At 37.4% G+C, this 144,179-nt stretch overlaps 1 protein-coding gene across 2 annotated transcripts; it reads left to right on the top strand.

The window, feature by feature from the left end:
- Nucleotides 1–62,440: 62,440 nt before the first annotated feature.
- LOC131154262 (probable E3 ubiquitin-protein ligase ARI8) lies at nt 62,441–135,473 on the top strand. Of its 2 annotated transcripts, none has more exons than XM_058106925.1 (14): nt 62,441–62,967; nt 75,335–75,459; nt 75,656–75,761; nt 75,936–76,026; nt 102,670–102,842; nt 106,788–106,892; nt 106,977–107,086; nt 122,304–122,411; nt 122,575–122,665; nt 122,787–122,876; nt 123,083–123,130; nt 125,382–125,553; nt 125,635–125,761; nt 134,866–135,473. In XM_058106925.1, the coding sequence occupies exons 1-14, from the start codon at nt 62,797–62,799 to the stop codon at nt 135,137–135,139; spliced, it is 1,791 nt and encodes a 596-aa protein (XP_057962908.1). In that variant the 5' UTR covers nt 62,441–62,796; the 3' UTR covers nt 135,140–135,473. The 2 variants fall into 2 exon arrangements, with proteins under 2 accessions (XP_057962908.1, XP_057962909.1); XM_058106926.1 differs by having other exon boundaries at nt 62,447–62,967; nt 106,998–107,086.
- The last annotated feature ends 8,706 nt before the right edge of the window (nt 135,474–144,179 follow it).

The following is a 144,179-nucleotide window of genomic DNA, read 5'->3' as shown; positions in this document are numbered from 1 at the left end:
TTTGGTTTTTTTTTTTTTTTTGTTATCTAAGTCAAAATGACTCAAATAATTTTTAATTATATTTTAAATTTTTATATTTTCCTAATTTTTTCTATTTTTTACTATTTTTCCTATTTTCAAAATTAAAAATTAATTTTTAAATTAAAGAAATGAACCGGGCAGTTTAGGATTTATTGGACCAATTCAATCGGTTTGAACCGAGTCAACAGTCAACTCGAGTTAAATTAGGTGGATCTGATTAAGAAATAGGGTCGTCACGTGTCAACCAACAATGGTGACATGTGGCAAAAATGTAGAAACATGGATAACTTTAAAAAGTATAAGGAGACGAGAAAAAGATGCAAAAAATGCCCGCTAGTGAAGTTAAATACAGATCATTAAATAGTTTGTATGATAGATTAAATACGAAAGAAAGGGAAAGAAATATATTTAAACTTGTTAAAGCTAAAGAAACGAAGAGTAAGGACATAAGAAATGTAAAATGTATAAAAAAGTGAGGATGATATTATCTTAATTAAGGATGAAGACATTAAAAAAAGATGGCGAAATTACTTTAGTAAGTTGTTTAATGAAAACCAAATAGAGGGCTTAAATTTAGATTTGAAAAATGGGGAAAATACTAAAAATATGAGATTTATTCACAAAATTAGAGTTAACAAAGTTAAATTTGCACTAAAAAAGAAAAAAAAAAATGGGAAAGTTATTAGATCGGATAACATCCCAATTGAAGTTTGGAAAAGCTTAGGTGATAACGAAAGTATATGGTTAACTAATTTATTTAATACAATTATAAAAACTAAGAAAATTCCAAATGAATGGAGGAAAGGCACTTTAATACCTATATGCAAAAATAAAGGAGATATTCAAAATTGTAATAACTATCGTGGAATTAAACTTATAAATCATGCGATATAACTATGGGAAAGGGTAGTTGAACAAATATTAAGGTTAGAAACGAAGGTCTCAAAAAATCAATTTGGCTTTATGCCTGGGATATCTACGACAGAAAATTTAATGGAAAAGATTAGCGAAAAAAATAGAGACTTGTATATGGTATTTATTGACTTAGATAAAGCATATGATAGGATACTTAGGGAAGTTCTATGGTGGGTTTTAGGAAGAAAAAAAAAAAGAAGTATATGTTGTAGGTATACTTATGTCATTAAGGATATGTACGATGAAGTAATAACTAGTGTAAGGACTATATATGAAGAAACTAGAGAATTTCCAATTACCATAGGTGTACATCAAGAATATGCTTTGAGCCCTTATCTTTTTGCTTTAGTGATGGACCAACTATATAAGAGTATACAAAATGAGGTTCCATGGTGTATATTGTTTGCAGATGATATTGTATTAATTAATAAAACTAGGGGCGGAATAGAGACTGAGTTAGAATTATTTAGATAAACTTTGGAATATAAAGGCTTTAGGATAAGTAGAAATAAAATAGAATATATGAAATGTAATTTCAGTAATGGTATGAGGAATATTGAAGATAAAGTTAAACTTGATGATGAAGAAATAAATAACTCTTGTAAATTTCGATACCTTAGATCTATTATGCAAGCTAAAAAAGAAATTGAAGATGATGTAATGCATAGAATTAAAGTAGGTTGGGAAAAATGGAGAAGTGCTTCAAGTATACTTTGTGATCGTATAATCCCCTTAAAATTAAAATGGAAGTTTTATAGGATGTTTATAAGACCAGCTATGCTACATGGATCAGAATGTTGGGCGATGAAGAAACAGAATATTCAAGAGTGACTCGCTGAATTCCTGATCTATTCTTATACTCTGATATTGTTTTCCACTGCACTCTAGAGTCTACAATACCTAGCAACTTAGGTTCTGATACCAAACTGTAACGACCTGCCTACTTTACCATATTTTTTTTCCATATAATAACAATATTAATAATTCTGACATCCTGTTAAACTGTCATAATCATTATCAACTTGGACCCATGAGTACTAGGGATATACCTGTCATACAACTCTGATACCTAAGCAGCGGAAAACATAGAATTACATACATGTCATACAACACTAGAAACCACACCAGAGTTCTACTAAATATGTCATATATATACAGTCATCCACAAAAAGAGCCAAAAAGTATCCTAGGGTCATAATCACAAAAACCCACCTGACCCTATCTCACCTATTTACCCTTTTGACAAGGTAGTTTGGTCAACTCCTACCGCTGCGGAGCTTTATCCGCCCTTCTACCTGGATTTCCTAAAATGTTTGTATGGTTGGAGTGAGACACCTCTTAGTAAAGAAAATAAACTAATATCAGTGTGTGCCAACATGAGTATTTTTGTGTTATACATATAAACAGTACATAGTTCATATCTGGCAAAAACAATTCGTATCATATCTGATTAAAACATGTTTTGTCATAACATAGGTTAACATACTAAATTTCTGTACAGGAAAATCATCTTATAGGACTATACCATACTGAAATATTACCCAGGATAGATAACTAGTTATTGTCATGTCTTACCCCCCACATGATAGGGTTGTGCGGCCCGTAGGTAGGGCCTAGCAATGGCTAGCCGACCATGCTAAGTCAAACGTAGGTGTGTAAGTAAGATGGGCATGTTCTACCTGTGTCATACTAGTAGGGGAACTATGACACTCCCATGAAGCAACATCGACTGCCATCTCCCATACCCTACATAAGATATGTGGTAGTACTAACATAAACATAATTGTGAACATATAGCTATGGTACTGTACTTCGTGAAACTAAACTATATCATCCGAGTTCTGATAACATATAATACATTTCATTATATTAAACATACCTGTTTCATATTTCAGAGTAATATTTGACATAATCATATTTTCATAATTCTGACATAACATACATAATGACGGCGTCTACGCCGACATATATTATAACGTAAAAATCACGGCATTTATACCAACATAATTCATAGCATATAAATCACGGCATTTATGTCGTCATAATTCATAACGTAAAAATCACAACATTTACGCCAGGCATAATTCATAACGTAAAAATCACGCCATTTACACCGGCATAAAATATAACATAACTTTCTGAACATAGTCTTTCTGTACTGTTAACATAATGTTTTAAAACCATAATTCATGTACTTTTTTTAGGGTTTTCTTGAAATTGTCATAACATGCTTATTCTGGAAAACATAATAATATTTAATATAACATAATTTTCATGAAAATATTATACTCATGCCACATAAATGTAAGTAGCCTACTAAACTCATAATTTGTTTTGAAATCATATTTTCTTATAAAATGTGTTAAAACTACTTCCCTGTTCAATAGCGGTATTCTCAAACATAATTCTATAACATACGTATTTTTCTGAAAATAAATGTTGCATGACAATAAATAATTTCATGGAAAATGCTAACTTAATTTATCCACTTACTTGGCTTACTGATAGCTCACAATTAAAACAAAATCTACACTCGTGGTGTTCTCAGCTCAACACCCTGAAATTTATATTTCCCCAACAAAACTTTAGTATTATTCCATCTACTACACTTTCCTTAATCCAAAAATACCAAATACCTTATAAAACTCAAAATAACCAACTTACCCAGATTTTGGGATGGTGCACAAGTTGGCCTAACCAGCAAACTACTCTAGCAAACTTGTAGAGAATCTTCTCAGGAGTAGCATAGCGGCTTCCAATCGTCAAACCGGCAAAGAACGAAGCCAAAAATCTAGAGAGAAGGTAGAGGAGACAAAATTCTAGAGAGAGAGAAGGAGTTTTTGCATGCAGTTCTAGCTGGAAACCTGAGTTTGACATATTTATTAAGTGCGGCCTCGTCAACAAGACACGTCACCTTGTCGACGAGTCTAAGTGGTGAGTTCGTTAACAAACTCGTAACCTTCGTCAATGAACTTCAGGCTCTGATATAACCTCTCTCGACTTCTCTTCGTCAACGAAACACATGTCCTCGTCGACGTTCCCAATAGGCCACTCGTTGACGAGTATTTTGTGCTCGTCGACGAGTCCCTGCTGAATTCCTTTGGAAAAATCCTTTTTCTCTCTTTCCCTTTATTATTTAATTGCTATAATTCTTCGGATCTCTACAGACTGGTAGTTCATTCATGTTAATATGGTTATATAAACTCTTGTATCTATATGGTATCTCATGAGGTTGAATATACACATTCACGTGATTCGTTGCACTTAAGGTTCCTTGTGAGCACTAAGAGAACACCTATGGCGACTATGATACCTTGTGAGGTATTCTTAAGCTATTTATCGTTCTTTTAAGTGTTAACATCAAATCAGAGTTCATAAAACTCAGTTCTCTTTTCTTCTAGACAATTCTTTGTACACTAGTCTCGGTTTTTGACTTACTAGCCTAGAAGTGACATCTAGTGGGAAGATAGAAACCTAAGTCTTGTAACATACTCAAGATGTGAAGACTAAGCTACCCCTAGAGATAGACTTAGTTCATAAACTACTGTTCGAACTCAATTCATATGGGTGGTATGAAGACAACAAAAGAAGTGTAATGATTGTCCTAATTGACAAAGGGTTTACTGTATATTATCATTATTATTTTTAAAAAAATATTATTATTATTATTTTACTATTATTATTATTTTTATTATTATCATTATTATATTATCACTACTTTTAAATATTATTGTTACTTTATCATTATTATTAGTATTAGCATTATTATTATTATTTTCATTATTATTATTACCATTATTATTACCACTATTATTATGACTATTATCATTATTATTAATATTATTATTATTAATTGTTACAATTATTGTTATTATTTCTATCATTATTATTATCACTATTACCATATTTATTATTATCATAAAAGAACAAAAAAGAATAAAAAAAGAATAAAACAGAAAAGAAGGAGCTTAGGGTTTCTTTGGGGGCTTATAATAATAAGCAAAACAAGCAAGAAGGGGGGAAGGGGCGAAGGCAACCCTAAAAGACTCTTTTCTGCTCTCTCTTTTCTCAAAAAAACCTACGCACCGCCTTCCTCCTTCTCTCCCATTCACTCACGCCTCCATCTCCCTCACCATTTGCTGCTCTCCCCATCACCCTCACTGTCTCTCTCCCTCTCTCTCCGGCAAGCCTCCCTCCTCCAATACCTCTCCCGCTTCTAACCTCGCCCAGGTTCCGACCATTGGGAAACCAACCACCAGCTGCCGTTCACGGCCACACCGATCTTCGATAAACCTGCAACTCTGACAGCCCCACCTGCGATCCACGATTCGCTCTCCACTGCAACTCCACAGCAGCCGCGAGCCACCACCCAGCCGAGCCCAGCAAGCACGTCGCTGGCGGACCTCCACAGACCACCAGCAGACCCACACCACCAGCAGACCTCAACAGCAGTCACTTTCAGGCCCTCCTTTGCTGCAAGCCGCCTTCGACCAACTCCATCTTCTCCAGACAACCAGCAAACACCACGCCAGCTACAGCTTCAACACCAGACGCCTAAGCACCTCTCCACTGCAGCCGACCTTAAGCACCACTTCAGCAACACCGTGAGCAGCTTCTTCTCCGGCTGTAGCTCCTACTAGTCCTGCTGGAACCGGAGACGCCACAGCCACCTCTGCCCTGCTGCACTAGACCACAGCACCACCACGACCAGCCTTCTCCCAGCCTCCCTCCGTCACGCCCACAGCCACACACACACCCACGGTAGGTCCTCTGGTGAACTCCTCTTGCCTGCAAACACACCCATACACATGCACGTATCTGTTTGTTTTGCCATGCTCTGTTTTACTATTTAAAGGTTAAGTTTTTTGTTCTTTCTTCAGTTCACTGTGTATATCAAATAGATATTTAATATTGCTTTGAGATTGATTTTTTTTTTTTTATGTTGTAATGTTTTTTTTTACAGTTAATATTCATGTTAATGTTTTCACTTTATTTTGTTATTATTGTAGAAGTTTTATTGTAAAAACTTGTCTCAATATTTAAAGTATAAATTTTTTTTTTTTTGACATATAATATTGTTTTGGGATATTTTTATATAAAACTTCTTAGTATTTTATGTTTATATTTTTATGTGGGTGTTGCAGGGTAAATTTAGCAGTGTTGCTCCTTTGACTTCCATTGACCTGAAAGGGGAAGAGAAGAAAGGCTTGAAGGACCCGGGGTGAACTCTGAGGGATCGCTCTGATGCCTAAGTAAGAGAAATGTTTTTAGAGATGCTGAAAACAACAGTAGAATGAGTTGAGTGACTTACCTTAGCCTCTTCCTTGCCCCCCTTCTTATAGGAGTTAGAGTTGACCATTTGGGTGATTTGTCTTTATTGTGCGAGGTTTGAATTGCTCTTGAGTTATAAAGTGTTCGCGCACATCACTCGGCCATTAAGCCGCTGGCGTAGATCTCTACTCCTCTTTATTGAGTTGGAGTTGATTGCTCTCATCAGATTGTTTGACTTCCGGGGGGGCACCACGGGCCAGGTGTTGTCTTGCTCTTATTGGCTAGTTTATTTTGGGCATATCAGTTGTCCCCCCCCCCCTCATTTTCAAATTTCTGGACGGAATTTTGAATCTGCTCTCCCCCCCCGGAATATGTAATGCTCCCTCCTCTTCTTCTTCTTCTTCTTTCTTTCTCTCTTCCAACTCTTTTTTTTTTTTTTTTGGGTGTTCCGAGCTGCTTTGTGGAGGAATTTTACAGAGTTATTCCGAACTGGGGAGAATTTTCCGAGCTGATGTTCCAAGTTAATATTTTGAGCTATTTCGTGGAGGACTTTCACCGAACTATTACGAGTTAGGGAGAATTTTCCAAGCTGATGATCCGAGCTGGGGAAAATTTTTCGAACTGATGTTTTGAGCTGGGGAGAATTTTTCGAGCTGATATTTCGAGCAGCTTCATTGAGGGCTTTTACCGAGCTGTTTCGAGCTGGGGAGAATTTTTTCGAGTTGATGTTCCGAACTGAGTGTGGAGGAGATTTTCCGAGCTTATGTTCCGAGCTGACTGGTGGAGAACGTTTTCTGAGCTCATGTTCCGAGCTGAGTGTGGAGGAGATTTTCCGAGCTTATGTTCCAAGCTGAGTGGTGGAGAATGTTTTCTGAGCTCATGTTCCAAGCTGATGTTCTGAACTGAGTGGTGAGGACATTTTCCGACCTCATGTTCCGAGCTGAGTGGTGGAGAACATTTTCCGAGCTCATGTTTCAAGCTGATGTTTCGAGCTGAGTGGTGGAGGACATTTTTTGATCTCATGTTCCGAGCTGAGTGATGGAGAATATTTTCCGAGCTCATGTTCCGAGCTAATTCATGGAGCAAATTTTGTCGAACTGATCTTACCGAACAGCTTCATGGAGCAATTTTCCGAGCTGCTTGCCAAATAAGTTTGCCGAGCAATTCGTGTTGAGCTACTTCATGGAGGGAGTTTTGCCGAACTGATTTTACCAAGCAGCTTCATGGAGCAATTTCTTGGAGCGAGGCTTGCTAAGCAAGTTTGCCGAGCAGTTCGTGCCGAGCCGCTTCATGAAGCGAGTTTTGCCGAACTGATTTTACCGAGCAGCTTCATGGAGCAATTTCTCGAAGCGGGGCTTGCCGAGCAGTTCGTGCCAAGCTGCTTCATGGAGCTAGTTTTGTCGAATTAATTTTACCGAGCAGCTTCATGGAGCAATTTCTCGGAGCGGGGCTTGCCAAGAAGTTCGTGCCAAGCTGCTTCATTGTGTGAATTTTGTTGAATTGATTTTACCAAGCAGCTTCATGGCCTTTTATGCCTACTGAGTTGTGCTCATCTGCCGATCTGTTTTTGGCCTTCTGAGTTGTGCTCGTCAGTTTGGTCTCCGCGCCTAATGAGTCGTGCTCATTTGCTGAGCTATTTTTGGCCCTACGAGTTGTGCTCATCATTTGGGCCTTTGATGCTTAATGAGTCGTGCTCATATGTTGGGCTGTTTTTGGCCTTCCGAGTCATGCTCGTCAATTTGGCCTCTGTGCCTAATGAGTCGTGCTCATCTGCTGGGCTATTTTTGGCCTTCCAAGTCGTGTTCGTTAGTTTGGCCTCTGTGCCTAATGAGTCATGCTCATCTGCTGGGCTATTTTTGGCCTTACGAGTCGTGCTCGTCATCTGGGCCTTTAATGCTTAATGAGTCGTGCTCATCTGCTGGACTGTTTTTGGCCTTCCGAGTCATGCTTGTCATTTGGCCTCTATGCTTAATGAGTTGTGCTCATCTGTTGGGCTGTTTTTGACTTTACAAGTCATGCTCGTCATTTGGCCTCTACGCCTAATGAGTTGTGCTCATCTGTTGGGCTGTTTTTGGCCTTACGAGTCGTGCTTGTCATTTGGGCCTTTGATGCTTAATGAGTCGTGCTCATATGCTGGACTATTTTTGGCCTTCTGAGTCGTGCTCGTCACTTGGCCTCTATGCCTAATGAGTCGTGCTCATCTGTTGGGCTTTTTTTGGCCTTATGGGTCGTGCTTGTCATTTGGCCTCTGTGTCTAATGAGTCGTGCTCATTTTTGAGCGGTTATTGGCTTCACGAGGCGTGCTCATTGGCGGATTTGTCAGCCTGTGCGGCTAAAATGGCCTTCCCCTTTGATAATACATTCTCATTTATGGAGTGTGTCGGATGTCTTTTCTGAGGTGATATCGTCGTCTCTTTCGAGGCATCTTTCTTACCTACAAAAATCTATTAATTGCATTTATATCAATCGTACCTTGGGAAGCCGCAAATTCTTGGTATTAGTGCCATGTCAGTGCACCTGTGAGGATTTTCGTTCGTACAGGGATCCTTTGTGTCCTTCCTCTCGAGACGCAAATCCCTTTTCTACAGCAGAGCTCTCTCAAGATTCTTACCTTCTCTGGGATTTGTGCAGGCCTTTCTTTATAAAGGCAGGCCTTTCTCTCCTTTTTGTAGCTCGGGTGCGCCACATTCTTCCGAGTCTCTCCCCTACAGAGCAAGCCATATTGAAAGATCTACGGGCCCTACTTCAGTAGGGGATTGTCCCTCACGAGGAGCTACTCTAGGAGCGAGTTCTCGTGCAGTGGGGGATCAGCCCCGTTTCCTCAAGTCTTGTCTTGCCTTTGATTTCTATGATATGTACTCGAATACTTATGCTTTTATTGGTGTTTTTATCCCCTCTCTTGTTTTTGCAGATATGGACTTTATTAAATATGAGTATCTCACCAAGAAGCAGAGAGCGAGTAGAAGCTGGAAGAAAAGAAGAGAGCTTGAAGGAGAATCATCTCAAAGGGACGTGCCCACTGCGGGTGATAGTGAAGCTCCTGCTGGGGAGAACATTACGGCGCCTCCTCCAAGGCCTACAGCCAATACTAAAGCGATTTTTCAGGAGCCGATGCGTTCTGCTTCTGCTTTACACAAGGCTATTCACGTCGAAGATTTCGTGTAGGCTCAATGTTCCCTACCTGACGTTCTCTCGATGCAGATTCAGCATACCACATACCAGGTCATGTTTTACTTAATATTTTTTGGTCGTATTGCTTTTCTCCTTAGACATTAATTTATTATCTGTTCTGCCCTTTGTACTTCTCCTCAGCTAGCAATGATGGTCATAGCCCAAGAAGAGAAGGTTGCCAAGATGTACCGGCAGACCTTGGATGCTAGGGAAAAGTACGTCGTTGCTTAGAATGAACTTCGTGATGCCGAGATCCATGAGCGCGCCCTACAAGTTGAGATTGAGTGTATTCGTAGGGAGGAGGTACCTACCAAAGAGGCTGCCGCTACTGCTAATGTCTCCCGAGCTGCAGTAAAGGAGTATAAGGACTCCACACAGTTCGTTATAGACACCTCCAAAGCTTACAGGGTGGGGTTCAGGAGGTGCCGAGAACAGGTAAATACCAAGCACCCTGACCTTCCCTTGGACGGTGTGAGCTCACACGGATATGGCAACGAGAGTCTTAAATCCAGGGAAGATCTAGGCAAGGAAGAAGATGGGGAGGATGAGGAAGCTGGAGAGGGGAGCAAGGCAAGCTAGTCGGCTGGAACTTCACTTGTAATATATATATTCTTAAACTTTATTGATACAGTATAATTGCTGTAATCAGAACTTTTATTACTGCGTTGCAAGAAACGCTCAAGAACTTTTATTTCATTTGCTACTTGTTTCCTCCTTCTCCACCAAGAACACTTGTTTAGCATATCTTTTTGCGAGCTCCCCCACTATCTCCTCCGCTAATGGATCCTCTGAAGATCACTGTAATTTCCCCTACGACCTGCTCTTCCTTCTCTTGTACATTGGGCCTCCTTTGTTCGAGAGGTTCCTTTTGTAGATCTTCTTTCTTTATAAACTTTGATAGGTATCCCCTTCTTATTAGGGCTTCGATTTCTTTCTTCAACTGGATGCATTCCTCTGTGTCATGACCATGATCCCTATGGAATGCGCAAAACTTGGACATGTTTCTCTTGTGAAGAGGTGTTAGCATGGGTTCAGGCCACGAGACATAGTCCTTCTTTCTTATCTGTATCAGTAATTCAGAGTGCGGTACATTCAGGGGTGTGTAGGTGGAGAACTTATTGGGTTGCCCTCTTATCTTTGGGCTTGCATGTAGTGCACTAGTCTCGTGTCTTTTCGTGGATCTATAGGATTCTCTCGTCTCCCTACTACTACTTTTCCTTTTTTGTTCTATGCGACTTCCTCTTGTGTCCATCATCTCCTCCAGGTTGATGTATTTCTATACTCAATCCATCAGCTCCCCCATATCCATCGGCGGCTCTTTCCCTAGAGAGTATAAGAAACTTCCAGGCTGAAGAGCCGTTGTCAAGGCTGCTAAAGCCACCCCCATGTCTAGGTTGCAGATTTCTAGGGTTGCTGTGTTGAAGCGATGCATAAATTTCTTTAGAGTCTCCTACTCTCCTTGCGCCATACTCATAAGATGGCCCATTATTTTAGAAATTCTCCAACTATTAAGGAAGTGGACGATGAACAATTGTTCCATCTCTGAGAAGGAACCGATCGATCCGGGTCGCAGAGTTTGGTACCAGTCTCTGGCAGTACTCTTAAGGGTTGTTGCAAAAGCTCGGCACATGATAGCATCTGGAGCACCTTACAACTGCATCAACATCCTGAAGGCGTCCAGATGATCAATTGGGTCAGACAGACCTTCGTACCTTTCGAAGGTGGGCATCTTGAATCTACTTGGCAGTGGAGCTTCCATGATCTCTTTGTTGAATGGCGGCTCTGAGGACCTTGGGGATGCTTCCCCTTAGAAGGGTTTGGTTCTGCCCTCTTTCATCATCTTTTCTATGTGATCTATTTTCTTGATCCTTTCTTCCAACTCTGTGGATCTTTGTTGGTTGACATCTACGCTGTTTGCGTCCTCTACCTTTTTGTTGAGGTAGATTTTTTCCTTGTTCTCCTTTGGTTTGTCAGCTTTTTTGTCTGTATTGGGGCTCTCTTACCGTTGGTGGAGGATGTGCCCTTCCTGACTCTTTTGTTGTAAGAGTTGGTTGAGCATATCCTTCATTTCCTTTTGAAAAACGAGGAATTCCTCCCTATTAACACCCGATGGTTGTGCGAGTGTGGAGTGGATGGATTGGGACGATTCTTTTCTCGCAGCAGGGATGGAAGTAGAACTGTGTGAGGTCAGCATTGCCTGAATGTCGAAATTCGAGAGCAAGATATGATCGCCTCTCAAAAGCAAGTTCCCACAGACGGTGCCAACTGTTGTAGGGTAAAATTAGCAGGGTTGCTCCCTCGATTTTCGCTGACCTAAAAGGGGAAGAGAAGAAAAAGGCTTAGAGGACCCGAGGTGAACTCTGAGGGATCACTCTGATGCCTAAGTAAGAGAAATGCTTTTAGAGAGGCTAAGGTAAGTCATTCAACTCTGATGCCTAAGTAAGAGAAATGCTTTTAGAGAGGTTGAATGCAACAGTAGAATGAGTTGAATGACTTACCTTAGCCTTTTCCTTGCCCCCCTTCTTATAGGAGTTAGAGTTGACCCTTTGGGTGATTTGCCTTTATTGCGCAGGGCTTGAATTGCTCCCGGGTCATTAAGTGTTCACGCACATCACTCGATCATTTAAGCCACTGGCATAGATCTCTCCTCCTCTTTGAGTTGGAGTTGATTGCTCTCGTCAGATTGTTTGACTTCGGGGGGGGACCGGCCAGGTGTTGTCTTGCTCTTATTGGCTTGTTTATTTTAGGCATATTAGTGGGGTTTTCATTGTTGATGTATGTCCAGTTTAATTACTTAAGATTTCCTTTATTGTATGTGTTATGTTTAAATATACGAATACTCATATTAGTATTTTAAGATATTTAATATTAATATTTTAGTATTTTATCATGTTTATACATAAAGGAATTAATCATCATGGTAAGTTTAGCATTTTGGTATATATTTTGTATCTTACTATTATATTTAGTATAATGGTATATAGAATATTATGGTATTATTACTATGTTTATATTTAGTATTACTTACTATGGCATCTTTAGTATATTAGCATATCTAACTTATTAGGGTATTTTTAGTATCTTAATAGAGAGTATTACTTATTATAGTGTATATTTATTATTATGTACTATGGTACTTATCTTTATATTTTAGAATTATTATTATTATTATTATTATTATTATTATTATTATTATTATTAAATATTTTAGATTTTTTTTATCCCTATGATTTCAAAAAATGGTACAAGCTTTTTAAACTTTACCTACCTCAGTTCTGAGGAAATATATATATACTACGTACATTTTTGTATGATTTATTTATTTATTTATTTATTTTGCATGTGTATTTGTAAATTCACAAAAGGATTAATTTTAAAGACTTTCTAAATTTACCTAGGGATAATTTCATAATTAATTAGGTACCGTTCGTAAGAACGAGCGCGTAGGGGGTGCTCGTACCTTCCCCTCGCGTAACCGAACTCTCGATCCCAGCTTTGGTAATACAGACCGAATCGACCCTTAATTGGGTAGTAATCTAGTGTTTAAACCATACTAAAAGGTTAGTGGCGACTCCAATATTCCTCCATTCATGTTTTTCCCAAAACATTAAACCACAATTTTTTATTTCGCCACCTTGGGGCACACGCGCTCTGAGACGTCATGATAGCTTGGCGACTCCGTTGGGGACTATAGAGAGTCGAGTCAATAATTAATTAAAAATTATCCCGAACTCAAATTTAATAAATCTTTTAGTTGCTCTTCATTTTGTGAATATTAATTGTAAATATTTTCTTTCCAATTTTTTAGAGATAAGATTTAATTGTAAATATTTTCTTTCCAAATTTTTAGATAAGAATATTAATTGTAAATATTTTCTTTCCATATTTTTAGTATTAATTGTAAATATTTTCTTTCCAAATTTTTCAGATAAGAAAAATAATTGTAAATATTTTCTTTGCAAATTTTTAAATAAGAATATTAATTGTAAATACTTTCTTTCCAAATTTTTAGACAAGAATATTAATTGTAAATATTTTCTTTCCAATTTTTTTAGATACGAATATTAATTATAAATATTTTCTTTCCAAATTTTTAGATAAGAATACTAATTGAAAATATCTTCTTTCCAAATTTTTTAGATAAGAATATTAATTGTAATTATTTTATTTTCAGCTTTTTAGATTAAGTGTGTTAATTGTAAATATCTGGTTTTCATAAGTATGTGATTGATTGTAAACATTTTTCTTTGTTGCTTGAATAAACATGTGATTAATTGTGAATAAGCATATAACATGCATGTGGGGTAGCGGGATTAGGCTAAACTTGGATTCACACACTTTCACGCTCTATACTTGGGCTTTCCCTCCCAGGATTAGATAGGAGTGTAATGGCGTTAGTCCCTTCATGGGAGAGCTTGATGGGACCCGTGAACCACTCTCTCAGTGCGATAAAACCCCTATGGGGGAGGATAGAATCCCAAACTAAGGACCTTTTTTGTCAATAGGGGTTAAAGTCTACCCACATGTACTTGTCCATAGTTTTCCCCTAATTAGGATAGAGCCATGAAGAAACCCTATAAAATAGGTGTATCTACCTAGGGTTGGGATAGGATCCTCATCCTTCTCCATGTGACTTAATCCGTGTCTTTTGTATATATGTTTGGTGTTGTGTCATGCATCTTGCATCCATTTCAGACATGCATACTACTTAGCCATTGTTCTGGAAAAACCCAAAAATGAGACCATAGTCCATCCTTTCAAAAAAATAAAATATTTGGTTTAAGCATTTTAAAAGATGGGTTGGTCCAATCCTTTTTAAATAACTCAGACCCAACTCTTTTTTAAATAAACTCAGGCCCAAGCTTCTTCTAAACAAAAAACCCGGACCAGGCCTGATTTTCAAAAAGAGCCAAACCCATATTTCAAAAGGGAGCTTCGGCCCTATTACTTAAAAATCTAGGCCAACATTTTCAAAACAATCCAAGCCCAACTCCCTTTAAACTGGGGCCTCGGCCCATCAGAAAATAGCTTGAAACCCATATTTTGAAACACCCGAGGTCCAAATGTACATCAAAGTCCACAATTCTGCGTTGAATCAACCCAATGGGTTGACTCGCCTGAGTTAATCCCAAACCCAAATCATAACCTGATCCTTTGTAGGATCTAAGGTACATGAACTATCATCAAAAAAAGAAATGGTTGAGGGAGGAATTGAATTGACTCAGTGGTCCATCAATGGCCGTCTTAATCTTGAAATCTTTCATTAATGGGATTTTTTCCATAATTCTAACAAAGTGGTTATTTAGGTTACATCGCATTCATGCATAGCCATGCACAATAAGCTGCATGCATGTCCATATCCCTGTTTATATGTATGTTTGCACTAGTTAACCCATGCATAAGCACCCATTTCATGAAATAATCATTCAATGCTCAATTCCATAACCATGCATGCATAGTCATCTCCAATGGGTCAATAATCACATTCCAATTGTCCGTAAAATCATGGTCCAAGGTGGTAGAATTAAGATTCTGGATTCCAATATTGAGCAGAGCAAGATGATCTCTCTACAGAGATAGGTTAGGATCATGGGGACCCATTGCGTGGTCACAGTAGGAATGTAATAAATGTCATTGAGTTGGAAGATTGATTGGTATTCAACTTCAAAAGTGAGCTCACATGATACAGAAATGATGTGCTTGATCACCTAAAGGTGATAACAAGAGGAATGCATATATGCTTTTCATTTAAATCATTTTGAAATTGAATAAAATTAGAATGTCTTTCAGTCTCATCTCATCCTATCCTCCTTTGATCATCACCTTGTGCCAAATTTTGCCTATTTTTGCTTGCATTTTGTGTAAGTGACATAGGAAATAATTTTATTAGTACAAAGGACTTGGAGCCATTAGTTGGTTTTAGGGGTCTATTCAATGGAGCAAAAAAAAAAAAATGATGAAAGAAAAGCCTCTGAGCTAGAAGACCCACACTTCAAGACGTTGTCAAGGAGTCAAGTTGGGATGTGGATTTCAAAATGATGAAGAGTCGGAGAAGAAATATACAGAAATGACTTATCAAGCTTTTTCCTACATTTGTTTGATGAAATCGATGAAAAAGTCTCCAGTCTTTGTTATTTAAATTATGATTGATGTCTTAAAGGTATAATGATTATATTCTAATCAAATGAGGGGTGGCCATCTTTGGTCGACCAGTATCCCTAAAAAGAACCAAATATTGATTTACCATTTGTTAACCAAGTTGAGCCTGAATGTTATTTCTCAAAAATCAGTTCATTAGAAATTCAACCTGGGTTTGGGTCTCCTAGTGTTTGACAAATCATTTGAGGCAATGATCACTACTAAAATGATGGCAGACCATTTTTCTGCTACCCAAAAGAAAGTAAAAAAAGAAATCCCTTACAAACCCTTTTGAGTTTGAAAAATTCATTTCTTAATTAATACGTCAAAGGATCACACCCCACACTGGGGAAATTTTAAAAAGACCGGTCCCAAATGAAGTTCAAATGAAAATGATGTTAAGATTCCTTCATAAAAAGAAAAGCAAAAGTTGCGGCAAAAGAAGAAGAAGAAGATCAAAAAATGAAGGAAAAAAAAGGAAAGAGAAAGAAGAAGAAAAGGAAGAAGAAAGAAAAATAAGGACATACTACATATGTGATCCTTAACCAAATTACCCGTTATGAAATCGATGATTTTTTAGCCTTATTTAACTCTTTTCTTCTTTAACCCGTACCCCTAGCCTACATTACGGTCTAAATGAAAGTCCTAACCAGATTGGTATATGTTGTTATCTCAAATGATTTTTCAGACTCAATATTGGGTCTGAACTACGTAATGACCTGATCCTATAAAGGTACGTATGCAACTTGTTCAAATGACATGTTCGGTCAACACTTTGCAAATACTGCACCACAAACTAGGGTAGAAATTTTTATTATGGGATGGGATTTTTGAGTTTTAGTTTCCGTGTTCTTGGTGAAACCTAAATCCTAAGCCTACATTTCATCTAGTCTCTTAAAGTCTACCCTGAGATTGGAATATTGATCAGACTACTTAATGAGACACTAGTTATAATTCAAGACAGGGAGTTTGAAATAAGAAGCTTGAAATAAGTTATGGAACACAGCACAAGAAAGAATCTCTAAATGGTGATACAATGGGGGCGTTATGGTTAGGAGGTTGATGCAACAAAAAAGAAAAGAACAAAAAAAAAAATTGGGGAAGGTTTGCCCATTGATATGATTCTCTAAGCTAGCAAAGTTACGTTAGTATCAAAGTACTGGTAAAATTTGTCTCCTATTTAACAAGCACGAAAAATCAAGCAAAGACAAGCAAGTTTGTGCATTCCATCCATATTCCCATTGAGATTGAGTTATCTGATTGCATGTTTATTTATTTAAATTTCAAAGAGATTTTAAAACATTAAGGATGCAATCCAAAGAACGTCCTTGTGGAGAAAATGTAAGATGGATAGGATTGGCTACAAATGCATCTACTAGGGCAGATGCCATACCGAGTTTTAGAGGAATGCATTCAAGGACATCTATGTCAGATGGAAATTTGAAAATAAGGCCAAGATCAGTTATAGATCCATTCATCTGGGACATATTTTGTGATTGAGTTTCATTTGAGTCAAGTCGACCACCTCCATTAAGAAAATGGAGCAAAGATCCATTCAGCTGGGCAGGTTTCGAGTTAAGTTTCAGGGGAACCAATTCAGAGACAATATAACCAAGATCAAAGATTGATTTGTTGATTATAGGCACATTGGAAAAAGAAAGTTCATGCATCATCATGCATTTCATGCATTGCACAAATAAGAAATAATAAAAATAAAAAATAAAAAAATGCTTACATGTCATATCATGCTACATGCATACATATCCCCATGTTCTGGTATCATATCAAATAGCGTGCACACATCTTTGCATTTATGCATCATTATGCACACGTACACATAGCAACATATCACTACATTCTAGCATCTCAAGTAGCAACATGCATACATTTAGCAATACAGCACCATTCATTCATACTTGTCTGGTCGAATACACTTTTGAATAATCCTTTTGCATCCTTGACTGAGTCATTCTTGTCTAGACACATTTTGAAACTGGAGCAGCTAACCCCATGCACAGATTGACATACTTTGAAATTGTGACAGTTAACCCTAGGAATCAATTGAAGCATTGGTTGTTAAGTCTCAAAAAGGGTAATCTCAAGTCAGCCAAAGAACCTCGGGATTTCATTCCTGATTGATAATCCCTGGTGGAGTAATTCTGAGCCCTACACCTGAGGACATTTTTCAGAAGAATCTCGGGGTTTTGCACCCAATTGATCACCCTTAATTGGGTAACCATTTTCCAAAATACTGACTTTCCAAAAGAACTCGGGACCTGGAACCCGATTGATCATCCCTAGTGAAGTAATTTTTCAAGACTTAAAACACAAGAGCTTATTCTTCAAAGAGTCTCGGGATCTTACACCTGAATGATCATCCTCAGCGGAGCAATTATTCAGGACTTAGAACCCTACACTTGAGGACACTTCCTAAAAGATCTCAAGACCTCATACCCGATTCATCATCCCCCATACAGAGTAACCATCCCCCTGGTCCAAATTGAGTCCTCTACCTTGAAATTAGGGCCTTGACCCTCGCATCCAAAAATTATGTTGTTCACGATGAAACCGAGGCCTCAAATCACGTCAAAGTCTTCTCGATTATCTCATTCATGCGAGTAGTTTCATCCAAATTGTTTTGATTATTTTATTCAGTCTTATTTACCCTTCGCGGTCCTACTTTTATTGACCCTTCGTGGTCCCACCTTATTGACCCATCGTAGTCCCACTCTTATTGACCCTTCGCGGTTCCACTCTTATTGACCCTTTGCGGTCCCACCTTATTGACCCTTTACAGTCCCACCTTATTGACCCATCACGGTCCCACCTTATTGACCCTTCGCTGTCCCACCTTATTGACCCATCGCGGTCCCACCTTATTGACCCATCGTGGTCCCACCTTATTGACCCATTGCGATCCCACCTTATTGACCCTTCGCGGTCCCACCTTATGGACCTTTCGTGGTCCTACTCTTATTGACCCATCACGGTCCCACTCTTATTGACCCTTTGCGGTCCCACCATATTGACCTATCGCAGTTCCACTTGATTGACCCTTCACGGTCCCACCTTATTAACCCTTCGTGGTCCCACTCTTATTGACCCATCACAGTCCCACCTTATTAACCCATCACTGTCCCACCTTATCAACCCATTGCGATCCCACTCTTATTGACCCTTTCGTAGTTCCACTCTTGTTGACCCCTTCACGGTCCCACCTTATTGACCCATCGCGGTCCCACCTTATTGACCTTTTGCGATCTACTCTTACTGACCTATCGCGGTCCCACCTTGTTGACCCATCGTGGTCCCACCTTATTGACCATTCGCGGTCCCACCTTATTGACCCATTGTGGTCCCACCTTTTTTACCCTTCGCGATCCACTTTTATTGACCCATCGTGGTCCCACCTTATTGACCCATCGTGGTCCCACCTTATTGACCTTTCGCGGTCCCACCTTATTGACCCACTACGGTCCCACCTTATTGACCCATTGCGGTCCCACCTTATTGACCCTTCGTGGTCCAACCTTATTGACCTATCGCGGTCCCACCTTATTGACCCATCGCAGTCCCACCTTATTGACCCTTCGCATTCCCACATTATTGACCCATTATAGTCCCACCTTATTGACCCATTACAGTCCCACCTTATTGACCCTTCGCGATCCCACTTTATTGGCCCATCGCGGTCCCACCTTTTTGACCCTTCGCACCTTATTGATCCTTTGCGGTCCCACCATATTGACCCATTGCGGCCCCACCTTATTGACCATTCGTGGTCCCACCTTATTGACCCTTCGCGATCCCACCTTATTGACCCATTACGGTCCCACCTTATTGACCCGTTGCGGTCCTACCTTATTGACCCATTGCAGTCTCACCTTATTGACCCATCATGGTCCCACTCCTATTGACCCATCGCGGTTCCACTCTTATTGACCCTTTGCGGTCCGCTCTTATTGGCCCATTGTGGTCTCACTCTTATTAGCCCTTTGCGGTCTCACTCATGTTGATCCTTCGCTAGTCATTCTTGGGAAGTCACACTTTGGTTTCTTTTGTTAGATTTGGCTCAGTCCAAAATCGACATCTTTTATCTTTGCAGTTTTATTGCTATAGATTACGTAGGAGATTTCCTACTTTTACTTTGAAACAACGAAGCCTACAAAGAGGGGCAGTTGTAGATACCCTATTTTTGCCCGAGTCAAATATAACAAAGGGTTTACAATATATTATTATTATTATTATTATTATTATTATTATTATTATTATTATTATTTTATTTCATTTTTAAATATTATTATTTTACTATTATTTTTATTTTTATTTTTATTTTTATCATTATTAATATTATCACTACTTTTAAATATTATTATTACCTTATTATTATTATTAGTATTAGCATTATTATTATTTTCATTATTATTATTACCACTATTATTATTATTATTATTATTATTATTATTATTATTATTATTATCACTATTACCATATTTATTATTACCATAAAAGAACAAAAAAGAATAAAAAAAGAAAAAAAGGAGCTTAGGGTTTCTTTGGGGGCTTATAAATAATAAGCAAAAAAGGCAAGAAGGGGGGGGGGGAGGGGGCAAAGGCAACCCTAAAAGACTCTTTTCTGCTCTCTCTTTTCTCAAAAAAACCTGCGCACCGCCTTCCTCCTTCTCTCCCATTCACTCACGCCTCCATCTCCCTCACCATCTGCTGCTCTCCCCATCACCCTCACTGTCTCTCTCCCTCTTTCTCCGGCAAGCCTCCCTCCTCCAATACCTCTCCCGCTTCTGACCTCGCCCAGGTTCCGGCCATTGGGAAACCAACCACCGGCTGTCGTTCACGGCCACACCCATCTTCGATGAACGTACAACTCTGACGGCCCCACCTGCGATCCACGATTCGCTCTCCACTGCAACTCCACAGCAGCCGCGAGCCACCATCTAGCCGAGCCCAGCAAGCACGTCACTGGTGGACCTCCACAGACCACCAGCATACCCGCACCACCGGTAGACCTCTACAGCAGCCACTTTCAAGCCTTCCTATGCTGCAAGCCGCCTTCAACCAACTCCATCTTCTCCAGACAACCAGCAGACACCATGCCAGCTATAGCTTCAACACCAGCCGCCTAAGCACCTCTCCACTGCAGCCGACCTTAAGCACCACTCCAGCAACACCGTGAGCAGCTTCTTCTCCAGCTGTAGCTCCTACTGGTTCTGCTGGAACCCGAGACGCCACAGCCACCTCTGCCTTGCTGCACCAGACCATAGCACCACCACGGCTAGCCTTCTCCCAGCCTCCCTCCGCCATGCCCACAGCCACACACACACCCACGGTAGGTCCACTGGTGAACTCCTCTTGCATGCGAACACACCCATACACATGCGCGTATCTCTTTGTTTTGCCATGCTTTGTTTTACTATTTAAAGGTTAAGTTTTTTATTCTTTCTTCAGTTCACAGTGTATATCAAGTAGATATTTAATATTGCTTTAAGATTGATTTTTATTTTATTTTATGTTGTAATGTTTGTTTTTACAGTTAATATTCATGTTAATGTTTTCACTTTATTTTGTTATTATTGTAGAATTTTTATTGTACAAACTTGTCTCAATAGTTAGAGTTTTTTTTTTTTTTTTTGACATATAATATTGTTTTGGGATATTTTTATATAATATTTATTAGTATTTATGTTCATATTTTTATGTGGAGTTTTCATTGTTGATGTATGTTCAGTTTTAATAACTTAAGGTTTCCTTTATTGTATGTGTTATGTTTAAATGTATGAATACTCATATTAGTATTTTAAGATATTTAGTATTAATATTCTAGTATTTTATCATGTTTATACATAAAGGAATTAATCATCATGACAAGTTTGGCATTTTGGTATATATTTAGTATCTTTAGTATAACAGTATATAGAATATTATGATATTATTACTATGTTTATATTTAGTATTATTTATTATGGTATCTTTAGTATATTAGCATATCTAACTTATTAGGGTATTTTTAGTATCTTAATAGAGAGTATTATTTATTATAGTGTATATTTATTCTTATGTACTATGGTACTTATTTTTATATTTTAGTATTATTATTATTATATTATTAAATATTTTTTATTTTTTTATCCTTATGATTTCAAAAAAGAGTACAAGCTTTTTAAACTTCATGTACCTCAGTTCTGAGGGAATATATATATACTACGTATATTTTTGTATGATTTATTTATTTATTTTGCGTGTGTATTTGTAGATTCACAAAAGGAGTAATTTTAAAGACTTTTTAAATTTACCTAGGGATAATTTCATAATTAATTAGGTACCGTTCATAAAAACGGATGCGTAGAGGGGGCTCACACCTTCCCCTTGCGTAATCGAACTCTCGATCCCAGCTTTAGTAATGCAGACCGAATCTACCCTTAATTGGGTCGTAATCTAGTGTTCTAACCACACTAAAAGGTTAGTGGTGACTCAAATATTCTTCCATTCATGTTTTTCCTGAAAACATTAAACCACATTTTTTTTTATTTCGCCACCTCGAGACACATGCGCTCTAGGACGTCACGACAATAACAAAAGAAGTGTAATGATTGTCCTAATTAACCATAAAAAAGGAGAAATTGAAAATAAGCAAAAGAAAGAAAGAAAGAAATAGAAATGCACACGAATGAAGTGAAAGATTAATACCTACTCCACACAACTACCACAAAAGTCTGGGACATGACACATGTTCTCCATATATGAAGACTCTTCAACCACCCAATGCATTTGAAGTATTTATGCCTCGTTTGTGAATAAGTTGATCTAAGGTGGTCTTGGTTGGATGTGACAAGTAGGTGAGAAGATGCTAGGGTGAAGGACTCGATACCTCACAAATAGGCTAAATCCTTTTTAGACTAGTCCACTCCATACATTTAACGTTTGTTTCATACAATATTTGAGATGTTTGATCATGACACTCCTCCACACATATAGCAAGTGAACCCATCCTTTTTTAGTGTTTTTTAGGGTATACTAGTTAGGTCGAGTCAAAATGACCGTTTTGTAGGTGTCCACTGGTATCCTGGATGTAACGAGTCATACACATTACATATACCTCGAGATTTTGCCTATTTATACTCGAAATTATATGGCTACTTTAACTCTAAATTGAACTGCTAGTTAACTTTATGTGAGTATACTGTTCTTTACGGCTATATAATGATGAAACTTGCATAAATGACTTACTTCGGAATTGCATGAATTGTGTATGAGTTTGTGTGTAATTTGGTGATATTCATGTATGTGAAATGGTATATTCGTGTTGCATGTACATTCATTTAATATTCATAAGAATTGGTGTTTGTGGGTGTCGCCCTAGAAACCTTCATGAGACTACAACTCGTCCACTAGGATCGACCTAGGGGTTTAAAGCCTTGTTGCATTTGGTAAATGCAACCGTGTTTCCCGCGAAAGAGGAGTTAGATACGGTTTGGTAGTTTTCTTAGCTTTTGGCTTACTCAAGTACTAGTAAAACGTTATGGCATGTAGTTTTCACGAGTGTTGGAATTTTAATTGCTACTCTCCTGGTCTTATTGCATTCACGTTATTTGTTAGGGACTAGAAAAACATTAGTTGAAGGGTATGATTACGCGTCAAAGTTGCGTAATTAAGTATTTAAATGCATTAATTAAATGTCATTATTTTAATTAAATACTTAATTATGTCTCATATTTTAATTAGTAAGCTCATTTGATAATTTTTAGATAATTATCTTATTTTTGTCAAAAATTTATGAGCATTTGTGTTTTATTATTATAGGATAATTTTTGGAAATTAACGTCGAAATTAAAATGTGTGTGGGTAGTGCATGAGAGAAATTGAGTCATGCATGTGTGAGCTTAAGCCTGTGAAGAGGTCATGCACTTCTCATGGAGCTGATACAAATTGAAAGTCATGTGTGCTTGTGTGTGAGAAAACTATGTGGGTTTCATGCATATGAATCTATGTCATGAAATGAAAAATGGGCAGCAATCCAAGTTCGAAATTCATTAGGAGATGGCATGAATGTATTTTGGTATTTTAATCATAACTCTCTCATCTGCTATTGGATTGGTGTGATTTAAGTGGCATTGGAAAGCTTACTAAGATATCTACAATTCATTGCGAAATAGCCTTTTGCTAATTTGGACGTTTACTGGGTCAAAATCGAGCTTGTGTGCTAGGAAACAAAAAAAAACGAAAAAAAAAATAAAAACGAGCTTGATGTGACCACGTGCTGGTCAGCCTATCTGCTTGCATTTGAGTATGCAAGAAGCAGCCGGCTTAGGAGGCATTTTGAATTGGAAATTAGCATTTAATGTAAAGGGGGGCAGTGCATTTAAGGGGGAGTAGCCTAGGGTTTAGGGGATTATTTAGGTCTTCTTTTGATAGCTTTTTGGGGAGGCAACTTGTGGAGTGGGTGCTGGGTGTGCGCCACACAAAGGCAACTTTGGAGCTCCATCCTCACTGCCTGCTCTTCTACTCTCTCTCTCTCTCTCTCTCTCTCTTTGGTTTTTAATACTTGTTTAAGTTATTGTTAATGTTAATTTCAATTTTGTTTAATTTAAAGTCTTTTGTTGGAATTTAAATACTTGTTGGTTTACATTTATTTTTAAGTTTAGTTAATTTCTAATCTGAGTTTTTATTGCATTTTAGTTTATTAAGTTCGATTAAGTTTTTTTAATCCGCTATTGAAGTTTAGGTTTTTTTTTTTTTTGAATCTATTATAGGATTAAGTTTAATTTTGTTTATGTTGATTAATTGGGTTAAGTTCAATTGTTTAGTTGGTGTTTGATTTTATGGTTGAATGCTTCAGTTAATTAATAAAGTTTTGATCTTTAGGCTTTTGTCTAAAATTTCATACGAATGATTTATTTATTATCTAAATAGGATTTAATTACTATCATTCGTTTCTTGTTATTCTAAGTGTATTAGGTTCTTATTTTATGTTTTAATTTTAGGTTCTTAAGTTATATTTTAGTTTCATCACAAAATCTCAAAAATCCCAGGAGCTGAATCTAAACTATGTTCAGTAAAAATTCTTTTTCTTATTTTCTTTGGGATTCCATGAAGTCTGGAATTAAACTACATTCCTTAAGGAGACGATCTAGCCCTTAGACTAATTATTATACGACTTAACTCCTATACTTGGGATAACTTCTGAGCTGCTCATTTTTAGAGTGAGTCAAAAATTAAGGTTTTAGATTTCATGTAAGTTCAAAGATTTCATATTTCATATAAGTTCAAGCATCTATATATCATAATCAAGTATCAGTGCATCATAGTTCATATCAGCATATCAGCATTAGTAACAACATATCATGTCTTAAGTTATTATATCTCATAATTTGCATTTTAGCTCAAAGTTCTCGATTTGTTTTATATTTCCTCATTTTGACTTTTTCCCTTTTCTCCCCCTTGCTATTTATTATTTCAAATATGCTCTCATTTTTGCTCTCAAATTTCTCTCCCCCTTTTGACATCAATCAAAAAAATAGAAAAAGAATAGCATAGTCCGAAGTAGACACAGAATAGTATACAACAATATTCACATTCATTCAGAGCAGCAAGATGTACAAAGTATCACGAATATCGGGAGATACATGCCAAAAAATAAAAACCGAGATTCACAGCCAAGACACATAGATAACTGAGATACAAAAAGCAACAAATATATATATTAAGCATCTTCAGTCGCACTATCATCATCAACTGCATCATATTTTTCAGTATTTTCATCACTTCCTTTTTCAGTATCCTCATCAGATGCATCATCACTATAAGGTGCCCAGCTGGTATCCATGGGATCAACACTTCGAGAGGAACTAGCCCTATGCTGCTTTATACGGATAAGGCGCTGGTTAAGTGAAGATCCAGTAGTATGTTGTGAGGCCACGTTCTCCTGAAGTGACTTTAGTCCTAAACGCATGTCACTACTATAGTGAACTGATGATGGAAGGGTACAAACCAAGATGGAGTGTCAGGCTCAAGTTCTTGTTGCTGATTTGGAGGTGGAGGTATAGCTGCTTGTCTCGATGGTCTTTTTCCATTCAGAAACCAACCCTGTTGATGTTTTTCATATCCTATTTGTTTCAGGGTTGTAGAGTTGAAAAGATCATATCGAGTTCTCTTTATGAACAGCTTGGTAGGAGTAGCGACACTAAGGTGAGAAAATAATAGATTCAGGATATCACCATATGGAAGAGTGACTCGATGGCCTTCCAATTTAGACCACATCCATTTTAGAATTAAACTTGATAAGACAAGTTTCTTCCCTTTTAACAAACACCACAATACGAAGCAATCAATGTAGGATATGTAATCATGTGAACCAGCTTGAGGTAGGATATTGTTCGTGATTATTTTTTGAAGGATTTGTGCTTGGAGGTTCAGCTGCTTATACAGAGGAGGATGTCCAAAGTACATCAGTTCTTCTACCATGATCAATGGTAGAAATTCCTTGGGGGTGAAACCTTGCTCCATAATCCAAGATTAAGCAAGTGCTAGACACTCAAATTCTCCTAGGCTAATATGCAAGATAGGAGCCAAAGTTTGTGGTGTTAGGGCGATAGCTTTTCCCCTAACCTCGGTGCTCAATACAGACTCTCCATGTACCATATTTGCATAAAATATTTTTACTAAGTTCGGATAAAGACCTTTTGATTGATAAACCACAAAATTTTTCCAACCAATTTCTTGAAACATTGTTAGGATATTCGGAAATTCTGACCTAAAGAACATGGTATGAAGGATTTTACCAAACATTGGATCCGTAGAACGAAGATTGGTTCTATGTCGTTGCTTAAATTAAAGAGTTATGAGTCATCTCTCAATATTTCTGTCATCTTTCCCTAAAGAGGCACCACGGTTCTCCATGGTCTTCGTGCGAGGCATCTTGATAAAAAAAGGGAAACCCTAGAAATCGTGGAGGTAGGTGTAGGAAAATGATTTTGAGGCTTTGATCGAAGGATTTTGAGGCTAAGGATCAAAGGAGATCAAGAGAGGGAAGCTCGGGAGAGTGATAGAATAGTGGGCAGTTGATTGGGATCTGAAAAGTTAAGATTTTCATGCTGAGAATATTTAAAATCCAGTCAGTCCAGTCGCCTGGGGTTTTTGGGCTCAGTCGTCTGACATTTAATGAATTTCAATTTTCACAAGTTAGTAGCACTCCAGTCGACTGAGGTCAAAAAGCTCAGTCGTCTGACCCTCATTTTTTCACAATCCAGTTGACTAGGCTTCCAAGCTCAATGACCTGACCTCACCAAACTTCCATTTATTCTCTTTTCACTCAACATAAATTCTTCCTAAACAACTTCCCTACTATGTAATAAACCAGGCTCTCTTCTTATTGATATAAACTTATCTTCTGGAAGAAGTTTTGTGAAAATGTCCGCCCATTGGTCATTTGTATTTATGAATTCAAGTAGTACATCTTTTTTTTTTTGCATGTGATCTCTTATAAAATGATGTCTTATGTCTATGTGCTTGGTTCTTAAGTGTGATATCAGATTTTTGGAAATTTTTATCGCACTTGTATTATCACATTTTATCGATATGGCTGAGTACTCTAAATTAAAGTCTTTTAATTGTTGTTTCATGTAGAGTGTTTGTGCACAGCAACTGCCTGCTACCACATACTCAGCTTCAGCGGTGGATAAAGTTACAGAATTTTGTTTCTTGGAAAACCAAGAGACGAGAGACTATCCTAGAAAGTGACAAGTCCAACTTGTACTTTTTCTATCAATCTTACAACCTGCATAATTCGCATCTAAGTAACTAATCATTTCAAAATCGGTGTCCTTAAGATATCATAGTCCTAAATCAATTGTGCCTATCAAGTATCGTAGTATTCTTTTGATGGCTATCTGATGAGATTCCTGAGGAGCTGATTGAAACATGGCGCACATACATACACTAAACATTATATCTGGTCTACTAGTTGTCAAGTATAACAAACTTCCTATCATACCTCGATAGTATTTCATGTCTACTGGTTTTCCTTTTTCATCTTTATCAAGGCTTATGGAGGTACTTATGGGAGTTCCTATTGGCTTACTTCCTTCCATGTCAAACTTCTTAAGCATGTCCCTTATATATTTTGATTGATTTATAAAAGTTCCATTTTTAGCTTGCTTAATCTATAATCCTAGGAAGCAATTTAACTCTCCCATCATACTCATTTCAAACTCATCTTGCATACATTTGGAAAATTCTTTGCATAAATCATCATTTGTAGCACCAAATATAATATCATCAACATAAATTTGTATGATAAGCATGTCTTTATTTTTGAATTTTACGATTAACAAGCTATCCGCCTTTCCTCTTGAAAATCCATTTTCTAGTCAGAATCCACTCAACCTCTTATACCAAGCTCTAAGAGCTTGTTTTAACCCATATAATGCTTTTGTTAATCTAAATACATGATCAGGGTTATTTATGTCCTTAAACCAGGGGGTTGTTCCACATAGACTTCTTCATTAATAAATCCATTTAAAAAAGCACTTTTTACATCCATTTGATAGATTTTGAATTCTTTATGAGATGCATATGTCAACAACATTCTAATGGATTCCATTCTTGCTACGGGAGCAAAAGTCTCATCATAGTCTATTCCTTCTTCTTGATTGTATCCTTGAGCTACAACTCTTGCCTTATTTCTTACTATTATGCCATTTTCATCCTTTTTATTCCTAAATACTCATCTTGTTCCAATTATTGAGTGGTCATTTGGTCTAAGAACTAATTTCCATACTTTATTTCTTTCAAACAAATTTAACTCTTCTTGCATAGCTACTATCCAAGAATCATCACTTAAGGCATCTTCAATGTTTTTAGGTTCTTCTTGGGATAGAAATGCATAGTGGTTACATAAGTTTTTCAATGATGATCTAGTATACTCCTTGAGAAGGTTCTCCTATGATTTGATCTTTAGGATGATTTCTTACAAATTTCAATTCTTTGGGTAACTCAAGTTTTTCTATAAGATCATTATTTGAAGTTTCTTCATTTTTCTCTTCTTTAACTTCTATGATTTCTAAATCTTCTAGTTTTTTGTGAAGCATCATCTTTTTCTTCAATCTCAATTGCTTTTGTAAAATGATTACATTCATCAAAGGTTACATGGATTGATTCAATGATTGTGAGAGTTCTCTTATTATAAATTCCAAAGGCTTTACTAATTGATGTATACCCTAGAAAGATACCTTTATCTGATTTAGCATCAAATTTCCCTAAGTCATCTTTATCATTAAGTACAAAACACTTACATCCAAATGTATGAAAGTAAGCTATGTTAGGCCTCCTTCCTTTCCATAATTCATAGGGAGTTTTATTTAAACTTGATCTAATGGAAACTTTATTCATTACATAGCATGCAGTATTAACCGTTTCAGCCCAAAAGTACTTAGGTAGCTTGTGTTCATTTAACATAGTCTTAGCCATTTCTTGAAGGGATATATTATTTCTTTCGACAACTCCATTTTGTTGTGGAGTTCTAGGTGCTGAAAAGTTATGTCTAATTCTATGTTCATTGCAAAATTTTTCAACATCCTTATTATTGAATTATATTCCTTGATCACTTCTAATATTTAGAACACCATAGCCTTTTTCATTTTGAAGTCTTTTACACAAGTTTATTGACGTATTACATGCTTCATCTTTTGAGGCTAAGAAGAGTATCCAGGTAAACCTGGAGTAGTCATCAATGATGACGAAAGCATATTGCTTTCCTCCTATACTTTGTGTCCTAGTGGGACCAAATAAGTCTAAGTGAATAAGCTCTAAGGGCTTGCTAATAGAGATGTGTTTCCTTTCATTAAAGCTGGACTTAGTTTGTTTTCTTAATTGACAAGTATCACAAATTTTATCTTTAACAAACTTTGTGCTAGGTAGTCCTCTAACTAAGTTTTTCTTGACTAGTTTTGATAGTAAGTCCATACTAGTATGTCCTAGTCTTCTACGCCATAACCAACTTGCCTCATTCATGGTTGCTAAACATGTGATATTTTCAGATTTTAACTTTTCAAAATTTATGCAATACACATTATCAATTCTTTTAGCGGTGAATAGAATATTATGTTTTTCTCTATTTTCAACAATACATTTATCTTACTTAAAAATTATATAAAAACCTTTGTCACTCAATTGGCTCATGCTCAATAGGTTATGCTTTAATCCATCTACCAATAACACATCATCAATGGTGAGGGAAGGTTCTTTACCAATTTTACCAATCCCAATGATTTTGCCTTTGGTATTATCTCCAAATGTGAGATATCCACCATCTTTTAGCCTTAGTGTGGTGAACTTGGAGTAATCCCTACTCATGTGCCTAAAACACCCATTATCCATGTACCATTTGTATTTTGATGGGGTTGTCCTAAAACAAACCTGCAAGAAGGGTCCAACGTGTTACATTTAGGTACCCAACCCTTTTTAGGTCTTTTTATGTCAGATATATTTTCTTTGACTGTCCATACTTTCTTGACTTTAACATTTTTTCTTTTAAATGGGCATTCAAATTTTGTATGTCTATTTTTCTTACACAAGAAGCATGTAGTGTGTTCATAGATATTTGTGGAAGATGTGTTTGCATAATGTTTTGACTCCTTTACAAAGTATCCCATACATAGATTCTTTTTCTTTTTGTTCTCAATTCCATTGTATCCAATTCCTTCTTTGTCTAATTCTTTGGGTTCCAATCAACTTTTCAAAGTTCTCTTTACCTCTTGTAAAATTGTAGATGATTTTATCCTTATCCTCAATTTTACTTTTAAGATTAATTATTTTTAGGTCCTTTTTGCTTTCACTATTCACTTGTAATTTAACTAAATCTTGAGACATCTCATTTATTTTCTTCATAAGATCATCAATGTGTGAGTCTTTTTCTTTTTTAGCAAATATTGAAGTTTCTAGTTGATTTTTTGGCTTTTCATTTTGTTCTTTCAAGGCAATGTTTCTTTTAGTTACTTTTATGAACCTATCGTGTAATGCAAATAATTCAACCTGGATTTCTTTTTATGAAGGCATACTATCACATGAATCACTACATGACTCATCACCGGATTCTTCAGATGAACTATAGTAGGAGTTTACCTCAACATTATGAGTCGTGAAGCACATGTTGGTCATTTCTTGTTCACTTGATTTGTTCTCCGATTCACTTGAGCTTGTTATCATCCTACGTAGCTTTCATTGCCTTCTTTTTCTTCTTCTTGCCTTTCTTCAGCTGTGGACAATCAGATTTAATATGTCCAATCTTTTTACAATTGTAACATGTAGGAGGTTCATTATTAGTTTCCTTTTTACTTGTTTCTCTTTTGTCAAATTTTGATCCTCTAAACTTTCTAGCAAATTTCTTATTTCTTTTAAAGAACTTTCCAAGTCTCCTAGTGAGTAATACTATCTCATCATCATCTAATTCATTTTCATCTTCCTCTTCTTCACTAAAGCTTTCTTTTGCAGCCTTAAGGGCTATAGATTTCTCATTTTTAATTTTTAGCATTCCTATCATTCATTCCTATCATTCATAGCCATCTCATAGGTGAGAAGTGATCCAATTAATTCTTCTAGGGAGGTATTCTTGAGATTTCTTCCTTTCGTTATTGTTGTGGCTTTAGGTTCCCATATAGGTGGAAGTCCTCTAAGAACTTTTTGGATCATCTCATATATAGAGTAGTTTTTCCCTAAGGCATTGAGAGAGTCTATTATATGAGTGAACCTAGTATACATGTTAGTGATGGTTTCATCCGGGTTCATCTTAAAAGTTTCATACTCACTTATGAGCATGTCGATTCTACTATCTCTAACATCAATGGTCCCTTTATAGGTTACCTCTAGTTTGTCCCATATTTCTTTAGCTGATTTACATGTCATGACCCTATTGAATTCATTTATGTCAAGAGCACAATATAATGCGTTCATAGCACTTGAATTTACTTACAACATTTTATGGTCATTGTCGGTCATTTCTTTTTGTTCTTAGGGTACTTCTTTTCCATCTACAAGTTTGGTAGGGATAAGATCACCATGTGTGACAACCCTCCATGCTTTCCAATTCATAGTTTGCAGGTAGATTCTCATTCTTTGTTTCCAAAAAAATATAGTTAATACCACAAAAGATAGGAGGCCTAGTTAAGAATTGACCCTCGGCAAAGGGAGTTATGCCTAAGTGTGTCACAAAGATTTTTGTGTACTTCTAGGTTAAGATTTGCTACAACCTCGCTCCAATACCAATTGAAAAGTAAGGTGTAGTCCCAATAGGGGGGTGAATTGAGTTTTAAAAGCTTCTTTGAAATCTTTTTATAAATTATTTTCCCAACTTATTGTATGTTTAGCAATCACACAAGGATGATTTGAATTTTGATTACAATATCAGTTGAGAATCAAATTCACTTTTAAATATTTATGAAAGAGTATATCAATTTGATCTTGCAACAATTTAAATTATCACCCAATCAATAAACCAACACAATCCACAAGTTAATCAATTAAACGATGTATGAATTTCAACAGTGCTTCCAAGATTTCAGCTTTTGAATATGTCAACTCATCCAACAAGATAAGCTTGATTTCAATATGAAAAGAAATAAAGATTCCAACCAAGTATCCAAAACTCAGAAATTAAATAAACCGCTTTCAATATTAATGAATCTTGGGTGTTAATCAATCAACGTACTCCCTTATGGTTTCCACAATATATATTGATCAACCAACATACTCCTTTTTGGTTTCTACAATTCCCAAAAGCAAATTAATTTTCAGCAATTTAATATTCAATCCATGCAGTTAATATATGTGTATAAAATTAAAGAGAGTAGGGAAAAGAGTGAGACCAAGATTTTTACGAGGTTCGGCTATACCTGCCTACGTCCTCACCTTAGGCAACACCCCTAACGATTCCACTATACCACTCATTTACTGGCGGAGCAAACCTTTACAACACTTCTTCAATAGGATAGAGCTCTCCTTTGCAAGGGATACCCCATGCTTGGTACAACGATTCAACAGTACTGAACCATCAAGAAAATAAGAAAAACTTCTTGCGTACAAAAATCACTCTCAAAAAGAGCAGATTAGTACAAGTTATAGCACAAGTAAGAATACTTCAATTTAAATATCAATGAAGAATAGAATTGAAGCTCAAAGAATATATCACCGGGATCATTCTTTTGATCGATCAAACTCAAAGTTAATGCTCAAAGATCGGTAAAAAATAACTCAACAAGTTTCAGAAAAACTCCAGCAAGTATATGAGCAAGAAGGCTTTTGGAAGAGTATGAGAATTATAAGCTTGATTGCTATTTTTAATTCTTGATATGACTTGATTTGTGAAATTATGTATTTATAGAGTTAAAAAGTCATATTTTCGTGTTGCCCAAGTTACTTGGAGTGTTTCCCAAGTTTTGACAAAGTTTGGGGCACAAGAAACATAATTTGGAAACTTTTAAATGATGTTTTAAAATAGCCATTACAAGGTTCAGGCGCTAAGACTCATCAAGGTCAGTCGCCTAGACTTTGAAATTCAGCGAAATATCAAGGTCAGAACATAGTCAAGCTCCTGGGCTCACAGGGGTCAATTGCCTGGGCCTATATTGTTTTCCCAATTTTAATTCAGCATAAATGTCAGTCGCCTGACTAGTCAAGGGTCAGCCGCCTGGGTAGTTAAAAACCTATGTTTTAAAACTTGTTTCCAAAAACTCTTGCCAACTTGTTTTGATACTTTTCAAAGTATTTTCCTAGGTTTTCAAAATATGGTCTCTAAGTCCATGATTAACCCTATTGAGTTTCAAAACATTAATTTTGACGTTTAATTGAAGTACTTACACAAAACTTCCTTAAAACTTAAAACTTTTCTAAACTTGAAGTCTTCACGTATATCTTGCTTTGAGTCCATCTTGTCTTGAGCTTCAATATTCTTCAAGTTTTCATAATGTTTGTCTGTCTTTGACCTTCTTGAACTTTCTTTTGATCACCTTTCTTTGGAATGCAATTTTTCATAACACTTGTGATCTTGGACTCTTATGCTTGAACTTTTTGAACTTCTTATGTTTGGTTTCCTGAAATATTATTACTTAAACCACAACATGTCAAATTACCTTGATTTGTTATCATCAAAATAAGATTCAAAAGCCATGTTAGGCCAACAAATATTTCAACTTGCTTGTTATGAATTTTGTACAAAAAAGGTAAAATATATAGTTTAATACAAAAATAAAAATATTTACCTTTTTTATTTTTAAAAACATAATGATTTTCAAGGCATTAAGGAGAATAAAATTAAAATTAACGTTAATGAGACTAGCCCAGCCGGCCTAACTCAAGTGATAAGAGTGACTTGTGACTTTAGTGATTCCAAGGTCACTAGTTCGATTCCCCCTTGAGGAATTACGCCGGTAAATTACCAATGGTATGTCAATGGGCGGGCGGCTTTCACCCTCCGAGTTTGGTGCCGCACCATAGTGTCCAAAGTGGCGCAATGGTGGCTGGAGTCCCTGCGTTACAAAAAAAAAAAAACCATTTTATGAGACTCAGATGCATTCACATATTCTACATGACTATCAAAACCTTTTTCCACTTGTTGTAGGAGGACAATATTGACATTGTTCATTGAATTTTTAAATCATTAAATTAAGATTAAAACATAATTTTTGTTAATTATTTTTAAAGTACTATATAAATATTTTTTACATGTTGCACTTTTTTATACTTGATTGGAGTGGATAAGACAATTTCAATCACTTCCATAATTGTTTTTGCCACTAAAATTTGTCAAACTTGATAACACCTCGATCTTTAGAAAAAGAAAAAAAATTAAAAAATATATATAAAACTTGGAGAACCAAGGGTGTACTCTAGGAGATTTCCGATACTTAAGTCAGAAACTAAAGGAGTAAAAGAGTATGACAATAGTACAAAGATTGTGTAACTATGAAATGTCTTAACTCCTCCATGGAATCCCCTTTTATAGTTGTAAAGATGCCTTTAACATTAAATGACAAGCTCCATTAATTCGATAGGTGTTACAAATGTTATACTCCTTTACTTTCATGCTTTACTTAGGGTTCCAAGTTCTTTATTGGTCCCTTTTTTAATTAACTTAGTAACACAAAAAAAAAAAACCCATAGTCTTTTTTACTGTAGATATTTTATGCACCATTAGTTGCCCCCCATTTTTGGATCTTGAAATTACTTTTTAAAGACTAGGAATAATTTAAGATCGTTAATCTTCTCACATATTAAATTATGCAACTATTAGGCTTATACATGCTGTTATGATTACTTTAATATCAACTTTCGAAAAATAATTTAAACAAAACATACTTTTGTGGGGTCAACATTTGCCAATGGTGTGGATCCAATTAAATACAAAAGGTTGACAACATATGATTACTTTGAATATAAAAATTCATGATACTATGTGTCACCACAGAATTATGCATCAATTGGCAAGCATGTACCAAGAATACCACCCTACCATTTAATGAACTACACATAAAATGGAATAGCAAACTTCTTTTAGATTTTTTTAACGCTCTACTTCCAACCAATATAATCTAAGTTGATTGGGCTATCGAACTAAGCATGCCATTGTTGCCATTGAGCCAAGCATTGGGAGGTTTCTTTTTTTCTTTTTTTTTCTTTTTTTCCTTTTTCAACCAAGATGTTAGGGATAGTAAAACCTAACAAGTGACTTGTTACCCTTTTGTTTAAATCGAGTTAAAGTATAAGATGAAGTGGCCCATTTATAAAAAGTTTCACCCAAACCCAACCTAATACCTATTGAGTCACTCGTTTAATATTTTTTTAAAAAAATTAAAATTTACTTTTGATATGCCCTAAATATATCAGCACCAAAGTAAAAGGAAGTTAAGACTCAACATTGATGAGGGTAGTCATTCCCCAAGTCAAATGCTCTAGTAGAGCATTTAGCTCCAATCCAATAATGACTGTAGAGATCCACGCTGGTGCTATAATAGCTAGAGTGATCCATGCTGGACGTCATAATGGTGGATCTCCCTAAGAGTCAAACTTTGCCACTATAAAAGGAGGTGACGCAAAGAAGCAAAGGTATCTCATTCTCAACCCATCTTTACTGTTGCATAAACCTCTCAAGAGCATCTGAGAGGTGCTCACCCTACCTCCGATCTTGATTCTTGAATTATGGCAACAACCACCAATTCCAAATTCGACCCTACTGCGAGTGATCAGTCTCCCCAATCTGTTCATTCTGCACCCGAAGACCATTTGGGAGTGATAAGGGAGGAATTCCTTATCTTCCAAAGGAGAATGGAAGCCTCCCAGAAGAAGATGGAGGACATGTTCAACATGCTCCTACAACAAAAGAGTCATGGAGAACCTACCCCCCCCCCCCACCAGCAGCTAGTTGATCCTGATGCACAGGAGAAAGTGGAAGACTCAAAGGAGAGCAATGGAAAAACTAACCCCACAAAGAAGGTGTAGGACACGAATAGCGTAGGAATCAATAAGCAACGATTGAATGAGCTAGAGGAGAGAATAAAAAAGATATATCAAATAGAAAAAATAATGAAAAAAAGTATGAACCAACCCCTTTTATGGAGAGACCTTGTTAAATTTGTTGGATCCACCATTCACCAAAGAAGTGATGGAATTCCCGCTACCCAGCAAGTTCAAAATTCCAACTTTTAAAAGATATGAAGGCTCGACTGACCCAGTTGATCACTTGAATACCTTCAAGGTATTGATGTAATTGTAAGGCGCATCTAATGCCATAATGTGTCGTGCGTTTACTGCCACCCTTAAAGGTAACACCAGAGCATGGTACCGAACCCTTAAGCCCGGATTGATCAGCTCTTTCTCTAAGATGGAGCAGTAGTTTACTAGTCATTTCATCAGTAATTGAAGGATCTCCAAGACCACAGCCCATCTAATGAGTATGGTTCAAGGAGAATGGGAGACTCTGAAAAAGTTTATACACCACTTCATCACAGCAACCCTAGATATCCGCAACCTGAATCACGGGGTGGCACGGCGGCCCTAACCACGGCCCTCTAACCCAAAGCCTTCCTATACTTGTTAGGGAAGAAGCCACCAGCCGACACGGGAGAGCTGATGGCTAGGGCACAAAAATACATCAACTTGGAGGAGGTAATGGATACGATGAGGGATCGAACCGAGTTGAAAAGAAAGGGGGCCAAAGATATCAGCGAATCCTCTAGACCTGAAAAAAGATAGGAGAGCAGCAAGCTATAGGGCAGCTTCAGAGGACTAGGACATACAGGTAAGTTTCAATCTTATACTCCCCTAAATGTGCCTCAACCAATGTGCTAATGCATATAAAAGAGAAGGGATACATTTCATAGCTTGAGCCTATGCGAACACCCTCGTATAAGAGAAATATGTTGAAGTACTGTCAGTTCCACAGAGATCATGGGCACGATACCGAGGAGTGCATTCACCTCAAAAATGAAATTGAAGCTTTGATCAAAAGGGGGCATCTGTCGGGGTTCGTGAAAAAATGGGATCGCCGAAGGGAAGTTCGTGAATAGAAAAAGCCTAAAGTAGAGGAGAAGGAAGAGTAGATCGTCGGAGAGATAGTCGTGATCTTCAGCGGACTAGCCAACAGTGGAGACAATGATGGTGCTCAAAAGAGATATGCCAAACAAACACTTTTAACAGAGTGAAGGAAGCCAAATGGCAAGAAACTGAAGCAAGAAGACACCATCACCTTCAACAGTGAAGATGAAGAGGGAGTGCAACAACCCCAAGACGATGCCTTGGTGGTGACGCTACTGGTGGCCAACTATAAGGTAAGGTGTGTGCTGATAGACAACAAGAGCTCAGCCAACATAATATTATGGTCAATGCTCTAAGAGATAAAAATCGGTAAAGAACCTACAACCCATCTCCACCCCATTGGTTGGATTTGGAGGAGACGTGGTACATCCAACGGGTATGATAACGCTCCTAGTGACAATGGGAAAATCCCCACAACACATCACGTTGATGACAGACTTCTTGGTGGTTGATTAGTCATCGATCTATAACATCATATTGGGCCACCCATCACTCAATGCAACTCGAGCCGTGACATCTACCTATCACTTAAAGGTAAAATCCCCTACGCCCTACAGAAATGGGATGATCAAAGGAGATCAGTCAGCAGCTCGAAATTGCTATATAATGGCATTAAAAGGTAAGAATGAGGCACGAGAGGCCCTGAACATCGAAGACCTGATGGTGAGGGGAGACTATCCGCAAATCAGCATGCTTGACGAAAACCTTATGGACATCCCTATAAATGGCAACCAGGAGAAGTGTGTGCAGATCAGAAGCCACTTGTCAGACTCTCTGAAAATCGAGCTGAGTCGGTTACTAAATGAATTTGTTGATGTCTTTGCCTAGTCAGCCGATGACATGCCAAGGATTGACCTGGCAATCATGAAGCACATGTTGCAGGTAGACCCTAACCACAAGCCTATAAAATAAAAGAAGAGGAGCTTTGCGCTGAAATGGATCAAGGTGATAGATGAAGAGGTGACAAAACTGGTAAAGGCCAAATTTGTTAGAGAAGTCAACTACTCAGAATGGCTCAGCAATGTGGTCTTGGTAAAGAGGTCAAATGGAAAGTGGCGGACCTATATTGACTTCACGGATTTGAACAAGGCGTGCCCAAAAGATAACTTCTCCCTTCCCCGTATTGACCAGCTGGTAAAATTGACATCTGGACACGAGCTCTTGAGTTTCATGGATGCATATTCGGGATATAACCAAATCCCTATGCACCCAAAAAATGAGGAAAAAACTCGTTCATCATGGAAAGAGGGCTCTACTATTATAGGGTGATGCCCTTCGGGTTGAAAAATGCGGAGGCAATGTACTAGAGGCTGGTAAATAGGATATTCAAATATCTGCTAGGAAAAATGATGGAGGCATATGTTGACAACATGCTTGCAAAAAACCTGAAAGCAGAAGAGCACTGTAGAGATTTAAAGGGGGCGTTCAAGCTACTGTGCAGGTACAAAATGAAGTTAAACCCATCTAAATGCATATTTGGTGTCTCTGCAGGAAAATTCCTAGGTTTTATAGTGACACACAGAGGAATAGAAGCTAACCCTAACAAGATAAGGGCGATGCTAGAAATGAAGGCTCCCCAAACCAAAAAGGAGATTTAGGTCTTGACCGGAAGAATTGCCTCACTTAGTAGGTTTGTCTCTTGCTCGGGAGAAAAAAGCCTACCCTTCTTCAGGGCATTGCGAAAAAAGGGAGGATTCAAGTGGGGGGAGGAACAAGGTAAGGCCTTTAAACAACTCAAGCTATACCTCAGTTCTCCCCCACTATCAACAAAGGCGAAAGCAGGATAGGTCCTTTACCTATGCATAGCCTCAACTCCACACGTGATCAACTCGGTCCGGGTCAGAGAAAAGGGAAAGCAACACAAGCCCATATACTACACTAGCAAAATATTGAGCGGGGCTGAGATAAATTACACCACTACAAAAAAAGCAGCCTTTGCCATTATCAATGCAGCACGAAAGTTAAGACAATACTTTCAAGTGCACAAGATAGTTTTCTTGACAAACCTAGTGCTAAGACAGATCCTTCAATCACCAGAGACCTTGGGGAGAATGATGAGGTGGTCAGTTGAGCTGGGGGAATTAAATATGGATTACAAGACAAAGCATGCTATTAAAGCTTAGGTACTGGCTGATTTTATGGTGGAACAATCCTACGAAAGAACAAAGGAGCCGATGGCTTGGATACTAAACATGGACGGGTCATCGAATGGGGCCGGAGGGGGAGCAGGGTTAATCCTTACAGCGCCAGACGGTTCGAAAAGGTTGTGTGCATTGAAGTTGGAGTTCGCAACAACTAACAATGATGTAGAATACGAAGCCTTTGGCAGGTCTACGCCTAGCAGAGTCACTTGCAGTATCTTAGCTTCATGTTTCGAGCGACTCTCAATTGGTGGTTGAACAAGTCAAGGGAGAATTTGAGGCTAAGGATTAGAAGATAAAGAAATACCTAGCAAAGGCACAAGAGTACATCAAAAAATTTGCTCAGTTCGATATAAAGCACGTACCGCAAACAGAGAACACAAAATCTGACAAGCTTGCAAGACTGGCTTCAGCCTCAAAGCCGAATTGGAAGATTGCCATTTACTTGGAAAGAGTTGGAAAACCTTTATACGAGGAGGTCAGAGTTAATTTGACAGTGGTGGAAGTTGAAAAAGGAGAGTGGAGAACCCCATTAATACAGTACCTCTAATACCAGTCCTTACCAGAAGATAAAAAGCAGTTCATGAAGATAAGAAAGAAGGTAGCCAAGTACACGCTCAAAACCAGCAATTATACAGGCGATCCCTAACATTGTCATATTTGTGGTGCTTAGGTAACAAAGAAGGAGAATACGTGCTAAAGGAGATACACGAAGGGATACATGGAAACCACCTAGCCAGTAGAGCCTTAGCCCACAAGGCTTTACGGCAAGGGTTCTATTGGCCTACTATGAGGAAAGATGCGATCAAGATCGTTCAACGGTGTGATAGGTGCCAGAGGTGCACTGGAATACCTCACTTGCCAGCCAGCACTCTCTCCCCCCTAGCAAGTCCTTGTCCCTTCGCACAATGGGGACTGGGTATTCTCGGACCACTGCCTCATATGATAGGACAAAGGAAATTTTTAGTGGTGGCTATTGACTATTTCACTAAGTGGGTAGAAGTAGAAGCCTTGGCTTATATAATAGAACGCAACATCACAAAATTTGTATGGACTTCAGTGGTTTGCAGGTTTGGAATTCCCCGAGCTATAATCACAGACCATGGGAGACAATTTAACAACGACCGCTTCAAAAAATTTTATGCCGACTTGGACATCAAACTTCTATTCGTATCTGTTGCACATCCACAAAGTAACGGACAGGTGGAGAACATGAACAGAACAATACTGCACGGTCTAAAAACGTGGCTCGAGGCTTCGTACAGCAAATGGGTAGAAGAACTCCCAATAATTATCTGAGTCTACCACACAACCCGATAAGCAGCTACAGGGGAAACCCCATTCATGCTCATCATTGGAGCAAAGGCAGTCATCCTTATAGAAGTAGGAATCCCCTCCTGCAGAGGCAACATTTTGATGAGGAGAGTAATAACAAAGAATTAAGAGAAGAATTGGATCTCTTAGAAGAAAGACAGAACTAGGCACAAGTGAGAATCGCAGCGTACCAATAAAAGTGGCTGGTATTACAATACTAGGGTCAAGGCGCAAACATTTAATCCACAGGATATGGTCCTCAAGAAGGATCGAAACAACCCTGTAGAACTTGGTTCAAGAAAATTGAATCCCAATTGGGAGGGCTCGTGCCAAATTGCATCAAAAATCAATCCGAGAACATACACCTTAAAAGATTTAAAGAGAAGAGAGATAAAAAAACACGTGGAATTATGATGTCTTAAAGAAGTATTACTCTTAAATTTTCATTTCAAATAAATTTATACAATTAAGTTGAAAGGCTTATAAAGCCAAAGTACACTATCAAAAGTAATAAAATAAAGATCTGAACTCCCTACTCATTACCTTTACTTCCTTCTCTAGCCTCCTCTTCCCCAAGCTCCTCGGTCTCGTCCACCTCATCCCTTGATTCTAGGCTTTCATTGCCATATCCATACGAGCATAGGCCAGTCAAGGAAAGGTCAGGGTGCATCATCTTGACCTACTCTCGGCACCTCCAGAAACCATCGTGAAAAGTTTTAAAAGTGTCGATGATGAACTTCTTGAAGTTTCAGTACTCCGAAACTGTGGTAGTGGTAGCAGCATGGATTTCTTCATGTCGAATCCTCGTTATCTCCTCTTGAAGTGCCTTTTTTCGATGATCAACATCAGCTCGTGCTTCATGCAACTCATTCTATGTGGCAACATATTTATCCCTTGCATCCAGGGTCTACTGGTACTTCTCAACTACCTTTTCCTCTTGGGCCAAAACTATAGTCGCCATTTATAAACAATACAAGATTAGCACGAATTGAGCGCACTAAAAACAAGATCATAGGAAAAACTACCAAGGGTACATGGTAGCTAGTATGTCGTATTGTTGCATAAAAATGATCAGGAAATGACATCTTAGCCTTTACAAGGTCCTCCACATGCACTGCACGGCGCAGGGCAGGACCAAAAAACATAGGCTCATGAAAGATGGGCCCTCCTGAGGAAGCAGGCATAGGCGGATTCACCTGAGGTAAGGGTTCGCACTCCATTGCAGGGGCATCCACCATCTGAGAAGATTCGCTTTGAAACTCTATCTTCTTCTTCTTTTTACTCAACCTTTGCTTCTTCGCCTCGGCCATCACGACCTTGTATTGGTTGAAGTCCATATCTGCAAAAAGAAAGAGGAAGAGATAAAGAAACCAAGCATAACAAAAATATGTGTACATACACCATAAAATCAGGAAAGCTAGAGACTTAGAGAAACAGAACTAAGTCAGTACTACACAAGGACTCATTCCTTGAGCAGCTCGTCGTGTGGAACAATCCCCTACTGACTACTAGCTTGCAGGTCTTTAAGAATGACCTGCTCTGATGGGGATTAAGTAGGATTCAAATGCTGCAGCCGGGTTGAAGCAAAGAGAAAGGATTAGATAAAAATATATATACATACACATAACCCATGCACATGCAGAGAAAGTAAAAGATAGAGGAAGAAATATCGCCATCAAGAGGAGTAGACCAGATGTGGGGCCCATGATAGTTTAGTTCCCCAAAGGCGAAAAATAATTGAAACTTCCACTCGTGAATGGAAGAGCTATTAGGAGTAAATAGCTTATACTTGGGAAGAGAATTGAAATAGTACAGTTCCTTCTCTATGGAATGCGTCCTCATCTGAAAGCAGCTCCGAAACAAAGGCACGGTGGGCTGATGACCTCGTTTTAGGATGAAGATGGCAAAGGACACCAAAGATAAGTAAGAATTGAGGATAAGCTGCGAGGGAGCTATGTTATAAAAATGGAACACGTTAGAGAGGAAAGGATGAAAGGGCAACTTGAGACCTAGATCAAGGAAATTGGTGTACAAGCAGATCTCATTGAGCCTAGGTTCTAGAGTAGACTCGAAACTAGTAAGCAACCTAATATGAATATTATCAAGAATAGCGAATAAGCAATTTACATTATGCATATCTTTCGAGGAAAGGTAACATTGGGCAGTTCGTACAATAACCGGAGGCCTGGACAGAGCCTCCGAGGGCTTTATGAGAATCAAGCTTAAAAGGCAAGCACGACAAACAACTTATACCACTCAACGATTTGGATCAACAATGCCCATTTTCTATAGGTTTGCTATAAATAGAATCGAAAGAAATGAAGAACACGAAGAACAATGCGAAGAACATCAAGAACAAGCGAAGAACAAAGCAAAAATTAACATACAAATGCCAAACAAAAGCAATGAAAAGACATAAAGAGAAAAATGTAGGGAAAGCGTACCTAGCAGAGAACCTCTAAACTAGGACAAGGAACAAATGAGAAAATGAACGTCTTTTATAGAGGGAAGCTTGCTCAAATCCCAAGAAAGCATGCATCTAGAGAAGGTGGGAAGGTATTAATTAGTCTGTGTCTCGAAGGAAAAATGCAAGTCCCCTTACAAGCACACTGTTCAAGAAAGATGCATATCCTGCAAAACACAAAATTGGACCAGACACATGCCAATGAAGCCCCGCATGAGCATGCATCCTAACCAGAGGGGACACCCAATAGATGTGACCATGATTCCCAAGAAATCTCAAATTCCCCAAGTATGGCACAAGTAACAAGAAATTTTAATTCTCTGCAAGTGTAATCAATATATAATGGGAGGACCTCGAAACTCTACAACAACGGCCCAACTGACGAGCAAAACTCATAAGGCCAAAAGGCTGCCTAACAAATGAGCACAGCTCATTAGGCAAAATCGGCCCAACTGACGAGCGAAGCTCGTGAGGCCAGAAGGTTGCCCAACAAATGAGCACACCTTATCATGCAAAAATGGCTCAACTGATGAGCAAAGCTCGTGAAGCCCGAAGGTTGCCCAACAATTGAGCACAGCTTATCGGGCAAAAATGGCCCAACTAACAAGCAAAGTTCGTGAGGCCAAAAGGCTGCCCAACAAATGAGCAAAGTTCATTAGGCGAAATCGGCCCAACTGATGAGTAAAGGTCGTGAGGCCAGAAGAATGCCCATGAAGAGTAGCTCGGTGGCTTAGCAGAATTCCCATGAAGAGTAGCTCAGCAGCTTGGTAAGAATGCCCATGAAGAGCAGCTTGGCAGAATGCCCATGAAGAGTAGCTCGGCAGCTCGATAAGAATGCCCATGAAAAGCAGCTCGGCAGCTTGGCAGAATGCCCATGAAGAGTAGCTCGGCAGCTCGGCAAGAATGCCCATGAAGAGCAGTTCGGCAGCTCAGCAGAATTCCTATGAAAAGTAACTCGACAACTCAACAAGAATGCCCATGAAATGTAGCTCGGCAGCTTGGTAGAATTCCTATGAAGAGCAGTTCAACAGCTTGGCAAGAATGTCCATGAAGAGCAGTTCAGCAACTCAACAGAATGCCTATGAAAAGCAGTTCGGCAGCTCAGCAAGAATTCCCATAAAGAGCAACTCGGCAACTTGGCAAGAATTACCATGAAAAGCAGCTCGGTAGCTCAGTAAGAATTCCCATGAAGTGCAGCTCAACAAAATGCCCTATAGAGAGCAACTGGACAAGGATGCCTCATGAAGAAGAACTTGGCAGCTCGGCAAGACTACCCATGAAGAGCAGCTTGGCAGCCAGGCAAGAATTCCCATGAAGAGCAACTCGACAGCTCGGCAAGAATTCCAATGATGAGTAACTCGGAAGTTCAGCAAGAATGCCCTCACGAAAAGAGCAGCTCGGCACAAAAATATTGCGAAGAGTTGCTCAGCATTATCAGCTCGGGCCAGCCGACCCCTGTAACATCGGCTCGGCAAAGCTAAACTGGCCCCTAAACCGGCTCAACAAAGCCGAACGGGCTCCCTTATCGGCTTAGACCAGCTAACCTTCCTATATAGTGCTAAAAAAAGGGAGAAGAAGAAGAATAAGAAAAGAGGAAGAGATAGGGCAACTTTCAAAATTTCAAGAACAAGTTCCAAAAATTCGAAATTAGGGGAGTAGCTAATACGCCCTAAATATATCAGCACCAAAGTAAAAGGAAGCCAAGACTCAGTATCGATAAGGGCAGTCATTGCCCAACTCAAATGCTCTAGCAAAGCATTTAGCTCCAATCCAATAATGACTGGAGAGATCCACACTGGTGCTATAATAGCTGGAGTGATCTACGCCGGACATCATAATGGCTGGTCTGCTCAAGAGTCAAACCTCGCCACTATAAAAGGAGGTAATGCAAAGAAGTAAAGGTATCTCACTCTCAACCCATCTTTACTGTTGCATAAACCTCTCAAGAGCAGTCCCTTACTTAGGCATCAAAGAGATCACCCAGAGTACACCCCGGGTCCTCCAAGCCGTCTTCTTTTCATCCTTTTTAGGTAATCGAGATTGGGAGGCTCGTCGAAAGTCATCGACATTTTTATTCAGCAATAATTTTATATTTTATAAATTTTTGTGGATCTAGCTAGTGGCTAAAGCTTTATTTGAATCATTTCCACTTCAAACTCACAGGTCACAAACCTTTAGCTTCATAGTTCACTCCTTTGAAACCATTTGAAACTTGTGGCCTTTCCCCCTCCGTGATTCTCTTTAATGATCACAAGTTCACAACCACCATCGAACCATGAGGTCAAAGACCCACATCTTTCTCTAATTTTTAAACATTTGGAGTGAAATTGTGATAACCTAGCTTATTTTTTGTTATAGTGTTCACTTGTTTGTGATTTAGAATTATTTCTCTCTTGCAATGTTGAATCTTACCACTTCTTAAATTTGGTGAGCATTTAGTAATTTACTTACTAGTGAGGTTAAGATAAGAGAGTGTAAATGAGTCAAACTTACTAGCAAGCTGCTCAGATTTGACTTGTCTCTTAACTCAACTTGACTTGATTTTTCTCGAATTTGAGCTACTCGAGTATTTTGACGAGTTACATTCGAGCTCAGTAATAGTACTTAAGCCAAGTTTTGAGTCTAATTGAGCTTTTTAATTTTATTATTTCATATTATATGTGTTGTATAATATATATTTTATAAATATATTTAATATTATATGTACATTACATATGTATATATTTATTTAATATTAATTTATAGTCACGCCGAACTTAATCAAATCAAGCTTGAGTTTTATAAACTTGTAACTGAGTCAAGTTTGAGTTTAACAATTATGAAATCAATCGAGTTCAAATCAGAGTTATGAGTATAACATTTTTGAGCCGAATCAATTTCGAATCAGAGTTTTGAGTATAACATTTTCGAATCGAATCAAGTTTGACTATTTTACTGTGTTGACTCAACTCGACTTGAATATACCTTAGCTAAAGAGTGAAATTTTAAAAGAGTCCAATAACTTCGAACCAAGATAATAAGTAGTACTTTGCTACAAAAAGTCCCATTATTGGGTATACTCTATGTTGTTTTTAAATTTTAAGTTTTTTTTTTTTTTGTTAATATGTCAATAAAAAATAAATGATTGTTGTGTTTCTAAAAAAATTAAATCAATTTTGGGAACTATTAAAGAAAAAAATTAAATAAATATGTTATATATTTCTTAACTAGTATCGGTTTATTAAACATGCAAGTTTGGGTTTGTAGCTTCTTCACCCATTTATAAACAAGTTAACCCGGACTCAAACCAATTTAAGCCTCATTGTTTTTAACCTGTCCAAACCTAACTGCCAACTCACTTTGCTACCCTTATAAATTGTGCATAACTAAGCAGATAGCTACCGTCACTCACCCTTTTCCCCAAGTTAGATAAATATTTTTACCAGACTAGGCATTATTCCCTAGCCGAGCAAATAAGAATGTTCTCCTTTCTTAACTGACCTAACTTGAATTTATGTTATGAAAATTAAATGCACAGCGGAACAAAATGATCATACAACGCAGCAACTAATAGTGAAATATACAGAGAACGCAATCACGCATATTATAATGAAAGCAATAACAATGACACAAAGAATTACGTGATTTGACAATGACTACATCCATGGGAGCAATCGACAATGTAATTTTCACTATCTTGTGTCCAAAGACATTTTGTTACATCGTACAACATGTATATATAAGTTTCCCAAAGGCTTTCCCTCCAAAACCCAACCTGTCCAACGTCCCAATTCAAAATTTGAAAACAAACGTTAAGTAACTGAGCCAAACCGTCAATGGTTTGCAAACATACTATCGACGGTTTAATACTAAGAGCAAATAGTCGAAGTAACAGACTCAGAACCGTTGACTGTTTCACTGCATTGGACGCAACCGTCAACGATTTCCTCTTACAAGTCAACATTCTTTTTTTCCTCATGTTTTATCTTTGTACATGTCTTCCACTTAATATATAAGTCACATATTACAATAATCTCCAACTTTGTGAATATACACCCCTTAGAAGAAAACTGAAAACATAAACCTGTTTCTCCACCTTGACCTTGGGGCAAGGACCACCTCCCTTCTAGCAACTGGAGACATTAACCAAGTCCATGCTAAGCTTGAACTTGTCCGTGGCAGCTTCGGCTTCTGCCGTGAACCCCGACTCAGTTGTAAATAGTGCAATCTTAGACTGTACCATGGACTTCCAACAAATAGGTCTTCCCATAATAGTAAATAGATACCCTGTTGTAAACATTCTATCATCAAAGCCTCCTACATAGTCTGCATCCACAAATCTCACAACTGACGGATCACTCTGTTACCTACTGAAACACCCTACTGCACTAACATAGGGGACCTTTAATATGTCCCGAACATCACCATCCGTCCTTGGGCACTAAGCAGGAGACAAATAAAAGTTATTCACCAACGATGTACCGATGACAGGTTTAACCATGCTAAATCTCTCCAACACCTTCTCCACAAAACCATCCAGAGACAACCCTAATCACCTTGCAGCTCTATCCTTGCGAATCTCCAACTCAAGACTCTTCTTGGTTGTATCGTACCCAAAACCTTCATGTCAAAATCTTTTCTCAACATAGTTTTGAAATGATTAATCTCAGTCAAAGTCTTCCTAGTAAATGACATGTCGTTCCCATAAAATAATAGAATCACCCACTTGCATCCTATCACCCTCTTCCCTTCTAGAAGCTCCACCAACTCTCACATCTGATTTTTATGCAGTAGCTCCATCTCCTCCACCGTAGCACTTATCCATCTATTTTTCCATTTTTTTTTTTTGCACCACATCTTGAAAAATAGTAGGAACCTTGCTAGTAGTAATGAATGCATAAGATACCAGATCATCAAATTCATACTTGAGTGGTGGCATGATAGTGCATTTGGGCTCACTATTATTATGCTGATCTTCCGAGTTAGAACTCGTTGCATTATGAACAATGTCATCTCTGCCCTAAGTCTCTAACTTCACCTACATCACATGTTCATTGCTGTTACAGTTTTTTGGCACCTATTTGTCTTCATATACCTCAATACGTTGCATCATGACTTTCTCACCAAAAACCATGTCTCCACTGATCACCACCTTATTTGTCATTAGATCACACAGCTTGAACCCACCTTTTTTATACTTCGAAAAGATGTACCGTCTAGACATTTTACCAAGCTTAGATCTCACCTCACTAGAAACGTGCATGACTGGACATTCAAACACTCTCAAACCATAGTAGTCTACCGCATTACCTGTTTACACCTCTCCTGCAACTTTCCCATCTAGTGGTACCTTTGGCAGTTGGTTAATTGAGAAACATGACATACTCACTAATTTTACCAAGAAGTTTCTTGCAAGCCCTGCATACAACCTGACATGCTACTCACAAAACTCCTTGAACTAAACTAGCGTACTCAGTTCTAATGTCTGACCTGAGGAGTTCTCTCCCGGTCTGATTTTCCTCCTCAACCGCAAGTTAAACCTGGAAAACATCTCTAACTTGTGCCGTATGAAGTACATCAAGACTTTTTGTGATAAACTCATGAAGTACATATGTCCAACTCATGATGCTACCCTAATCGGTCCCTGAACATCTAAATAAATGTAGTTATCTATACGCCTTAACCGCATATGCCATAAAAAACAGTGTTATCTGACTCAGATTATATAGCTGCAACTCCACCAATAACTTTGGTACCCTGCAGTGCATATATATTTCCCACTAATTTCTATCCCTTCATCATCATCAAGTCTCCTTCACACACCTTCATTATCCCACTTTCAGACTTGTAACTATACCCGTTATAATCTAAAGTGCCCAATGAAATCCCATTCTTTCATAGATTTGGTACATGCCTTACATCATATAATGTTATCATAACACCATCGTACATTTTAATTCTAACATTTCATATTCCAATAATTTTGCATGAAGCATCATTTTCTATTACAACAAAACCAGAATTTACTAACCTATAGGTGTTGAACCAATTTCTATTTGGTGCCATGTGATAAAAAACATCCTTAATCTAGGATCTAAGAATCCGTGAGGCGTTCTGAACCCGATGAAATAGAAAGCATATCACCATCACTGCTCCCTGAGTCTTTTTCTTCCACTACATTTACAGATTTTGATAGACCCTCTTAATTTTTTGCATTCCCCTTCTTTCACTCCTAACACTCCGATTTTATGTGCCTAATTTTCCCGCACTTAAAACGCCTTATGTCCTTCTTCTTATTGGACTGCGACCGAGACGTATGACCACTCGATCGACTTTGAAACTTGCTTCTCCCAAGTTCCTGGTTGCCCTTCACCACAAGCCCTTCAACTAGCAAAATTTCATCACATGTTATTTTCCTCTGATGAAAACCCAACAGAGCACTTGTTACCTCTTCCAAATTCAGTGTTTCTTTACCCCATGTTAGAGTCTTAATAGATTTTCATACGTGTAAGACGCACGTGGGGAGTTCAATAGTATCAACGCCTTGTCTTCCTCCTTGAACTTCACATCAACCCACATTAAATCACTTATTATTTGATTGAATGCATTGATGTGTTGGTTCTAATGCGAACCCTCCGCCATCTTAAGCCAATACAATCTTTACTTAAGAAACAACTTGTTCAATAAAGACTTATACATATATGGGCTTACCAATTTCTTTTAAACTGCTATCGGAGAATCCTCATCCATGACATAAACAACACGTCATTAGTCAAACAGAGCTTGATAGTCAACACATCCTTTTCTTCCAATTCCTTTCAACTTGCTTCATTCATGCCTTCCGGTTGACTTCCGTATAAAGCCTTCACCATACCTTACTGCACTAATAGATCCTTAACCCTTCTCTGCCATAAACTGAAGTTTCCCATTCCATCGACTTGAACAATATCGAACTTTGCAGAAGAAGCTCCAGAACCCATTACAACAATGCTCTAATACCAATTTTTTGTGAAAATTGAATGCACAGTGGAATAAAACGATAATAAAATGTAGCAACCAATAGTGAAATATATAGAGAACACAATCATACAAATTATAATGAAAGTAATAACAATGACACAAAGAATTACGTGGTTCGGCAATACCTACATCCACATGAGCAATCAGCAATGTAATTTTCACTATATTCTGTCCAAAGACATTTTGTTACATCATACAACATAAATATGTAAGTTTCCCGGAGACTTTCCCTCCAAAACCCAACCTGTCCAATGTCCCAATTCAAAATTTGAAAACAAACGCTAAGTAGTTGATCCAAACCATTAACAGTTTGTAGACATACCATCGACGGTTTAATACCAAGAGCAAACAGTCGAAGTAACACACTCAGAATCATCGATTGTTTCACTGCACTGGACGAAACTGTTGATGGTTTCCTCCTACAAGTCAACATTCCTATTTTCTTCATTTTTTTTTCTTTGTACATGCCCCCACTTAGTACATGAGCCACATATTACACAATTTATTATCATAACGATACTTTTATAGAAGGAAACTATGGTCAAGTAGGCCTTGTTGGTGGACCAAGTAGGTCTTTTTCCTATTATTGTAACTGACAAGAAGACTATATAAATAAAGTCCATAAATTATAAATATAAATAGGGCACATTTGAGAACAACATGAGCTGAGCTTATCTATGAAATAATATTTGCAGAGTTAATCTCTTAGAGAATATGAGCAGTCAAACCATTTGAGCGAACTCATCATCAAAGAATATGAATAAAACTCATATGTCAAATGCATAAGTAGAGCTCACATGTTAAAAAAAAAATGAACATACTTTATCGGTCAAAACATATGAGCAGAGCTCATTTGTCAAGTGTATGAGCAAAGCTCATATGTCAAAGAATATGAGCCATCATCTGTTAAGTGTACAAGTAAAACTCATTTATCAAACATATGAAAAGAGTTTATTTTTCTAGTCTTGCAGTCTTTTTAGGTAATTCTTTGAGATATATTCCTTGAACTACAAGTAAAATGTATCGCAACTTTATAATCAGGTTATAAAGGTGTACTCATGAACTTTTATATTCTTTAATCATGTTACCACAAGTATCCAATTTGTTTGTCATTTTTAAATGAAAAAAAATACTAATTCTATGTCTAAAATATTGAAAAGAAATCACTCCATGCTAAGTTCCTTAATTACCTAGCTTCCTTGGTACCAAGATGCTTATGATTTGGGGTTGATCAAGTTGCCCACATTTCCCATCATGACTCTTTTTCCTTATCTAGTTCCTACTCCTCTTCTTTCCTCTGTTCTTCTTGGTTAGTATTATCTCATCCAAGTTGATATATTTCTTTACTCGAACCATCAAGTCAATCATAGTAATTGGGGATTTCTTATACGAGTTCTTTAGGACAAAGAACTATTATTAAAGCTACCACAACTATCCCATAGTCTAAGGTTACGTTTGGTTTGTAAAATGCATATTCATAGGAATAAATTAATTCTAGTAGGTTAGGTACAATTCATTATACCAGAAATTATGTTGTTACTATAAAACAAATAATAATATGAAACATTTTATAAGTCCATAATAAGGAATAGACACAGAATAACTATTCTCAAATTTCATCATGGGGATATCTATTCCTTTCCTATTATATGTTGAATGAAATAATTAGGAATATATAAGGAACAACTATTCCATCGATTCCTAAAATTGAACAATATTTCATCCTATTCCAATAAATAGTTGTCCACTGAATCAAATGACTCGTAAATTTCTGACCTCTAGAGTAGCTTAGTCACATTGATGCATAAACTCTTTCACTTTTTTGGCTATTAATAAAGTGTCTAAGGAAATGTTGTTTGATGCCTACGAATGTTCCGATTGATCTTGGCTTCAATGCTCGATACCAAGACCAACTTCAATGTTGTTGCAAAGGCTCAACATATGTAATATTCAACACCCCTTACAATTGCATTAACATTTTGAAGGTAACCGAGTGATGTACTGGATCTAAGGTACCATCATATTTGTTGACTCTTGGCATCTTAAATTTTAGGTAAAGACATTTTCATTATTTCCTTAGTAAATGGAGGATTTGAAAGTTTGATTGGTCATTCACTTGGTAGGGATTGATCATAGACATCTGTTATCATTTGTTCAACCCAATCATCAATATTCTTCAAATTCTAAGGAACGACATTCATTAATATGTTGTTGACATCTTCAAAGCCAGATACGTTTTTTGCTAGTACCAAAGTGATTTTTGAAGTTGGCTTTTACATGACAGTATCTAAATTTTTTTCTCTTTTCATGATATATCCAATGGAGGTGATGTTTGGTTTGACTATTATGTAAGATTGTCATGATCATAGTTAATAGTGCTCTTTTGGTCCCCACAGATGACACCAAATTGTTTTTGAATCGTTAAGCTTAATGACAACCTATCTCCTGAAAAAAGATAACAAAAGGAATTTAGAGGACCTAGGATGTACTCTTGGAGATTTTTCTAATGCTTAAGTTAGGAATTGAAGGAGTATATAAAGATTATGTAGTTATGCGATGTCTTACCGCCTCCATGGAATCCTCTTTTAAAGTTGTAAGAATACATTTGTCATTCATTCAAAAACAGAACCCTTAACCCAATGGATGTTATAGGAATGATATTCCTTTACTTCCATACTTTACTCAAAGGTTACAAGTCCTCTATTGGTCCCCTTTTCAATTAACTTTAAGTTACGACACAAAAGAACCCTTTAGTCTTTTTAATGCATATATTGTTTATACACCAATAATATCAATGCTTGGATTAAACATTTGTTCAACAAAAACTAAAAGAAAATATAATATTTTGTTTTGATAAGTAATGTAGATATCTATGTTATTATTATGTTAACAATCTTTAAACAAATAATAGTTTTTGAAATATGTTAGTTTGTACTAATCAAGTTGTGGTTAAACCATATTCAATAATTAAGTCATTAACATCTGCCACATGGTTGGTAACTGTAACAATATAACTAATACAAATATTGGATTAACATCTGTAACAATATTTGCCACAGGGTTTTATAAGGATCATTGTAATTTGAATTTTACAACAAAACTAAATCTTCTACTTGTTGTCAATTTTATAATTTTAAATCTTTGTTGCTCTACTTAATGATCTTGTCCCAATGTTAAATCCATATTGCTTTATTTAAATATGTGCCAACAAAAAATGTGCACAAATTAGTACAAAACTCTCTGAAATAAAATTAACAATTTTTCATAATTTTTAGAAAGCACATGTTAGCTTAAAAATGGTTTTGATTGTAGCTCATGCCAAATTGAACTTATACATAATAGTAAACTTGAATATATATTTTTTTTATAAATTTCTAATAATATTTTGTTTATCAATATGATAGTTATTAAAAGAATCGCCTTAATTGATAATTATCAATAAATAGTTGAACAGAAATGTGTTTTGAAATATTTACCAAAATTAAAACAAAATCACAGTTATTTCTTTGAATTATATTGTAACCTATATTTAAAATATTAAAATATATGTTAGTTTTAAAATGAGATTGTTAATATTCACAATAATGAAGTTTTATTTATATTACTTATGTTGACTTGAGCTATTATGAACCAACTTAGGAAAAATATAGCTATAAATGTAAATATGGAATCATCCTTTTTGTTGTAATATCTGTATTATCAAAAATAGGATTGCAAGTTTTCCTATTTAGTTGTATTCTCTCAATGTAAAGAAAATATAGGGGAGAAGAAATAAAAATATTGCAGAGTTGACTTGGTATTAGAGCAACGAATCCAATCCTTGGTTCCCTCCACTGAAAAAACTCTATCTTTCTTTGTTTGATCCATGCCTTCCAGTTATGGCCAACACCGGCGTTATCATCAACTCCAGTGATTCTTCACCACATACCAACTCCATCCTCACTACCCTTACCAACCAAATACTGAAGCTTTATCTAGAGTCCCAGTCCCAACTTCGACCACCAAAAACTCGACCGCTCCAATCGGCATCAAGTTGGAAGGTTCCAAATACCCTTTTTCGTCCTAGGTTGTAGAGATGTACATCTCTGGAAAAGACAAACTAGGCTATATCAATGGGGATTGTCCACCACCGCTGCAGTCAAACCCATCCTTTTGAAAATGGCGTACCAATAATGCCATTGTTAAAGGATGGTTAATAAATTTTATGGATATGGCACTCATTGGAAATTTCATCTGAATTTCCACTGCAAAATCGGTCTGGGATGCTATTGCTACAACTTATTTCGATTGCAGTGATACTTCTCAAGTCTATGAACTCCGGCAACGAGTGGCTCGCCTGCGACAAGTCGATGGCTCACTTGAGAAGTTCTACATTGAACTACAAGGACTTTGGTGGGAAATCGATTTCCGCCATCAAAATATGATGGAATGCACCACTGACATCCACCACTACAACAACCTACACCAAGAGACCACCATTTACAAGGATTTTGATCGTGGTGCCTGGCTCTTTTACTTCGGAGCCACAAATCACATGACTTTTATAGCTACCAATTTTACTGCGACATCTCCACCACAACACACCAATGTTGCAAATGCCAATGGGGTTGTCTCTAAGGTCACAAGGGCCAAATCTGTGTATCTATCTCCTTCCCTCCAAATTTCAAATACGTTACTTATGTCGTCAATCTCGCATAAATTAGTGTTTTTTAATCAAGTTACTAAAGAATTAAATTGTGTTGTCATAATTTATCCTACATTTTGTCTTCTTTAGGATATTCTCATGAAGGAGATTATTGGGCGTGGTACTAAAAGGGGGGCCTATACTATATGGAAGATGTCAGCGTGGGTCATGCTCATCACATATAAAGTGATGGGAAGGAACGACAAAACTAGCTATGGCATCAATGTTCAAGGCATCCAAATTTTAGTTATCTGAAACATTTACGACCTAATATTTTTTCTAATATGGTGTTGTCTGACCTTGAATGTAATACCTGTATTTTTTAGCCAAAAGTCACCGTATTTCCTATCTGCTAAGTATGAATAAAAGCATTATTCCCTTTGCTTTAGTTCCCTCTGACGTGTGGGGTCCTTCCCCTATCTCTATTGGGTTTGGTGTTCATTGGTTTGTTATTTTTGTTGACGACTATACCCGTATGACTTGGCTTTACTTGATGAAATGTAAATATGAAGTGTTACATGTGCTTCAATCATTCATGCAATGATCCAAACTCAGTTTTTAGCTAAGCTACGAGTTCTCTGCTCTAATAATGGCAGTGAATATGTTAATCAGTGCTTACACACCTATTTCAAATGCCATTGACTCGTTCATGAGACATCGTGTCCTCAGACTCCTTATAAAAATGGTGTAGCTGAGCGGAAGAACCACATATTCTCGAAACTGTGCAAGCTTTACTGCATGGAACTTATGTGCCGACTCGATACTAGTCTGATGTGGTGTCTACCGAAGCATATTTGCTCAAAAAACTACCCTCTAAAGTCTTAAATTTTAAGACTTTGCTCCAGGTTCTGGCATCCCATGTCTCTCTACCCATAACCCTAATGCTCCCTCCCCGAGTATTTGGGTATGTGTGGCTCATGTGCATCTTCACAAAAACCAAAGAACCAAATTGGACCTATGTGCTCTCCATTGCCTTTTCTTAGGCTACACCTACACCATGCATTAGAAGAGCTATTGGTGCTATGATCACTCTACCCAACACACCTATGTGACTATGGATGTCACCTTCTTGGAGTCTGACACCTTTTTCCCAGCCCCAAATTCTTCTCTTTAGGGGAGACATGAGATGAAGAATAGAATTGGTTGCACTTTGACTGGCCAAACAGTGAAATAGTGGCGGATGAAGCACCAAGCCCAGGGTTGGTCGAGCCCATAGATGAAGCAACAAACCCAGGGCAGGTTGAGCCCACAGGGTCGAATGGGCCTACAGAGCAAAATACACCTTCAGGAAATGATACGCCTTCGGAAACTAAAAATGGCAATCATGAATCTTGGGTTTCAAAATTTGAAAGCGGACTCCTCTTTGTTCATATATCACCACAATTCTATTTTGTGCTATTTCTTAGTATATGTGGATGATTTAATTATCATTGGCAGTGACATGAAATTTGTTTCTTATATCATTGAACAACTTAGAGTTTGATTCTATTTAAAGGACATGGGCCAACTTCATTTTTTCTTGGGAATGGAAGTCATTTCTACTAAATCCGGTCACTTCCTCTCACAACACAAATATATTCGGGACCTTCTATCTAAAACCAACATGACAAGTGCTAAAGAAGTTTATACTCCATTGTACACAAGCACAACTCTAAAGTTGGTTGATAGGACAACATATTTTGATAGTACCGAGTTTCAAAGTGTTATTGGAGGTCTCCAATACTTGTCTTTCACTTGTCCGGACATTTTTTTTTCAGTAAATAAACTCTCACAGTTTATGCACAAACCCACAATAACTCATTGGGTAGCTATAAAGTGACTCCTTTGCAACTTGAAGCAAACAATCTTTCATGGCATCCACATAAAAAAAATTCCAGTTTTGATCCCACAACATATTCAGATGCTAATTGGGCGGGCAATCTTGATGATCGTACATCCACCTCCGCATACATAAGATTTCTTGGATCAAACACCATATCTTGGAGTTGAATAAAACAAAGAGTTGTAATAAGATCGTCGACTGAAGCTAAATAAAGAGCTATTGCAAATGTAGCTTTAGAAACTATGTGGCTGCTATCACCATTCAAATAACTCGATTTACCAATGAAAGCTTCACCAAAACTGTTATGTGATAATTTGGGTGCAACTCACCTCAGTTTTAATCCAGTGCAGCATTCTCGGATGAGGCATATTCAGATTGATCTACACTTTGTTCGTGATATGGCTTAACGTGGCATTCTCAATGTTCATCACGTCAACACTCAAGATCAGCTCGCAGATTTACTAACAAAGCCTTTGTCACGACAACACATAGATTATCTCAAAAACAAGATTGGCTTAGCCGATGGCAGCTCCATCTTGCGAGGGCGTATAAAGGAGGACTCCTCAAATCAAGCACAAGATCATAAAACTTGATTATTAGGATGAAAATCTAGTTGTAACAGCCATAAACTTTCTGTAACAATTAGGTAGATCAAGAGTTAAAGTTTTGTAATAGTTAGGCAAATCACAGGTTAAAGCTTTTGTTAGCCTTGGGGGCTACATAATCATAATTAATATGTTTTGATGATATTAACCTATTTGTGGTTCCTAGTGTTTCCTATCTTTTCAGAACATGTTAAGTACAAGTACAAGTGACAAATATATGAAGGCATTGGTCAAAAGGCAAAGATCGTATCGAGTAGACGTCAAGTAAGAAAGATCAGATGGACACTCACTCGGAAAGAACTCAAGCACAACCAATGGAAGAATTAATTGTAATGGGGTGTGTTTGAGGTAGTATATTTTGTAACTCTTGCGGTTTTGTTTCTTACATGATTTTTGAGCAAGAGTTGAGTAAATGCATGCATATTTGGACACATGAGTTTATATGATCTCACTTAAGTCACAAACTCAACTTTCATAGTTTTCAAAGTTAAATTTAAGAGTTTGTCAAAAGAAACCTAAACTCAAAATATGTTTTCATAAGGGACAAGTTTTTAACATCTTGGTTTTATAAACATTTACATACTTTGTCCCGGTTTTGTCAAAACATGTTTTATGCCCTAAAGCCTCAAGAAAGTCAAGCATATATTTTTATTAAAGGACATACTAAGCATATATGATATCAATTAAGCTTTCAAATGTGATTTCATAAATAAGATATCTCATATTCAAAAGAAATTTCATAAGGACAAGTTTTAAATTATATTAGTATTATAATCTTTTACAAACTTAGTCCTCGTTGGTTTAAAACCTCAATTATGCACTTATCAAATTTCCCGAACACCCTTCGGTATTTGAGGCATAACTTTTACTAGAAAAGTCCAAAAATGATGATCTTGGTGTCTATAGAAAACTAAGAAAAATCCCACAACTTTCATGTTAATGACTTTTTCTTATTCAGGGCACTCGTCGATGATTGGATACAATTCGTCGACAATTCTAGGCAAAATGTTAATGATTGCTAGCAGAGTATTGCTAGTTGATGAATAGGGGCCACTAGTCGACGAGTAGGGGTCAATAGTCGACGATTTGCATCGTGAACAGTGTACCAACGACTAGAAAATAGCTAATTTATTTTAGGATTTGCTCCCAACGATCCAATAACGGCTAGCAAGGGTTTTTGGCTATAAATACAAGTCCTTAGACTTGTTTAATATGGTTTTGGTGATTTATAAAGTTCATAGTGAAAAATATATTTGAATACAAAACTTAGGCACTTTGCATCTTTGTTTATCATTTCAAGTGCTCATTCTCTCTTGCTCTCCAATCTCGTGTGAATCATTACTTGAGAGATTAAGTGTGAGGTTTGTTTTGTATTTGCAATTAGCTCATTTGAGGAGCATCTTTGTGTATATCATCTTCTTGTTGTAAAGATTATTTGTGAACCATTGTTGAAGGTTCTTGGTGAACCGAAGGCTCTTGGTGAGCGGCTAAGGATTTGTTCCCGAGTGTAGAGATTTGCTCCCGAGTTGTAAGGCTTCTTCGCCGGTGAAGGAGTATCCTTAGTGGATTGTAGAATTCTTGGCTTGGTGCTAAGGCGTGAACGTAGGCTTGGTGTCGAACCACGTTAAATACCGGTATTAAGCTTTCTCTCCCTATACTCTTTAATTTGTGTCTTGTGCATGTTTTTATATTATATAGTGTGATATAATTGTTTGCTATCTTACCAAGAGTTTTATTTTGTAGAGAAAACTCAAATACGCGAAATGAGTTCATTCACTCCCCCCCCCCCCCTCTGACTCTATACTCCCAGGCTGGGACGCTTAATATCTTTGTAACAGTTAGACTTATTTTTAACTTTCATTCCTGAAATAGATTTTTTATACTTGTATATATTTCCATATAAACATTTGTAATGAGTGTGAAATATTCTTCACAAGAGTAATAAGAAATTGACTATCAATATTTTCAAACTTCATCAATGTAAAATGACTTTTATTTGACACAAAACTAATTTTTGATTTATCAGGAAGGAGTTGTGGGTCGGTCACATCTTCTCCTAATTTGATGTTGCTCAGGCGTGTCCAAAGGACTCATCCAAGTCAAAACACAGGTGATAAAATAAAAAGGAGCTTTGTCTATTCCAATGTAACATTTAAAGTGATATACGTGTATATTTATTTATTAAGGTGAAATAGCCTATATATTTATTGGTTGATAGATTTAATTGTTATTACAAATTCCTATAGGACTCCAATGGAATATAAGCTACTAATGAGATTTCTTTTATGTAAATAAGTTTTTATATTTTCTATATTAGATATATATAAAAGCAAAACAAATGCATCTTTATGGTCTTCTAAAAATCAAATAATAATTTATTGTGGTTTAAAATTTTAAAATAAAATAAAATTAGAATAATCAATCAATACTTTTTGAATAATTAAATAAATAGATAATAATATCACACACAATCTAAAATACACATTTATTGCATTCATTTCTCATTGTGTGTGTGTGTTTTTTTTAATACATTCATAAATGTGTGGATAGATATATAGATTAATTACATGTTTTGTTTAAATGCATCCTATATATGTCAGTTTAGTTATGTATTCTTTATTTAATATTACATGCATTTGGAGGCATGTCATAACTACATGTTTTCTGTAATGGTATTACTAACAATCTCGATAACTTTATAAACATGTTTGTCAATATCGATGCCATAGTCTTTCGGGTCTTACATATCAAACTTGAATCATGATTGTGCGGAATCAGAGTTAAATTCATAATACTTTGTTTGTATACTTTTTGAGAAGGCTAATATTTTCTTGCAGTTATTAATCAAGATAAATAACAAAACAAATAAGCAATAGTAAACTAACTAAGTTCATGGTTTATTTTTGTTATTTTAAAATTATATATTTTATAATAACTTATAAACATATATATTGTACATTATTTAATAATTTAAACAGTGGAAGATCTCATGCATCACACTAGTTTCAATATAATTAAATATGGCTCCTGAACTTGTAATTATGCAAAGGATATGTGATATATCATCAATGAAAGCTCATCAGAAATTATATGAACTAGAATATCCTAATTTTAATTAAGAATTTTGATCAGTCATGAAACTTATTTGAATAATAATGACTGGAAATTAATACCATTATTTTGCTACATTTTCATATGATTTATAAATGTAATAAAATTTTAATAGTTTTTTTTTCGTGTAATTCTCTAAATAGTGTGATAGTTAAAATTTTAGAGGATATCTAAGATGACGTAAATCTATAAATTTACAAAGTGCTCGCCAATCCACTTAATAAAAAAATTTAATTATTTAATATATTGTGTTTACCATTTCTTCAAACAATTTTCCCATCATTTTGGTATAGGAAGGGTAATTTTATTGGTATTTAATTATTATTTTTATACAATATCCATAAAAATAGAAACATGTAATAAAAAGAAAACATACTACAAACCATATATTTTTACTAATGTTTTAACTTAGAAAAAGTTTTGAAAATGCTCCTATAATCATCATAATTGTTTTTTTTAATTAAATTGCAGTTGAATTCTTATTTATTTTCATCATAATTATATTTTAAAATTAAAAATAAAATTTTAGAAAATCACAGAGCATTAAATCAAATTTTAGTATGTGTCCTCAACCTCAACTAGTATTTATCTAATTTTTATTTATTAGTCATTGACATGTACTAAGTGCGTGCTCCACAATTCTACAGTTCTATACTTTTAATTTTTTTTTTTAAAAATGTATAAAGAAAGTAACAAAAAAATTAGTAGTATAAGGATAATTTAGAATAATTGTAGAAAGTTATAGGGGTATTTTAGGATAATTATAAGTAGTTATAGGAATATATTTGATATTATGATAAGAGTATTTTGGGATAGTTATGAGTAGTTAAAGGATTATTTTGAAATAATAATCAGTACTTATATAGGAATTTGACATTTTTGAAAAATGATACGGGAGAATGGGGGTGGCAAAACGAGTTGAAACCCAAAGGGTGACTTGTGACCCGTCTGTTTAAATCGAGTTTGGGTTTAATACAAACTGACCCGTTTATAAATGGGTCAATCCGAATCGATCGTTTATTAAACAGGTTAGGCGGGTTCAGGGCGACGGGTGACCCGTTTTGCCACCCCTACTCATTTCTTACAATACTTCCTACTCTTAGTCGCCCCCTTCCTTGCTCTCCCACACCTCTTACCCCGTCACCCATCTCCTCCATGCACGACCACCCACCACCGGCATCTCTTCTGAGCAAGCCCTTGACATCTCATTGCCAGTACTGCGTTTGCGGCTACCACTACATCACCTAATCACCTGGTATTGTTTTGAATCTGCCCCACCTTCTGTGTCACCGCCTTTATTTTTTTAGTAAAACACTTTGAAGATTGGTTTGTAGTGAGTTTTGAATTCTTGCCTTGAAGATATGTAATAGTCAAGTCCAATCAAGTAGTCTCTGAACCCTAAAACACTTCCATGATCTGCACGAAATAGTGACGCACAATCAAGTAGCCTCTGAACCCTATAATAGTGACACACAAGTGACAAGTCCAATCAAGCACGAATGGTTCAAATCAACAATGCACGCCACACACGAATAGTTCAGATCAACCTATCATCCCAGGGATCAAACTTCTAGAGATCGACCTCAGCGATGATGGTGACGAGGAGAGGAGTGGAGGAAGCCTTCTTCTTGAGGTAGTGAATGACGAGCTCTTCGTTAGTGGGGTGGAATCGAAATTTCAGAGGGAGCTGCGACTACTGCGACCCTGTTGACGAGCCCGTGCTCTCCATTATTCGATTAAACACCTCCATCGGTGCCGATTACTTGATCTCTATCGATTATTCGATTACTCGATCTCTGTCTCCACCTCTGCCTCTCTCTGCATATATACAAACACAAAGGCGTGCCATGCTCTCTCTCTCTCTCTCTCTCTCTCTCTCTCTCTCTCTTGTAATGGCTTCCCTTGCTGACAAATTCTTCATCTTGTCACTTCTTCGTCGGATTGGAATTTGGAATTGGCAGGGGCCCTAGAGTTTGGAGATGGGTGGAGGATTTGTGACGAAAAGAACAAGAGTTTTTTGTGTGGATCTTTCCAAAAAGAAGGAGTATATATATTATAAAATAAATAAATTATAATTTTTAAACAATAATTCATTTATTAAATGGATGGATTAGTGTTTATATAATAGGACCAATATTAAACGGATCAACTCCAACTTATTTAATACCGTTCCATTTTGGACCCGAATCCAACTCATGAATGCTCCTAGCATTCGAGATTATTAATTTATTCCTAGTGCATCTTAGCGCATTCCACCGACCAAACTACAAACGTAACCTGAGTGGAGCTGGTGGATGGAGGATAACCTCAGCCTCTGAGCTCTTCGTTACACCTTCTCTGTTCCTCCATTCACCGCCTAACGCACGTGTCAACATTCCCCGACCTCCAAGCCTGCAATCTTTGTCTGCAGATTCTTTCTTCTTCTCCTTCTCTTTTCTTGGAATTGTTCGATTCTACCTCAATTACGTTTATCAGAATATCTCTCTCTGGCATGAGCAGTCCTGAGCTGGAAGAATTCTAGGGTTTCTCTCTCTTTCTCCAAAATCATGGATTCGGAGGACGATATGCATGACGCGAACGACATTGAGTCCCTTGATGATGACTTCTACAGCGGCGGGACCGCCATGGACTCCGATGACGCCCTCGAGGCCGCAGACTTTGAGTTCATTGACAATGACTCCGATGATTCTGACGAACTTGTCTCGCATCGTTACCAGGTCAATTGCTATATTTGGATTTGGTTTGAATTACGTGATCATATTGATTTCGAGGTTTGAAACGGATTGGGTTTTGCGTACGAGCTTGTTTTGATAGTTTAAGGAAGGGTTATTCTGATTTGCGTTTAAAGACATGAACGTATTGTAGGTAATTTAGTGTTTCAAAAACCAACTTTTTGAATTGTGTATATATTGAGTAAATGACTTTACTTGAGTTAAAAGTTGGTTTTTGAGAATTTGAATGTGTCTATAACGAGTAGAGGACTTAACCTTTTTATTTTTTTTGATTGAAAATCTAATTTGAAAATTTTCAGCCAAGAAGTTTTGCAAAAAATTGGTTCAGGCTTCCATAATTTAGGAGGCTTTTTCAAGAAAAAAAAAACTAGGCAGATAAGATAACGGTTCTATATTTTGTGCTTGCATCCAACATATATGTCATTTTTTTTTTTAAAACTTATATATTGTTTACCATTGAAATTTCCAGATTTTAAAATCTTGATATTGCTATTGATGACCGCTAGAGAAAGAGAAGAGACGAGAAGGCTTTGTTATAACTCTAAGAACTTAAATAAAATATTAGGTCTTTCATTCTATATATTATACATCTCACATATATAAAAAATGGCAACCGTATGCCCACTGAATAATAAGTAACATAAATGTGGTAACCTAACCATTAATACTCCCTCTCGAGTTGGAGCATATAAATGATATGATCCTATCTTGTTACAAATAAATTTAATTTTGGCAACCCCAAGGAATTAATGAACAAAACAAATTAACTAGTTGATACTCACACTTCGCATGAGTGGTTGCAATGCACATGTTTTTTATTGAACAAAATGACAAATCAACTTCAATGTATTTCATCCTGTCGAGAAAAACTGGATTGGAAGCAATATGAATGGTAACTTGATTATCACACATCAACTACATAGGTTACGAATGAAAAAGCCGTGCTCTTCCAACATTAACCAAACCAATTCACAGGTGGTATAGGCCATGGCTCTATACTTGGACTTTGCAATTGATTGTGTGACAACAATTTGCTTCTTGTTATTTCAAGACACCAAGTTAACACAACCAAACTCATAGTACCATGTCGTGGATCTTGTCAAAGGATTGTCCAACCCAATCTGCGTGTGTTTATTCTTGAACATAAGTATGACCATGGTCCTTAAAAAAGAAGGTTGCACCTTTGGAGATATCGGGAGATACAAATAACAACAACCTAGTGATTTTTTGGGAGAGCATCAAGAACTGACTCACAACACCTTTTCTAAAAGGATATTTTTTGGATGAATGCCTAAGATTAGCTTAACTTTCCGACAAGTCATTGGTATCATTCAAGATCAACAAACAGGTCAACTACATCTAGTTGTAATTTATTGTTGGGATGCATGAGTGCATCAACACGCTTAGATCTTAAGAGCCTCATCTCATCCAACAACTCTAGGGCTTATTTTCTTTGTGAGAGGACAATCCCTATACGAGATATAGATAGCTCAATTCCAAAGCATTACTTCAATGATCCTAGATCTTTTGCTTGGAACTTCCAACAACCTAATCTCATCCAAGAAGTATAGAACATATTTCCTTCGTGACAAAGAATCTCCATATGATATCTTAACACCTTCATTCCCAAAAAGTACTTCAATGGTGCTACATCTTAGTTGGGAAATTTTTCTACAAAAACTAGTTTAAACGTTGTTAATTGATCATAATATTATCCACTTGTGGAGCCAATAAGTTTACCTACAACAATGGTAGAATATGGAGCGATAGAGTGATACAGACATCTTTGAAGACCAAATCCATCTCCGCACTGAATCTACCAAACCACACTTTGGAGATTGCTTCAAGTAGTACAAAGATTTGTAAGACGATATGCCAACCTTGACTCCCCTTAAACAACAAACATAGGAGGTTGCTTCGTATAGTGTTCTTCGTGGTTGTTTTAAGAAAGATTTTTTCCCATCCAAGTGGTGTAGGGGCCAATGGCATGCACTAGACAAAGAGATAAAAAGATGCGTTGCTATGTGAGATAGTGACAGAATGTGTCTCAATTGTCCATAGTAGATTTATATTTTTTGGCTATGTGAATATGTCTTGCAACACCCAACAATACAATAAACTTATTTGGAAGAAGTGGCTTGAGCTTCCAACTATAATTTTCTTGTGGGGCATCCATATTTTCATTTGTGGTAGCTCTCAACCCAGAGTGGGACACGACTTCATATACATGCTTGGGAAGAGAGATAGAGGATGAAGAAGTAATATAACAGTAGTAGCAAGGTAACAAAAATGTCAGAACACACAAAGTTAATGATAGGAAGATTGGGAAGAGCCCCCTCAAACTTTTCTCGTCTCTTTCTTTTCTGCCCTCATATTCTTTCTCATTGAAAATCCTAAACCCTTCCTCTTTACCCATTTCTCCTCTCTGCTCCTTTCACTCCATGCGACCCTCATTATCATCTTCCTACCTTCATCCATACATGAAGCGTTCAGTGTGGATTGAGTGGAAAACATTCAATTTGGCCATAGAAGGAGAGAAAACCAACATCTAGAGGCTTACAAAACTTGGCAATGGTTGTTACAGATCAATTTCTCTGGAGATTGAAGAGCTAGCTTGATTCTTTTGAGCCTCGGAAGGTTTTTGGAGCTTGAAAAGAACTACCTCGTCTTCATGGTTTTTCAGGATGAGAAACAAGGAGAAAACCTTGTCACTTCTCCTAAAATCAAACAAGCATGGTAGGTTCATCTCCTTTTTGGAAACCAGTAGCAGAGGTTGGAGGTGCTTTGTTTTTCTTGAGGGTTACGATTTGAAGGGATGGCACAAAATCTAAGCCATGGTTGAAATGTCAATGCTTGCTTCCACCCTACTTTTGGAAGCTCATTGCTAGATCGCAAGGCAAGCTCTTGTCCTCCTTCTCAAGATTGGAGGGTTTGAGGACCTCAACCCTTGCCATGACTAGGGCTTTAAACGAATCAAGCCACTTATGAGCGGCTTGGGATTTTGGCTCAGTAAGAGCTCGTTCGGGCTCGTTTATTATCTAAATGAGTGATTCCTAAGCCCAATTTTAGGCTCGTTTAATTAACGAGCTGAGCCTAAACACAGTTAGGCTCGACTTGGTTTGGCTCGTGAGCAGATCGATTAGGCTTGATAATGAGCTCAATTTTATATTCAATAATTAATATATATATATTTTTAAGTTAATGAATTAACTATTGGTTCACACAAATCAACCAAATAGTAATAAACTCAAAAATACCTAATAGTTATTAATTTTTTAGCTAAAAAAATGTGAAAAAGGAGTCTAATATAGAAGAGGAGAGATCCAAGATGAGTTGATCTTTTGATGTGGGATATGAAGATAAGGGATTGAAGTGGGGAGAAAGCATGGGGGGGAGAGAGGCAAAGAGCTGTAGGCTGCATTTTTGTACCACATCAGAAATACAAAGAATGTTGCCCTCCTCAACAGTCTATAAAACCCCCTTGCCCAGCTTCCCCTTCTATCCACCTTCCCACAAGGCTGCAAGGCAGTTCATTGTGGGCCTGCCTAGTCATTGTATAATTAATGTTGTGTGCTTGTATAATTATGGGTTCCTCTTTCAAAGTTATATTTTAGGTCTGTTCCATGATGGGCTTAAGTAATTTATTTTAAGTCCGGTTGGCCATGAATGGCCTCTAAAATTTCAAACATTAAACTGGGCTGCCTTGATTTTGGGTTAGTGGTCGTGACTGAGCCGAGATTGAGTCGCACTCAAGCCAATGAAAAAATTTCAAGCCGAGCTCAAGATTGAATTTTGCAGCTCTAAATCAAGCTTGAGTTGAGCTGTTTTTCTTTCGAGCCAAGCCTGAACATGTTAAAGCTCTGTTCAACTCAGCTCATTTGCAGCCCTAGCTATAACCCCAATGACCTTGTTCAAGTCTGTAGTAGCTCGACTTTGCTTTCATTGCACTGCCGTTACTGTGGCAAATCCCTTGAACTGATCTTGAGCTGCAAGAATATCTTGGGATGGGGAAATCATTAGGTTTTGTGTACCCTTTCATGAGTGCTGTTGAGAAGAACAACTTTAACTTGGATAGACTGAAACTTTTCTTCGTTGAGATCAAGACAAACTTGAAGATGGGTAGTGGCAAGTTCGAGGAGGCTCTTCCCTTTGGCTTCCCAGGGAAGAAGAACCAGGCTAACTCCTTAAAGTGGGTTGTGGGGATAGGACTTAAGGCTAGATCAGAGGTTGCGGCCTGAGTATTTGGGGGACCTAAATTAGGTTCCTTCTTGGTGTCGCTAGAAGCAATGGTTTTTTTTTTTTTTTTTTTTGGGGGGGGGCGGGGGTCACATTGAAGGTGTATTCCAAAAAAACCGAACTTCTTCCCTATTGGCTTGTGTGGACCTTCATTGAAGTTAAAGGACCTGAAAGCATTGGGTATGGTTGTTTAGGAAGTTTTTGAGACTAGGAGGCCAAAGGGAAGAGCCCCCTCGAACTTGCCTCTACCCATCTTTAGGTTTGTTTCGATTTCGACAAAGGAGGAGAGTAGTGTCGGTCTAAGGTTAAAGCTGTTCTTGTCAACAACATTTACGAAGGAGAGTGCAAAACTAAACGATTTCCCCATCCCAAGAGATTCTTGTAGCTGGTCGGATCACGAGATCAGTTGAAGGAATTTGCTGCAGTGAGGGCAAATTCAGTGAGAGCAAACCTAAGCTACTGCAGGCTTTGACAAGGTCACTGGGGTTACAATAGAGGCTAAGTTCCTTAAACCCTACAATCTCGAGAGGGCAAGGCTTTGTGTTGCGATCTGGCAATACCTTCCAAAAGGAGGGTGGAAGAAAGTGTCGACCTAGTTCAATTGCGACTTTAGAGATTTTGTGCCATCCTTTCGAGGCTTGCAGAGAAGGGGCTTGTCCGTCGCTAACAGATGCCCCCTTTGCTTGATTGAATCTGTATCAGTTGAGCATATGCTTCTTCATTGCCCTTGGACTAAGAATCTTTGGAATTTGGCTTTGAATTTGATTGGACAATGGTGGGTTATTGCAAACTTTGTTGAGGGGGAACCTTCGGGCTTGCAGAGGGATTTGGCAACAAAAGAGAAGAGAAAGGCTTTGTTGTCTTCACTAGCTCACAAACTTCTTTAGCTATTTTATAGCTTCCAACACCAAAATAGCATAAATCATCTACTTTGGACCTTAGATAATAAGGTGGGTCTTCACCATTGAAACCTTCTATAGGAAACATTGTCCTTCAGAGTCTAATAGTAATAATTTTCCTTGGACTCAAATTTGGAAGACAGCTGCTCGCTCAAAAGTTCTTTTCCTTGCTTGCAAGACAGCACATGATAAGATCTTGACTTTGGATAACTTGCAAAGAAGAGGGCTGTTCGTTGCTAACTGATGCCTCCATTGTATTGCTGAAGCTTAAATTAGTTGAGCATATCCTCCTTTGTTGCCCTTGGACTAGGAATCTTTGGAATTCGGCTCTAAATTTAATCGGACAGCGGTGGGTTATTGCCAACTCTATTTTTTTTTTTTTGGGGGGGGGGGGGGGGGAGGGGTATCTCTAGGCTTGGAGAGGGATTTAGGTAACAAAAGAGAAGAGAAAAGCTTTGTCCTTCATTCCCCTTGCTACTTTTTGGTGTGTTTGGAAAGAGAGGAATAGGAGAGTGTTTAATAACTTAACCTCAGTGCTTTGGATAAGCAAAGAGCAGTGGTTAACAACAATTACTAGCTGGCGTAGTGGAATTTTTGTATATAATTTTAATGTTTGGTTTTTGTGACACCTTTCAGGGTGGTTGAATTTTTGTATCATGCCGGCATCCCCTTGATGTCTTTCTCATAAATTCCTTTTATTTATATAAAAAAAAAGGGGCAGAGATAGTATGTTGGATATTGATGCATTTACCTTTCCAAATAGTTGTAGGAAGATTAGTATGAGAAATAGGATAATTCGACGAGGGAGTTGAAGGCACAGCCATAGATTCTGGAGGGGTCTCTACTACCTTGAGTCATTATTGTGCATACACCTGCAAATTAGGATAACCTAGACAATTGGAAGGACTTGATGGAAATTAAGGTTCTTGTTAATGACTAGGTAGAGACTGAAAGTTAAGGAGTTGTCCCAAGAGGGGGGTGAATTGGATTATTAAAATTTCTTTTAATTCCTTTCGTGAATTCTTAACCTCTTGTTAATCTAACAATCACACAACCAAGCCTTATTTGGACAATCAATTTACAAACCACTTCAACACAACATAAACAAAATTGGTTTATAATCACAAGTTCAGCGGAAAATTAATTAAGCTATAAACTTTTATGAATAAGTGTAAGTATGGTGACTTGAATACTTTGTAGATTTTCAGATATTCTTCCAACAATTCAATTCAACCAAAATGATCAACACAATATACACAAGTTAGATTGATTCCAGCAATGCTTTCAAGATTCAGCACTTTAATAACTCAAAGTAATCAATCAGAAAATATTCAGTCAAGATATGAAAACCAGCTCTTATACAAGTTTCAGCTTGTAGCCTTGTATATATGAATTTGATTCAAGCCCTGTAGAGATGGATTTAATTTCTCAATATGATGCTCAATATGTAATCCAACACTCTTTCCAAAAACTTGGACTTTAAATAAACTTTCGGTTAATGAGTCTTGGGGGTTGAATCAATCAACTTACTCTCTTACGGTTTCTGCAATTTGTATTGATCAACCAACATACTTCCTTTCGGTTTCCGCAAATCCCAAAATCAAATTAATCTTTAATTCATTTAATTTCCAATCTACGTAGTGTTTATGATTAAAAATAAAGTTTGACCACGTAGTTAATATATGCTGAAAATTAAAGAGAATACGGAAAGAGAGTGACACCACGTTTTTTACGAGGTTCGGCTTATCCTCAGCCTACGTCCTCGCCTTTGGCCAATATTACCAAAGGATTCCACTATGCCGTTCCTTTCTGGGCGGAACAAACCTTTAACAAGCGATACCCCACGCTTAAACACTCCTTAAGTAGGCTAGAGCAACGCCTCTCCAAGTGATACTCCACACTCGGTCACTCCTTCAATAGGCTAGAGCAACGCCTCTCCAAGTGATACCCCACACTCGGTCACTTCTTCAATAGGCTAGAGCAAGACCTCTCCAAGCGATACCCTACGCTTGGTCAACGATCCAACAACCAGGAATCGTTAAGGAATAAGAAACACTAGTTGCGTACAATGATACTCTCACAAAGAGCAGATTAGTACAAATTCAATCACTATATACTTCAATAATTAAATATCAATATGAAATATGATGAAGCTTAAGAGAATTAATCACCGAGTTCCTTCTAAATGAGAATTAGCAACTCAGAACTCAGAAGTAGGATGGATCAACACTTCAAAAATTCAGCAATTCAGTTGTGCTAAGTGTTGAGCAAGAGAGAGCTTTGTTTGCAAGATAGCTTTCAGCAGATTTTTCAATTCTTTCTTTCTTGATGTAAATTTGATTTGCAAAACCATGTATTTATAGACTTAGAAAAGTAATTTCGTGATGCCCAAGATTACTTGGAGTCCCTCCCAAGTTTTCATTAATTTTGGGGCTCAAGAAACCTTTATTTAAAATTTAAAACATTTAAAATTTCTAGCCGTTAACAGTGTTCAGATGACTGAACTATCGGGTTCAGTCTTCTGATGTTTCTTAAAGCACTGAAAATTATAGTCTGAATATAGGGTCAGACGACTGAACTGTAGGTTTAGATTTTTGAAGTCCCAGTTCAGACGACTGAACTGAAGGTTCAGTCTTCTGAGGGTGTTCTGTCTGTTATTTGTTTCAACAAATAAATCTTCAGTAGACTAAACTAATTCTTCAGTCTTCTGAAGAAATTATTTAGACGTTTGAAGTAAAACTTTAGTCATCTGAGGTTGCATCTTCAGACTTCCGAGGGTACACCTCAGTCGTCTAGGCAGACCAATTTTAGAATTTTCATTTTTGGTTTCAAAAATCCTTTTTGCTCTCTTGCTTTGATTTGTTATAAAACATTTTCCGGGTTTTGAAATAAGGTCTCTAAGTCCATAATAACCCTAGAAGAGCTTTCAACATATTTCACAAAGATATTGAAATATGAAGTACTTACATAAAGACTTCTTATGACGTTTTGACATTCTAAACACTGAAGTCTTCATGCTTTTCTTTTCTTTGAGCTCTCTTGCTTTGTCTTTCTTTAGCTTCATCTTGTCTTCAAGCTTTAATATACTTTAAGCTTTGAGCAAGTCTCTTTAACATCCATGTTCTCATAATCTTCAATCTTTATTAGATCATCTTTAAATCCATGCTTTGACTCTTTAAGCTTCATTTGATCATCTTTCTTTGGAACATAAGCTTTGAATGATCCTTTGAGCATTTGACTTTGTATTCACATACTTGAGTCCTGAAATATCATCACTTAACCAAATATGTTAAGTTCATCTTATTTGTTATCATCAAAACAAGATTTTAAGGCTTGCAAGGCCAACAGAGACTTTAAGCCCAAATTACGAAAATTAGTTAGTGGAAAGGAATCATCAAGATGTACAAGGCTTAAGGAGTTAATAGCAATAGGTAGTAGACTCAATGAAAGTAATGTAAGAAACATCGCAAGGTAGGATCATAACATTGATACCCTTTTTGAGTATGAGAATATCCCCTTTAAAAAACACATTTAAGAGTAAAGGGACCCTACTTATCAACATCCAGAGTTAATGAGGACAACGGATGTAACCAAATATATAAGGCACTTTACCCACAGAGGATGGCATCCTATTGGTTAGAGACTGAGCACTAAGAGCGGCGTCACTTCAAAAATTTCAGGGACATTCATATGATACAATAGAGATTGTGTGACTTCAAGAATGTCTTTTTCTCCTCTTGACAACTCTATTTTATTGTGGAGTGTGAGCACAAGATGATTTGCGAATCACCCAAAGGTAGAATATGTCATGAAATGGATGCTGAAGTATGCTTTTAGCATTATCACTATGTCGGATGTGAATAAACAAAATGAATTGAGTTTTGATTTTAGAATAGAAAGCATAGAAAATAATAAGTAACCTAGAATGGTCTTTCATAAGATAAAACCAAGTGCCCAAGTCATTTGTGAATAGTTATTAACAAAGTTAACAAAATACAGAAAACACAACTTTGAAAGAACATGACTAGGATTCCAAGCATCAGAAGGCACTAATATGAAGGGCCTAGCAACCCATTTATTGACTTGGAAAGCAAAAGGAACATGATGATGCTTTACCAACTGACACGACTTGCACTCTAAAATCAAACACGAACAGTTATTTCGGGTACATTCATATGATACAATATTGTATGGGTGACTTCAAGAATGTCTTTTTCTCATCTCGAAACTCAATTTTATTGTGGAGTGTGGGCACAAGGTGATTTACAAATCACCTATAAGGTAGTCATGTATGTTGTGGTATGGATGCTGAAGTATGCTTTGGCATCATAACTATGTCAAATTTGGATAAACAAAATGAATTGAGTTTTGATTTCAGAATAGAAAGCTTAGAAATTTAGAAAATAATTAATAACCTAGAATGTTCTTTCATTAGATAAAACCAAGTGCCCAAGTCATCCTTGAATAGTTTATCAACAAGGTTAACAAAATACTGAAAATACTACTTTGAAAGAACATGATTAGGATTCCAAGTATCAAAGGCACTAATATGAAAGGCCTAACAGCCCATTTATTGACTTGGGAAGCAAAAGGAATATGAAGATGCTTTACCAACTAACACGACTTACACTTTAAAGTCAACCACAGAAAGCGAGTTCGAAACAATGCGGCAGCGCCGCAGCAACAGGAAGGTGATTGTGTCTCAAAATAGTAAAGCCATCCAGCTTCATGCCCTTTGTCAATTGTCGTCCGTGTCTTTAATCCTGAATAACAACATGGGAAATAAGGTGATTGAACTATTCAATGATTTTTTTTGATCTTGCTAATAGACATTAGATTAAAAGGAAATCCAGGAATATATAGAAATGAAGATAGAGAAACAAAGGAGGTAGGTTTTACTGCCCCTTTTTTCTCCTAATTACGGTAGTGGGCTCATTTGCAAGGGTAACATGGAGTAAGTCATCACTAGAGTGTAGAAAAGAGATTGGTTGTACTTGTTATATGGTCAATGGCAGCATAGTTATGACACAACGTCTGGAAGAAGAGATACTTGATGATGAACATGCTTACCTATCTGAGCAAGGGATGCAACATGAAGAGATGCCTGTTGTGATGCCTAATACTGTAGAAACTTGGAATATTATTCCTCTACTACTGACACAATCTGCAGTCCTCCAACCATTGAAGGAATAGTAGACTAGTAGCAGAGTTGGTGGTGCCAGCATTGGCAATGGCAGGGGGTATACCATGAAGATCCTAACATTGTTCAATTGTGTAACCTCCATATCCACCATGAGCACACTTCCATGGCCTCTACTACGACCATCTCTACACCACCATGATTGCGCAAACCACTTTGAGAACCTGTACTAGTGCACCTGAACACCCTTTAGTGATAGCATATCTCTTTGTATCAGCAGTGGGGATACGAGAACTAGGACTGCTCAAAGTATAGGTGCTATAGGGGAGGCATAAAGCCCTCTTGAGTAAACTTCAACGAAAAGTTGGGGGGGGGGGGGGGTAATTCAGCACTTCCCAAATCTGTGATCAGAGTGACTTGAACTTAGATTTCGAACTTGCCAGGACTAGAATCGTCATCTGAAGAACTCCTGCAGTTTAATGTTGCACAATATTCAACTCTTCATGAATTTACTTCATCTTAGCAGAGTATTCAGTGATATTTTCTTCTCCCTGTTGTAACTGAGTGAAAATACTCCGATGACAGGCCATGCATGAGTTAAATTACTAGAATATAGTAATTTAGCAATATCCCTTATCTCATTAGCTTCAAGCAATAAGATATTCCGTGGAGTTCCACAGCAAGGAAACATTCGATAGATCTTTTTGAACCCATACTTCTTCTTATCATCACGATGATCTGACTGGAGGAGGTGTTCAAACTTCCCTAGGCCAATCAAATATATCTTGACTGCCTTAGACCACTACAAGTAGTAGTTATCATTTGTTTGTAGGGCAACGTGGAGGGAACAAGACATCAGTCCCATCATTGAGATGTGATGGGCAGTGACATGCATGCTTTATACTGCTAATAATTGCACACGATCAACAAATACCTTGCTAGCAGAGACAAGCAGCTCTACTAGCTATACAGGAATCTGTTATGAGCGAATATAAACATTAAAAATCCAAAGTCCAGACAAAATCTGGGGTATCCATGAGCTATATTTATATAAAAACACGTGCTGCAGGTCCAAATGGGCAGGACAAACCAAGTTGAAGTGAAAAACATAGGGGGAAATGCCTCATGCACCAGTGCATGGAGTTGGATTTCCAGATGAAGATTGGTGTATGAGGGGAGGGCGCTTGCGATGGCAGATGGAGCCAAAATTCTCAGGGTTTCAAATTGGCACCCTCTGAATACTGCTGTGGTGTGGGTTTGTTGAGACTTGGGTTGGAACAAGCAGGTGGGGGCATTCCCAGTGATGATTCTGACAATGGTTGTGTTGACCTGATGGGTCACGATGTTATTTAGGGTCTGGGCATGAGAGATCAAGTGCATGATGATGATCACTTTAGGGTTTTATGATCAAGATAAGGGAATGGTCTGTTGTAATTTGAGAATCTAAGCAAAATGTTAGGTCTCTCTGTCTATTTATAATATATCTCATGTGCATCAAAACGACAATCACATCCCCAATAATGTACGATAATCAGTGATGTAACACATGGCAACCCGGTAACAATGCATACTTTTTCCACAGCCGAAAAAAACATAAAAAAAAATGCACACATTCTTTGCCCTTTGGATGGTGCATTCAAGGACTTAAGGATTGGTAAGGTTTTTCTCGGGTGAAGTCTTAATTTTTGCAATCCTATTCATATCTTTGGAAAGATGGAAACCACATAAAAATTCCTTCATTTTATGGATTTTTGGGTTCTTCTATATATCTTATTAAGTCCTCAATTGTCCACTCTTTTTGTTTTCTAGCCTCTTTTTGCACTGTCTATTTGAGTTGAAAGCTTTTCTTATGTTTCCTTTTAATATCAAACTTCTCAATTTTTTTCTCCATCGATATGATATGTTTTGCTCTGGACTTTTTGTACCTACGTTTTGGATTGTTTTCCACATTCTGATCTCCATGCATGGATCTTAGTAAGTTGCATATGCATGGACATGCAAATAATAAGCCTTTCTTAATTTTTTTTTTTCTATTGTTGTTATTCATCTCCTTTCTAATGGAATTTGGTCGTCTCAGCAAAACTATACCATTTTGAGTGAAGCTGATATATGCAAGCGGCAAGAGGATGATATTGCAAAGATATCCACTGTGCTTTCCATTCCTGGAGTCTCAGCTAGGATCCTGCTTCGCCATTATAATTGGTAATATGCTGTTGCTTTGTCATCTCCGCTTTTAGTAATGGACATCCATGTACATGTTAAATCTTGTTCATAAGATTTTATGCTTGTAATTCTTGAACCCTATTTTTCATCAAAACCTTGTTGGATAGGACTTAGGGATCGATGCGTTGAAGTGTTTTCATATTCTGACGAAGCTTCATTTATTTTGAACTCACAGGAGTGTCAGTAAAGTGCATGATGAGTGGTTTGCAGATGAAGAAAAAGTCCGCAAGGCTGTTGGCTTGTTGGAAAATCCAGTAGTTGAATTTCCAAATGCCAGAGAAGTAAGCATGAGTTTGTTAAACCTTTGGTGTTTTTGCATGAAATTTAGGGATGTTGGCTGCTAATACCATTGTATTTTGTAAAATTCTTCAGGCTTTTGTTTCTTATTTTAACAGTCGGCTCTCTGTACTTTTGTATTTCTGTAAAATTCTGATGATTATATGTTCTTTTGGCAGCTGACTTGTGGGATTTGTTTTGAAACCTATCCATGTGATAGGATTCATGCTGCTGCTTGCAGGCATCCTTTTTGTAACTCATGCTGGGCAGGTTTGTCTTCTTGTCTTGTCATAACAATTTGTTACCTCAAGAAAATGAAATACAGGCATGTATTTTTTGGCACTCCTATGACATTTGATATACTAGACATCTGTTTTTTGTACTGATACATTTAGAGTTCTTTGCGGTACAATCACACTTATTAAAAAAGAATTGCACATAGCATACCTTGACCTTATTTTAGCGTACTGAATTGGAGCTAATCAGTGATCCAACTCAATGGAACAAACCCACACTTCTCAGATGCAAAATGTTTATTACACATGCACACGTGGCTGGGCTGAGAGCCAACAGGGCCGGAACCAAATTTTTCTTTCTTTCTATCTTTTTTTTTTTTTTTTTTCTTGTTTTTTGTTTTGTTTTGTTTTTTTTTTTGCTCCGGGTTGAGATGGGGTTGGTTGCTGGAGGGAGGGGGGGTGTTCATGCAGACTCCCTGTTTGCTTCTTGGGCCAGTGAGACTGTTGCTTGTCTGGCTAAGTGGTGAGGTTGGCTGCAACAATCTGTCATAAGTTTCATCTCAGATTCTCAGGATGAATCTTGAATGTTACCTCTTTGATCAAGGGCTTTAGCAAAGGATGAATTATACCACAAGTCCCTAAAGTTTGACACTTTGACTGAATTGTGCTTCACTCCTGAAATTTTAAATTGTGACAGTTTGATCCTAAGTTTCAATTTTAGCTCTGATGAGGTCCCTAAACAGGGACTTGAACTAGCCTGAATATGAAACTTCAAGGAATAAAGTGTAAATCAGTAAAATTTTAGGGACTTTTGTTATTTACCCTTTAGAAAAATCTCTATGTTTTATATTTCCTAGTTGCTCTTCATTTCAAGTCTGTTGGTGGGGCTATTGAGCATGTTTGGTGACCCATAGCGTTCCTTAAGAACGTGTTTTGTGATGCATAGCATTTCTTGCTTCCTAGCTGAATTATTATTATTATTTTGATAACAAAATTCATCGATAGAATAGGAATGTACAACCAGGAGAGGAAGACATCTCCTTTCAAAACTCTGGGTTACCCCAGAAAAAATAAAAAATAAAAAATCAAAAAGGAATACTAGAAACAATCTGAAAAAATCAGCAGGCCTTGTTGTTTCAACAAGGAAAGCCAATCATGCTAAACATCTGAGAAGCACATCCCCCTGAAGTTCCCATTACCCACACAACAAAGAGAAGCCAAATGTTGAATCTTCTCCCAAACCAGCAAAAGAGATTGCTTTTTACCTGAAAAAATGCACGCATTTCGTTCCATCCACAAGCCCCAATATGCAGCAAATAAGGCACAATTCGTAACTCTTTACCCTCCTTTTTCCTGCCAAAGACAACAAAATGATTTGCCAAAAACTCCTCCATTGTCTTTTGGACTAACCTAGTATCTGAAATAATTAAATAGCTTGTTCCAAATCCACTGGGTGAAGTTGCAATGTAAGAAAAGATGCGTAGCAGTTTCAGAGCAAGTAAAACAAAGCACACATATGTTTGGAGACAGAGGCTTGAACGTTCTTCTAATCAGCAACAAGTTATTGGTGTCGATCCTATTAAGCACCACTAGCCAGAGAAATGCTTTGATTTTAGAGGGGAATTTAGCCTTCCAAATAGTTTTGTAGAGAGGAAAAGAAAAACTAGAGCTAGTCAAGAACTCACAAGAAGATTTGCAGGAATAAAACCCTGAGGATCTAAGGACCAAGAACGGCTATCAACTTCCAAAGAGACTCCACAATTATTCATCAAGACTAACAAGGAGGGTAGCTCCTCCACTTCCTTGTCATTCAAGGGCCTCCTAAAATGAAAATGCAAGAAGGTATAGGACCACCTGGCTCCACAATGAAAGACGAAATAGATCCATTCTGTCTTGAGCTCAAGGGAAATAGACGAGGAAAGAGATGGACAAAACAACATTCCTCATCCATAGGTCTTTCCAAAAACGAATGTTGTAGCCCCTACACAATATAAATTTAGTTTGGGGAATAAAGGGAGAATAAATATGAGAGATGGCTTTCCACGGACTTTCCAAAGAACATCTAACACCCGAATTGGTATCCCACCCCTTCCCATCAAGAAATTTACTTTTTTATAACTTTATGCCACTAGGAAGAGGGCTCTGAAGGAAACTGCCAAAGCCATTTGGCTAAGAGAGTAGTGTTTTTAGGCACCATATTACCAAGACCCAAGCTGCCCTCCTATTTAGGCCTACAAGCCAGCCCCCGACTCACCAAATGTTCCCTATTCCACCTCCCCACCCTTGACCAAAGGAAATCTCTCATGATTCTCTCGATCCTATAAGCCGCCCCCACAGGAATTTTGAAAATAGACAAAAAATATAGCGGGATATTGGAAAGACAAGCTTAAATGAGAGTAATCCTATCTCCTAAAAAAAAAAAGCACCCTTCCAACGATCTAATTGCTTAGACACTCTCTTAACAACAGGGTTCCAAGAACTAGTGGATCTAGGATTAAACACACCCCCGCCCCCCAAAAAAAACCAAAGGCACTCCTAAATAAGATAACCGCCAACCCAAAGCAACACATCCTACCTCTGAGTGTAACTCCCCACCATGCTCCTCCAACAAATCAATAGTGGTGATACCGTTTTGCCCCTAGTTGATTTGAAGCCCTACCCTTTTCAAAATATGAAGAAGCTCCAGAATATTCGAAAAAATGACCTATGATCCTCTAAGAAGAAGATAGTATCGTCAGCAAATTGAAGATGCAAAACCATTACCTCCTCCCTTCCTACTTGCAAGCCTTTTACTAAACCTCTAACCACTGCTCTATCAACCATCTTACTATGGCATCTGCCACAAAAAAACAAAATAGGGGAGAGAGGGTCTCCTTGTCTAAGCCTCCTTATAGCTCTAAACCAAGATTTAGGCTCCTCCTTCACTAACACCGAATAAAACACATTCAACAAACACCCTTTTATCCACCTTTGTCATCTCTCTTCAAAACTCTTCTTCATAAAAATCTTATCAAAGAAATTCCAACTCACCCTATCATAGGCTTTCTCTAAATCCAACTTCAAAATAAACCCCTTCTTCTTCCTTCTCCTAATATTCTCTACGACTTCATTCGCAATCAAAATCACGTCCATTGTCTGTCTCCTCCCTCGCCTCCATGAAAGCACTTTGGGCCTTAGTATTAGTCTTATCAAGAACCACACCCAAACATCTAGCTAGTACTTTAGTGATTATTTTATAAACTTTGGATACTAGACTAATAGGTCTATAATAAAAAATCTCGATGGAATTGCTTTTCTTAGGCACCAAAGTTATGAAGGTAGATTTAATACTTTTTTCATAAAATCCCATTCCAATAAAATTCATTAAAAACCGTCATCAAGTCATCCTTAACCACTGCCCTACAATCTTGAAAAAAAGCCAAATTAAATCCATTTGGCCTCCGAGCTTTATCCCTATCCATTGCAACTGTAGATCTCGCTTTCTCTTCCTTGAAAGGTCTCTCTAGCCAAGCTATCTTATCACTAGGGAAAGGTTCCCACTCTAACCCTTCCACCATTAGTGTATATATCTTCCCCAAAAAACAGATTACAATAAAAATCAATGATCTCCGAAGCTATCCTATTGCTATTCAAGTAATATCTGCCCCATCCAACTCCGATCTGTAATCAAATTTTTTCTCAGTTTCCCACTTGCTAACCTATGAAGAAGTATAGTATTACAATCACTTTCTCTTACCCATTTGAACTTCGTCTTTTGCCCCCAACTTCTCATTTCCTTAAAAATAACCTCTTTCAAATCATTCATTAAAGATATTCTTTTCAACTCCTCCTCCCTTGAGAGAATAGTAACTTCTTCCCTATTATCTAGCTTAGCCAACTCACCTAGAATATGGGTCTTTTTATGCCTAATGTCCCTGAACACCTCTCTATTCCACTCTTTCAATTTTTCTTTCAACCTCTTCAATTTCTTCATGAATCTAAAACCTTCCCAGCCCCTATCCATCTCGTTGAGATTCCTTCACCAAAGATTGAAAGGTTTCGTGTTCCAACCACATATTTTCAAATCTAAAGTGGGTAAAACCCCAAGAAACCTTCCTAGATTCTAAAGGAATAGGAAAGTGGTTAGAAGTGGCTCTAGGAAGAGTGACTTGAGAAAGATTATGGAACTCATCCTCCCACTTGCTAGAGAAAAGGAACCTATCAAGTCTTCTAGCCATAGCCGTAGCCCTGCCCACCAACCAAAAGAAGTTTGTGTTAAAGGAATATCCCTCAAATCACTCTTTTAATAAAACAAATTTTGCATTGTTAGTTGACCCTGCCTCCCCCCTTTTTTCCACTTGCATTAAAGTCGCCCCCCACTATCCACTTAGGGGAACAAAAGCTAGAAACAAAATATAGCTTGTCCCAAAAGGAGTTCCTTAGAGAAGGCCTGGAAGGACCATAAACTAAAGAAACCCAGCATTGACCCTGATCTCTTACCTCTAACATGACAAAAAGAGAAAAGAAACCACTATGCTGTCCACCATAGATATGGTATGGGTGTCCCATGACACAAGAAGGCTCCCCACCGACCCCCGCGACCCAATCCTTGTTATGCCCTTCACAAGTCTCCCTAACAACCTTCCCATCAATTGGTTCAAGCTTAGTCTTTTGGTTCAAAACAATGTTAGGAGAATCTTCTTGACATCCCCAAGACCACTAACATTCTAGCTAACGATCTTCATAATTTAACTTGTTTACCACCCTCCTTGTACCCTTCCACCCCCATAATTGATGGAAGAAAGCAAATTCTTTAATTCTTTTTCTACCTTCTTCTTTCTCCCCTCGTATATTTTAGGATTCAATCCCAATCTAACCTCAATTTTGGTTGGACTCACAAGTTTCAAAACTAAGTCATTCAGGAGTTCATTTGAATCTCTGCAGTTCCTTTCACTACCCCCTAGACCAAAAGCGGAGGCATTGCCCCTCGCAAGACCTTACTTGTGGCATACAACATCAAAAGAAAGAGAGGACTGATAGGGAAGAGAAAGGATACCTTCTCCAGAGCTAGATGAGTTCTGAACGCCCGAAGGAATAACTACCTCTTCATCAATACCCCTCCTAGCATTGTGAGTCTCCTAGATGCTTTGTCTTGTGGGGGAAATAAGCTTATCTTTGGTATCTCTTCATCTAAAATAGCAAGAGTTCTCTTTGAGACTTGGTCCTGATCACATACTCCTTCTATAACTAAATTGGCCCGCAGCTGGTCTACCAATATACCTTTTTCAAAGTCGCAAAAACTGCTTAGAAAATTTTCTAATTCAGAGAGCTTTTCCTCAACTTTGTCATCCTTGACTCCTTTTGCTACCTCGAAATCAAATGACATTGGAAGAAGAAGACCTGTAGAAAAACAACATGCAGATCCCTTACTGTAAGGTGAAGCCTCTTCTGGGTGGTTGCTATCTGCCATAAGAAGCTTCGCTGCCTCTTTATGTTCGAGATCTCCATCCCCACTTGAATTTCGAAGGTCTGACAAACTGACCTTGTCTTAGGTGGAGGGTCCTTTAGAGAATTGTTTAGTTGGTCGTCTCCTTCCTTATCTGCAACAATTGGAGGAGTTGGAGAATCTCTTCTAACTCCATCCTTTACATTGATTCTCCCTTGGCTTAGGGTTATTGTGCCCCCTACCTTAAATCTAATGGGATCTTGAAATTCCTTTTGAGTTGGAATGGGCCCAGTCCCCGTATTTTGTCTGATGACTCATTTCACCACAGTTTTGGGTGGCCCACTGTACCCAACCTAGACTTCTCCTTCCTGTGCCCCAAATTAGAACAGGAAACAGTATTGAAAGTCAAACTAGGAAGGAAAGTTGACCTTCTTCCCTAGAAATCATGGGTTTCACCTCTCTTTGTCGATCTCCTCCCCTTCACTGGTGCTATTTTGACGATGTCACTGAAGTTCAGTTTCTATGATGGCTTTAGCTCCCCACTGCACTTCTTTAGGTGCAACTCATGACTGATGAGGTTCAAAGTGCCACATTCTGGCATTGGAAAGCAGCTCCCCCATCAGGTTTGGCCATAAGCTTCAGAAAAGCTTTGAAAACTTTTCTCCACCCTTCATTGCTATTACCTTTAGGAATACATAGGGCTTGGCATTTTCCTCCTCTTATCCTCTTCTCCATGTGTAGAAATCTCCCCTTTCCATTGAATCACTGCTCAATGGTGGCCCTTGCGGCCCCTGAGGGTTAAGACCTCCTTGAATTCAACTCTACGGCGTCTTGTGTACCTATGCATGTCACCCATATGGCCTTGATGATCCAAGAGGCCTCCTCGATCTTAAAAAGGATATGAGAGAAGCGTCCCCTGGAGAACTCTGATATTATGATGCTTGAGGGATTGAGGAGATTAGGGCCCAGGGTTTTGCACTCCACCATGACAGTCGAAGGACCTCTTCATGCGAATTCTGGCACCTCCGTGGTTTTTAGCTCAACTTCCACATGTAACCCCATTTTCAACATTCTTTTCTCCACGGTCTTGTGTCATTCTAGGTGCTTTTTACTCTATCCAGGAGGAGGATCAAATGAGCCCTGATGGCCAAGGATGACTTGCCGTTTGGAGACGCGATAATCTGGTGGGAATGGTTGACGGTAGTATAGGTTCTAGTTGATTGAACAAAAATAGGGTTCAGTTCCTGGTGGTATATAGGGCCTTTGGTTGGCTTCCTGGGTTAGGGCAATGGAGTGAAGTTTCAGGTTAGAGGAATTAGGATGAAGGTGATCGATAAGGGTCGCCATGCTCGCTGTTAAGAGAGTGGCTGGAGTTGGGAAGGAACCATCGCGATTTCCTTACTCATCTTAAGCGTTGTTCAATATCATGGGAGAGTATGAGACGCTGAAGTGATGGGTAAAAAAAAGAGGAAACAAAGCATGCGGTTTCAATGAGAACTCCAAGCAACAAACACACATTGCTTGTTTTCTGTTTGTTAGTTTTCACAAAAACTAAAATCCAGATTTTAGGATTTTCAATTGCTGTGGCAACTTGTTGCAATGGTATGTTAATATGCTAAATTGACATTTATGGATTAAATAATTTATTCTACATAATATTTCTTCCTAGCTGAATTGTTATGTGCACTATTATGTGCTTTGGAGCAGTATCAAGGTCTAAACTAAAAAACGAATCTTAAAAACCCAGAATTATTAGTAATATGGCAGGGTATAAAGATTCAATATGTAGTCCTTTTAAATCAATATTTGGATATCTGTACAATGAAGCAGGCAAATAAAAAGCTTGCTCTTTATTTGAGGGAAAAATGGGAACTAGGTAATCATCTAAAATTGTCTCTCTTATCAAGTTGTCTTTGACTCTGCATGCATAACTTCAATGTGTAGTAATTTCTAATCAATATTTGGACATTTGTAGTGGAGGTGCAAAGTGAAATTAGAGAATTGGAAATCTTGTTTCTTTATTTGAGGGTGGTGACAACTAGCTAATCAGCTAATCTTTTTAGATTGTTTCCTGTCATCTCAAGTTGGCATTTTCAATAGCTGATAGGCTACCAGAGTTCGATTGAACTTTCAATGAAGAGGCACAGGTGATGAATTACGTCATCTTTTGAGTTGGGGCAATGTTTTGATCATAAGGAGGATAATTAATGTTTTTCAGTCTAAAGAGCTGCAAAATCAAGCAGGGTTCTTTCTTCTGTTGTTGTGGGTTTAGCTGCAGAACTCTATTTATAAATCCATTAGGTGATGAAGAGAACAGCAGAGACCCTCAGGCCCTTTTGCAAGGTATGGGCTAAGATTGGTGAGTTTTGAGGCAAAAGCTTGGGTTCACGGTTTCCCTAAGATGTGTTTGAAAGAAGAAGAGGGTCAAAAGTGAGTTGCAAGTGAACTTCTTTTATTAATTGGGGGGAATGAAAGGTTTTCGTAAACAAGGGTAGGTTATTCTCAAAGCTTCTCCTGATGTGGTTTTGTTGCAAGGGAAAAGTCTGAATTGGTGGATGGGGTCTTGGTTAGGGGCTTTTGTTATCATGTTTTATTGATTGGATCTGTCTTCTTTTTCAGGCTTTCAATTATGTGGGATAGCTGGTTGCATCTAGGGCAGATAGAGTTTCAGGGTTGTTCACTCCTTTTGTTTTGTTGGAAATTTGAGAGGGTTTTATTGATGATTTTCTTCTGGTTACAGGTCTTAGGTCTTTTGTTTTGGATGAGTTGTATGCTCTTTTCAGCTTTTGCTTGCATAAGGATTTTGATGAGTTTATTAGAGTGTGAGCTGCAGGGTTGTTTAATTTTTGTTTTTTTTTTTTGGTTTTTGTTTTATTGAGGGTGGGGTTGGAATGTTGTCAAGTCATAGGCTTTTATGTTGTGGTGAGTAGGAGTTTTTGAATCTTCACAAGGAGCAAGAAAAGTCTCACTCTTTTTCATTTGAAGAATATATTGAGTCTCTTCAATTTTTTTTTTCTTTCTTTTTAATTTATAATTATATAGCATAAGTACTTATCATATTTCTCTTACCTTGGCTTAGGAGAGATCTAGAGATTGTTTTGCTGATGATTGGGAGGGTTTCAAATACATGTAGAAGTTTATGCATCTAAAGAAAGTTTTATAAAAATAGTTCTCTTTCCCTCTCTTGCATTCCACCAGTAGCTGACTGCCAATAATCTGCTCCTGCAAGAGATTCCTATCTTAAACAAACTGAGAACACAGAAATGATGTAATCATTGCTGAGAAGTATCTCCTTATTATGAAACTCCCTCTGGGAAAGTTTACCATCATTGTTGGAATGCAGAATAAACAACGATCTTGTATGCTCCTTTTTCAATCTCTTTATGGGGGTTCATCACGCTTTTAGAGCTGATCGTAAGGTGATTAACATAGATCATTTGGATAATGTGTCCATAAGGCTTGCATCGATTTTACTGTTGAAAATTGGTGAGATGCTGTGGGTTTAAGGAAGATGGGTATATCTGGCCCTGGGCTAGTGTTTGTTGAGTGTTTTGGAGGCAAAATCTTCAGGACAGTTGGAGGGGTTCTCAGTTTGAAACTCTTGCCAAATAGAAGGGGCTGTTTTTTGTGTTTGGAGAAATTTAAAGATCTAGGTCAGCCGCAGTTTGTTCCTGAGGGAGTCGAAGCATCAGGTTGGAAGTTGTTCATTCAAGCTTTGAAGGATATAGCTACTGTCAGAACTGAAAATGCGAATGAGACGCAGATGATTGGCAAGTTAGGGTGGGAGGTGTGCTGATTGTGGTTCATTGAATGTTTGGAGAAGTGAGGTTCTGGAAGGGAAAGTGAGTGTGTTTCAGAAGGTCCCTCCTGGGGTTTCGTACATTGACGCTCTTACAATTCCTCAGGCAAATGCTTCGAATGCCACTGGGAAAATCTTTGTGCTGAAAAGCAGGGATCCTTCTGAATCAGTACCTTCTTCTTTGCGATTTGGAAGGAGTGGGTTTTCAAGTTTAAATTTAAATCATAATGTGGAAAATAGTTGGGCCTCAGGGTAATGGGCGTGATAAGAGATGGGCAGCATTCTGCTGAGATGAGAAGAAAGGGCAATCTAAGCCCAACGAAGCTGCTGGTTTTGTCATGGATAAGTCAAGGGGATTGGGCCTGGTAATGCCCAATTTGGTAGATTTAATAGGAGACGTTCACCAGAATCAAGATGGTTTAGTTTTCGGTGAGAAATTTGAGACGTGTCTGACCAAGTCCATTTGTGGGTATTAATTAAATTGGTGAAGCCCATTAGGATAAATATGGAGATTTTAACTCTGTAACAGAGAAATGGCCCCGGATTTCCAGTTTGAAGGTTCAACTGCTGGGAGTTTCAGCTATTGCTTCCCAATGATCAAGCGAAGCATATCAACAATAAATTGCCAGAAATAAGTGTTTCTGTTCAATGAGCTCTTTGTTCTTTGTTGTCTGCCATAAGAGGTGGGTCACGTTTCTCAGATGATTCCGAGTCAGATGGAAGTTCTTATAAATGATGAAATGGGAAGTATGTGTGAATCTGAAAAAGGGTTGTCATTAGATCAGTGATAGCTAAAAATGGAATTGATAGGGAGGAAAATTTGTCTGCAGACCCATATTCTGATTTTGTGAATGAGTCAAATGTTCAACTTGGCATGGAAAATGTTCCCTAGTTCAAATAGTAGGAAGATGGGGTAGGTAGTCTTGAGAAGTTTTCTGAAGCATTGGTTGGTATTCACCATTTGAGGAACATTGACGACCAGGTTAGGGACTTGACTGAGAAGAGGGATCTTTGGCCATTGTTCCTGTTCTTGAGCATATTTCCATTGGCATCCTGGGAGATCCCATTCCTATTGAGAGGGTGGGAGATGATGTGAAAGAGCTTCCTGATCATTCAGATTTTACAGAAAATGTTGTATGCCATAGGGAAGGCTTCAACGAGGAACATGCCATTGCTATTAGTCCTTTGGTGGGGTGAGAGGTCAAAAGAGACCTGCTAAAACTCCTGGAGGGTATGGGCTTAAAGCTAGTGAGTTCCTGGGGAAGTGCAGTTAGACATTCTCCTGATTTAGTGTTATTACAGGAAACTAAACTAGAGAATGTAGATGGCAGTTGCTGAAGAGTATTTGAGAGTGTAGGTGTAAGGAGGGGAGTTTCTCTATTTTCAGGGGATGTCTAGGGGCATTCTTGTTGTTTGGGATACATGGTTCACTTCCAGAATTGACAGCCTTGTTGGGTTTTCTCCTTACGATTTTGTAGATAAAAAAAGGATGAACATCTGCTTTGGTCTTCCTAGACCCGTTATTCGGTCCTCTTTCTTTTGGGATGAGTTACATGCATTTTGGCTTTTACTCCCCTAGATGGATTGTAGGTTGTTATTTTAATATTGTTAGGTTTCCCAGGTAGAAAAAGGGGAAGGTTCATTTCGAGTATGCAGAATTTTGATATATTCATTAGAGGCTGTGATTTGGGGGACCTGTCCTTGGGTAATGCACTCTTTCTCTTGGTCTGTGGGTGGGGAGAGCGCTGTTGCTTGTTAGTTAGGCAAGTATTTGGTTTTTAGGGATTTGGAGGATGAGTTTTCTAATCTTCCTGAAATTGTTTTGTCTAGATCTCTGTTTGACCATTTTACCGTCTTGTTGGAATTTGTAAGGTGAACTAGTCCTTCCCCTTTTCAATTTGAGAATATGTGGCTTGGTCATGATTCTTTTCCTTTTTTGGTTGGAGATTCTTGGAGTGAGGACTTGGGGAGGGGTTGGGGAAGGGAGTGAAGGGTTAGGTTCATGAGGAAGCTTAAGTGTCTTAAAGAGGCTTTGAAGAACTGGAACAAGGAGATTTTTGGGGGATATGATATTAGGATCAAGAAGGATGTTATTTTAGGCGAAGTGAATTTTTTAGATAGGCAAGAGGAAGGTGTTAGAATTTTGGTGGGTGAGGAGGCTGAATGGGTCTTGTTTAAAATGAGTTGGAGAATTTGATTTTTAAGGAAGTGAGGAGTTTGGGGCAAAAGACTTAAATTTAAATGGGTGAAAGAGGCAATTGTAATTCAAAATTTTTTCACATGTTGGCTAATGGGAATACGAGGAAAGACGCGATTAGGGAATCGGATTGAAAATGAAATGACCGAGTTTTTCTTGAATCTTTGTCTGGAATATGATGCTTGTAGGCCTATGATTAAGGGCTTAGATTAGAATTCTATTTTTCCTTATAGGAGTCCTCTCTTTGGAATAGAGTCATTAAAAGTAAATTTGTATGCATACGAAAAATTTGGACACTAATTTAGGAATTAGATGTTCTTCGGAAAGCTCATGGAGGTGTATTTCTTAGGTTTACCCCCTCTTTTGTTCCTCACACTAAGTTTTTCGTAGGTAATGGTTCTCGAATTCGTTTTTTGGGAAGACTTTTGAGTGGATAATACTGCTTTATTATATTCTTTTCATCGTCTTTATCATTTAAGTTCAGGTCATAGTGAGATTATTTCCTTCTTTTGATTTCTGAAGGTCATTCATTTTCTTTGAACTTCCATTTCTATAGAACTCTTACGCTGCGTTTGGGAGCATGGATTTTGGGCCTTGAATTTGGACAAAAGTCAATACATTTTTGTATTACATATTTTCTAAATCCACTCAAATCCAAATCCAAGGCCTCTCCCAAACATTGGGTTAATTATAGAGAGCTAGAGGAGTTGCCTTGTTGATGTTATTGGGTTGTTGCCCTTCCTTTGGCGTGGATAGGCATTCTTGGTCTTTAGACTCTTTGGGGGTTATTCTTGCAAATCTTTTTGCGACTACTTGATTTATGCTAATATTTCCTTTCTGCTCCATAGAATTAGTTGGAAGTTCAAAGTTCCCTCAAAGATTAAGGCTTTTATTTAGTTGGCTGTTCTTAATAGAGTTAACACCATCAATCTGTTGCAGAGTAGGAGACCTTCAAAGGCACTTTCCCCTGGTATATGTTTTTCTTTGTCATGATATTTGTGAAACAGCGTCTCATTTGTTTTTGCACTGCTCGCTTGCTTGGAATATATGGAATAAGCCTTTTGGTCTGATGTGAGAAAATTGGGTGTTTGAAGTCGGTGGAAGATTTATTGGCCGCATCTTTTTCTGGTTTTGGTAAAAGAAAGGAAGCTCATGCTTTGTGGGTGTGTATTTTTGTGGTTTTGTGGGGTTTATGGATTGAAAGAAATGCTCGTATATTTATGGAAAAAAAGCTAAACGAATCTTGCTTTGGTGTGCTTCTCCTAGTTTTTAAGGGAGTGAGGTTTTTGGATATCGAACGGGATTGGTTGCCTTTGTTAATCTCATTGTTTGAGTTTTGTTTTGTTTTTATTTTCGCTTTTCTCTTTCTTTTTTTGTGGAGGATTTTTTGTTCTCCTTGTGCCTTCTTCTTTCTCTAATACAGTCATGTTCTTTTTCTATAAAAAAAAAGGGACCTTATTTCTAGAGATCATGTGAATTGGTTGGAAAGATCATTTGAGGCAGAGGAAGTGAAGGTAACTATGTTAAGAGAGTTAAAGCTCTGGGTCCGAATGGGTTCAATATGGCTTTTCTTAAAGATTTTTCAGATGTCGTTAGGGTGCATTTGTTAAGGTCTTTAATGAATTTATTGGAATGGAATCTTGAGCAAGAACATTAACTCCACTTTTATCACTTTGTTGCCCAAGAGAAATAGATATATTAAGACTGCTCATTCTATACTTATTAGTTTAGTAATTGTTGTATATAAGATCATTGCTAAAGTGCTAGTAGGGGTGGCAAAACGGGTTCATGGGTCGGGTTTGGGCGGGTTGAAAACGGGTTGGGTCGTAAACAGGTCGATATTAAATAGGTTACAAATATGTAAACCCTAACCCGCCCATTTAATAAACGGGCGGGTCACGAGTCACCCATTTTTAAAAATTATATATTTTAATTTTTGATTTTTTAAAAAAGTAATCTTATTTTATTTTTAAATCTTAAAAACAAAAAAACATAGAAAGCACAATTATACAAAAGAGAACAAATCACCTCTTCTGCTCTCCTCCATCTGACCTAGTCACCTAGACATGTCACATGGTTAGCTGGTCAATGGCCCCCTCATGTGAACGGTAAAATGTAAAAGGAAAAAAAAAAGCATATGGAGATTGGTGAAGTCTGAAGAGCCGAGAGAGGGTATGAGATTGACAGTGAAGCGCAGACTCGAGAGGGAGAAAGAGGGAGGTGGATGGGCAAGAGGTGAGAGGCGAGAGGTGTGCGGCGAGAGGCGAGAGGTGTGCGGCGAGAGGCGAGAGGTGTGCGGCGACCGGAGAGAGGCAACTGGCGAAAGGAGAGTAGCGGCGACCAGCGAGACCTGAGATGTGAGAGGATCTGCGGTGACGGCGTGCTGGTGTTGGGTTGCCGGAAGAGGAATTGAGGAGTGAGGAGATCGAAGAATCTTTAGTGCTGTGCTGGGCAGAGGGCCGGGTGTGTGCAAGAAATTAAGGTTCTTGTTAAATGTGTATATATAGATAAATGTCGGGGGACCCTACCCGAACCCGGGTTGACCCATTTATAAATAGGTTGAATTTCATAAACCTGAACCTGTTTTAACTAGGCGGGTCTGGACCCGTTTTGCCAAGTCTAAGTGCTTGCTAATAGGTCGATTTCGGTGTTAGATGAGAGTCCGGAGACAATTTCTAAGGCACAAAGTGCATTTGTGGGGGTGGGCAGATTGTGGTTGCTATTTTGGTTGCTAATGAGGTTGTGGATGAGGTTCGTCAGAGAGGTGACAAGGGCATTATTAATTAATTAATTAATTTGATAGTAGAGGCATTATTTTTAAGTTGTCTTATGAGTTACGATAGGGGTTAGTTGGAATTTTTCAGATAAGATTTTTGCTAGAAACGGGAAGGGATGGTGGTTTTGGATGAGAGGTTTCTTATTTAATGCTTTCTTTTTGGTTATTGTGAATGGAGAACCTACATTGTGGTTTAGAGCAATGGGGATTGTTAGACAAGGGGATCCGTTATCTTCTTTCTTGTATATTTTTTTTTTGGGGGGGGGGGGGGAATAAAAGAAGATATATTAAGAAAGAGAATGTGCAGTCAGAGCAAGGATACTAACTCCTCTAGAAGATAAAGAAAACCGAAAGCAAAGAACAAACAGGAAAAAATGTAAATAAAAAAAAAAAAAAAAAAACTGAAATTATCTAAGGAAGCCCCTCTTTAATCTCCTCCCATCATAGTTCACCGAACACTTCAAATTCTCTAATTCCCTTCTACTGTTCTTCGCCTTGGATTTACCACCATCAAGCCTAACTTCATTTCCTCCATGATCAAATGATGTGAGATCCAACCTATCCAGCAAATTCTGAGTTCGAATGCCTTTCTCAGCAGACTCTTGAATTGGATTAGGCAAACTTCCATTTTTACCTTCAGTTCCTCTTTAGAAGCATCATCCTCAAAAATATCAATTCCATCTAAGCCTTCTAGGGGAGGAGGCGGCATATAAGATAAATCCCTGAGACAATCATTAGAAGAGTCAGAAAAAATCCTTGCTGCTTCTGAATTTGACCCAAAAGTAAACCCTTATCGCATTCAAATTCACTACTACTTACATTATTGTCCTCTGAAACATCCCTCTATCTCTTACTATCCTTAATTGGATTAATCCTCTCAACCAGTGTTTTTAAAGGTGTTTTTGAGGTGCGCCTTGGAGTGTGTCTTGTGACATTTTGGGGCTAAAAAGCAATGAGGTGTAGTTCAAAAGGCAAAAGTCCTGAAATGTGTACGCTTTCTGGGCTGGGGCATATGCCTTAACCGCAAAAACGCGCTTTTTACGCCTCCATGAGGAAGGCCCATGCATTTTGAGATCAACCAGTAACTTCTTTTAATAATATAAAAAAAATGAAAGGAACTGCAGAATAGGCAGAATGTCCTTTCGTCTGTGCTTGTGTCAAAGAAGAATCAAACAATTGAAGAATCGTTCCTTCGACAAGTACTCAATCACTTCGACAAAGAGCTACCATCAATATTCTTTGGCAAGCTCCTCCAGCGATACAACTGTGCTGCCATCTCTCTCCAACTATTTGTCTTTTTGTCTCTCTTGTGCTCCTCTCTGATGGGACAATTGGATTGCCTTCGAGTTTACCTTGCTCTTGTCTCAAGTTTATCTCTTTCTCAGCTGAGTTTTGATGGAGGTAATCGACTGGAGAGAAAACTATGAGAAAGAGGCAAGACTCTTGTTTTTACTGGTGGGTGGAAAGCAACCTGAAGAAGGGCATGTGGCTATAGAAGACCATTTGGCAATGAAGATCAGTTTGGTTAATGAGAGCAACCTGTAGAAGTCTATGTGGCAAACTAAGACAGCTTGTTTTGATTTTTTTTTTCTAAATTATTTTTTAAAATTAAAATTCAGACGACCAAATTTACAATTTATTTTAATGAATTTCATATTATGTTTTGTATATATTTAATTTATTTTGTATTTTTAAAATAAAAAAATTGTCTCAAAAGGCTTATGCCTCAACGCCTCAAGGCTTATGCCTCGCCTCATTGGGGGTAAAATGCCTCGCCTTACGCCTTCTCCTTTTAATTCCACTATACTTATAACACCTTTAGAATCTCTCTTAAGAAATTCACCACCACACCCCCCAACCCCCCCCCGGCGGTTTTGTCACCAGATAAATCCCAATTATCTTCAAAATACGTCCCCCTTTCAAAACCCAACTGCACTTCCTTCCGGTGAGCATAAACCTTTCAACTCCTCAGATTATCCGAATTGACTCAGTTATCATCTGAATCCTGAACCAACAATAAAATCTTGATTTCCAACTCCATAGGAATTAAAATTCTTCGAAGAAGATCCCCCAAATTCAATCCCCAAATCCCACCTACTATCATTCTTCTCCATAATAGGAGACACCACTCTCCAGAAAATTAGTAGACTTTTTAGGAGGCTACCTATCCGATACTGCCTCTTTTTGTTTTTTGTTTTTTTGTTTTTTTCAGAGCAACTGCTTACTCTTGACCACCATAGGTCTTGTTAGAAGATGATTTATCACACGCGCCTTCCTTTTGTTCTGAGGAGAGATTAATTCCCACAGCCTCACAAGTTTTCATAGGAAGGCATTCTTTTTAACTGGAAACCTGACTAAGCATTTGGGCCTGCCCTTCCAATTGGCCCAACTGCGATTTACCATGTTAAAATTTCTCCTCTCTAATCTGACTTGATATAGAATCGAAATTCTGCTCATGAGCCTCCTTAACATGGTTGTTAAAATCGCGACTTGAATCGTACAATCGTACAACCTAGCTTTCATGGAAATCACCCTGACGATCCAGCTCCAATGGAAAGTCGCATTTCAGTAGAATCATTGCAGAATCGTACCTGAATCCGTGGAATAGTGGATTCGGAATGGTGAGTTGAATCGTAATGATTCTACAATTCTGCCTGGAATGGGTCTTTTCCTTCTTCGGGCTTGAATTGTAAGATCCAGTATGTGTTTTTGCTGTAAGATAGGGTCCAAAGTTTTTACATTAAGCCCAAAATCTTGAATCTAGGGCAAAATAGCTCCCAGCAGCTCTGTTCGACAGCTTCGGTGTTCGATTCTTCGATCAGCAGCAAGGCAGCAACCATCCTCCTCTACTCTAGTTGACTACCCCTGTAAGGCTGTAACTGTCCTGTTCGTGTTCGATGTGCAGTTCGGCACTCGCCTGCGGCTCTGTTCAACAGCTGAGGTGTTCGACACTTCAATCAGCAGCAAAGCAACAACCAGCGAACCCTTTGAACACTCTTGTCTCTCTCTGACTCTCCTCTACTCTAGTCGAATACTCCTGTAAGGCTTCAATGTGCAGTTCAGCACTCGACAGTCGAGTCTTCTGTTGGCATTAATTTCTGATTGTTTTTTGGTGGTCAACTCCTTTCGTCAGTCCTCTTCCCTCTATTGAACACCTCAGCAGCCATCAGAGTCAGCACTCTTCTCTCTTATCAACTCCTTTATTCCTCTTCTTTTTGCAGCTGTGCTCATTAAGCATATAGTCTTAAGAATTGTCAATAAATTCCATATACATTTATTTTAAATATTTTTTTAATTAAGCTTATTAATTGACTTATTAATTAAGCTTATTAATTGACTTATTAAAAGGCTTATTAATTGACTTATTAATTAAGATTATAGTATTATGAATTGTCATAAAATTCCATATACATTTATTTTAATTATTTTTTTTACACTGAAAAGTAGAATCTTACGATTCTCGACCCGATTCTGCAATCCGATCCTGCAGACCCCTCCAACGATCCTACGTAGAATCCCGATTCTGACTATCTTGCTCCTCAACAAACAGGCCCATTAGAAATTTTAAAAGGTCTTTACTGCTTTCAAACAGCCAACCCTTGTCTAAATTAATTGTCAAAGACCAAGGCCTAGCCCACCCCACCTTCATCATCCCATCGTTCATGCAGAACCCTAGCCACCTCTAGACTTGCCTCCTCTGTGAGGGACATTGGTTAATCGTGCAGAACTTTCTGCAGGGTTTCCTCTTGCATCATCCCCTCACACCGAACATGCACCACCTCCAGCACATCCTCAGGGATTGAGTGAACTTCATTATTAGGAACTGAGCATGCACCAACCTTAGGAATCAAAGGAACTCTATCGGCATCAACTTTTCCTGATACTATTTGACTCCAGGATTGATTCTTTTTTGGATAACAAAAGATGAATTCATTATTAGAATAAGAATATACAGCTAGGAGAATAAGACATCTCCTTAACAAAGTCTGGAAAATCCAGATAAAATACATTAAGAAATAACCTAAAGACTAAAAAACAAGAGAGAGAAAAACCAGCACAAACTAACACTCCAACACATAACGCCAATCACGCTAAGTATCAGAAAAGCTCACCCCCGTAAGACTCCAAGATCGATTCTCATTCCTCCTTTTACTATCAATTCCATCAATGCCTGACAAATAAGAGCTCACCAAAACATCGGGCTGTTTCCATCGTCTTTGGATCATTTAGGTACAAAGATAGAATATCTTTTGCCTTCCATCTGTGCTTTAATCCCTGGAATTTCCCTTCTCTCATCACATGAATCACCATCCAATAATAAACAAAACTCACCCGAGATTTACGAACATCCTTGCTTAGATTTCCAGAAAGAAATGGGAATCCCTATGAGAACCATTTTGCTGCAGCTGAAGAAAACTGAACGCACAAATTGTGCTGCTGATTCTTCTCTAGAACGAGAAAAGCTCCAACCTTCCCTACTTTATCCAATCTTTGATTGAAGGATTTCCCTTTGATCTGATTGAACAAATCCCCATCATCAATAACTAACAGCATCTTGATCAAAAGCACTGAGGAGAGTGAATCAAGGTCCTTACCATGTGAGAGTGAGAGAGAGTCTCTAGAACGAGAAAAGCTCCAGCCTTCCCTACTTTATCCAATCTTTGATTGAAGGATTTCCCTTCGATCTGAATTGAACAAATCCCCGTCATAAATAACTAACAGCATCTTGATCAAAAGCACTGAGGAGAGTGAATCAAGGTCCTTACCGCGCGAGAGAGAGAGAGTTGTGGCTAGGAAGCATGAAGAGCCTTCGAGAGTGTTGAATAATTGGGTAAAATGGAAAACCTAACATCAATGATAGGTCTCTCCATTTATTTATAACATATGTCAAGTAGAATGCAAATGGCCATAATACCCTTAGTAACTCACACTTACTAACATAACTCTTAACACATACTGATAATGCTAAATGACTAAATAACCATTAACACTCCCCCTCAAGTCGGAGCATATATATCATATGCTCCTAACTTGTTACAAACGAATTTCACATGAGCACCTCCCAAGGCTTTAGTGAACAAATCAACAAGCTGAAAATGAGACTTCACATGAATGGTTGTAATGAGCTTCTGTAAAGTTTCTCCTGAACAAAGTGCAATCAACTTCAATGTGCTTTGTCCACTCATGGAAGACCGGGTTGGAGGCAATATAAATAGCATCTTGATTATCACACATCAATGTGGAAAACCTAGTTTTTCCAACATATTCTTCCACTAAAAAAGTTCATGTAGTATGCACCATAGCCCTATACTTTGACTCAACACTTGATCTGGCTACCATAGTTTGTTTCATACTCTTCCAAGAAACCAAATTACCACCAACAAAGATACAGTATCTAGTTGTGGATCTTTGGCTGGAAGGCGACTTGGCCTAATTTGCATCTGTATATCCCTAGATATGAGTGTGTCCTCAATCCTAATGTAAGAGACCTCTCCTTGGTGCATCTTTGAGATATCTCAAAATGCGAATTACTGCATCTCAGTGACTTGTTCTCGAAGAATCGAGAAACTAACTCACAACACTTGTTGCGAAAGACTTGCATGGTTGAGTGATTTTGAGATAATTCAACTTTCTAACAAGTCACCAGCTTCGTCTTGGGTTAGGCAATAAATCACCCATATCTGGCACTAACTTACTATTAGGACCCATGGGCGTATCAAAATGTTTGGATCCCAATAGCCAATCTCATCTAAAAGATCAAGGGCATATCTCCTTTGTGTCAAGATTGTTCTTGTATGAGATCTCGATATCCAAGAAGTGCTTCAATGGTCCCTTGTCTTGGCCTGAGACTTACTTTTTTAGGTCTTGGATGCCTTGATCATCGTCTCTAGTGATCACAATGTCATCCACATACATAATAAGCAAAATCCTAGGATGAAGTATGATCTCATCTAAAAGATCAAGGACATATCTCCTTTGTGTCAAGATTGTTCTCGTACGAGATCTCGATATCCAAGAAGTGCTTCAATGGTCCCTAGTCTTGGTCTAAGACTTACTTTTTTAGGTCTTGGATGCCTTGATCACAATGTCATCCACATACATAATAAGCAAAATCCTAGGATGAAGTATGATGATAAAATACAGAGTGATCTACTGCATACTGTTGGAGGCCAAACTCAAGTACTACAATAAATCGACCAAACCATGCTTTATGAGACCGCTTTAATTTATGTAATGATTTCTTAATCCGACACATGAGTTTGACTCCCCTTGAGCAACAAACCTAGGTGGTTGCTCCATGTAGACCTCTTCTTGAAGATCACCATGTAGGAAAGCATTCTTCACATCTAATTGATGTAGAGGCCAATGACAAATAGTGGCTAAGGAGATGAACAAACGTATTGAGGCAAGATTAGCAACTAGAGAGAATGTGTCTGAATAATCCGAGGTGGACCATCAAACAAGCCACAAAACCATCAGGAATGACTTTCACATTGTCCACCTTGTGACAACCAATTACAAACTTATCAGAAGGAAGAGGTACCAAATCCCATATATCATTATCATTTAGCGCATGCATCTCTTCAACCATTGCAGTCCCCCACCTAGAATGGGATAGGGCTTTAGAAATAGATTTTGGAAGAACAACATAAGATAAAGTACTAACAAAACAATAGTATGAGGGTGACAAGAAATTATAAGAAACAAAATTAGAGATTAGAAGTTGGGTACACGCGCGTTTACCTTTTCGAACAACAATAAGAGGATCAACCACTTGGTGAAAAGGATCATCTGACAAGGGAAATGGAGGTGTAGAAGTGGAAGTTAAAGGAGGCTCACGTCCCTTGAGTCGCAGTGTGTACACTAGTAGATTGGAATCATCCAAGCGACTAGAAAGACTAGATGGAGGAAATAATTTAGGATTGGGAAGGCTCGGTAGAGGAAGGGACCTATCAAGGTCAACGGAACTCAAGGAATCAGAATGGTACAGTGTAAACTCAATGACATCAACATAGACAAAGAATCGATGTAAAGTGGGGCTATAACATCGAAATCCTTTTTGAGCATAGGAATAATCTAGAAAAATACATTTGATAGCACGACGATCCAATTTATCCCTTCCTAGATTTAATTGATGAACGAAGGACACAATTAAATATATGAGGAAGGGAGAACAAAGAAGCCCTAGGGAAAATAATTGAATATGGGATTTTACCACCAAGGACAGAAGATGACATTTTATTGATGAGAGAGGAAGTGGTGAGCACAACATCACTCAAAAAAAATTGGGAGCATTCATTTGATATGGGGTTCAAGTGACTTCAAGAATATATCTGTTTTCCCCCTCCGGAACTCCATTTTTTTGTGGAGTTTGGGCACAAGGTATTGATGGATCATGCCAGAGTTAGTCATAAGGTAGTGAACTGAGTACTAAAGTACTCCTTAGCATTAATCACTATGAAGCATTCAGATTGGCATCTCACATTGAATTCTTTTTTGAGAATAGAAGGTACAAAAGATATTAAAGAACTTAAAACTGTCTTTCCTTAAATACAACCAAGTCATTTTGGATTAGTCATTGACAAATGTAGCAAAGCATCAAGACCCAACTTTGATGTGGCACAACTAGGACCCCAAACATTGGAATGGATTAACATAAAAGGGCTAATGCTCTTTTATTGACTTGGGAGGCAAAAAGGGAACACGATGATGCTTTCCTAATTGAAAAGAGTTTCAATTAAGGTTAGACATAGAACTAGAAGTAGGAACTAGATATTTTAACTTGTCCAATGGTGGGTGACAAAGGAGACAATGGATTTGATGTGGTTTGACAATGACACCATAGGAAATAGGAGAAGAGAGCAACTCAAAGTAGTAAAGTCCACCGGTCTCACGTCTTGTGGTAATTGTCTTCCTCGTCGGCAGATCCTGATTATAAACAGAATCATGAAAAAAGGTTACAGAGCAATTTAGTGACATTGTAATTTCACTAACAAACATGATGAGATTAAAGGGGGATTTAGGAATGTACAAAACTGAAGGAAGAGAGAGATGGAGGGAGTAAGATTTACTTGTTCCTTATTCCCTTAACTGCAGTAATGGACCCATTAGAAAGGGTAACTTGATGTAGATTTTTAGAATACTGGAGTGAAGAAAAGAAGTTGGTGACACCTGTCATATGGTCTGTAGCAGCAGAGTTAATAACCAAAGGACCAGTGGGAGAGATACAAGATGACATATAAACAGTATGATTACCTTTCTGAGAAAAAAATGCAATGTGATGAGATGCTTGTTGGAACACCTGATACTCCAGGAACCTTGAATACCCATCCTCTAAGACAGTTATAGTATGCTGTTCACTCGAACAAGTAATTGACGAGGGATACACACTTTTGCGAGTTGGGAACTCCATCCCGACAAACAAACCACCTCGATAGAGCTGCAGATAAAAAAATACACTTGTGGACAACATGTTTTTTGAATTCAGCAACTCCATCCCAACACACAACCTTTGACAACCGATGCAGACCACAAGCATGCAATGTATGAATAAAAAAACACAGCAAATACCACTGGTTCTAACCATTGACAAACAGCTTCAGGAAGCATCAAACAGCCATTCCTGGGGTGCCACACTTGAGCAATTAAAAAAGGTGAGATCTTTGGACAAAAAACATCACGAAAAGCTTCACTAATATGTTTATAGAGGTATTCAAGCTCTGCTGGATGAATTCAGGCCAAAAACATGCCTAAAATTGGCATCATGTGCCAGCACGTGTGATTGGCCCTGCCAGCATTTGACCTGTGGGTGAGGATGTGTAAGGCACTGTTTGGAGATGGGGTTTCAATGGGGGGCAGATCGGCAGTGTCTGTGGGTGTATGGCATTGTTTTTGCTAAATCTATAGTAGATTTTATCTTCCTAAGCTGGCAGTGTTGCCCAGGAAATTTCCGGTGACTGGTCTGACTTCCAGCAGCTGCTAGCTGTTTTTTAGGGCTAGTGTTGTTGGAAATTATTCTATGATGGTAGACATGCAGCGGATTTAGGGTTTTGGGCTTTGGTTTTGATGGTGGTTGTGACAAATTGACAATTAGGGTTTAGGTCTCAAAATCATGGTCTAATACCGTGTTGAATAATTGGGTAAAATGGAAGAGCTAACATCAATGATTGGTCTCTCCCTCTATTTGTAATATATGTCAAGCACAACACCAATGACCATAATACCCTTACTAACTCGCACTTACTAACATAACTCTAACCCATACTAATAATGCTAAATGACCAAATAACCATTAACCAAGACTTCCTCCTTTCCCATCTTTAGGAGATTTTAACAGCAGCCAAGCTCGAAGATGTACGAAGGATGTGAAGCAGTGAGCCTCAGAGAGAGAGAGAGAGAGAGAGAGAGGGAGGGGGAGAGAGAGAGAGGGAGGGGGGGGGAGGGGAGGCGGAGGGGGAGCTGAATATCCAAAATTTCTGTTGTGTAAATGATTCATGTGTTGAGTAGAATGGCAGCGCTGGTGGTTGTTAAGGGTTTAGTAGTAGGGCTGAAAGTGGGTAGAGGGTAATCAAGCTTGAAGTAGAGGGTGGTAGCAAAATCAAGTTGCATAAATGCTTAGTGTGAGTTAATTCTATTCTAACTTCTGTGCAATAGTGCAAAGGTTCAAGGGATTGGAACTTAGCCGATAGAAGTGCTACTTATGTGGTCCTATAAGTTATAACTACAGATCAACTACTTTGGGTGTGCATAGTTATAAAAAAAAAAGAGAAAAAAAAGAAAGAAACAAGAAGTCTTTTTTCTTTTTGATAAAAAAATCTTTAGAAGTGGAACTTGAAGTCTATCAAAGTGCTACTATATGGTCCTATAGCTACGGATCAACAACTTTGGGTATGCATAATTATCAAAAAGAGGAAAAAAAAGAAAGGAGAGAGGGAGGGGGGGGGATAGATTGTCAATTGAATCCTACATTATATCAGTAGCATGATATTCTTCATTTTGGTGGGAAAAAGTGCATTGTATGGCTCCCAAGAGGGGCACGGTCTACCCGGTTTTGGTAGAAACAATGTTGCCAATGAAATGCTACGGGTCACTAAAGGAAGCAGCGTTGCTTCTTGGAAGTTCATCTCCCAAGTTGCTTGTCTTTTCTTTCTTCTCACACATTTCAACGTGGGTAATGGCAACAAGGTTTTGTTTTGGGAGGATGCTTGGGTGGGCGAGAGTTTATTGGAGCTAATGGTGCCTCGTTTGTTTAAGCTTTCTTCCTTTTGCAATGCACCTATGACCTCTTTCTTCTTTTTTTTTTTTATTTTGGGGGTTTTTTGGGGTTTTTTTTTGGGGGGGGGGGGTCTCATGGGATTTCCGTTTTTTAAGGAATCTCAATGAAAAAGGGAGGTTTACGAGCTCTCCATTTTGCTTACTGCATTGGATCATTTTGGGGGATGAGAGGGTATTGGTGGATGATCCATCAGATCTCTTTTCTTCCAAATCCTTTTTTCTTAGTTTATTCCTTGGAGACTAATATTTGGAAGCAAATATCCCCTTTAAAATTTTGTGTCTCAATAGGGGTAATGCGCATGTATCATGAGACCCTGTAAGTATCTCAGACCTGATGCCTGTCCATGTCCTGCGAGTCCAAGAAATTAATGCTCATCTTTTACTTCTTTGTTGGTTGGAAGACTATCTTTGGAACACTCTTTTCTCTTGCTCAGGTGAAGCTTGGGTGGTGCCTAGGACTGTGGGGTATTTCTTACTTGTGAGATTTTGGGGTTTTGCGGAAAGCAGGAATGGAAGAGCTTTTAAGATGCTGTGCAGTTTTTGCAATCCTGTGGACTTTGTTTTGAGAGGAAGGCCAGAGCCTTCAAGGGTCACTCTAGATTCCTTAGATTATTATGGGATAAAGTGGTGTTTTTGGTATCTATAGGCTCTTTCTTTCAGTTTTTTCTGGGGGGTTGTCTGTGTCCTACCTTAAAGTTTAAAGAGACTGGAGAACAGCCCTAGATTAGTTTGTTTGCACTGTTGGCACTTTTTATGTTTAGTTGTGAGTGTCATCTTGTGCTTCTTGCCTTGTATTTGCGTTCATGTGTCTAACCTTAAAAAAGACTGGAGGGCAGCTCTAGCTTTGTGTTGTTGGTACTTTTTATGTTTAGTTGTGGATGTCATCTTGTGCTGCTTTCCTTGTATTTGTGTTCATGTGTCTGACCTTCAAAGAGACTGGAGGGCAGCTCTAACTTTGTTTGTGTTGTTGGCACTTTTTATGTTTAGTTGTGGATGTCATCTCGTGCTCCTTGCCTTGTACTTGCATTCATGTGGTGTTAACAAAATCATTTCCTATCTAAAATGAAAAAAATGAAATGCTGTCATAGTGGCTGAGCTTAAACTGAGCTAAGCTTGCATATGCTTGTTCAAGATTGTTTGTTGAAGTATCAAGTCAGTTCAGCCTGAGCTGAGCTTTACTATGCTTCTGGTTATTGGTTAAAATCTTAATAAAACTATAAGGGTTGAGCTGAGCGTGAATCAAGCTTGAATGTACTTATTCAAGCTTGTTGATTAAAGTATTAACTGAGTTCAAGCCGAACCAGCTTGCAACCGAGCTTTGGTTAAATTTAATTTAAAGATAAATTTATTAGATAAATTTATGAAATGAACTTACAAACATGGAGTGTTGTGGTGATGCTACCATGTCTATGTCTTCCATTTTGCCAGCGATAGCAATTTCTAAAGGTGAATGAGTTTGCAACTTGTCTCTTTACTTCTGATATTTGAAGTATTGAGTTGGGGTTAGTTTTATTAATGAGAAATTTAGGGTCTGGAGGGTGATAAATGAAGGCCTAAATAGAATCTGGTTAAATGGGTGTAAATTGACATCTTTAGCACTCCTCTTATTTGGGCCTTTAAATGAATCCACAGCTTAATCTGAGCATATAAACAAGTCCAAACAGCCTACAAATGGATAGTTCACAAGCTTAAATGAGTTGAGCTCAACCTTATGGGGTTTGGCTTGTTTAATAAATGAACCTAAAAAAATAACCTTGGGATTTTCACATTTGTGCAGATGAACAAGCCAGAGCCCTTACTGACCTAAGCTACCAAGCTGCTCACAAATGGCTAGGGTAGTTTGCGGCCCTAGATTTATGTTACATTCAGCAAGTATGGTCTTTATCTGTTTTGTAATGTTACAGCAAACGGTAAAAGTTTTTATTACAAAACCTATGTATATTGTGATATGTACAGGTTTGTTTTGTATCTAAATTTACTGATTTTTACTTTGTTATTAAAACTTATTAATTGACACATTTCTAAGTAGAATTATCTATTCCTGTTCGAAAATTCATATGCAGTTGTCAGAATGTTGTCCTTTCAAAGCATGCTTAAGTTTTGGTTTTGGGGTATACATTCTTCTAATTCTAAATTTTGGGGAAAATTCAGTTTTTGTTTTTTATTTTATTTTCTAATTTTTTTTCTTTTCCCTCACCTTTACAGGTTATATTAGCACAGCCATTAGTGATGGTCCTGGATGTTTGATGTTGCGGTGTCCTGATCCATCCTGTGCTGCTGCTGTTGATCAGGATATGATAAACGTCTTGGCTTCTGATGAAGATAGGGAGAAATATTCTCGTTATTTTCTTCGATCCTATGTTGAAGATAACCGGAAGGTAGCTTATCTATTAAAAAATGGATAATAGGAATGTAGTAGCATATTTGAAGCTTTGGTATTTCTTCTTTGACTCGTTAAAAGAAAATGCATTTGCTTCACATTTGTGCCCAATCACCTTCTGGTAGTTATTTTAAATTATTTAATTCTATGGTGGGTTTTAGAAAAAAAGGGTGTATGTTGTAGGTATACCAATGTCATTAAGGATATGTACGATGGAGTAATGACTAGTGTAAGGACTATAGATGGAGAAACTAGAGAATTTTCAATTACCATAGGTGTACATGAAGGATCTGCTTTGAGTCCTTATATTTTTGCTTTAGTGATGTACCAATTGACTAAGAGTATTCAAAAGGAGGTTCCATGGTGTATGTTGTTTGCAGATGATATTGTATTAATTGACGAAATTAGGGACGGAGTAGAGGCTGAGTTAGAATTATGGAGAGAAGCTTTGGAATCTAGAGGCTTTAGGATAAGTAGAAATAAAACAGAATATATGAAATGTAATTTTAGTAATGATAGGAGGAATATTGGAGACAAAGTTAAACTTGATGATGAAGAAATAAATAGCACTTGTAGATTTCAATACCTTGGATTTATTATGCAAGCTGAAGGAGAAATTGAAGATGATGTAATGCTTAGAGTTAAAGTAGGTTGGGAAAAATGGAGAAGTGCTTCAAGTGTGCTATGTGATCGTAGAATACCCTTAAAATTGAAAGGGAAGTTTTATAGGACAGCTATAAGACCAGCTATGCTATATGGATCGGAATGTTGGGCGATGAAGAAACATAATATCCAAAAAGTAAAAGTTGCCGAGATGATAATGCTTAGATGGATGAGTGGTATAACATTGAAAGATAAATTAAGGAATGAACATATTCGTGGTAAGTTAGGTGTAGCTCCTATAGAAAGATAAGATAAGGGAGGGACGACTCAGATGATATGGACACTTGCAACGTAGGCCACATAGTGCACCTGTGAGGAAGAGTGACTTAGTTATTGTGGGGGGCAGGGGTAGACCTAAAATAACTTGGGAGGAGATAGTGAGTAAGGATTTAATATCCTTGATCTATCAAAAGAAATGATCTATGATCGCATAAATTGGTGGAAAATGATTCATATAGCCGATGTCACGCCCCAAACCTGAAAATGGGACTCGGAGGTGAGAATGTAACCTAACCTGTCCCTGTATCATACAAATCACCACAGATACAGTACAAAGGATGAGGGTCCGACCCCGTGGGGTTCCTAGGCACCATAAACACATCCAAATACAATCATATACGCAGCGAAAAAATGTCATCTATATACATATGCAGTAGCATACCAGAGTCTATACAAGAGTAGACACAATGCTCTATCAAAAATGTACAAACGGGTGCCCAACACATCCCAAAATGGCAACCCACCAAAATTAAAGTCCTAGCACTTACCTAGCGCTAAACGCGGTACACCGGCCACTACGCTCCCTACACCAAGACGCTAGTTCCGGTTACCTGAAGGATCTGTAAAAATGTACGTACAGCAGGGGTGAGACACCTCTCAGTAAGGAAGAACACAGGTTATATCAGTGTGTGGCATTTGAGTGTTATCATGATACAACATACACGCAATTAAATGCATTCCAGTACTAATTTACACAGTGCATACACGCACACATACGGCGGCCATTTATATGCAACCCCGTCACAATACATACACATGATTAGTAATCCTCAGTGTCGTCACACTCTTCGGCCCGAAGCCAGCCCGCGACATATGGCATTGGCCCGTAGCCAACCCGCGAACACGGCGCCACCGGCACATGGCTAGTCCTCGACTCCCATGGCATCTTATCGGCGCTAAACTGGTGGATCCACACCCTTCGGCTTGATCTGCCAGAATAGGCTCACCCTCTCGGATATAGAGCCGGACACTCTTGCCCATATGGCAGGCGATAACACGCCCTCGGATATAGTGCCAGACACTCTCAGTACCTGGGACAATTTCGGAACCACGTTCCTACTAGCATTTCAACATATCACGCACACATGCATGCTCATATAACCAAACAAACCACACTCATTTGGTAATCTAAATCGTGGTTTTCCAAACAAATACAGTTTAAACAAAGTCAAGGCATGGCCAGCCCAATATCACAGTATGAATCACACATATACTCGGTTTTCAACAAAACCCGGGATTCAGCCCGTCGTCCCCTTTTTCCCAAAACTGTAATAATAAAAAACCCATAGTTTTCCCCGTTAGATCCCCCCAAATGAGTAGCCGAAACACACACAGGATCGTGGACCACAGTTCCACCGAGTCCGATTTCAAAAATAACCAATATAAACATAGTTCCCCTTACCTTAACCCCGTAAGCAAATCCCAAACTCCAAGGTCCCTAAACAGCGAATCAAGTTCCAAAACTTACAAATTACAGTACAAAATATGTTCACAAGACAATTACCTACAAATTTACCGGATCAGAATTGAAAACCGAGCCTTACCTTGATTTTACGCCGAAACCCGAAAATCTCCGAAACGAGATTCTGATCCGTAGAAGTTGTAGAGAATCCTTCCACGATCCTCGTGGTAGCTTCCGTTTTCCGATTCCATCAACGATCGGCGAAGAATTCTAGAGAGAAGGAGTAGGGAGAGGTTTAGAGAGAGAGAGAGAGAGATATTTGAGAATTCTTAATGAGGAAGCAAAGGAAATTTCCTTTTATAGCCCTTTGACCCGGCAATTTCCAATTTTGCCCCTCTCTTAATATTTAAACCCATTTTTCATATTTCGGGTTCTTACAGCCGACCCCACTTAGTGGGACTAAGGCTTGGTTTTGTTGTTGTTGCTGGATCCCAAAAGGCCGTGGGGGAGTTTTTTTTCCCATTTGTTGGGGGTGCAACTAACACCTCACGCTTTCCCTTTTTTTACACCCCTGCAACCCACGCCACCACCACCCCATCCCCCCGGCGCGCATGCACTTGCGGGGCTTGTGTCCATTGTTTAAGGCATCTAGTTGGAGGGATTGGAGGTAGTGGTGCTTTTGGTTGTCGTCTGCAATTGAGAAATAGTATTTCAGATTTTTAAATGATGTATAACCCGTGAATTGGTATTTAAAATTTTCATTTTGTTTTAGGATAGCTTGGTTCTGTTTAGAGAAGAATGCTTAATTGTTCATGGGGCATTTGCAAAAATTTCTAAGAAATTGTACCTTAGATGTTTCAATGTTGTGTAATATTTGTAATTGGATGATCCTTTGATATTGTCACATTATAGCTTTGGTTTTGGAATGCTGTGCTTCCAGACTTGCAATATCTTCATAATCCAAAATGAGAAATTTCAAAGGTTAAGTGGCACTTGCTCATCAAATGGGTGCGTGCTTGGAAAAAGGCATCAAGCATATTTATATTAGGGGAATATATAAAAAAGAAGTGGGTCTGGTTTCTTGCTCCCCAATGCTTTAAAAAATCGCAGCATCCAAGACGGGTTGGTGATGGGTGGTTCCCACCACTCATGCATGCACCCATTCAGTCTATAAGCAGCTATCGCTTGCTTGCCCTAAAAAAAGCCTATAAAAAATATTTTTCTTCAGATTTCTGTTTATAACTATTTATTTTTTGTTTCCTTACACTAAAATTGTCATTGCATAGGCATTGTCTCGATTAATTTTCTGATGAAAGTTTGACAACGGAAGAACATTTGTGCTGTGTTTGGGACCATAGAGTTTGAATTGTGGATTTGAATAGTGTGAAATTCAACAAAATAGAATACAATTTTGTACCACATTTTGCTAAAATCCACACAATTCCAAATCTAAAGGTCCAACTCCATGTTCCCGAACACAATGTTAGGGTTTTTTCACAAGTTGCTCTCCAATCCAATATTTTGTGTGTTTTTGTATATTAATTTAAATTCGTGTGTTTGTGTGTGTGTGTATTAATATAAATTTGGATTATTCTGCAGACCAAATGGTGCCCTGCTCCAGGGTGTGACTATGCTGTGGATTTTATTGTTGGTAGTGGAAGCTTTGATGTTACATGCCACTGTTCGTACAATTTTTGTTGGAATGTGAGTTATTCTTAAAATGCAGGCTTCCTTAAAATTTTTTATGCTTCTTTTCTGTGTCTTTCTTAAATATTTTTAGCATTCTAGTACATGAATTTTAGCTTGCAGTGTACCGAGGAAGCACACCGTCCAGTTGATTGTGGTACTGTGGCCAAGTGGATTTTGAAGAATAGTGCTGAGTCTGAAAACATGAACTGGTATGGTATAATTTTGTAGCATGTGAACTTATTTTCAGTTATATTATCTATTATATAATAGGCGATGGTAAGAATTTTTAAGGAAGTCATTCATGGGTTTGGATGCTGTACCTAATATCTCAAATGTTTTACAAAATAACTGATGTTTGCTGGAAGTGCTAGGTCATGATTTGATTTGGAAGTTCAAAATTTTTGTATCTATTATATTAATTTTGTATCTATGTGAGATTCCCAGTACTTCATTTTATCACTATCTGATGTTCTAACATCAATGTGCAAAAAAATGTGAAAACATGATTTAATTTGCAAAGAATTTGGTTGGGATTTAGTTTTTTTTTTTTTTTTTTTTTGGGGGGGGGGGGGGGCCACTGTGCATGTGTCAATTGAAACTGCATGGTAAGTTATAGTAGGTGTTCATACAAAGTCATAGTTCAAAATCTGATCAAAAGATATATATAGAGATGAATTTTATATGATCCATTTGAAAAGGTTTACATTCTGTCTTTGACTTATAAATCTAGCATGTTAGTTAATTAGTTTATCTGAACTGCCATGGAGTCCAAGGATTATTAACCCTCTCAATGTGGTATGGGAGGTTCCTGCAGCTAAGAGAGGCACAAGAATCTAGAAAGTGGAGTTATGCGTGATGGTTCCTCCCTTTTTACCTCTCCCTCGTTCTTCTGTTCTTGTTCTCATCTTCGCGCTCGCTTTGATGGCTATGATGTCAAGGATTGATGAAGGAGAACAGTTTCCTCTGTTCAGTACAGTTCTTAAGGCTTTTGCTCTGCGTATGGAGCTGGTAGGAGAAGGATTGGAATTGGAATTGATGGGTTAGGGTTTCTCTCTTGATCCTGAGATGGATTTGCTACTGTTATTCAGCGGTTTTTCTGAGATTGAATAATTTCAAGGAATTTTGGCAGATTCTGGTATTGGGTAGTGGTTATATCTAACCGATGAGGGAAGTGTCTTGGTCAGGGATTGAGTTCAAATGGGAAAAGATGGCAACATTTTGTGGAAGCTCTGAAGTTTTGTGTGGGTAATGGGCTCAAATTCATCTACTCAACATTAGTGGAGGCTCTTTGGTGGTGAAGCATAATAATTTAAACTGCAAGAAAGTGGTGAATGGGGCATTCAAGGTGGGAGCACAGAGGCATGGTTGAAAATGCAGCAAATGTGGAGATTTGGTGATGTTTTCTGAATGTGAGGCAATTGCAGAGGGGTGGCTTGTTTTCAGGGCTTGGGGGCAATGGGGAGGAAGAAACATATGGTATGTCGGCAGATTGGGCTGGTCAGGCACTATTAATATAGTGTTGAACCTGCGCCATTTTTAAGCAGGCTGAACCTGTTACTTGTAACTGTACTGAGGCTTATTTTCTCACTCCTTCAGCTCAACAGATTACTTTCAAAACTGGCCAGACCCAAGGTTCAATCTGACAGGTTTTAAATCAACAAAGAGGCCCAATTTCTGAGAAGTTCAGTAATATTCAGGGCAAGCCCAATGATAATGTCTTAAAATGTTGGGCCAGGAGACAAAAATATGGGAATAAGCTGAGTTTTAGGCAATCTGAGGAGTGATTCAGCTCATCAGCGATTTGCTTTCAATGAAGATGATGGAATTTTGTAGCAACATCTACTCTGTCGTCTTCTTTGCCTAGGGTTCTTCTTGATTGATTAGGTAACCTCAGGTAAAGGGGGCAGTTCCTATTTATAATCACTCAGTCTTTGATGGTAATTGGAGAGATCAATGAAATTATGGTCAGCATGATTGAAGAAAAGTTAACAGTGGTACCCAGCAGAGGCTATGCAAGGTAGGGCTGCAGCTTATGATGAGCATGTTGGAGCAAGGTGGTTCAATCTGGGTTGGAATGCATCAGGTTTTTGAGCAAAAGACCCTTGAGAGAGTTGTGCGCAAAAATGCAGTTAAAGGGAAGAGTGGTGGGAAGGGTAAAGCTGGTTTGTTTCTTTAGTGTGGCTGTTGTCCTGTTTACGTCTCTCTCGATGGGGTAAATCCTGCATATGCGGTTTTTTGGGATCCTGTAGTTGAGAGGGTGGGTAGGAGGTTGGAGGGGTGGAAGGGGGTCGTATTTACACTCATTAGTGCTTCCCTTCCTAACATGGCCATTTATTTCTTGTCCTTTTTTTGAGTTCCCAGGAGTGTAGCAGGGATTCTAGGAAGGCTTATGAGAGCTTTTACTTGGTCCTGTATTGGGGCAAATAGGAGAAGCCACCTTGTTTGTTCAGATGTGGTTAGAAGACCTAAAGTCGGAAGGGGGAGCAGGGGCTTGTCAATGTGGTATCTAAAATCATCCCTTTAATTGGAAAATGGTTGTGGAGGTTAATTCCATTTGGCTCAAGGTGAATAGAGGTAAGTATGGATTTAATTGAAATGGGTGGGATACTAGAGGAAGTGGTAATGTTTATTAAGAGCTCTTTCATTATAAGTCCTTGGAAATTTGTTTCCAATGTTGCTTATATTTCTTTCCTTTTACTTGGTTCAGATTGGATAATGGTAGTAAGTTAGGTTTTGGGAAGATATTTGGGTGGGAGAGGTTTTGTTGGAAGTGTTGGTGCATCTTCTTTTTAGGCTCTGTTCAGTTACAAGGCACCAATCAATTCTTTGTTTTCTTCTGTGGGGGCTCGCTCTTGGGCCTTCCTAAAGACATTTCTTTAGAATCTCAATATAAAAGGGAGGTCAATGAGCTTACTACTTCCCTAAGTTTTAAAACTATTTTGTTCCCCTTAACAAGAGTGATATGATAGTATGGGTGTGGGATTATTCTGGTTCTTATTCTAAGTCTTTTTCCCCCCTTCTTCTCCTAGTCACTTTCCTTTGAACCATATAATTTGGAATACTAAGGCTCCTTTTAAGATTCTGACTTTTATATGGACTCTTGACTCCTAACAGGATTGATATGCATGATTGTTACTATTTAGAAGACCCTATAAGGCACTCAGTCTAGACATTTGTATGATGTGCTGAGTCTAATGAGACAAATGCACACATTTTTCTACATGGTCGAGTGGCAAGTCTACTATTGAGTGCTCTATTTCTTGCTTGATGAAGCATGTGTAATGTCCTTATGATGTGGGTGTTGTTTTTTTGGTGAGATATTGGGGCTATCGAAGAAGTAAAAAAGGAAGAGTTTTATGGCTGTGCAGTATTTTTTATTAGGTGGGCCCTTTGGTTTGAGAGAAACATGAGAACTTTTTAAGGCTTGAACAACTCATTTTTTGTGCTGACAGAGTACTCTTTTTGGCCTCACTTAGGGCTCATTCTTTTGGGCTTTTTGTAAGCAATGTCGCTGTTCGACATTCCAAGGGATTGGGGTGCAGCACTATCATAATTGTTTTAGTTGGTTTTTGGAGTATGTCTTGTTGTCCACATACTGTACTTCTGTTTCTTTTCATTTAATGATTTTTTCTTGTCCAAAAAAAAGTGAAGGTTCAATTAGATGCTGTGAATGTTTCATCTAGGGAGAAATGAAAAGATGAAGTTAGTGTTATGGATAAAAAGTGGAGTGATGTTTTAGATGAGGAGAGTGAGTTCGATAGCACTTTTGGCTGTGTTGATCAGTTATTGTATGAGCTATGTGCACAGTATGGGTGTAATATGGACTCTCCTTTGGATGGCATCTCTCATGTCTGAAATACAAATAGTTGATGTGGCAGGGAACCATATCTTTGATGATGAAGGTCCTAACAGTTTTGGACGATAAATGGGTAGAGATATGCCCAAGGAACATGCTTGTGCTAATAGTGAGGAAAATAGGGGATGGATGAGTGCTAGCATGAGTGGTGATTATGTTGGGCTAGTGCCCATGTGATGGGACATGGTTTGTTATTAAAACAAAAATATAAAGAGAAGGGGAGTTTCAACTTTCAAGGCAAGGTTTGCATGGGATTTTAGTGCACATGGTAATTTGGAACGAAATCAATCCAAATCCATATTTGACTTTGGTTCAAATATGAATTAGTTGCATGCTTGATTGGGTGGTTCTGTTTTCAATGTCGTTTGTTCATTAGTCAGCCCTTGCTAATTAAACATGGAAATGCTTGTCTCACAAGCCTTGGCACTAAAATAGATACAACAACAACAAACCAAGCCTTAAGGGATCGATTGGAACCACTTATGGAGAAGTTCTTTTCAGAATAGGTGCTAAGTTCTGATAATAAGTGCTGACCTGGAGAAGTCCCGAAAGTCATAAGTCGCGTTTGGTTGTATTTTAAAATAAGTTGTATTTGGATATCACTAAAATTTATTATATTTGCAAAATTGACTCCCCTATGAACTGTGCCACTTTTAAGTGACCAAAAATATATCTTCCATTACTTCGCTAAATGCACTTAAGAAGTTCTCAAAAGAAGTGGTTTTGGAAAAGCAGTTTTTGCAAGAAGTGCTTGTTACAGCACGAGCCAGACACCACTTTTTTTTTTGTAAAAGTTTTTACTTTAAATGATAGATGCTATAAGCACTTTTTTTAAGCGCTGCCAAACAGAGTCTAAGTCCCACTAGGAGGGTTCAGTTACATGAATCCTTTTCCGCCAATGTACACGATCTTAGGGCAATTTACTCCGACAATTCAAGAGCTATTGTATCCTTATAATCATGTTTTAAGTTATTTTAGGTCCACCCCTACCCTTTTTATGCCACTAACAACAACTAGTTCACTTCTCACCATTGTACTATTTTGCCTACGTTGCAGATACCTAAACTGTCTTAACTGTCCGCTCCTTATCGCATCTTGTTGCTGTGCCTAACTTACTGCTAATATGTTTCATTCTTTAATTAATCTTTTAGGGTGTATCACTTATCAACCGTCCCATTCTTCTTCCCTGTTTCCTTCTTCTTTCATGATCGGCTTGGAACTCTTTAGTTTTAGGTCTTAATGCCTCACTTTCTCTTCTTTTCTCTTCTTCTTTTTGATCAGTAAAGAGAGATTTGGTGCCAGCCATGTACAAGCAAAGAAATGAGATGGAAACAAGAAGTGTTGAATTAACAGTGTGATAAAGAAGACAAGAGTTGTGTGTGTCCATGTACAGCCCACTAAACCAACTTGTAAGACTTGTAAGCCATCTATCCTTGAGGGTTGTTGAAGTATTTGATTCTTCAAAACAGTGAATGAAATTGAGGATAAAGCTTTTTTCCTTTTTCTCTTCATAGGAATATGCTTATATACGCAGATATTTTTTTCCCATAGCCAGTGCTATCCTGTAAGAGCAGTACCCAGATTCCAAAAAATACTGGTCCAGGGGCAGTAAAGCAGTAAATGGTCTTCAGTCTCGGCATATTCTTTGCATAGAAAGCATCTATTGATTAAAGTGAAACACTTTTTGTGAAGGTTTTTAAGAGGGGATCTTCTCCAAAGTTGCTTCCCAAGCAAGAAAAGCAACTTTGGTTGGCATAAGATATCTCGAAATAGCTTTTCAGGAGAAATTAAGCCTGGTGTCAGAGGCGTTGTCCCGCTGCTTGTAGAAGGAGCTGACTGTGAAGTAGCCGTTCTTTTTTGAGATTCCATATAGGCACACTCAGATTGGTACAGTTGGGGACATTTTTGCAGAAGCATCCATAGCAATCAGCAAATCCTAATTATGGGCATTTCTTACAAGGGAATGTTCCAAACTGTCCAATTGATGGAGTGGTTGGCATGCATACTCACCAGAGCTTCTTTGTTGCAGGGTAGACTTAACATAGCAGTAAATTGGGGATTAAGAGGGGATTAGCCGCACTGGCTGTCATGCTGTTAGAAAATGTTGCTCTGATTTCCAACACTGAGGTGGATGAGAGTACCTTTCCTGATCGACTCCCAAACACTTACCGCAGAGCTGCCTGGGTTCCTTCTTTGAATACCTGCCCATTGTTACTAAGGTCATAGGCAATAATCTTTCTCCACTGTAAGTCTCAACTCTCTCCAGTTCATGAATTTCCAAAGCTATTTACCAAGGAAGGCCTTGAAAAAAAATGTGAGAGATTTGAGCCCCAACTCCCAAGCCACCTCTTGGAATTGGTTATCTAGCAACTTCCCATTTAAATAAATGAAAATTGAAAATCTCCGCCATATTTCCTGCAAATACATCTTATTTTGAATGTCTTCTAATCTATTGGCCCTGAAGCGAGGAATAGGGAAGAGAGACACAATTACACAAATTAAATTGGAGGTTGGAGATATTGCTTTGAGAGTGAGTCTTTCACCTTTAGAGAGATAATCAGATAATTTAGTGCTTTGAGAGTGAGTCTTCCACCTTTAGAGAGATGATTATGCTTTTTAAAAATCTTTCAGAAGGAGATTTCCAAATCCTTTTTCCTCAAACTTGGTGCTGAGAGAGACCAAGTTAATTCAAAGGAGAGGTCTCTAGCTTGCAACCCATGATACCAGCCAAGAACCTTTCTTAAATTTACTTTTAATATGGAAACTGAGTTCTGATTTCTCTTCTTCTTTCCCAACATAGCTTGTCTTCTTCTTCTTCTTCTTCTTCTTTTGCAACCTGGTTAAACCCTGTTTTCCTTTATTTATTTGTTTAATTTTTAGTCTCGGTGCCTCACTTCTGAGTTCTGATTTCTCTTTGTTTTTTCAGCCTCAATTCCTCACTTTTCTTCTTTTTCTTTATCTTTGATGATTAGGTTGAAATATTCTCTCTCTCTCTCTCTCTCTCTCACACACACACACACACACACACATTCTCTTCTTTCTTTCTTTCTTTCTTCTTCTTTTAGGAACTGTTCAGACTTCTCTTTTCCTCTTTTTTCTTCTACTTCGTTCTTCTTCTATTATTGAATCTTTTATTAATTTTGAAAGTATTAGTACTAATGTATTTACAAATTGAGAATCCCTTATGCAGCACATTTTATACACAAATACAATAAATGTGCAATTCCACCTTCATTAGCTGTGCGCCTGCCATTCAACAACTATGGTGATGATAACACCCATTATAGGGTGTATGATGGTTTTTAACACCCACATGGTAAACGCAGGTAACAAGTTTAGAACCCAAGACCCCCCAACCACAGAACAGTGGGGGAGTGAGGATTGAATTCTAGACCTTTTGGTCATATAGGCTTTGATACCATGTTAGATCATTGATTTACCTAAAACATAAGGTGATAGGTGGTGGCCAGTCTACCCCTCATATGTTACCCTAGTCCTCCAGCCAAACAAATGGAGTTTTTTAATCCCATCCTTACTGCCCTGAAAAGAATCCCTTTGAATATTGCTGGAGTAGTAAAGAGACCTGAAATAGGCCAACTATTTAATTAAAGTGAGTTTGGCTGTGTCTGAAAAATGTGTCTTTTCCAGCTTTCAAGCTTTCTTTCTGACCTCCCCACCACACTGACAAACAGATTTATATTTGAAGGAGGTCTTGAATGGCAAATCAAGGTATGCTGTTGGGAGCTTACCTGCCTTACGTCCAAGATTAGCCCAAGGCACCCAAATCCCCCACATTCCTCACTGGAATAAAACACTTCTTTGACTTTCATCCTTAACATAGAAATAGCTTCTAACCACAAGAAAACACACCTTAAATAACAATGATGCTCCTCTTCAGCTCCATAGAAAATAATGGTGTCATCTGCAGATACTAAATGGGAGACGTCCAGCTTTATTTGCCTAAATCTCCACTTGCTTTCCCTAAATCATCATCTCGACCCCTCATGCAAACCTCCCAATCAACACTAATAGAAATGAAGCTCTGAAGGTATATGATATAGCCATATAGGGTTTATACAGATCTTCTCCCTTTCATTGGCTCTCCTTTGCCTCCAATATATCACTGGGCAAAGGAAGCCTTGGAGTGATGTCTCTATATGGCTTTCCTTCGTTGAATGGCAACAAAATCCTCCCTTCCTCCATAATCATCTAAAGACTTGCTCCATAGACCTCCAAACCTTTTTTGAATCAAGGTTGGGCTACCACACACCCCCTCAACTATCCTTGTTGTAAAGAAGCCATACCTTCATAAATGAGCAACTTTCATGATTTCTATTCATGATTGCACTGAAGACCACCTCATCACATCACCTAAAGCGTTCCCATGACTTCCAACTTGACAACTTGGTTAGAAAATGATGGATCCATTGTTGACCCCCTTGTGCAAAGAAGAATTTCCAGGAGAACCTTTATTGCATACAGCTGTGTTGAACTTGCTCATGTCCAATTTGCCAATATCAATGAGGTTCTCCCAATCTAAAGGGAATCCTAACTCTCGTGTTGCCTTATGTTTCTAATTGCAATTGAATCATTGTTTCAAAAATGGAAGGCATAAATGTCAAGCGGGGATTTTTTTTTTTAAAATTTAAATTTAAATTTTTTTAAACCTTCATGAGGTGAGGGTAATCCATTCATTCTACGAAGTATTTAGAAGCTTAACAATTGATGTATAAGATGGGTTTATGGCTCTATAATCCCAGAGGAAACGAAGTTAGACATGATGGTGGTAAATGGCGAAGAAGGCCTAGTGAGAACAAGCACATTTAAAGTGCTTGGTGAACCATGATGGAAAGGGTTTAAATAAGGGTTTCCTTGGTTAATTCTTATAGATTTTTACTTCTCTTCCTCTTTTTATTTTGATTTTGTTTTAAAAAAATTTTGGAGGACTTCCTCACCTCACCTTAGTTGTTATTTATCTTGTTTCTCTTTTAGTACATCTTCTCTTCTTATAAAAAAAAATATTAAATAAACAAAATCACTTCCTAGGTCCACTTCTACTATGTGTTGTATAGTATAGATACCAAGGTTTTAGGTTTCAATTTCAACTAAAATTCTGAGGCTTCATATTTATGAAAAACTTAATGAAAAATTTGATGTTGATGTCAATATGATTTTCAATCTTTATTTTATTGTTTTAAAAAATGGATATTAGTAGTAAGAAACTATTTATAGATATAATAATGCAGGTTAGTAAAGTAAAATATTATAAATGAAATACATTGAGGACAAGTATATAGTGTATTCAGTGCAAGATCCGTGCTATAATAATCATTTTAAATGGTTTATAAAAGTAAATTTGGCTTGCAGGGTAATGGATGGGATGCTAATTTGGGGTTGAGATGTTGTTGTGAGAGTCCTTGGAGGGGCATTTCACATTTATACCTTATTTTTATTTCTTATACTAAATTTGTTGTGGGTAAGGATTGTGTTCAATTTTAGGGAGACATTTGGGTGGCGGCATGGTCTTAAATTTCCACGAAATTGTTGAAATTTCTGTCAAAATTTCCGGTTTCGTCACCCTCGAAATCGAAATGGCACTCGATTTCCGTCTTGCATAATATCCGTCAAAATTTCCATGAATCATCCGAAATTTATTGAAATCTCGAAATTTTAGCGAAACTTGTCAAAATTTGAACTATGCAATGAAATTTCCCAAGAATGCAAATGAGAGATTTAGAAGTTAAGTGAAATTTCTCTCTTAATTTATTTTATTTATTTTTATCGAAACAAAAGATTATTACAAGTGCTTTTGAAATTTATGAAAAAGTAAATTTACAACAACATTTTATTTAACCATTCATTTCTAAATTATCATTATTTGTATAATAAATAATATTCAAATGGTTTATGAATTTCATTTGTATTAACTAATCACTAAATATGTTTAATGGACATTTTACTTGTAATATATTAGTCCTAAAACTTACATTGTTATGTCTATTAATCATTTCTAAAGCTTTATAAAATAATTCCATGCTTACTACTTATTTCCATTATTTTTTCAAATCGAAATCGAAATTGACATCGAAATCAAAATTTCCGTTGAAATTTTCGTACTTTTGGAGCTTCGAAATTTGAGTCAAAATCAAAATTTAAGACCTTGGGTGGCGGTTCTTCACTTTGCACTTCTTTTCCTCGTTTGTATAAATTTTTCTCGTTGCATGATGAATCTCTTTCTTCACTCTTTACTTCAAAGGAGGAGGAAGTCTCTTATTGGGATTTTATTATTTTTGTTGGAAGGTAGTCTTCCCTCGGATAGAAGGGACTATTGTTTGTGGATTCTCAATTTTTTTTTTTTAAGTATTTTTTTGAGCATTTGATCCATAAAAACATGTCCTTCCTGCTTCATAGTTCTATATGGATGGCCAAAGTCCCCTCAAAGAAGGATTTTATTTGGTTGGCTCGTCTTAATAAAGTTCACACTAACAATTCGTTGCAGAGTAAGAGGCCTTTGAAGGCTCTATCTGCGGTTTGTGTTTTAATGGTTGAGAATCTATCTCTCACCTGTTCATCCTTTGATCTTTTTTTGTGGAATACATTTTTTGGCTTATTTGGAAAGAGTTGGATGTTTTCAGAGTCAATGAAGGATTTATATGCTCCTTTGTGTATTTTCTTGTTCTCTTCAATAAAAATCTCTTCTTTTTTGATTAAAAAATAATTATTTTAAACATACTCAATTAATATAAATGAAATTTATAGATCATATAAATACTAGTTATTATGTGGATACATCAATTTTAGACATAAAAGGTCGAACAACATGTTGTAGCTAATATCTAAGTTCAAGCTTGCACAAAATTTTAAAAATTTAAGATTGGCAGTTACTATTCATATTTGTCTTGTAATAATAATCTTTATTTTAAATAAAATAGGGTCATTTTTAAGAAAGAAATTTCAATCTTGGGTTTTGAATTTTAAATTCAATTTAAAAAAAAATTGTTTCTACCAAATTTCGAAAAATTTTGTCGAAATTTGGACATCTTGGTAATTTTTTGATGATTGGTGGAAATATCAACGGAAAATTTTTGTGCGATAAAAATTTCAAAATTTTTTTATTGATGGCTCTCTCTCTCTCTTTGGCTTTCGAAATTAGCAAGCAATCTTAAAGGAACTAATTCAGATTGAAGGAAAGACTTTCGATCTAAGATTGGACAAGGTGGGAGAGATTCCATTTCTATTCGCGTTCAAGAACATTTTTGGCATTTGGTGGGTTAAACTCTCAAAGGAGACTTATTTGGTTTATGGATGATCTATTAGATATTGTTCTGTTGGAAAGGGGCTCTTGAAATGTTCGTATTGGAAATATATAGTTCTAGATTACGATTAGTTGGGATGAGGGTGGGGAAGTATCTAGAGTTAGGTCTGGGGTGGAAAGGTAAGAATTTTTCTGTGTTTATTCCTGGTGGCGCAATAGGAGTTGGTTGATGAAGCTTTGCGAGTAATTTTTGCAAATTAGCTTAGGAGTTTTGTAATGAATCTGGAGGCAGCGGCGCTGTAAGTGCTTTAGTTCCTAGATCGTGGGATCAGGTGGTGATGGAAGGGTAGATAGGTGAAGGAAAGAATGCTCGAGCAGAATTCAACGAGGAATGTAGGACGTGATGTATGGGAAATAAAAGCTGTGCTTTCGGTGTGGGGGCAAGCTGTAGTCAAAGGATTTTAGGGCATTGATCCCAGAAACAACCATAGCTTGATCAAAGTTGTATGCTTCTAATGCTAAGGCAGTTGGGTTCATGTTGCTAAGGGGGCTAGGGTTCCATAGGATGCTGTGAAGCCTGTGATACTAGCGGAGGTGGCTAGGGCTATGCTTGGGGAAGAGGAAGCTAAGAAATTTGGGCTGGGCCACTTACTCCTTGTTTTGGATGTGGGTTGGCAATTGAAAAAGGAAGAGCCTCCTTTCTAACTAAGTTGGGCCACCTAGTTGATGACGTCTATAATGTTATGGGCGTAACTTTGGATGCTAAGGATGGGTCACCTCATTTGTGTCTTTTGCAAAAGTGCCAAGTCTTTGATGGAAAAGGGTGACTAGGGCAATCTCCTGGTGGATCCTATTACCGGATAGGTCCAATCATGGTCTTAAATTTCCACGAAATTGTCGAAATTTCTGATTTCCATCACCCTCAAAATTGAAATGGCGGTCGATTTCCAGCTTGCATAATTTCCGTCGAAATCTCAATAAATCATTCAAAATTTATCGAAATCTCGAAATTTTATCAAAACTTGTTGAAATTTGAACTATGTAATGAAATTTCCTTGAAATTCAAAAGAGGGATTTAGGAGTGAAATGAAATTTCTCTTTTAATTTATTTTATTTATTTTTATCGAAAAAAATGATTATTACAAGTGCTTTTGAAATTATATGGAAAAATAAACTTACAACAACAGTTTATGTAACCATTCTTTTCTAAATTATCATTATTTGTATAATAAATAACATTTAAATGATTTATGAATTTCACTTGTATTAACTATTAATTGATTCACTAAATATGTTTAATGTACATTATCATACATATATGTTTGACGCACATATAATATTACAACTTCTCCACTTTATACACAACATAGATGTATTTACTTATAATATATTAGTCCTAAAACTTACACTATTATTGTCTATTAATCATTTCTAAAGCTTCATAAAAGAATTCCATGTTTTACTACTGATTTCCATTATTTTTTCAAATCGAAATCGAAATTGACATCGAAATTAATATTTTTTTCAAAATTTACGTACTTTTGGAGCTTCGAAATTTGAGTCGAAATTGAAATTTAAGATCTTGGGTCCAATTCCTTAGTGTTAATTCATAGAAGCAGAATATGGGGGAGTCGGATCTTCACCAATTTGTTAACAAAATTTAAAGCCTTTCTCCAGCTCGTAAAGACTCATGTGGAACCAGTCTTAAATGTCAATGAGATTGTTGAAATTCCCATAGAAATTCTGGTTTCTATCACCCTCGAAATTGAAATGATAGTTGATTTCCGTCTTACATAATTTCCGTCGGAATTTTGACGAATCATTTTAAGTTCATCGAAATCTTGAAATTTTAGCAAAACTTGGTGAAATTTTAATTGTAGAATGAAATTTCCTTGGAATTCAAATGAGAGATTTAGAACAACAACAAGAAGAAGCCTTAAGTCCCATCAAGATCTTAAATTTCGATTTCGACTCAAATTTCGAAGTTCCAAAAGTACGGAAATTTTGATTTCGATTTCAATTTGAAAAAATAATGGAAATAAGTAGTAAGCATGGAATTATTTTATAAAGCTTTAGAAATGATTAATAGACATAACAATGTAAGTTTTAGGACTAATATATTACAAATAAATACATCTCTGCTATATATGAGGTGGAGAAGTTGTAATATAATATGTGCATCAAACATATTTGTAAGATAATGTCCATTAAACATATTTAGTGATCAATTAATACAAATGAAATTCATAAAACATTTAAATATTATTTATTATACAAATAATGATAATTTAGACATGAATGGTTAAATAAAAGGTTGTTGTAAATTTTCTTTTTCATAAATTTCAAAAGAACTTGTAATAATCTTTTGTTTCGATTAAAATAAATTAAGAGAGAAATTTCACTAAACTTCTAAATCTCTCATTTGCATTCCGGGGAAATTTCCTTGCATAGTTCAAATTTTGACAAGTTTCACTAAAATTTCGAGATTTCGATAAATTTCGGATGATTAGTTGAAATTTCGACAGATATTATGCAAGACGGAAATCGACTTCCATTTCGATTTCGAGGGTGACGGAAACAGGAAATTTCGACAATTTCGTGGAAATTTAAGACCATTAGTCCCACTAGGTGGGGTCGGCTACCTGAATCCTTTTCCGTCAATTCACCCGATCATGAGCGTTTTTCTCTATTAGATTAAGGGCTATTAAATCCTTCCTCACTTCCTCATTCCAAGTTATTTTAGGCCTACCCCTACCCCTTTTCATGCCAAGAGAAAAAACAACTAACTCACTCCTCATAGGCGCTTTACTAGGCCTGCGTAGCCCTTCTCATTGTATCAAACATATATTGAACAATGTCATTAAGGAATACCAAGGTGGTACTCTCGCAACTAAGTCACCTAGACAACCTCTTCTTCACTTGCATTAAGGCTTAGGGGGATGGATTGTACCAGGGTGGTCTTTCACATTAAAATTGATTATTACAGTTGCAGTGTCTTATAGCATCTAATACAACGCTAGCATCTAATACAATGCATATGATACAAAACAGTTTTTCTCTAAAATGACATGCATAGGCAATATGTTTTATATCTTGACCATTTTTTATGATACCAACCTGATAAATTATATTATATATGATACACGATATGCGCTGCGGTTACATACTGCCATAGTGCACGCTTTGAAATTGTCTTATTATGAGTGAAGTTGATCTTTTATTGTTTCACTGATTCTTCAAGATTGGATGATAGTTTCACAAGGCTTGCTTTTTTTGGTGCCTTTATAAAATAATAATATTCTCTGTAAAATGCTCAGAATCTAATGCTATTTGGTTAATCCATTTTTACCCATTTTCTTATATTGAAAGGTGCATAGAAAATCCATAAGGCTAAGTTTATGAACTTGTACTTTGTAACTGAAAACGCTGGATCCTCTGTAATTGCTGTCCCATATGGATAATGAAAGATTATAGTGACATAGGGTGAACTTGAATAATTATTTTTAATAGAAAGATCGGAAAGCTCATAATTTTTATGGTATTTTGGAGATTTTATGTGCTTTGTTAATTGTTGTACTGTGGTGATTGGTGAATGACCAAAATGTTTTAGCATGTCGTGGCCAAACCTATTTCATGGTTGTTATGGAGTAGTCAGTATTTGGTGCTTAATTTGTCATGTATATGAACATAACTTGTTATGTGTTTTAGTTGCTTTCTGGTAAATTTTATTCCATATAAATTTTAAATTGATTTTGAAAATTTGGGTATGCATACAAATACAAGATAGGATGTCTACTATGAAAAAAATAATGAAATTGATGCCCCAAAACAATACATATGTTGACAGCTGCAATTATAATGATGTTAACAATAATGAACTTTTGCTTGAGTTGCTTAAATATAAATGTAGGAGTTAAAATTTTGTAATAATTTTCATTTTCTATTGATTATTTTTTTAAAATAACAATAACAATTTTCTTTGTTCTTTTCTTCCTGACTGACAATATTCTTTATTTATTATTGTCATTTTTACGTGGTTTGAAAATATATTTGGAGATATTTAGTTGTATTTTTTTATTTATCAATAGTGCATATATTCTTTTGTACTAAAACTGATAGTTGCAGACTTATTAAATTACTAAATCCAATATTTTTTTTTCTTTGCTTCCCCTAACAGTCTGAATTTAATTAGCTATTGCATAATTGTATTGATTGAATGAGAAACTGCTCATTATTATTATTATTTTATGTCCAATTATTACCTATGAATATTTATTGATACAAAGCTAAAAACTGCATAATTGTGACATTTCAGGATATTAGCTAATTCCAAGCCTTGTCCAAAGTGCAAACGGCCAATTGAGAAAAACCAAGGTTGTATGCATATTACCTGCACTCCACCTTGTAAATTTGAATTTTGCTGGTAAGTATATACTCCAACTGTCAAAATTTAATTGCACTTGGTAGAGTTAGTCTTTCTTCCACTTGTATCTTGGCTGACTTCTCAGGAACATCTTTAGTTACGAAGTTTAGAATTTTTTTTATCCATCTATTCATCAACTTTTTTGATTAACTTATGCTTTCAGGCTTTGCCTCGGTGCATGGACAGACCATGGTGAGAGGACTGGTGGTTTTTATGCCTGTAATCGTTATGAGACTGCAAAGCAAGAGGGAGTGGTAGTATAATTTTAGCTAGTCATTCTGCTGTGACATTTGGACATTTTTCTTGATAAGCATGCACGACAACCGCATTACCATAGGGACAACTCATTTTATTGGATTCTTGCACTGCTTGCAGTATGACGAGTCCGAGAAACGGCGAGAGATGGCAAAGAACTCTTTAGAGAGGTATACCCATTATTATGAAAGATGGGCAACCAATCAATCGGTATGTGCTGTTTTGTTGAATCTACCTTCATTGCTCCAATGTTGACATGGATTCTTGTAATTGAAGAACTGTTTTAGCCAAAAGCCAAAAATATAGTCTTTTTCTTATCATGTTCATCAACTTATATGAATATTTTAACATTTATTCAGTCACATTTTAAAATATATATATATATATATATATGTGTATCTTTTTTTTGGTTGCAGTCTAGACAAAAAGCACTTGCAGACCTACAGCAAATGCAGACTGTGCATGTAAGCGAACTATTGTACAATATCTAACTCTCTTTTTTTTCATGATTGCCACCCCTTCCCCCCAAAAAAAAAAAAATATCCCAGCCCCACACGCACAAACAAAGGGAAGATTGAAAAAAGGCAGAAAAAAGTAGATGATGGCAGAATTTTACTGGATATGGTTCAGTTATTGTAAACGTCATGCATGAAGAATACCTCTTTTGGGCTTTTTGAACTCTGCACATCCAACCTTGCATCTTAGTGTTACTTTGTTAGGAAATATGAATATATGGTTATGCCATCTAATGTTCAAAGCATGTTGATTTTGTGCTTACTGCAGAACTTTTTTTCAATGTTTCTCAAGAGGCACAGTGCAGTTTTTGGTCATTCCCCTATTATATTTGAGTCCGGTCTTATTAGATGGGTGTCCATGCCCTTTAGGTTTGAGAGTGATTGTCTCATTTTGGTTTTGCAGAGTTGGTCTACTCATGGTGGGAGGAGGGTTATTGTGTTATGAAGAAATTGAGGTTTAACGAGTTCAAATTGAAAGCTTGGAACTTGGAAGTATTTGGTGGTATGAGAGTTAAAAGAGTAATGTCTTACAGGGCATTGGTGGAGTGGATAGGATGGAAAAGGAGTGTCCTCAATCTGAGGATTTGGTTGGTAGAGGAGTTGAGTTTTTGAATAAATTTCATAAAGATTATTTTTAAGAGGGTGGTAATTTGGAGGCAAAAGGTGCAGTGAAGTGGTTGAAGGAGTTTGGTATGAGGAGGAATTATTGACGAACTAGAGATATATTTTTGGCACCCGCCCGGGGGGGGGGGGGGGTTGGGGTTTAGATTTGGTGAGTTTGAGGAAGGATCATATCGTTATTGACGGGGATATCACTGATGTTTATGTGAATTTATTTGGAGGAGGATTTCTAGAAGAATTAGACTGTTGCCCAAATTAAGAGGTCAATGCTTTGTGGCTAGAAGGACCATTGGAGGACAAGGACGTGAGATTGATTGTGTTTTGAGTTGGAAGAGGATAACCATCTGGGCTGACTGTTTTACTATGACTTTCTTTCAAGGTTTTTGGGATGTCGTTTAGTGTGTTTTATGGAAGTGATTAATGAATTTTATGCTAATGGTCTGGCAGGGATGAGCTCTAGTTCCACCTTTGCCTCGCTTGTGTGATTTTATTTTATTTTATCAGAAAAGATAAAATTTACAATAGGGCACCAAGGGGGTGCCACCCGTGTACAAATAAAAACAAGAAAAATCACTTGCAATAAAAGGTGTGAAAAAAAAATTCAAAACTTGTGTGTGATTATAGGTGGAGGGGTTGGCACTTGTGTGAAGGAGATTAGGGTGGATTCATGCACTTTCACTTGTTGATGATACTGTTTTTTTCTCTCTAAGGATATATATAGCTCCCCATTTTTCCCCTTCTGAGGATATAGATAGCTTCTCAAATGTTTGTAATATTTTTGCAAACTTTTGGGAATGTTTTGGCGGTGAGGATTAATTATCCCAGATTGGGAGTGCGGGTATCAATGTTGACTTGAGCATTCTTTCCATTTTTTTGTTGGTTGGCAATGTTTGGTATTCTAGACTGGCTTGTTATGCATTTAGGTGACTAAACAATTAAATCTCTTAGAACTATCTAATTTCTTTCTTGTTTTGCGACTCATTTTTTTCCTTTGTGGTAATCCTACAATTGTGTCCTTTTGGGACCCAGTAGTGAGGTCTCTTAGAAGTTGGAATGGTATTCTAGACTGGCTTGCTATGCATTTAGGTGTTCGGCTAATGGCTCTTTCAAAGGAGTTTTATTGACTGATCTGCTGGGTTTCTTGCTCAAATTTTATGTCTTTGTGGCAAATGACGAGCTAGTTACCTCCAGCTGAGTTTTGATTTTGGCCTTGTGGCAAAGTTTACATTATTTTTTGCATTATTTTTTGCGTTTCTTCTTTTTAACTCAATTATGTTCTTAAGGTTTTTTTTTTCATGATATTTTCTAGAATAGTGAACCAAACAGCATTCCATCCAACTCTTTTGTACTCATTTTTTCCTGACTTAGATATCTAATGTATTTTTATATACTTGTAGAAGAACTGTTGATTTATCTACTTTAGTGCTCAGAGAAGCTGACTAACAAACAAGTCTGAGTTACAGCTCAGATTCATGGCAGAGTGTTTAAAAGCTTGTATATTTAAAAGCTTTCTGGCGACTTATCCATATTTTTTTTCTCTATTCTTTCTTTTTTTCTTTCTTTTCTTTTTGGGTGATAGCTTGAGAAGCTGAGTGACAAACAATGCCAACCTGAATCACAACTAAAGTTCATAACAGAAGCCTGGCTACAGATAGTAGAATGTAGGCGAGTTCTAAAGTGGACATATGCCTATGGATATTATTTGCCTGAGCATGAACATGCCAAGAGACAGTTCTTTGAATACCTGCAAGGTTTGTCATTTTCTCCATAGGAAAAAGCTAAAATGTTAATGCTGTTTATGTTCTTGTATTGACACCATGCTTGTTCTGCAGGTGAGGCTGAGTCGGGATTGGAACGACTTCATCAATGCGCTGAGAAGGATCTACAAAATTATCTTAATGCGGAGGGCCCATCAAAAGATTTCAATGAGTTCCGCACAAAGCTAGCAGGACTGACCAGGTGATTTCCTACTAAAAGTTCTTGTTAAGATAGCTTTCTGTTTGACTTGAAAGTCACTAGAAGTCCAGAAACCAAATTTAGTTGGTATTTACGAGCAGCATCTCAAGAATATGCAAGCATACCATTTTGAGTTGAAGATATTTATGGTGTTTGAGATAAATTTGAGCATTTTCAGTTCTGCATTCCTGAAGCCAATCCATTCCTTCTTATTGATTAATAATAGTAGGACTCCCCCTTGGAGTCCTTTTTCCTCTTTCCTTCAATTTCAATGCAATACTTGTAGTTATGTGTGTGTGTGTGTAGCTCATCCGAATTGAAACTACGAAATTGGTTTAGATGGTGTAGTTATATTGTACTTTATTTTTGAAGAAAATTGGTTTAGATAGTGTTGCGTGTTAGAAAAGAGAGAAGAGGGTGAAATTTCTGTATAAGAGAGTGAGAGAGAGAACTAGCAAACTAACATGCATTTACTAGAGCCTGCTCCTAATTATGTTCTATTAAACAATATGTATTTATATGACAAATATACCCTTAACACTCCTCAAGCTGGAGCATATATGTTATAGTTCCTGGCTTGTTACAAATGTAATTTACTCAAGAATTTCCCAAAGACTTGGTAAACAAATCTGCAACTTGTAGATGTGACTGGCACTATATGAATCAGATTTTTTTAGAGTTTCCCTTGAATAAAATGACAATCAACCTCAATATGCTTGGTTCGCTCTAGGAAATATTGGATTATATGTAAATATAAATAGCTGCTTGATTATCAGACATTAAGTTCATATGTTGAGTACTAAAACAAAGATTTTTAAAATTGAGATCCTATGTGGGATCAGAGGAAGAGTTAGCAGGATTGGATAGAGGATCATAAGATTCTACCAGCGATATGAAATGGATTATAAAAATGCATTTCTTTTTCATAGATTTGAATATTATGAACCTAAACAATTATCTAGTGATTGCTCTAGACTAGTAAAATAACAAGTTGCTTATATGGTAGAGCCGTCATTTAACAATGGGATCACATGTTTAAATCGTTGCATTCCTGAATCAAACCAGATTATAATTAAAATGGGATAAATACTAGAGAAAAATTTGACGAAAGGAGAAAGCATAAATTTTATTACAAATTAGTCAAGAAACTGCTATACAACACAAACAAATATGAAATATATGAATAAAAAACAAAGAAAGGACAAAATCCAAACTATCAAGCTAGCTCATTAACATTTGTGTTAACATTCAAGCAACTGTTTGGTTCATTAGTTTCGTTGAGATCATCAAGCCCATCATCAAAATCATCATCATCATTATTGTCAAATCCATTACAGCTCATTGGGTTTGGGGAGTAGCTATTCCTTGAAATAAGATGGAATATAGTGAAAATTTTGGAAATATACATAATAGTTATTCCTCGTATGTTTCTTATATTTTATTCAGCATGTAATAAAAAGGGAGTAGACGTTTCCATGATGAAATTTGAGAATGGTTATTCCTTCTTGTGGACTCATAAAAAAAATGACATTGTTATTTGCTTTATGGTATCAACATAATTTGTTGTATAATTAATTGTAACTAACTTATTATAACTAACCTATTCGTAAGAATAGACATTCCGTGAACCAAACATAGGGTTAGTGTATTTAATATCTGTTTATATCATCAACGTAGGTTTGAACCACTTATGGATATCAATCTAAAAACAAATATTTGAGTCCATAATTTTTTTTTTCCCCCAAATATTAAATGAACCAAATCACTTCCTAGGTTGCCCACTCATTGTACATGTTATGCAGGACAAACATCTAGCCCATAGGACATGTAATTTGGAAAAATTTGAGAATAATGTGTAAGATCTTACAGTCATACTACAATCCTAACCTTCCCACGGATCCTACAAATCCTACTTAGATCCTACCAATCCTACTCTGATCCTACCAATTTGTGATTTCATTTAGGATCATTTTGGTGTAGGACGATACTATGATTTGGGTCACAACTTTAACAGCCATGCTTAAAACCAAGTTCTTTTGACACGTGCCTCAACCAAATCAACTGTCATGTGGTTTGTGCCATCTCTGTATAACAGCAATTCATTTCATACTTTTCCATGACACCAAGTTGCTACCAGAGAAAACGCTAGCTGATGGTGGATCTTCTATCCTATGGAGATCCAGCCCAGTGTCTTCATAACCCTCAGCCTGAATATGACTATGGTTTCCATTGAGCTAATTAGGTCCTGCTGTATTCTTTGAGATGCCTCAAAATCCAAACAACTGTATTCCAATGTCTAGTTCCCAAGCATCAACAATGTAAGGAGCCATACTTTTCTGTTCGACCGAGCATAATTCAGTTTTCAAACTAATCTTTTATCTTTTCCAGTGTCATCTGTCAGATACCAACTCACCCCTAAGTTCTGTGTTTGGACACGTGGGAATATCATATTTTGCGAGATAGAGAAACATCATGATGAGATATACCAACCGCAATGCCTAAGACGCATCTTAGTCGACCAAGAATTAGTTTGAAACTTATTTTGCGTGAGCATTCTTGACTCTTGAATTCTGTATCATCATCCTTTATGATCACAATTTCATCTGCAATGAATCAAGTTATTTGCCTGCAAAACTATGACGGTAAAATGCGGATTCCCCTTGAGCAAACTGCATAAAAACATCATTAAACTTGTCAAATTTCCTAAGATACCTTTTTTGGGGGATAAGTAATGACCGTACTGAATTAACCAGCAGTACAGTACCGAGGGGGTGCCCAACCCTAGTACAACAAAACAGTTGTAAAAATCCGAGGAGTCCAATCAATAAGTTTTGGTTTAAAGAATTCTGAAAATGCAAATGTGTTTGACAGTATATTCTTAGTTCTTAGTACCGGCAGCTGTTCTCCCACAAAGACTTTTATCTCTCTCCAGATTTTCCACAAAACATAATGAGGGGTTATAATCCCAGGTTTCCTTAGCTCTGGCATGAAGTCTGCAGCTATTCCAAGACAGAAGCAGGGATTTCACAAGCTCCAGAATCACCCAAGCAATGTTAAACCAACTCCCAGCCAGACTTCACAGTTCTCGCAAACAAGCCATGCAGTAAAAGATGGTTAGGGCTTTATTCTGCTGACTTGCGCATAAAACACAGATTGATCAAGATAACCGTTTAAATTGTGTCCAATGTTTTAAAAGGTGAAAAGCATAAGGCGAGACGTTCTAACCCTTAAGAGGCAAGGCATAAGCCTTAAGGCGTTGGGGCATAAGCCTTTTGAGAATTTTATTTTTAGATAAAAATATGTTAATAAAATCAATATTTTACCAATAAAAAAAATTTAATAAAATCACAAATATAATGTTAAAAAAATCATATATATTTGCAAACTCCTTGTTGGGCATTCAAAAATTGCTAACTTTATTTCATTACATAAACCATGACAAAAGATAGCTATAACATTAAAAAGCTCAAATTATTTTCCAGATTTAAGATACAACTCAGTTATTTTGGAAAGGTTGAGGTTCAAGAGTGTGCAAAATCAACTCGTATTTTGACATTCCTTTTCTATATACACAAGGTTAAAATTTTCTAGCCAAATTTAACTTGAGATTCACATGCCTAAAATTCGTAAGCCTCAACTAAAAAGGCGCAGAAGGCGTGCCTTTTGTACTAATGCGTAAGCCTTAGTGTGCAATGTGTTAACTTTTATGAGATTTGGCATTTTGGATTGAGCTTCAAGGCGTTTTAGGCCTGCCTGAGAGCCTTGATTGAGCCTTTTAAAACTTTGATTGTATCTAGTTAGAATCGTTCCCCAAGAAGGCTCCCAAAAAAAAAAAAAAAATCTTTGAGGTCTTAATTGTCCATACTATTATCCAAGGGAAAAAATAGGTGTGTCAGCTTTTTAAAAGCTTCTAAAATCTTTTGACAATAAGAATATTTCCCTTAGTTCCCAGCCTTACTGCTTCATCCTTGTAGGTTCTAATATTTGCATTGTAAAGATCGCCCAACAACAGATTTGCCTCCTGCAAGGTTCCTGCCCAGAGACAAAGTTAAACCATTGTCTCTGTTGTAGCAGATACCTGCAACCAACTCACTTTACTCCGTGCAAGGTTATATGAAAGAGATGGATAATTTTCTTTTTAAGGCAGTGTCACCGCACCAAATATCAAGCCAAAAAGAATTTATTCCCACTACGCACAAGAAACCCAACAAAGTACGAGGCGGGCTTGTTTCCCAAGTGTGATACACTGATACCTTCAAAAGGCTGTAGCCATAATTAATATTGACCTCCCCAGTGAACCCCATGATAAGAATGACCGTCTTCCACGCTCCACAGTCCCTGCGGCTTTGTTTCAAACTTCCAGAGCCATTTCCTTAATGCTGCCTTGGTAAAGGTTTGAAGATTTCTTTGACTCACCCCTTCACTGTGCGGCAGGGAGCATAGAGGTCCCATCCAATCAAGTGGAACTATTTCTCTTCCTCCCAAAGGAATTCCCTTTGAAGATTCTGAAGTCTTCTTTCCGTGGCTCTTGAATGGTGAAATGAGACAAAAAAAGTAAGTTGGACGGCTAGAGAGGTTACTCTTAGCAATTGTGTGCCACTCTTTGAGAGGTAAGACCTTCCCAATCGGCTACTTTTCTTCCAAATCTGTCAATTTCTGCATTCGACCCAGAGTTGGCCTTAAAGCTAGAATTGGAAGACAGAAGTAGATTGTGGGAAGCCCTCTCACTTTAGACTCAAATTATTGGCAATTCGCACTACAGTTCCCGCCTTGCCAACCGGAATTACTTTGCTTTCCTAAAATTAACCGCAAGTCCAATAAAGCTTCAAGCCATGGGATAGCTTTAAAGATTCTCTCTCCTGATATATGCATGCTTTGTTTTGATTGTTCAAAAGCTGTTTCACATTTTTTCTCGTATTTCAATTTTGCATGGAAGATTTGGAAAGCTATTCAATTATTTTGGAGAAAGTTGGGTTTGTCCAAGGACAGTGGACTTGGCAGTATCTTTTGTTGGGTTTGGTAGAAAGAAGGGAGAATTGCATTATGGAATTGTACTTTATTTGCAGTTTGTGGAAGGAATGCAACTTGCATTTATTTTCAGGGAAAATTTATCTTATTTGCTGGTGTGGGAAAAGGTTCTTTTTTTTGGCTTCTTTATGGTGTGTGGGCAATGGAAACTTCAAGGGGATGTGTTTTTCAGATGTTCATGATTGGCATTTTCTTCTTAAGGCATGCTGATTCTCTTTTGGTGCTGGATGGGGTGGGGCTCTCAAATTTCATTAAGGAGATGTCTTCTCTCCTGGTTGTACATTCTCTCTATCTAATGGATTTCCTTCTCTATCAAAATGAAAAAAATTTTGAGCCAGGGGAAGATGCACCTGAGGTATCTGAGTTGATTCTCTTTGGCCTCACAAAAGATAACCATACCCTCCATGAAGAGGAGATGAGAATTCTCTGAACAAGAAGGGCTTTTGTGCCCAAATTTAAAACACCAAATAAAGCCTCTCTTGGTAGCCGCCCTCAACATCCTTGAAAGAGCTTCCATTGCAAGAATGAGTTTATGTGTGTGTGTGTCTTTTTTTTTTTTTAATTTTCTTTTGGGGGGTTTTGGGGTTGGGTTGGGGGGCGGGGGTTTGTGGGGACTAGGCTTCTAGAACTGAGAAGGAAGCCTTGAGGAGTTCTAGTTGTGGACACACAGAAGGTTGCAATCCACCCACCAGCTGCCAAACCCCATTTTCTTAAAATCTTATGAGGCCTTTTTGTTGTTATTATTGTTGTTTTTATTAATATTAGTGCTGTTGTGATTGTTATTTTTTTCATAAAATTGTTATAATAATAAATTTATAGTACTACTATAACTATTATTTTTATTTTTTGTTTATTATTGTTGCTAATTTGCTATTATTATAATTGTTGTTATTTTTTTTTTATTTGTATAATAATAATTATTCTATTGCTGTGTGTTGTTGTTATTATTATTATTATTATTATTATTATCGGCACTGATACGGTTGAGAGACAGTCAGCTTGTGTTATTTTGGAATGTGTTTTAGTAAGTTCATAATTGTCTTTCAGAAAAAAAGGAGTTGGTAATGAAATTATGATTCCTACTTGTAGGACTGGATCCTTGATTCCTTGGAAAGAAGCAGTGATAAGAACAGGGAAAAAAAATTTTGACTGCATCTTTTGTTTTAATGGTATTTTTTAATTTATTGGGGCGTAGTCTGGATGTTGGATAGATTAAGATCTTCGTTTAATATAATTTTCATGTAATATCATCTAATCCCAAGTGAAATTTTCGATCTAATTTAATAAACATTTCCTTAAATTTAGGAGAATATTTTGTGCAATCTGGTTGTGTATGAAGTACTGATGCTGACAAGAGATAATGACTTAAAAATTTTTATAGAAAAAGAAGAGATTTTATTGAAGAGGAGAGAGTACAAAAAAAGGAGCATAAGAAATCCTTTGTAGAAAATGTAACAAAAAAAAGGGAAAAAATATTGCAGTGCCCTCCAGTTATGCTGCATGTCTGAAAAGGACATTAGGTCAAATAGTGGATGTCGTCCTACCCCAAAGATAAGATGATGGCATCTTCTTTCCTGTGAATATTCGTGTGTTCTGGTCCAGACAAATCTCCCACACAACAGCAAAGAACCTGCACCTCCGCATCACCAAACCATCTATACTCCTTCCAAAACTAGAAAAAGAGATCTCCAAAGTATCCTCCAATGACTCTGAACCATGGTCTTAAATTTCCGTGAAATTGTTGAAATTTCTGTTGAAATTTCTTGTTTCCGTCACCCTCGAAATCGAAATGGCAATTGATTTCCATCTTGCATAAAATCTGTCGAAATTTCAACGAATCATCCAAAATTTATTGAAATTTCAAAATTTTAGCAAAACTTGTCAAAATTTGAACTATGCAATGAAATTTCCTCGGAATGCAAATGAGAGATTTAGAAGTTAAGTGAAATTTCTCTTAATTTATTTTATTTATTTTTATTGAAACAAAAGATTATTACAAGTGCTTTTGAAGTTTATGAAAAAAGAAAATTTACAACAACATTTTATTTAACCATTCATGTCTAAATTATCATTATTTGTATAATAAATAATATTTAAATGGTTTATGAATTTCATTTGTATTAACTGATCACTAAATATGTTTAATGGACATTATCTTACAAATATGTTTGACGCACATATTATATTACACAGCATAGATGTATTTACTTGTAATATATTAGTCCTAAAACTTACATTGTTATGTCTATTAATCATTTCTAAAGCTTTATAAAATAATTCCATGCTTACTACTTATTTCCATTATTTTTTCAAATCGAAATTAACATCAAAATCAAAATTTCCATCGAAATTTACGTACTTTTGGATTTTTGAAATTTGAGTCGAAATCGAAATTTATGACCTTGCTCTGAGCACATCCTATTCTCTCCAAAAAAGACCAAATAAATTATTCCCACGCTCCATGAAAAAGAGCAGTGAAGGAATAAGTGAGAAGTAGATTCTGAACTGTCAAAACAAGAGGCATAAAGCCAGAGACCAGGAGTCCTCAAAACCTAAAGAAAAAAGAAAGAGAACATAACCAGGTCAGTAATTCCTAATTCCACCCAATCATGGTTAATATCAAAGCAGAAGCCCTTGAAACAGCATGCACTATAAGCCCTAAGCAATGTCCAGTACCACACCGTGTCCCAAAGTTACACCAAAGATGGTCTCTTGCCAGAAAATATTCTAGCATTCTGTTCCAACCAAAATTCCCATAGAACAGCTAAGAGCACACTTCCACAGCTTCCCAGCTTCCTTCCTTTCCCAAAACCAACAAAATAATTATTCAGAAGCTCCTCCATCAACTTGGGACACACCCACCCTTCCACATAACCCAAGAACATAAGCAATGTAGAAACAAATGAGGGACATTCTCTGAACTACTCCCACACAAGAAACACACATATGGAGCCCTCCAAGGGCTATCAGATGAGCATTTAAGCTGCCCCAAGTTAACATCCTGCCAATTCTCCTTGAAACTAAAATTACTTTTAATAACCCTGTGACTAGGGAAACTGCCACAACCTTTAACCCAAAACGACTGTTTTTAGACACCAAATTACCAAGACCCAGCTCTTCCCCCTCCTTAGTCCTACGCATTTCCTTCCACTTAACCAAGTGATCTCTCCTCTCCCCTTACACCTGACCAAAGAAAATTCCTCATAATACTCTCAATCTTTTGAAATGCCCCTCCTAAAATCATAGGAACAAGGTTAATAAATACAAGGAAAGCACATCTTCCTTTCTTCTCGTTTCCCTTGTATTTTTTCCTTCCTACCGAACACCATATAAAAGTGAAGAAATTGTTTGGTACAGATATGCTTCCTCCTCTTCTTTTGCTATATTTTTCTCTGCTGGATACATCGAAAAAATTTTGGCAGACTTGTTGCACTGTTTTATCCTGTGTTAAGTTTATGTTGCTGTGTGATACATAGAGTACGGGTTTTTGTCATCTTGAAGGGCTTCATATCTCTTCTTTTCATCCCTCATAAATCTTGACTTTCTCAACCAAAAACCTAAAAAGGAAGGCAAAATAAAATTGTGATAAATTTTGCTCTTCCTTGTATTGCACACACTTCATTTTCAGGGTAGTGTTTTATAAAAATGTATTAGATAATGCATTTTTACCTCCAGAACAGAATATTGTTTAATCCACGATGGAGCCATTCAGTGACAATGATGCATCCTAGGAAGCACCAATACTGACATGATACTGACTTGTACATCATAATCGAACATATATATATATCGTCCTTATGAGCTTGGTGATGTCATGTAACTCACTTGTACATCATAACTGAACACACACACACACACACACACACACACATATATATATATATATATATTATATTGTTGATAAAAATGCCCTTGCAACGTTATCCTAGAGTTTATCTTTATTTTTCCCCTTCTTCATTTGCCAGTTGGTTTTTTTCCTTTTCTATGTTTTTAATTGCAAACCAGATTTCTTTCTTCTCTGTCTAAAATGAACATCATAGTAAAGTTCTTATTATTTTATTGCATTCCATTGCCAACAGTGTTACTAGGAATTACTTTGAAAACCTGGTCCGAGCTTTAGAGAATGGTCTGTCAGATGTAGACTCCCATGGTACCTGCAGCCGGATGACAAGCTCAAAGAGCTTGGGAGGTGGGAGCAGCAAGGGAAGAGGTGGCAGGGGTAAGGGAACAGGATCCAGATCAAGTAGTTCCAGTAGAAACCTTGACGACTCAGGCCGCTGGTCTTGTGAATACTGTACTTTTGCCAATGTAGGGTCAACCACCGTCTGTCAGATCTGCCAGCAACACCGGTAAACCTCATCTCACCAATATACTTGCACTGGGATATTCCAGTTTTGCTCGGCTGGCTGATCCCAGCCCCCAGTCTCCTCCTGAAGCATTTCCAAGACATGACTGGTTCTTCATGTATTAAACCACGGACATCTTGATAAAAGGAGAATGGACTGGATATAGAAGAGACGAGGGTACAAAAGAGAAAAGGTAGAAAGCTTTCCCCATGTTATGTTTTCTTGTATTATGTTGTATATAGCTCCCAAGTATTTACATGATCCATATCAGGAACAAAAGCAAATGCATTTATCTATAATATTCCAGCATTTAGCTCCTTTGTAATGAAAGGGAATCGAAATTCTGGAATTACACTTGGGGGGGGGGGGGGGGGGGGGGGTTATGTTGCGTCAGCTGGCAAAATTGAATAAGGAAATTTCGTTTACCCTTCTGTATCGTAAAATATTCTACTATTTTAAACATTTTTTCTTGGTTTATTTCTTCTGTTTTCCAGAAAGACTGGTGCAAGTTGTTTGTGATACGTCCTTAATTAAATTAAATCCTAATGGGTGTGGATTGACGTAGCTACAGTTACTGGATCAATCTCCTCTATCTGGAAGGATGGTATAGTTCAATACAATCTTTTGAAATCATTTTAGAGGGAAAGTACTAGTGAGGTTTTATATTTTTATTATTTTATTATTTTTAATTAATTTTTGGCCGCAGTCTAATACTGTTAATATTTAGTAATATTAGGTACAAGATTCTGCCAGAACGTAATGTGGTTAGCATTACATCTAGACAGTCAACAGTTTTGTGAATTGATGCAGTAGATACTCTCTTCAGATTTCATGCTCGGACTATTGGTGAACTGCCACTAATGGAGTTCTTGAGAGGCCTCTTTGCCATTACAAATAACAAGAGATAGTTCACGGATTCAAGGGAAAAGTGTGTTGGTACCCATGACATAGGGATAGAATATAAAATTCTATGGTCCAAATCAGAGTTGAGTATCCTATGAACTGCACTTTGTCATGCTACCAATAATTGTCTAGCTCTGAAGCATCAAATTCATGACCTCATTGATGCTAATATTTTTAAATTTTAGGAGTAGAAAATGCTTCAAATTTTAATGTGAAAACAAATTTATTGCTAGATCATGATGCTACATCCATCAATGCTTATGAAAATGCGAAATTTATGGCATCAATCAGTCCACATGTTCCACGCTAAATCTTTGATTGTTACCTATACCGTTTCCATATTCCTCAAATAAAGTAGTGCCTTGAAAATATGAATTAGTAGTGAAAGCCACTGGCCACTAATAGAATTCTTGAGAATCCCCTTGCCATTACAAATAACAAAAGTCTACAAACTCTTCATGCCAAAGCAATAATAATAATAATAATAATCACAACAACAATAAAGATATTATAAAAGATACAAAAAAATAAATAGAAATGAGAAAGAAATTTTACGTGGTTTGGATATACCTACTTCATAGGCGGATGAGATAAAAAAATCTCACTATTTCAGGTATAATTACAAGATGATTTGGAACCGGTCTTATACAAAATATTGAAATCGACCTTGTACTAGATATCTTTCTTCTCTTTTACTCTCATGGAGTTCATGTGTATAGAAGAATTTTGGAGAGATATGTTTTGTTCTGTCACCTTTTATGTATCCTCCTCTTAGTTGAGCTATACATGCAGCATTGTCTTCATGTAAAATTGTTGGAATATCCTTGATTGATTGAATACCATAATTTGTTTGGATATAAGAAATCATTAATCTGAGTCACACGCATTCTCTACTAGATTCATGGATAGTTAGTAATTCTGAATGATTGGAGGATGTTGCTGTAAATATAGAATAGGAAATGCTGTAGAATATAAATTTGCTTGAAGGCATGTTACAATGTCGTTTTCCTTAAAACGTTATTTGCCCCCACTAGATTGGTGTGTATTTAAGTCAGCAAGTACGTTTCTAGGATACAATGAAGCTCAGATTTTGATTTGATATCAGTCTGCATTATATACAAACAAAAGCTGATCACTAACACCCTTAGAGTTATCTGAACAAATTTTCTAGAATTCTATCTTTGTAGAAAATAGAATCCATATTTCAAAATGATGTAATTTGTGGAAGGATTAGAGAGAAAGAGAATGAGAGAATGATGAATTTTCTTGATCTTTCGTGGAGCTAACTTTATCTTTATATAGACAAAAGTGTGCCTCTTCCCATAGGTTGCATCTGTTCCGAAAGATTGCATCTGTTCAGCTCTGTTTAACGCATTAGTTGACTGTGCGCGAAAGGGTAGTGGACTGGGCCTATTCTGTTTGAATATTTTCAAACTCAGAATGGGGTCAGTTGATTGTGCCTATTATGTTTGAATATTTTCAAACACAGAAGCACCTCAGCCGCCTGATGACCTATCATCATTCTCTTGACTTAATCTATATAAAAATATAAAATTAATTTTGAACCATCTGATCATGGTTTCGCAACAATGCAAAGTGCTAAGTGTTTGTGTGCTAACTAAATGCGCCACTAGCGCCCTACAGCCCACACCACACACGCGCGTGCGTATGCGGATGGTGCGAAGGGTGCACTAGAGTACACACTAGCACTTTCTTTTAACCAATTTTAAGAGATTATTCCACATTGTCATTTATTAATGACCTTTCCTTTCCCACTTTTTCCAATGTGGGAAAACCCCACATAACTTTAAATGCTTTAGAAAATTCATCAAAGGAAGACTTTGAAAAACCCACCCATAAAATGATATATTTTAGAAAATATTTCAACAGTTGTTGTAATTGTCTGCTTTACTCTCAAATAACATTGAATGTGCTTAATTGCATTTCAGTGTCGTAAAGTAGGAGCAGAGTTATATCTTACTAGTAGATTTACAGCAAATGCAATGTCGGGTCTTCTACAATTAGCCAGATACATTAGATAGTCGATAACACTTAAATATGGTACTTCAGGATCAAGTAATTTCTCCCCCTCATCATAAGGTCGAAATGGATCCTTCTTAACATCAAATGATCACACCATCATTGGAGATCCCAAATGATGAACTTTGTCCATATAGAATTGCCTTAATACTTTTTCGGTATATTTAGATTGATGAACAAGAATTTCGTCATTTACATGTTCAATATGTAGGTCAAGACAATATTTTGTCTTTCCTAAATCTTTCATCTCAAATTCCGCCATTAAATAATTAGGAGCTTTAGTGAGCTCTTTAGGAGTCCTAACTAAATTCAAATCATCAATATAAACAACAATTATAGCAAATTTAGATTTTGTTCTTTTAATAAAAATGCATGGACAAATTGGATCATTTATGAATCCTTCTTTCACAAGGTACTTGTATAATTGACTGTACCACATGCGTCTAGATTGATTTAATCCATATAAAGAATGTTGGAGTTTAATTGAATATAAATTTCTGGGTTTTGCTTTAGGCAATTTTAATCCTTTAGGGATTTTCATATAAATTTCACTATCCAGCGATCCATATAGGTATGTTGTTACTATGTCTATAAGGCAGATGCTCAGTCATGTAGTGACTACTAGCCCAATTAAGAATCTGAAAGTGATTCCATCCATTGCAGGAGAATATGTCTCCTCATAATCAATTTCGGGTTTTTGCACGAAACCTTGTGCTACAAGTCTTACTTTATATCGAGTAATTTCAATATTTTCATTTCGCTTGTGCACAAATACCCATTTGTATCCAACAGGTTAGACATCTTCTCGTGTCTAGACTACATGTTCAAAAACTTCTCTTTTTGATAGAGTTTAATTCTGATGTGAGCTCTTTCCATCTTGGTCAGTCACTTCTATATCGACATTCATTAATAGATTTAGGTTCAAGATCCTCATTACTTCTAGTAATATCAGTAGCTACTGCATATGCAAATGTATTGTTGACGACAATTTTATTTCTATCCAACATTTCAATTGTGTGATCATTTGAGATCTCATTATTATTTTTAGGTACCTGTCCTTTAAGGGATGTCTCTTCAAGAGTTTCCTCTTCAAGAGCTTCCTCTTTAGTAGGTTCCATAATAGGGATTTCATTTTCAGGAGAAACGAGTTTGTGAATGTCAAATGAATTATCCACCTCTGTAATCTCTTCTGGAGTGTTTACAGATTTCAATTTTCTCATTTTGGGAGTTTAATCTTTTGCCCCAACAGACCTTTCATGCTTAACTTGCGGTTTAGGTTCATTATCCGGTTGTTGTCCTTTAGGGACATCAATACATGCTGGAATATTTGCAGAACGTATATGAGATTTTAATATGGCCTTGGAATCTGTAAAAGAATCTGGTAATTGATTTGCAACCCCTTGCAAATGTATAATCTTCTAAACTTCAAGTTACTTTGATTTGTGCGAGAATCTAAATGAGATAAATTCATGGCATTCCATGTGATTTCATGTTATGCTTCAGGCACTAATTTTGCTCCCCCTAATGTAGGGAATACTGTTTCATTAAAATGATAATTAATTTCCTTAAAGAGCAGACAATACATATGAAATCACTTGATAAAAGAATCTTTCGGTTCTTTAGTGAATGAGCATATGAATTTTCAATAATTCTTCGCATCATTGAATCTTCTTAACTTGCAGTTTAGGTTCATTATCCGGTTGTTGTCCTTTAGGGACATCAATACATGCTGGAATATTTGCAGAACGTATATGAGATTTTAATATGGCCTTGGAATCTGTAAAAGAATCTGGTAATTGATTTGCAACCCCTTGCAAATGTATAATCTTCTAAACTTCAAGTTACTTTGATTTGTGCGAGAATCTAAATGAGATAAATTCATGGCATTCCATGTGATTTCATGTTATGCTTCAGGCACTAATTTTGCTCCCCCTAATGTAGGGAATACTGTTTCATTAAAATGATAATTAATTTCCTTAAAGAGCAGACAATACATATGAAATCACTTGATAAAAGAATCTTTCGGTTCTTTAGTGAATGAGCATATGAATTTTCAATAATTCTTCGCATCATTGAATCTTCAAGATGTCCAAGACGATCATGCCAAGTGTAAATAACTTTGGGTTATTGCACTTCTAGTGTAAGACATTATATGATTCAACTACTTTAATCTTTGTATAATACAATCCAGAAGATAAAGTTAATAGTTTTTCTAAAATTTGTTTCTTCCAGAAACAATAGAAGTAATATAAAGAAATTCTTTACTGCCTTCATTTGTAGTTTCAATGTGATATCCATTAAAATTTTAAATCTTAACAGATTTCTTTTAGATCTACTGGAATATAAAGTTTCATCAATTTGTAATAAAGTACCATTGGGTAAACTTTTATTAGCTCTTCCAGAGTCTTCAATCAAATTTGTAAAACCAGATATTGTATTAACATTTGTTAAAGATATATTCAAATAATGGAAATATTTTCTATTTCGAATAATTTTGTGTGTTGTAGCATTGACGTCTAAATAAACTTTTTTCCAAAGACATCTTAGAATTGATCAAAGCTTTAAAAAAATCCACGATGCAATACATATTTTAAAAACTTATTATTATAATTGAGCATAGCAATAATAAATACGATAATAAATCCAAATATAATATTGCTTACTTTATATCTTAAAATATTACATCATTATTTTCATCTTGATTTACAAGGAAATCAGTAACATCAAGATAAACAAAATTGGATGGTCCAGCATTAAGATCTATTGGAACAACATTATTAGCAAAATTTGTTTCAACTTCTTTACTCTTTTCCTTTTCTTTTATAGAGGTTTAGTATAGATCTACCAAGTATAGCGTTAATGTAAGAACCTGAACCGTGGTATGTGGATTTAATATTTAAAAGAAGGGTAAATTGGCAAATTGAGCATAATTCGTCAACGAGGCCAGAGTTTGTTAACGAAGTCCCTTCTGTTCTCGTCGACGAAATTCAAAGGCTCGTCGATGAGGAGAAGCTGAGAGATTTCAGAAAACCGGGGATCTCAGGCTCGTCGACAAGGCCACCGCTTCGTCGATGAAGGCAATTGCAGACTCATTGACGAGGACACTAATTCATTGACGAGGGCGTCCGAGTCAAGTGCTATAAATATCAGTTTCCATTGCTTATAAGCTAAGTAATCTCAAAATATCCTCTCCCTCTCTCTCTAGAACTTGAAGAACTCTCTTTCTCTATCTTTCTCTAGTTTTCTTTGCCGTTCATCGCCTGAATTGTAAATCCAACATTACTGCGAGGATCAGGGAAGGATTCTCTACGTTTCTAGCGGATTAGAATCTCGTTTTGAGCGTTTTCGGGTTTCGGGCTAAAATCGAGGTAAGACTTGGTTTTCGTTTCTGATTCAGAATAAGTGTAGTAGTACGAATTGTAAGCATGTATTGTACTTTGGTTTGTAGGTTTTGAAGTCTCAGTTCATAGTTTTGGGGATCGTAGAGCTCGTAGTTGAAATTCGGGTTAAGGTAAAGGGATTTAGTTTATATTAGTTTATTTTCGAAATCAGGATCGGTAAGCTTGTAAGCTACAATCGTATGTATGTTTTGGTAACTTATTTGGGGAAATCTATCGGATAAAAATATGGGATTTTCGAGTTACAATTTTTGGAAAATTTTGGGAATTTCGTGTATCATCTCTGCTTTGTTTGGAAAATCGTTCGTTTTGTTTAAACTGTATTATTGAGATAACTGTTATCCATATTTGCATAAAATGTATACTTGAAATGGAAACGATATGATTTGTCGTAGCCAAATAAGTGTGGTATGTATGGTTGTATGTAAATGTTTCAGGTATTTTGTAAAACAGCAATGTGGTGGCTAATTACCGTACGCTAATATGTATAGGAGTGTGAGCTCCAAAATGATTCCTGGTTTTGTGAAATCAACTAGGGGCAGCTAATTATCGTACGCTGAAACAGCTATGTGGCGGCAAATTACCGTACGCTACACCATATACCGGTGTGAAAATTGTGGGTGAGAGTGTCCGACTCTATATTCGAGGGTGTGAAATATCACTACTTACTAGCCGTTCTGGGAAAGCTGCTATAACTGTGGCAAGCCGGGCCATATGTCACGGAGCTGTCAGGCGTCGAGGAGAGATACGCCTGCATAGAGCTAGAACTGTGGGAGTAGTCAGATTCCTCGGGGGAACTACCAGGCAACCACGGCTCCGACGAGGGTATATTCACTGACTCCAGCAGATATAGAACACGCTGGGAATGTGGTGACAGGTTCCATGTTATTGCTTTCGAATGGAGCTATTGTTTTATTTGATTCAAGGGCAACCCATTTGTTCATATCTGCTAGTTTTGTGAAGTTGTGTGGGACTGAAACCTGTGTGATGAATGAGATGTTGTCTGTGACCATGCCGACTGGGAGTGTAACGATCTGTAGTAAGTTGTTAGGGAACTGCCCAGTGGAAATCCAGGGGAGGCTGCTACCAGCGAACCTTGTAGTATATGACATGTATGGTTTTGACGTCATAGTGGGCATGGATTGGCTATTCTCCAGTTTTGTAGTGATTGATTGTTGTGGGAAGGTAGTAGTGTTCAGACCTCTTGGGGACTAGGAGTACGTGTTTGTAGGATCATGTGTGAGTTCAATGCCATAGGTTCTATCGGCATTACAGGCGAGGAGGCTACCTTTGGACGGGTGTCAGGGGTACCTAGCATGTGTGAAGGAACCACCACGGGATGAGTTGAGACTTGAGGATATTCGGGTAGTCAACAAGTTTCCAGATGTGTTTCCTGATGATTTACTCGGTTTACCTCCGGATCGTGAGGTGGAGTTTTCGATAGAGTTGGTGACTGTATATTTAGTGTGACGACACTGACCGTATGTTTTGGGTATCGTATGTACTGGAATGAATTTGTGAAAATACTAGAGTTGTATGGAATTGTATGGAACTGTATGGAAATGTTTTTGAACTGTATCGTATTGTATAGTGTTATGTTTTGCGTAAAATAACACTAGTATGTCACACACTGATATAACCTGCTTTCTTCCTTACTGAGAGGTGTCTCACCCCGAATGTACATACAATGTCTTTCAGGTCCATCAAGTAGCCGTGTTTAGGATCCTAGCAATCGGAAGCGGGGGTGTCTTTAGCGGCTGTTAGTACCTGGTTAGGTATGAGTTTTTTTGTAACCGGGTTGTTGTGATGGTTTTTGTAGACACCCGGAGTATGTACGGTATTTATGGGAATGTGAACCTTAGTATTGTATGAGAATGTGTATCCTAACTTTGTACAGACTCTCGTATGGTATGTTATATAGATAGATGAAGCATTTTTCGCTGCGTAACTGATGAGTATGGAGGTATATGTGTATGTGTATAGGGCATCCGTGTACCCCACGGGATCGGACCCTTTTATTATATTGTATCATGTATGTTTGAATTGATACAGAGATAGGTTAGGTTACGATATTCACACGTGGAACCTATCTACGGGTTCAGGGCGTGACAGCTTGGTATCAGAGCTAACCAAGTTACTAGGTCTTGTAGACTTTATTAGGAGTATTGATGTGTACATACCAGAGTATAGGATGTAGGAAATGGGTAGTGTGGGTCAGGGGTTGTTCTGTTGCTAGACCGGGATTTGTCGGCGATATTCCTTATTTTTCTTGGGATGACGATTCCAGTAAAGGCAGGGCAAACCATTGATGGATTCGTGTCGGTGTGACGAAGCAGGCTTAGACCTATGAGAGTAATAGTTGACATGATTAGGTCTATGATTGTGTTAATTGTGTACGATATTGGAATTCTAAGCGATTCCTATTCTATTTTTAGAATGGAGCCTAAGGATAATGACTTGGAGAGTGGCTCCGAGGAGACAGCAAGCGATGAGTCTCCTTTTGTGTCTCATAATTTGGTGAGACAGGTGATTCGAGAGATTGGGCGGAGTGTTAGGAGACGCGAATGCTCTCCTACTGATGCGGGGTGTACCATTGAGAGGTTCACACGCATGCACCCTCCGACATTTATGGGAGGACCTGATCCGATAGTGGCTAAGGACTGGGTCGAGAAGACCGAGAGGATTTTGGAAGTCCTCCACTACACT

Source organism: Malania oleifera, chromosome 4, assembly GCF_029873635.1.
Source record: "Malania oleifera isolate guangnan ecotype guangnan chromosome 4, ASM2987363v1, whole genome shotgun sequence".
NCBI classification, from domain to species: Eukaryota; Viridiplantae; Streptophyta; class Magnoliopsida; order Santalales; family Ximeniaceae; genus Malania; species Malania oleifera.
Note: the sequence above shows the minus strand (reverse complement) of the source record. Positions and strands in the feature narration are given on the sequence as shown.

Coding starts and splice junctions, on each gene's coding strand:
- LOC131154262 (XM_058106925.1), top strand. CDS start 62,797: ATGGATTCGGAGGACGATATGCATGACGCGAACGACATTGAGTCCCTT. Junction 75,762..75,935: donor AATTTCCAAATGCCAGAGAA/GTAAGCATGAGT, acceptor TTCTTTTGGCAG/CTGACTTGTGGGATTTGTTT. Junction 122,666..122,786: donor CTGCAAAGCAAGAGGGAGTG/GTAGTATAATTT, acceptor CACTGCTTGCAG/TATGACGAGTCCGAGAAACG.